This window comes from Anopheles bellator, chromosome 2 (assembly GCF_943735745.2).
Source record: "Anopheles bellator chromosome 2, idAnoBellAS_SP24_06.2, whole genome shotgun sequence".
Lineage (NCBI taxonomy): Eukaryota > Metazoa > Arthropoda > Insecta > Diptera > Culicidae > Anopheles > Anopheles bellator.
The window spans coordinates 52,357,169-52,481,050 of record NC_071286.1 but is presented as its reverse complement, the minus strand read 5'-3'; the positions used below and the strand labels follow the sequence as shown (position 1 = coordinate 52,481,050).

The 123,882-nt window shown below is 45.5% G+C and overlaps 5 protein-coding genes and 3 non-coding genes across 8 annotated transcripts; 4 read left to right on the top strand and 4 right to left on the bottom strand.

Annotated features, from left to right (window-relative positions):
- Positions 1-52: 52 nt before the first annotated feature.
- Positions 53-124, top strand: Trnap-agg (transfer RNA proline (anticodon AGG)). Its single transcript has one exon. It is a non-coding gene; the product is annotated as a tRNA-Pro (tRNA).
- Positions 125-1,699: 1,575 nt separating this feature from the next.
- LOC131208655 (lysosomal alpha-mannosidase-like) lies at positions 1,700-5,639 on the top strand. Its single transcript, XM_058201465.1, has 6 exons — positions 1,700-1,726; positions 2,255-2,361; positions 2,435-3,038; positions 3,099-3,232; positions 3,298-5,071; positions 5,134-5,639. The coding sequence occupies exons 2-6, from the start codon at positions 2,279-2,281 to the stop codon at positions 5,563-5,565; spliced, it is 3,027 nt and encodes a 1,008-aa protein (XP_058057448.1). The 5' UTR covers positions 1,700-1,726; positions 2,255-2,278; the 3' UTR covers positions 5,566-5,639.
- Positions 5,640-5,757: 118 nt separating this feature from the next.
- Positions 5,758-11,503, bottom strand: LOC131207697 (cGMP-dependent protein kinase, isozyme 1-like). Its single transcript, XM_058200324.1, has 11 exons — positions 10,085-11,503; positions 9,757-9,972; positions 9,333-9,700; positions 8,986-9,266; positions 8,735-8,904; positions 8,521-8,623; positions 6,984-7,247; positions 6,468-6,919; positions 6,236-6,399; positions 5,982-6,167; positions 5,758-5,920 (listed from the first exon to the last, which is right to left on the bottom strand). Exons 1-11 carry the CDS (start codon positions 11,501-11,503, stop codon positions 5,758-5,760), a joined length of 3,786 nt encoding a protein of 1,261 aa, XP_058056307.1.
- A 21,372-nt stretch (positions 11,504-32,875) lies between these two features.
- LOC131206894 (neuronal acetylcholine receptor subunit alpha-7-like) lies at positions 32,876-77,530 on the bottom strand. The gene is made up of 13 exons (XM_058199483.1): positions 77,380-77,530; positions 59,529-59,668; positions 54,821-54,865; positions 49,032-49,141; positions 48,223-48,403; positions 45,657-45,732; positions 38,659-38,853; positions 37,819-37,905; positions 37,626-37,735; positions 34,035-34,180; positions 33,852-33,974; positions 33,635-33,773; positions 32,876-33,028 (listed from the first exon to the last, which is right to left on the bottom strand). The coding sequence occupies exons 1-13, from the start codon at positions 77,528-77,530 to the stop codon at positions 32,876-32,878; spliced, it is 1,656 nt and encodes a 551-aa protein (XP_058055466.1).
- On the top strand, positions 40,909-40,988 carry Trnal-uag (transfer RNA leucine (anticodon UAG)). Its single transcript has one exon. It is a non-coding gene; the product is annotated as a tRNA-Leu (tRNA).
- Positions 74,725-74,796, bottom strand: Trnap-agg (transfer RNA proline (anticodon AGG)). The gene has a single exon. It is a non-coding gene; the product is annotated as a tRNA-Pro (tRNA).
- LOC131206895 (uncharacterized) lies at positions 75,773-76,787 on the bottom strand. The gene has a single exon (XM_058199484.1). It carries the CDS (start codon positions 76,785-76,787, stop codon positions 75,906-75,908), a length of 882 nt encoding a protein of 293 aa, XP_058055467.1. The 3' UTR covers positions 75,773-75,905.
- Positions 77,531-112,279: 34,749 nt separating the features above from the next.
- Positions 112,280-122,487, top strand: LOC131208929 (insulin-like growth factor-binding protein complex acid labile subunit). Its single transcript, XM_058201871.1, has 4 exons — positions 112,280-113,623; positions 114,642-115,199; positions 115,256-115,447; positions 122,209-122,487. Exons 1-4 carry the CDS (start codon positions 112,694-112,696, stop codon positions 122,293-122,295), a joined length of 1,767 nt encoding a protein of 588 aa, XP_058057854.1. The 5' UTR covers positions 112,280-112,693; the 3' UTR covers positions 122,296-122,487.
- Positions 122,488-123,882: the final 1,395 nt, after the last annotated feature.

Genomic DNA, 123,882 nt, shown 5'->3' with positions numbered 1-123,882 from the left:
AAGTGTTGCTGGCTTCATTTACAATTTATAGTTGCGTCTGCATTCGATATGGGGCTCGTTGGTCTAGGGGTATGATTTTCGCTTAGGGTGCGAGAGGTCCCGGGTTCAAATCCCGGACGAGCCCACCGGCGTTTGGAAACAAACGCCCTTTTTGGTTCCTCAAACGCCTGGTTCTGCCTAGTAATAATTCATTACAAACACAAAAACTAATCAAGCGCCTTCAATTGATTTGCGCGTGACGTGTACTTGTACTGTAATGCCATTAAATAATAACCATGACGCTTGTTTTCAGCAGCGACGGGGTTATCGCTCGTAGTTGTTCGATTGCAGCCGCTTAAAGACTTTCCTTTTCAAGTGCAGCTTCGCTTCGAGAGTACCCTCTTTCAAAGACCATTTAACCAGATCTCTTGTGAACCCGATAGTTCTTGGATTTGTTTTCCGATGCAGACCGGTCAGACCTTTGGACCGACGATGAACGATAATGCACAACTCAATGCACGCTTGTCGGTCGGATCGGAAACACAGCAAATTGTTGCACCGCCATCGCCGGCACGCATTTCTCGTATTATTTTACTGCCTTTCTCCAGGCAGACGGAACCGAACTCGGATCGAATCTTTCGTCCCACAAACATTTGCCGCCAGCAGTGCCCCCGGGCGAGGGCTCCGAAAGTGTGGATTAATTTTCGACCATTTTCCCTCCAAGCACCTTCCAAGCACCACATTCACCTTTTCTGGGGGCCGAAAATGATTGAAGTGAAAATGAAATGTGAGTGAAACATTCGCTTTCGATCGCCGATCGGGAAAAATGTTTTGGAAGCGAACGCAAAAGCAAACGCAGCAGAATCGGTTTAGAAAACAAAAACGAACCAGTAACGAATCCGCGCGGGAAAGAAAACCGCTCGAAAACCGTGTGCATCCAGAGCAAACAAACAAAAACAAAACAGACAAACGTGCGCCCGAACTTCGCTTGTGTTGGTGTGGTCAAGTCGAAAAAGATCACTAGCGGCCGAAGCTAAACCGCGAAATGCGTGCCGCGAAACCACGTCGATCAATGAGGCGGAAGAGGATCATTATCTCAGTGATCAAGCCAAGACGATCTTCCCCACCGTCCACAGCAGCCGAGAAGAGCCGGTCACCAACACTCTCCGATGTCCGAGTTCATCGACTTTCACGGGAACCAGCGATACGCCAGAGAGAAAGAGAACGGTCGACTCCGCGAGTGACCGCAAGTTCATTATCAGCAACGGGTTCATCGGATTTATGTGGCCGGGCAAGCCGCTGGAACGCTCAGTCGGTCCCGGGAATCTGTTTGGAGTGGACTTAAACGCAATTCGCGGTCATAAAGGAACAAGTTTTCGAAGGCAGGATCGAACCGCCTAATGGAATAGTGTGTATCTTAGCATCCGTTAACGGCGAAGTCACACGGAACGCACGGTTCCTTACTGGTGGACAGGAACACAATCGGTGGCTCACCACGGCCCTTTACAGGAGGCATAATCTTTGAACTATGCTAAAACGCAGCAGCAATTCGATTTGCGGCCGTCTGGCTGTTGTGACGGTGCTCTTCGCCGTGCTTCTCATCTGCGGCACCTTGACACTGGTCTCGTGTGGACCGTTCCGGTCGGAAGCCCGACGTACCGGCAATACGATCGTCAAGCAACAGGCCGAAAGTGATGAGTACGAAGAATTTGGTCGAAAGTTTAGTGACCGATCATGCGGATATGAGGTAGGTAAAAAAAGGCCAATTTTACAACGGCGACAGAACTTGGCTTGTCCCAGTGTTAGTTTTTACTACAAGAGATCGGAATAATTCAATATTGGCAAATTATTGTCACTAGTTATAATCATTATTTTTTTAAAGAAACGGTTGGACTTTCGCGAACTTTGAAAGAGTTTAAGTAGACCTTTCAAATTATTCTTTAAGAGTTGGCCACAGTTTGAAAACTAAAATAGTTTCAGTCAGCTTTGTTTGAGATCGGAACTTCACCCAAAGTTGATTATAGCTATCCCTGAATCTTGCTTCGTGATGTAGTGCAGTGATAAGAGGTAATATTCAAACGTGAACAAAGCGCTGAAAGGGTTGTTTTCAAACGATAAGCGTTGTGCCGTTTTCTGTTGCTGCCCGTTGCCCCGTTGAGCCGCTTCGAAAATCCATTAATATTGCCATTACAAATTAATGTCCCACTTTTACGGTTGTTTTACAATGCAAGACCCCAATGGTTAAACCCCAATGGTGAAACTTTTGTCGTTGCAGTCGTGCCCGAAACCGAAGAAAAATATGTTGAACGTCCACCTGGTGCCACATACGCACGACGATGTGGGTTGGCTGAAGACCGTCGATCAGTACTACTATGGCAGTGAGTATCAGAAACGCCACGACTACGCGTACTACGCCAAATCCCGCATTATCCCCGATCCCCGGTTCCGTAGGTAGAACGAGCATTCAGAAGGCCGGCGTGCAGTACATTATCGATTCGGTCATACAGTCGCTGCTGGACAACTCCGAGCGTAAGTTCATCTACGTCGAATCAGCGTTCTTCTTCAAATGGTGGTACGAGCAAACGGAGGAACTGCAGCAGCAGGTCAAACAGTTGGTGAACGAGGGACGCCTGGAATTCATTGGCGGAGCATGGAGTATGAACGATGAGGCGGCAGCCCATTACCACAGCATCGTGGACCAGTTTACCTGGGGTCTGCGCAAGCTGAACGACACGTTCGGGGCATGTGGACGGCCAAGGATCGGATGGCAGATCGATCCGTTCGGACACTCGCGCGAACAGGCATCGCTGTTGGCGCAGATGGGCTACGATGGGCTGTTCTTTGGCCGGCTCGACTACCAGGACAAGGAGGAACGCATGAACCACAAACGGGCGGAAATGATTTGGCAGACCAGTGCCAACCTGCACGATGATGAGCTGTTCACTGGGGTGCACTACAACCTGTACCAAGCGCCGGCCGGGTTCTGCTTCGATATCCTGTGCTCCGACGAGCCGTTCATCGATGGGCGCTATTCGGCGGAGAACAACGTCAAAGCCAAAGTACGTAATAAGAAGTGTAGTTTCGGGATGTAGCTCTCTCTCACTGATCTTTTCGTGCAGGTCGACAAGTTCCTATATTACGTGGATCAGCAGGCTCAAAGCTACCGTACGAACAACATCCTCCTCACGATGGGTGGAGATTTCACCTTCATGGACGCTAACGTGTACTTCAAAAACATGGACAAACTGATCAAGTGAGTAGGAAAGAGGGAGAGTTCTACTCGATCGTGGCGATCACTAACCAGGACCCTCATGACAGGTACACCAACGCACGGCAAGCGAGTGGTACGAACGTGAACGTGTTCTACTCCACACCGTCCTGCTATCTGAAGGCACTGCACGATACAGGAATCACGTGGCCTACGAAGAGTGACGACTTCTTCCCTTACGCTTCCGATCCCCACTCGTACTGGACCGGGTACTATACGTCTCGACCGACCAGCAAGCGCTACGAGCGGGTCGGAAATCACTTGCTGCAAGTTTGCAAACAGCTTACCGCACTGGCCCCGTCTCGGGAGGAACACATGGAACCACATCTGACGGTGCTGCGGGAGGCGATGGGTGTGATGCAGCACCACGATGCCATCACCGGGACCGAAAAGCAGCACGTGTCCGACGACTACACCCGTATGATGCACCGAGCGATGGGAGCTTGCGAAGTCAACACCCAGGCAGCTCTGAATCAAATCGTCGATCCCCAATTCCGTCGGGCACGGGCGCATCCTCTTGATCGGGAACCCGCACCGGAACCAACTTACAAGTTCGCCTTTGAATCCTGTCATCTGCTGAATGTAAGCAAATGTGAACTGACGGAGTCGAAGGATAGCTTCACCGTGACGCTGTACAATCCGCTCGCCCATGCTAGCCATCAGTATGTGCGCGTTCCGATCACCGGGGCCCGATACGTCGTGCGAGACTATCGCAACGTAGAGGTTCCTTCGCAGCTCGTACCGATTCCTGAGACGGTACAGAGCATCAGCTATCGGTTCAGCAACGCAACCACGGAACTGGTGTTTCTCGCCAACGAGCTACCCCCACTGGGCTTCAAATCATACTTTGTGACCCGTGCCATGGACTCAGTGGATGATTTCGTGCACCAACCAGCGCAAGAACCAGCGACCCCAGAGAAACCGTCTATCCCCGCGAAACAGTGGCAGCAAGAGGAGGTTACGATCGGCAACCAATACCTTAACATCAACTTCGACAGCAGCGGCTTCATGAGCTCGATCACCGTCGATGGAGTAACGAACCGGCTCCACCAGACGTTCGTGTATTACGAGGGAGCTCTCGGTAATAATGCCGAGTACCAAAACCGATCGTCGGGCGCGTACATCTTCCGCCCGAACGGGACCGAGAAAAGTGTCACCGAAACCGTGCAGCTAACGGTGGTGAAAGGACCCACCGTCCAGGAGGTCCACCAGGTGTTTAACGATTGGATCAGTCAAGTGGTCCGAGTGTACGCCGATGAAAATCACATCGAGTTCGAGTGGATGGTCGGTCCGATTCCGGTCGAGGATGGCATTGGGAAGGAGATCGTGTCCCGATTCTATACCGCCACCCAGTCCAACGGTGTCTTCTGGACCGACTCGAACGGGCGTGAAATGATGAAGCGCGTGCGCAACCACCGAGATACCTGGAATGTGGATCTCTTGGAGAAAGTGGCCGGTAACTATTACCCCGTGACGGCCCGGATTGCGCTCGAAGATCCAAACCTTCGACTGGCCGTGTTGAACGACCGGGCACAGGGTGGCTCGAGTTTGGAGGATGGTTCGCTTGAGTTGATGGTGCATCGACGGTTGCTCCACGATGACGCGTTTGGGGTTGACGAAGCGTTGGACGAAACCGAGTTCGGCCGGGGACTGGTAGCGCGCGGTAAGCATTGGGTCATCTTTGGTCCAAAAACCTCCACCAGCCCTACGCTCGAGGCTCGGGAGCGATTCCTGCAGAACCAGGTACTGCTGCCGAACTGGCTGTTTTTCAGCGATGTGAGCAACGTCAACTACGAAGACTGGCAAAAGCAGTACACCAACATTGTAAGTACCCACAAGGTTATCCCTAATGGTTCCATTGACCCACCGTTCCCGTCTGTTTCCAGTACTCTGCACTCTCACTGTCGCTGCCGCTGAACGTACACCTGCTTACGTTCGAACCCTGGCACGATAATAGTATTCTGGTCCGCTTCGAGCACCTCCTGGAGGCGGATGAGGATCCACTGTACTCCGCACCGGTGCGTTTCAACGTCCAGGACGTGTTCCGCCAGTTTAGCATCGAAGAGGTGCGCGAAACCACGCTTGCTGCCAACCAGTTCAAGGAGGACTCCAGCAGGATGAAGTTTAAGCCCGATCCTTCGTACATCGTTTACGGGTCCGATACCGGAAGATCCTCGCATGTGGACCCAGCTCGTTCTGCGCCTCGGCCGCGAAGTGAGGCTGATACTGGACGAAACATTGCCGACGATGGTTTCGAGATCGTGCTCAATCCGATGCAGATACGAACGTTCATCTTTCAGCTAGAGTACCGGCCATAGACCAGAGAGACTGCACAACCTTAGTAATAAGTTCTTTCTGTTTTTCTCTGTAGCAAAATAGAATGCATTTTGAAACTGAATGTGTTTGGTTGGTTTTACTGGCGGTCCAAATATATTATTGCTAGCATATTGCAGATTGTTTGTATCACTAACGGACCGATCGAACCGGAGGCTCGGAGGTCGGTGAAGCTCTCAGAAGTCCGCATCCCACCCGGACAGCTCGTCCGGTGGAATGTCCAAGTCTTTAGGAAAGATGTCAAAGTTTGACATATCGAGCGGCCCCTTCAGATTCGGTTGCAAAGGCGATTTGAGCGTCAGTGCGATCAGGCCGTCCCAGTCGAATCCCTGGAACCATCTACAAGAGCCAAATTCTGCATTAAACCATGCCCGTTGAGCGGAATGACAAAGGGGCATACTTGTGCTTCTTGATGTCCTGAACGCCTCCCCGTTGATACCCGAGCCGCTCGGAAGGCACATCGCGGCATAGACGTTTGATCAGGCTAACCGCGGCGCGGGACATGTGCTTCGGAAAGCTGACCATGTCGATGCCTTTCAAAATAATGTTGTACGTTTTCATAGGATCAGCCGCTGTAAAAGGAGGTCTGAAAAGGAATAAGGAATCATCGAATCATGACCATGAGTTGAAGCTTGAAGTCTGCCGGATCCTTACATTCCGGTCAACAGTTCGTGTATGAGAATTCCCAGTGCCCAGTAGTCGACCGACCGATCGTGGCCCTTGTTCAGAATGATTTCCGGTGCCACGTACTCTGGCGTCCCGCAGAACGTCCACGTTTTGCTGCTGTAGCCGATGAACTTTGAGAATCCAAAATCAACCTACGGCAGACCCCAAAAGACCAATCAGGACCAACGAGCAGATGAAGGCAGTGTGCCCAGAGCCTCACCAGTTTCGCATAGCCACGCGCGTCGAGAAGCAAGTTCTCCGGCTTCAGGTCCCGGTACACGATGCCACGGGCGTGCAAAAAGTCGAACGCCTGTAGCACGCAGCCCACGATGAACTTGGCCGTCGAGTCCTCGAACGTAACCCGATCGCGCAGAATCGTCCACACTTCGCCGCCCATGCACGCCTCCAGCAGCATGTAGGCGTACTTGGAGTCCTTGTACGTTCGGTAGAGCCGGCAGATGAACGGGCTGTGACAGGCGAGCATAATTTTCCTCTCACTGTACATGTGCTCCTGTTGCCGGGTGTCAACGATGTGACGCTTCTTCATGCACTTCAGCGCATAGACCTGCGTGTTTCCGGCGTGTTCCACCTTAACCAGCTCGACCCGTCCGAACCCACCGACTCCAAGCGTTCCGACCACCTCCAGATCGGCCAAGTTCACGTCCATCAATTCTACGGAGGCATTCGGGAATCACAACCAGAAGGTCACAAAGAAACCATCACACACTCTGCTTACCCGGCTGGCAGGAACCGAGCGAAGGCTGAGTGTTCTCCAAGTTCCGGAATGCGAGCACCCGTTCTTCGTCGCCATAATTTTTCTCCTGCAGTTCGCACAGGTCACCGATGTGTTTGGTGAACGATTCGCGGTCCAGCGTCAGACACTCGACGCCCGGTGACATCGCGATAATGTTGGCCGTCCGCTTGTCCTCCCTAATGAGCGCCTGCTCGCCGAAGTACTCGCCCCGAACCAGGATTCGAATTTCTTCGTCCACCGCACGACCTACTCGCAGCAGGCGTTGGAAACAGCCAGGAATTTAAGGAAGAAACATAATGAGAGTTACACTGCTGCCCAATAAAATAGGTGTAAGCAGCAGTCTGATATGGCTTGGTCAATAAAATAGGTAATTCGTTGTAAACGCTGCAATTTCACACGACTTCTTGAAAGGAGTTGGTTTATTTGATCTTCCTGTAATCAGTTTTCAATTGTGAATCTAAAAAAATCGTCGGCGACGACGAGGTAAAACAAGAAAAACCAAGCCAACGACAGATCATCGCATATCAGTTTGGACAGCGTTGGTTGCAGCAGTTTGGTTAGCGGATCCGTTTCCTTCGTCCAGAATGATGTGCTCAATAATAAATAACATTATTAGCCCAAACCAACCTGTCCATAGGCGATTGCAAGAAGCTAATCTACCAGGGCCAATTGCAAGAAAAGTACCACTATTGATTAAAAAAAATTACAGTCAAAATTACAGTAACAGTTTGCTGCTCAATATCGTTCTTGACATTGTTACTGAAGGTTACGAAAAAGCGGCATAATATTGTATGGAGCGACGAAAGTAAAATATATTTGTTTCGAGCAGACTCTCAGTGGAATGTTCGGCGACCTGCTGACAAATAATTCCATCCAAGGCTTACAGAAAAACTGTACATGATGTACAGGATGTACTGATCATGATTTGGGGATATTTTTCATAATCTGGTATTGCTCCGCATTTCAGAGTACACAGTACACTTTCGAGTATATATCAATCATGGAAGACGTTATGCTGTTTTACGCAGAAGAAAATATGCCACAGAAATGGGTATTTCAACAAAAAAACGATCCCAAGCATATGGCGAAGCTAATGAAATCGTGCTTGAATATATTGAAAACTTGTAGAATACCTTGAAGCAAAAGTTCGCTGGACAATATTTTTCAAACAAAGATGAATTGTGGTAAAAAGTGCAGCAGGAATGGTATTCCATTCCAGCAAAAATTTGTCATGATTTGGTCGATTCGCTGCCAAGGAAAATGAATGAAGTGCTTCAAAACAACGGCGGATACGCGGGATACTGGCTAATTTTGCGTTTTAATATGCTTTCTTTTGCAATAAGCGAATTCCTATAATTTTTCACTTCTTTTAGACTATCTTTATCTTATTTTTAGTACTTCTATCAAATTGAATAATGATCAAATAATGCAGCTTAAACACTTTTACCTATTTTATTGACCAGCAGTGTAGTTACTGGCGGGAAGCAACAACGTTTATGGCCCGAGGCCCCCTACATACCCGGTAGCCGCTGGGTAACTTTTACCGTTCCCTGGCTAATGAGAAAGAATGTGTCACCGGCAGCCCCTTGGCGGATGATATACGCTCCGGCGGGATAAAATTCCTGCAACAATGTCACGGCAAAGGTGAAGTGCCCAGAAGCGGCACGTGTTGTAGTAACGGTCTTTTGAAGCTGGGGCCGTAATAATCGAGCCATCTCGAGGCAGCTACTTACCACTTCCAGGACGTCCGCAATTTTCGTCAGCACGTCGTTACTGAGGTGCTTCAGCAGTGGGACCGATTTGAGGAAATTTACATTCTCCTCGATACGCTGCATGCCCGTACGCATCATAATCTGCTGGAAAACTCTTCGATCCAATACCCATACTCGGGAATCACACAGCACTTTATGGGATTAGACAGCGAAGTGGACGATAATTCGAAATTATCTGATTGAAAACAGGATTCACCGGATCGCGCACCTACCCCGTATCGATGCTGTCCTCGTGCAGTTATAGAGTATCGCCAGCTCTCCAAACGCTCGCCCAGGACCCATCGCTCCCAGTACTTTTCCGTCTTTGATCACCTCGAACTCGCCCGCCGCCGACACGTACAGATGGGAACCGGCGTCGCCCGCCCGGATGACGTACTCTCCCTTGCGGAACTCCCGGCTGTACATCGAGTCCACAATTTCCCTTATCTGTAGCGAGTCGATATTCTTGAAGAAATCGTTCTCCATGATGGCGTCTTTGATCAGTTGCTTGGCGCTGCGAGCGGAAAAAGTAAAGAGATAAGATTAGTGTCCGCCCGAAAAAGGGTCTGCCATCGCGTACCTGAAATCTTTCTTGTACTTCGGCACCTTGATGTCGCTCGATTGGCTGCCCATCAGGTCACAGCTTTCGCCCGATACGCCCTGCTTCTTCATCGCCTGCAGCGTAATACCCTTGACCGATTTCATCTGGTTCAGCGTGAAACTGTTGCCCGACGTCCCGAACAGCTCGGACAGGGGTTGTCCGGCCATGGCGTAGTTCGCCTGTATACTCGACAGTAGCTCTCGTTCGGCCACACACCGTGAGCCCTTCCCCGAAGTCGGTGTACCGGTCGGGCTCCCGAGTCCTGGTTTTGGATGCTGTTCCGCCGTTGCGGCGGTCACCACATTCGGCTGCTCCAAACTGTTGACCGCTTTTTGCTGCAAAACACTCTACAGTACAGCAGATTAGTGAAGGGGTCACATAGCACCGTGCTGCTACCTGTTACCTTAAGTTTATCGATCTCTCTCCGCAGTTTGTCGATCTCTTCATCACGCGCCCGGAGCAGTCTCCGCAAGCTGTTCAGCTCGTCCTCGAGCGTGTGCTCTCCGCTGACCGTCATCGCACTGCCGTACGACTGCAGACTGTCACACTGGCCGGACAAGGATTTGCGCCGGTCTTCGGTCAGAACCTTGCCCCACAGTTTGACCGAATTTTTTCGTATCTACAACGGGCGAACAGGACAGGATTAGAAAACGTCCGCCACTCGGTGCTTGGGAACGTCGAATTAAATGGCGCACTGAATGGGACGGCCACTTAGCACCTCACTCGCTTACCCGTTCCTTGATCGGTGTGTCGATGTTCGGGACGATCTTGGAGGTTTTGCGCATCAGCAGCGACGACCCGTTCCCCATTGGACCGAGTATGCCGGACTGGATGAGGTACTCCTTGGCGGAGTAGTTGAGCTGTGACGGTATCGGTATCAGCGGCGTGAGAAGGTGCGTCACTGAACTCGGTGGACTGCTGTTGGCTCTGCTGTACCGACCGGTCCCGGTGGCAACACTGTCAAGCGAAACACTTAGCTTGCTGCCGTTCGGTCGGACGCCTGCGAAATACTCGTTGCCTTTTCGCGCCGGAATACCGCAAGCGCTGCTCGGTTTACTGCTGCCCGACTCAATTAGCACCTCGGTGTGGCCACAGTTGCTAGACGGAACCCTTGACCCATCCGGCTTCAGGGAGTCGCCCGCCAGGGGACCTAGTGGCGTTGACAGATACGTGGCCGAGGGTGGTGTATTTTCCCAATCTTCATCGTCCGTTCGCTCGCAAACATCGGCCAGATACTCCTGGGTACTGTCTTCCTCTTCCACCCAGGCACAGCCGACGTCGAGGCTGGACGCGTTCGAGGTGCCGTTCGAGAGCGACTTCCCGAAGTGCGCGTTCTCCTGGAAGCCCGGGTAGCTGGCGCAGTGTCGCTGTTTGAACACAACCCGCGTTAGCGCGTTAGCGTCCGGAGTTGCTGGGATCACTTTCGGAGGTTCCACCAGGGGTTGTGGCGTTGCTGGACCTGGTTCGTTCGGGAGCTTCTGGAGCACAAACTCCGGATGGAAGGCGTAGCTCGTACCGATGGCTGGCGTAGAGTAGCGTTTGGAGCGAACGGCCGTGGCCGTGTGCAGTATCTCGTAGCCACCGCAGGTCGTCTGAGCGGCCGTAACCGAGGTCCGTGAGGTGAGCGCTTTTCCCAGGACGTCTTGGTAGCTCTCTGCTCCGTAGACCGTGGTGGGGCTATCCGGATGGACGAACGATTGGGGTCGGACTCGTCGAATGTCCTTGTCCGACAGGGAAATTGGACGTTGCTTCTGCGGGGCAGTCGGGTGCTGCGCGGACCTGGACTCGAAGGGGGTCTCCAGTCTAGACTTGCCACACTGACCAGGGGTCACTGGGTTACAGGCGCACTGCACGTACAGGCTACCGCAAGTGTTGGACTTCCGAAACCACGCACCACGGTGCGATGCCGGCGAACTCGGGGTTGGAACTGATTCGTCGTTCGCCAGCCGCGAACCGTCGGCCACGTCGGTCGGTGCGAGTGGCGGCCCTGGCACCCGCTGGTCTCCGTCATCTCTCACCTCCAGCGACCTAGCACCCAGTTTCGGTGGTGTGCGCGGTTGGGGTGCCGCTACCGAGGCACTGGTGGCCATCGTGCCCACAAGCTTTCGATTATCACCTAGCTGAATATTTTCCCTCTTAATCGTCTCCATTCGCGTCTCCGCCGCCCGTTGATTAGTGGCCGCCGGCCGGTCGTACTGGTTGTTGGGGCTTGCTGGTGGCGTTCTACTTTAACCGAACGACCTTGCCGAACGGCACGGTGGGATCGCTCCTGCGAGGGGTTGGGCACCCTGCCAGGGTTAATGGGACAAAACGCTCGCCGTGCGCCGTTTGGTGACGCTCGATGACTCGTTTTGATTTCAAAATCCGAAAATTTAACCTACAAACGAAAACGGAACACGAATTTCATTGGAGTTGGCGCCGTTGCTGAATGACGTTGACTATTGAAGGGTTTCACTTTCATCCGGTCGTCGTGTCACGTGTGCAGCGCCAGTTCAAGAATTCAGTCGAGGGTACGTTACATTGTTTGTCTGTTTGAGCACTTCCACTGAGAAGTTAATGTTTTTCCGGTGTATCGTTTAAATGGAACGATGTACCGAACGCCGCAAAAGGCGTATCCGGAGCTTGACTCAGACGACGAGTGTCACACATCTTCCAATGGAGCAACAATTGAGGTGCGCCCGTAGCCTTCAAGAGCGATAACACTTAGTTTAGACTTTGCCGCTCGGAAGATGTACGATACGCTTGTGGTTCGTACTGGTCTCTAGTACTCTGGCACGTTGGTCAATGCCATAGAGGATGTAATTTAAATGTGAAAAGAGACGATATCAACATGAGCCCGGTGAACAATGCGAGAAGCAATTGATGTGTAAACGATGCTTTCTGTTACTGTACAACGATCTTCTCAAGATGCTAGCAAGGCATTCGGTCCCGCGTTTGTTCGGCAAATTCGAACAAATGCCGCTACAGACGAACCAGTAACCACGCAATAAGACCACGGGATTTGTATAGGATTTGTAGATCACACTGAAAAGGTCCATAATTCTATCTAGGATAAAGGTCTACAGATACCTCCACCTTGACCAGACCTCGAACGTTATCATCCCGTTACATCAGCACACTAAGCACACACCAGCGAATGTTGTCCTAAACCTTGCTGGTGCGCAAAGACTATCGTTTGAAATTAACAAACTAAAAGAAGTCTCAATGAGTAGATGCAATAATTACTTCCACCCAACAATTCGAGAGCCAACTATCTGAAGCTCTTAAAGTTAACTAGCTATAAGATGTTGTTAGTCATTACTTATAATTAGGATAAAATGACTCAATGCTACGTGGCTTAACATATAATATACATAGATTTTAATAGATACATTTTAATTTGAATCATTTTGATACTTTGGACTTAAAAATTTATTGGAAGAGAAGAGAATCAAATAGCTGCAATTCCAATGAGGAATATTTCTGTACGCATTTATCTCCAATAAAGTTCCAATAAAATAAAAAATATCCTAACCGTAACCATAACATAATGCAAATTGAAATTAGATTAGTCATAGCTGACATAAGGAAAGTTTCAACATAGCTTTTGAGACTGTAGCCCAAATATAAAATGTTATGGTAAAAGTTCAATTGGCTTATGGAGTAGTAAGCACGAACAACAATTTGTAGAAATAAACCCTGTAATCATCATGATGTATTTTAATTCATAAACCGTTTCATATTACCTATGTTCAGTAAAACTTATTGCTTACTGTAAAACCAGACTCGTCACCGTATGAACGAAGCGTATCTAGAGTTTGTAGACGAGCAATGATGCAAGAAGGCAGATTAGTAGCATTAGGAACATACTAAAAGTTGTTTTTAATCAACACACACTGTTCGCCGTTCGAAGCGGCGTCCGTTTTGTGTAGTAAACAAACAATTGATTAGAGATCTGGTGTCAATAGCGTTGTTTGCTTGTCGAATCTCCATGTTCCGGTTGCCATTAGGATTGTTTGAGGAAAAGTTGAATAAACTATCGAGATAGAGCATGTGTATGACGTGGCTACGTGGGCAACAAAATGCGGCTGGTAAATAATTTCTTGAACAATTTCAAATGAAAATGCTTCCGTGCTGAAGGGACCGCCAGGTGAGAAACGGAATGTCTACAACTACTAAAACATACTAAAACATAAACAAAGAATATAAAACGGGGATTATAAAATAATGTGGGACGACGGTTATCATGTATCAAGCCCCAGTGCGATGTACGTTAATGGTCTTGATTACACGCATCACCATGCATGTTTGAAAACCTGGCCTTAACAAGCTTGCCCTATGCTGCTGACCCTGCTTTATATGTTTCAAACGCTGCATAGATTATACTCACAACACAGCCCCGGGGAAGGTCGGGTGCTTTCACCAATGCATTGTCCTAATGTAACTCTACCACCACCCCGAGGGCAGTCCCGCTTCCTTGGCGGTGCTCACGGAATGGATGATGAATGTGTTACAGCGAACACGGACATTCAAGCCGGAACGTTAATGAAAATGAACTCCCGGACGGCGGCGTCGAGCTGTCGACGGGGGAATGAAATGTCGCTGCGCCCGCTGAAGTCGTCATGCAGTCTAAAAATAGTCACGAAACAATTGGCGATTTCCTGACAACGCCGAACAACCGACTGACCGTCGACATACACTCCGTATCATCACGCGACCCGTGCCCTTCAAGCGAGGGGTTTCTCTCAGTTCTTCAGGAAAACTATGTCTCCCACCCTGTTAGGCCGATTGTCCTAGGTGCAAGGAACTGACTGCCCTTGAGAACGAAGCAAAAACAGCGGAAGCTACATGAAATGCTGCCCACCTCAAGCGGATTCGGAACCGACATTAGGTCAGGAAAAGGAAGCAATGAAGCAAATCCAAAGTCAACGTGCTCCGTCCTACGAATGTCGTGTCACGAAGAATGGTGGCCTAGTTTTCCGATCACATGACCCAGAAGGACCCGAAAACCGACCAAACAAAAACGAACGGGTCCCCGGTTTTCGCCTTACGCCTTCCGCTTAACTAGAGGTAAATGTCAACGGCAGGGAGAATTTACATGGTCGCAGGATGTTGTGCTCGGACCTAGACTCACCTTGGTGTTCGGTAACAACGATTGCATTCTTTGTAGTCTTCTTATTGAGCGTTTTGCGAATTATGTCCGTGGAAAAACATTCATATCCAGCCGGCGGACCTGTCACCGTTTTGCCGCTTACTCTCCAAACATCGTTAAACTTTTCACCCGAACCGTAACTCACCGTCTTTTTACCGGTTTACCACCGGCGGAAGTTCGGCACGGGACGGGACCGGTTTATGGTATGTACAATTTATTGAAGCTGCCAGACGGACAACAAACGAAACGCAACCCCACCCAACGTCGTAGGAACTTGGCGGCGGTATGTTAATTTTCGGCTTTTGTCAGACGATGGCTTAAAATAGCACCGGACGCCGGATAGAGTAGGAATTATTCTTGAACCAGGAACCATGCTAGGCCGTTCAAAAAGTTCTTTGCCTCGACAAGAAAAATACAATTTTATGGTTTGGAAATTCACTTTGTTATGCAGTATAGCCTCCCTGAACATCAATGTAGTTGATCCTACGAGACTCCAATTTATAAGTTCTATCGATGACGCGAAAAACTGGAACGTCTTCAAAATACGATTCCAGAGCTGTTATGACGTCATCAATCGATGAAAAACACTTTTCACAAATGATGTGTTTTGGGTCGGAAAACAGATGGAAGCCGCTAGGGTCCACGAATTTTCACTTTCAGTAGGTCTCAAAAGATACAACAATAATTTAAAAAATATTGTTTTATCAGTTGGCAATTAATCCACCAATAAAATTCCATGCGCAAATTTCCAATACCACAAAACTGATGCTAACATCATTTTAGGCAATCTCTGGACAAACTCGTTTCGGAACCAAAGAAAAAGCTTCACACCACTCCTTAGCCTCTTGTTTTGATTCAGGATCATGGTGATAGGCCCAAGTCTCATCCATACTGATGAATCGATGCACAAAATCCACTTTACCCTTTCGAAAAAGCTCCAAATGTTGCCGAGAAACTTGCATTCGAATGCATTTTTGTAAAATTTTTAGCAAATGCAGCATCCATTTTGCAAACACCTTTTTGAAACCCAATACTTCAGTAAAAATATTGATTGTACTGCGCAATAAGATGGCTAGGCTTTATACTAAATCTCTTTAAGTGATTCGACGATTTCCCAATTCGACATCCTGTATTTTTTCTACGATTTCGTGTGTTGTGTCTTTTTATGACGTTTTTGACGTGGATCGTCCTGAAGGCTTGTACGATCTCGTTTTCAATCAGAAACCCCCCTTTTAACGCCTTAATTGAGAGCGACGAGTCCTTAGAGACTTTCAACATTCGTTCATAATTTTCCTTTGCTAACTTTAAAAAAAAAATAATTCAATCACTGCATGATACTTAATTTTTTCCGTTGTAAAAAATGCTGTGACGCATCGATGCTAAATGGCTAGTAAAAAAAATAAGCGACCGATTAAAATTAGACTTCACATACATTTATATTAAAAGTGTACTAATATAATAAAAATAAAGCTCGTAGTAGCGCACTCTGTTATCGAGGCAAAGAACTTATTGAACACCCAAAAACATACATACCCTTATTGAAAAAAAAACAGATAAGATGGGCAGATTCACACAACTCTTGTGAAGGGAAACAATTGAATATGTAGATCAATTTCCATTTAGGCTCCATCAAACAAAGAAGCTCAAAAAGGGGACAGATTAAGCAGCAGTTACATTGCCGTAGGCGCTTGTAAGTCGTCGCACGTGATGTACTGTACGCGGCCTAGATAAACAAACCTTTATCGTATCGCGATTTGACAACAAAAGATTTATTGAAACGAACCAACACGACCAGACAAAGCCAGAAGGGAATCATTCATCAGCGTGATAATGGATACTTCCGGCTTCCAAAACAGTGTCATAATATCTGATGCCATTCTAAGAAAGCTAGAAAGAAACGTTTCGTAGCTGTTAATTGTAATACTATTGCTAGAACCAGAGCTACGTCGAGAAACCCAATCGTCCTTATCGACCCCTCTGATTGGTTGATTATTTTGCGGCAAACGGAGCGGAATTGCGACGCAGCACAATTATCCCGTCGCAAATGGGTGCATATTACGCTTAAAAGCAATATGGCAGCGACGGGGTTTATGGTACCTGCCGCATCTGAACATCTGACACTGCATCGACACCGCGCCGACTATCGACCGTCGGACTTAGTCGGGCGAGTCAACAAACCCTGTTCACGGTCGAAAGTGGGTGATCCCCCCTTCGAACGAAACCCCCAAAACTGAGTGCCGTGTGTGGAGCCATGGGACACCTTATTCAAATACTGATTGATTGCCATTAGGTGGGCCACGAGTCGGGCACAATCGCGCTACAACAAGCTTATCGGGCTTCAGTTCGTTCGCTGGCCGATCTCCGCGGCTGACGGTTGGTTGGCGGGTAGTGCCCTTATCGCAGAGCGTGCCCAGCTGGCCCTTCGGCGCGAATCGCCTACATCAAGGGGACGGCGATTATCCGAAACTCCGGCGGCCAGTGTTCCTATGACCCAGACCCAGGATTATCAGGCCCCGGGGTAACCTGGATCCGGTGCCGGCATGGAGCGGGCGCGATAGCGAAGGCCGGGTTATGAACTTAGCGCGGCATTTACGCCTCCAACCAGTACGCGGCGCACGGCAGAAGACTACGCGAATTGGCGTCTTACTTTATCTTTGTTTACTCATCACTTCGGGCACTAACGGAGTAAACGCTAGTACCGCGGGGGAGCGGGCCTTGCTAACCGGGTCCGGGGATGGAATGCAGCAGAGAAGGTTAATCCAGCTGCACACTGTCACAGTGTCCAACATCGCCTTTTTTCGGGTGCGATAGTGTTGCATGCTTTCCGGCTACGATAGGGCGGGCGTGGAATCGACGATCCTATCCGGAAATCTTAAACGGATGAACGGACCACTGGATGGAGTGTTTACCGTAAAGTCTTCCGCTGTAAATTAAGCGCAAGACGTTAACGACAGTTAAAATGTCATTCGGCGCACGATAATCGCGCCGTTCGGAGTGCTTATTCGGAGCAATTCAAGATGTGGCCCGCCCCAGGCGCTCAGCCGGCGCAAGAAGACCTGGGCCACAGATAAGGGGAGATAAAAATAGCCCACCTTACGCAGCGCACTGGAGCGCAATATTCGTGAAATAAGTCCACCGAAAATTATGTTCAAAGTTTACCCGACCACTTTCGCACTCGTGATGGAGTCATTCACGAGGGGTCGCCTTTTTTGTCGGTTTACACGGCTTCAAACCCCTGTGGAACACTGTTTACATACCAAACCGTTTCACCGGGGGCACACACCGTTGGCAGAACATCTCAAAAATCCCTCAAAACGAGTCGACCGCTTTGTTTGTTCAGCAAATTGCAACAAAAAAGGTGCGAAAACCCGCGAAAAATCTGTGAAAAGCGTAAGAGAAATAAACCGATTGAGCGAATTTGCGAGTCGTTTGATCGAACGTTGGATCACGCTTCTTAAAACAAACCGTGTCGGGAACGTATCTTGAGCACATCGTACAATCGATCATCTCGAAGCCGTCGGGGCGCCCCGTATCCGAAACCAACCCGTTTCCGAATTCTTAGCAGATCAGAGATCAGAGCGGAAAGAAAGTGGCACAAATTGTGTTTATTATGTTTCCGTTCAGACCATGGTTCGGACGGAACCTTCGGACGGAACGGTGAGTCTCACCTTCCACCTCCGGTGATCGTTTGGCTTTCGCCTTCGATGTCTTAATCGAGCGAACGGATTTATGGTGCGCTAATTAATTGGTCTAATTTTAGAACATCATTCCGGGGAGTGCCTACCTACCGACCACCGGTGGATTCTGGTCCATATGCACCACGTTTATTGGTACTTCTCGTAATGGAAAGTTATAAATAAAAATCAAAAACAGACATCACGCGTGTTGCAACCGACGGTTGTCGCAATGTGCGAACGAAAGGCGGTTTCATGAACATTGGAAACTCTATTAGCAAGGAACGCAATAATAGTCTTCTCGCGAAGCGCACTTTCACAGGGAATTTAACGATCGCTTCCGAATCGAGATAATCTGTAGACAAAGTGCCGGAGATATCGAGACACTCGCACCAAGGTCTTAGCGAGTCAAGATAGCAACGAAAATGTAGCCAACGGTTTGGGACTTTCCCGAGATGTGAGATTGTGCAACGAAATTTTCTTTTTAGCCAATTTACCAAGTGCAGCGCTGTTGAAGCGTCAGTGATGTAATCTTCCAGTCGTTGTAAATTGGCCAATCGTTGACCAAATTGAAGCACCACAGCACCGTGGGCTATGGGCTGTGGTTTTAATGAAACGACATCTTCTAAATTCCAGATAGCAAGTTAATGGCCTGCCGATAAGAGCGGTGAGTGCCGAATCATTGGCACTCGCGGCGCCGTCGAAGACATCAGACCTTGAGTTTGCATTCTTATCACTGAATCCCCGTGGTTTGCACTCCCTTTCTTAGGGTTTATTTTGGCATTCGCCATATTTATGAGACGCAATGCGTTCGGGTTTCGATGCGTCAGAAGTTGTCGTACTAATAGTTAGCTGCAAATGTTGATACTTCAGGGCATGGCCCAACGGCCAATGTATCTCTGAAACATTATGCACTATGATGTGCTTAGTAACGGTTTTGAACAACATGGCCGCTACGCACTGGAATCCTTCCGATAATCACACATCAATCGCTCACCATTCGTCGATGGAGGCGCTTGGTGACTCACCGTCAGCTGGGGATTGGGCAAAGATAAACGCAATCAATGTTTAAAATCCGCTCCCTCCGCATTGCGCCGAAAATTAAACTTAAGCTATCGGAGCGATAATCACCATTATGTAGCCACCATATCAGGAGCACGTTTGGAACATTGGAAAGTATTGCTTAGTTTCACTCGCCAGTAAGATCTTGATATAACAACTTGATACAAAATCTAAACGGTGAACCCTAAAGACGTTATCTTTCTAAATGTAGATGTTACCATTCGTTCACTAGGTTTTGCTGATAGTAAAAGATTCCACAGAAAATTTGATCATCAGTCACGTCCATTTCCACGTCCTTTGTTTAACTTAAACACGAATTATTCCTCGTTGCATCGAAATCACCGTTTGAAACAAACTACGTTCCTGGTTTTTGGTTAAGCTGATCGATCATGTTTCACAACTACACGCGATTGTTCATGTTCGGCCAGTAACTGTCACCTCGTTAGCACACCTCGGACCGCGTGCAAAGGATAATTCACACATTTTTCTTCGTGTATTCCGTGCAGTGGAGGCGCCCCAATTCGTCACCGGTCACTGTCAGCAACCCAAAAAAACGTTCCGTTCACATACTCACAGGGTTGGCATTCGTCAAACTAGCCTATTCAGAAGGTACTTATGGCGTTAATTGAACCGAGGCATCGAATCAGTTATGACTGCGCTCCAACTCATGGATTTTTACCATTTGCAGCATTTTGTACAGTAAAAAACACTTTATAGATTTATTTTGTAGGTTTTGCGACAAACACAGGCAGTGGCCGTCATTGTTATCCCCATGATGGCCACCGGTGAAATCATCAATGCGATCGACGGTCACAAACCATTTTTTTTCAACTCACTTAAGCACACAGATACACTCGGCTGAAATCAGGAGCAACACGCGACGAATATGAGGAATAACGGCAACTTTGCGAAGTTTTTAATCGGGAAAGAAGGAATAACTAAATTGCACAAAAAACGTAGACCCACGGCGTCCTTTGAAAGGGGCGCATCAACGGCGACGGTCGGGTCTTAGTAGTGGTCGTCGCCGCCCGTTACGGAGCAGGTCGGGCACGATCCGTTCCGCTCGACTGCCTCCAGAGAACTGAGCCGCGTCCGACGATAAGTTACTTCGACTGACTTCGGCCACTACGCGCCACTCACCCAGGCGGCACTCGCGACGCAACCTACAAACGATGCGTACGATGCTGGTGCTGCTGGTTGGATGGCGCGTGGTATGTTCTGTAGCTGATGCTGTCGGGCAGGTCACGTTTTCAACGACTGTTCAGTTGCACACTGGGTTCGGGAAGCCGGGAAACATTACAGAAGTGACTTTCTGGTGATAATTTCCAGCGTTTTTGAAGATTTAATATTTTTGAAACTAATACAAACTTCGTGGTAAATAAACGCGTCCAAAATTATTATTTCAAAATTGAGGCCCCACATTGTGATTCGAATATCAGATCCTTCTACATCAAGCCGATGAATTAGTTTCCATGCTACGCTGACGGGTCATTGTAGAGCATGATCATGAAAGGGGGGTGCATAATGTTGGGTGTATATGGCTGAATATACGGCGGAATGTAGAATGAAAAATATTGTGAATCATATGACTTTCGACTGTGTCTCTCAATAATTTCACTGGTTGTTGTCCTTTTTGGCGGCATTAATCAAGTCTTTCGAATGTGATACTGGAATGCCATTTTGGTCGTCTGTCTGCATGTTCTGCATACGGAACAAAACGAGCACAATTCTTTTCTTTTCTTTTAGTTTTACTTTCATGCTTGAGACACATTTTTGAGTGGCTCTGCAGCTAATATTTCTACATGCTGCATCGCTGGAAGCTTCGTTTTCCAAGTCATGCGGCGGCCAACGACCGTCCCGACATAAGAGTAGGAAACTGCACAGTCCATCAGAGCAACGCAAGGTCAAAACGCAAAAGTGAGCTGCACGAACTCAGCGTCGGCCGAGACAGCGCTTGATTATCGTAACGAGAGCGGCAAATATCGTGGGAGCACAAATCACGATAAATAGACAACAGACGATGGCGACGGTGATAACTTGTCACTACATTTGCCCTCATGGGCTCTGGCTGAACATGGGGACCGGGAAATCGACTGGTTTTGGTGCTCGTAAATGCGGAACTAACTCACGCACTAATATGGATAGTTTACGACTCACAAACTTTTACCATGATTCCGACATTTATGACCTATTTTGATTTGCTATTGATTCGAATTCGTCTATTACTTCGATTGAGCCGTGACCAAACCATGAATAGGCCAAGAAAGAATTCATTTTGTATTCTCCAATTTCTAAGGAGAAGAAAAAGTAAAAGCTTTTTGTTTGTAATACAAGATCTGTCTCACAATATTTGCCTTTTTGTAATGAACACTTTTTAACTGTTTTGCAATTAGAAGTTAACAATAAATTGATTAGCTCAAATTTCTCTATAGTTAAAACTCATTGGTATAAAAAGCCGTTTTTAATGTTTCCCTCCGGGCTCGAATCGCGGGCCTTCCCCGTGTTTCGCCAGATGTGAGAACCACTACAGAACGGAAACAGAGGCACAAGATGCACCAAGATACGGTTGTAAAACTTTCAGACTTTACTAACTTCATCCGGTTTGTTCCTTGAACGTAAATAATAGCGAACAAGAAAACGCTCCAATAGGTCGCAGAAAGTTCGAAGTCGTCTAGAGCTTAGATCGAGGAGACAAGAGAACAGTATATACTTTTAGCCACAGAACATCCCGGAACTCAATAGTAACAGAACTCAAAAGTTCTACCAAAATTATAATGTTATAATCCCAGTACTTACATACTAATCTGCGACATGGACTTAGTCAAAAACTGACGAAACTGTTTTACGGCGTTTTACGAGCACATTATACGCCTGCGTATACGTCTCGACGTCCTCCGGAGAGCATGTCGGGCGAATTAACTTGCTACAACTCGAAAGAGGCATCATGAAACACAAATAAAAAATATAGAAAAGCTCCGATTATTTGATTTTTTGGCAATTTTTTAATTTATTATCAGAAACGTATTTTCAGAGTTTACTTTTTGTTCTCTTTCGCTTGCTTCTACTATCTCACCCACTATTATATCCTTCGTTTGTCGTACTTGTGATCTATTAGATTTTCTGGGTGTTGTAGTTTTTTACATTCTTTCGTTTTGTAGCGTGGTTCATTTTACATTTTTCGTTTCAATTTTCTCTAATGATGATTACAAAATGGCTTTCGAAATACGCCCACACTGGATGCGGCTTGTTGTTTGGTTTTCGACTGTGGTGTGGAGGAGTGATACATGTGATACTGCCATTCAACCAGTTCAACCGAACTTTCTGTGTTTAACTACCTTTGCTGCTAACTTATGCCGTACGTCTTACGAGTTAGTGTGATTGCGTGTGATTCCTAACAACGTTTCTAGTTGAATTGAATTCGAGTTTATTATTCGTACGTACGTACTTTTCGTGTTTTTGCTGGCAAAGTTCGTTCTACGTTTTCAGCACTCAACCTGTTACCATGTTCTAACGTTTCAGAGCTCCCACTTAACCGTTTGTGATTGGTCAGTATGCCGGACTTGTCAAAAACAAAACATCTGAAATCCACCCGATGATGATGTTTTCTATTATTGACAAACAAACAAAACAATGAGCATGCGTTTGCCTTTGGGGATTTTTAACACAAGTTAATAACAATTTTGCAAGAAAAATAGTTACTCGCTCACAAACAGATACATTGTGCAACGAAGGGTTTTTAAACTTGTTTCAACTAATTATAAGGTATACTGTAGATGTTTTATTATTTGCCGAACATCAGTAAAATTGTATTCAATTGACCAACCTGCATCCTATCAGTAGGATTAGATTATATTATATTAATGGAACAAATTTGTCTCTACTCTCATCTGAATATAACAAAAAACAATTCGATTGCTTTTGTTCATGTTTGTAACTGGAAAAACTTGCAACTGAAACACTTTAATGGCTGAAAAATATTCCGGTTTGCATCATTTCTTTTAATCTACTCTTTATCTTTGACTCTGGTTAGCTACATATCATGTTTGGTTTTCCCGTTTCGTATTAGTGCTCCTACGTTTGTGCTGCGTCACATTCCTTCTTGCTTATCTTTTTTTTCGATTTTTTTTAAATGTTTGCTTTCGTTCGTCTCGTTTATACTATTGCACGGGCGTATATTTATTTTATTGACGGTGAGGGCAGAAAACAAAATTGAATTCGTTAACCGAAGACTTGTGGTTGTAATTTGCTGCTGATGCTGATATGATGTATCAGTGTTTACATCAATTGTTTTCTATTTTCCGTTGCAACCGCGTAGCGACTTTTCGCCATTTTGTGATGCAACGTGTAGTAATCGGGCTACAGAGCTCTGTTATCTTATGATTTTAGGTATATTTCTTCGGTGTAGAATTTTACTAATACTTCTGTCTTGCTTACGAACGAAACCATTTGCTTTATCTTTATATTTTCAGATGTTTGTTTTTTTAAAGATTTTTAAATTACTTTACTCTGTTTTTACTATTCCTCCTGATCTGCGCCTTTTATATACCCTTGACATACGAATTGATTGACAATAGAAGGTTGAAAAAGGGTGAATCTCTGAATGGTTCAAATTTCTATCTTTCGCTATCGGACTGTCAGCAGTGAATAGTTTCACGGGTTCCGTCTTACTTACTTAGTAACTTCTTTGAAATGTTCTTTTCTTTACACCTCCGGCAATAGTTCACTGTGAGTTGTTTGACCGAATTTCCTCATAATGAATTTTCTACATTTTTTGGGATCCTAAGACTTTTTTATATTTACAAAATCACATACCCCTCTTAGGCAGACCGTTTTTTTGTCCTTCCTGTGGCATCGACACGGGTTTTTCGCTACTTTGTTCGGAATTTGCGCGTGTTAGTTCCACTGTTGCAGTCGAGCCAACTGACTACATGTACAAACATACCATCAGTGCTCTTGGATGATCAAATGTGAAACAGAACTCGAAATGTGTCAAGGTTTCTACGTTTATGTCGAATTAATTCCTTCTTTTCGTGGATTTATGTTGTGCAAAGAATTTAAACTTCATAGCTATCAGAGGACGTCCATTTCAGTTTGTTGCGTATTAAACTCAATTCTGGTTTCTAGCGTGGCAGTCCAAAATTCAGCTAATTTGTTTGTGGTAGATGCATTAAGTTTAGTGCATCTTGAAATATTAGCTTGGGCTCTGTATTTTTACTCGCACCTACGAGGCGCATCGATTAAGACAAACTTAAATTCTGACTTTACTCTGACTCTTTCGAAGCATGAATGGGTTTTCATTTTTCATTGCTTCATTTGCTTTTGGTTTGTGATGAGCTTTTCTTCTTCTCAATTACTTCTTTAATTTCTTATGTCATATCTACAAATGGTAATGAACATTGCATAGTCATCGTTGTTCAGCAAATATCCGTACGTTTTTGCATGCATTGGGCAAGCTAATGAGATTTTTTGTATTTTGTTTTTACTGTAGTTAGTTAATTGGGTTTTACTTACATCCATGTGCATTTATGTTTGTCACGTTCTTCTTTTATTTTATAAGTATTCGTGTGCTATTGTTCCAGGTTGTATTTAAATGCAGATGAAAACATGCAAATTTTGTTTTTCCCATTTTTGTTTCAATGTTAAGGATGTTTTACTTTATTGCTTAGTGATGAGTTAAAATTTTGAAGGAAGTTGTGTGAAACCGAATCCAGAAGGAAAAAGAGGCCACTTGCACAACAGGTTTTGAAACTTCTGCCCTTAGCACGAAGTTATACTTTCATATTTGCAGGATTTCGTCATTAAAATCAAATCATCAACCATTTCATTGAACATGCTTTAATACGTAGCATAAAACTTCATCAATCTAACCAACCACATATAACATGGAAGGACAGGTATTTTCACTTCATTGATATAGTAATTTCCGAAGAAAATTTGTAGTTTTAGTCTTTTGTCGTCAACATTTCCAGAATCTCGAAAAGGTTGCTCCAAGAAAAGCGCATATCAATGCAACGAAACGTGTACTACAAGTTTGAACTAACAGTAGTTCGGCTTTTTTTATATATTCCTCAGCCATGTAACACTATGCCAGTTACACTATCTTGCAAGCAGCAAGAAATTGTGAAGCAAAGACGATCTTCTCAACCTACAAGGCTTGGAGCAGCATATCAAGCCTATCAGCACATCAGTACATTTTCCCTGCTTTGGTTTGGTTTCTTTTGATAATTATATTAAGGTTTCTTTCCATCCTTTAGCACTATCTGCGGTTGAATTCATTTACGACAAACACTTTTTGTATGGATCCTATTCCTTTACTAATTAAAATACTCACATTTATCAAATTTATGTAAACTGCATAGAAAAATGGTCTGTCTTGCATGTATTGTGTTACGATGGAATTTCTGTGGTAAGAATCTGCGTGATAAATACTGTTTGACGGTTAAGGTGCGAAAAGATGTTCTGGTTGGCTTTTGTTCGTGATATCAAACCGGCGGATCTTCACATTCATTTGACAGCCAGTCGTGCTGGTGAGTGACTTTCTTATAAATGTTGTTATTTCATGGTTTTAGTGTTCGGTTTGAAATGTATGGATTTTCAGAATGTTTCATGAATCAAATTAATTTGAAATCTTAACTTAACATCTTAATTATTCGGAGAGATCGCTCAATAAGACGAATGTTGGCTTTCATCAAACTGCTGGTGAAGATACCTCAGTCTCACAGAATAAATCGGTTTTGGGAATAAAATTTTCCTAAGACGTGGGAACATCAACAATAAGTTAATTAGCACAACAGCAACTAATATGAAATGATCAAACTAGTCATCCCTTGGAAAAATGCACCTTTTAATCCATTTGCTTTTGCAAATTTTGAAGATCATAGAGTATAGTATAAACTACCGAATGTAACGGTTCGATATTTTCACTAATCCATACCAGAAATCAATCAATCAGCTACCTTTCCTCACCCAAAAAAGACGAGGTGTGAATAAGATGTTTGCTTGGGGAGCTTGATTATAGTAAGAGTTGTTTTTCCTAAAAGTTTAAGAAAGTTCTGTCGCATGAAAAAAATGTTTTTATAATAACAGTGTAAAAATGTGGCACCAGAAACGATGCTAGTGGTATCAGTCGTAACTTGTTGATCTGCGACGACGACGGTGGTTAAAAGAAACTAGCCTACCAAAAAGTGTTCTGTTGTTTTTTCATTATTTCTCAAGATTAGTAACAAAACCATCAATAAACAATGGAAGCCAGAAATGTAAAGAGAGATTTCTCGATTAGTTTTGTGGATTACTCGTTGGGATTGAAATTCGATCTTCATCGTACGTATTCACCGTGGTAAGTATTCGGCATTTCTTCACAAGAATCTGCAACAATACTTCCATTGCATACATATTCAGGCTTGCACCCCTCAACATTCACATAAATATTTCCAATTGTTTGATATGGTAAGTTTTATGAATTCTCACACATTCATTAGTGTCGCCTATTTTAATCCCGGTTTTGGTTTGTTGCGTTAACCACCTTCCCTATACCATTTACAAGAACTTCATATCCTGCAATACCATGTGCCATCCTTCCATGATGTTCCTCGTTGGTCTTGCTTGCAACAATGCATTAGCCTAACATTCGCTCATCAAGCTTCCCAACGTCACACTTTTGAGATTCGATAAATTTGGGTGTGTGCAATAAAGAGTAACTTGGCTTTGTTTTTGTTTGTGTGTTTATTTGACTTTATTTGATTAGCTTACGGAATTAGGGAATTTGTTTAGCTGTTCGTGTTATTCGCCACCAATTAATTTAGATTAATTTTTATTCCAATATCTCGCTTCTTGCCCCACGCATACATTGCAACTTATGTTGACGGCGCAAAAACGATTGTAAAGATACTTCGTTCGGGATCTGCTTAAGAGAAGGTTGTTCTGGAGATAGACGTAAGTGTGTTTCATTGTTCCAAATGATTACATATGAGTTTTCCATGACTCCACTCCACTCCACGTTCCTCCATGCTTCCGTGAGTGGGAAAATTCCATTTAAACACTCCTTCAGCAGCGACTTTGACGTTTCTGTGCGCTGTTTTGTCCACTTGGCACACAATCCGCAGGTAATTCTCATGCTCTCAGTTTTAGTTTTTTTTATAATATTCTATACTTTTTTCCATTTTGTGGAAATCTTAATGTAATTCCGATTTTAATACCACGTTTTCCATTGTGATTTTATAGCATTTGGTATTTTAATCAGTTGGGCATGTTCTGTTTCATTTCGATCAAGTTTCCTTATATCGTTCTAATGAACCGCTTACTTTCAATGATTGGCCATCATTTTTTAAATTGTAATAAATTTAATTTATTTCGAAAATCGCTCACTCAACAATATCGTCATTTGTGTCCGCTTATGTTCACCAATCCTTCATTTTTACTGCATTGCACCTCGGCGTTCACTTACAACTAGTAAATTATGGTTTTCTTTTATTCTTCCTCGCCATCTGAACTCCGTTGTTCCAGTGTACTCGGTTTTGCTTTTTCTACACCTGGATTTCTACTCGATTTACTTTTCTTTTTATGTCTAGTTTAGTAATTCTAAGAGTCAAAGGATGCTTTTCGAGTAATACTTTGCATATCATGAAGGTGACTTTTTCTCCGTCGCCCTTCTCCTATAGAATTGATAATATTTCTTAAACGTTAGGTCAACTTTACAATTCAGTTTACCTTTACTTTATGCGAAAATTCATAGAATTTCTTAAATATTTCAGCAACCTTCAGTCATTCCGAACAGGGGGCAAATGCCGTCCTGTTCGTCCTGTCTGCATGGTCGTCCGCTGAAAGTATGTCACTATAATTCACGCTCCATTCGCTTGATTCGCTCGTATGGGAACGAGGGGGTGCCGAGCTGCGGCGCAAAAAAACTGAAGGATTTTTCTACCAAAGGACTTTTGCCGCTCGCGCTCGTACACCCCCATCCACCAGCCTGTTGATGTGTATGACCATGTGCGACGGGGCGCATTCTGGTTCGTTTTGTTTCTATTAATACTTATTTTTTTCTATATGTATAAGTATATTTTATGTATAAGTATATATTTATATTTTATCTACTACTTACTCATTTAACTTTGCGCTTTTGTGTTTATATTAAGTTTAAATTTCATTTCTTTGTTTTTTTTTCATTGATTTACTTTCAATTAACTATCGCTTACTTATACATAATTGATTTAAATTGTGTTTTTTACTTTTGTGCTGTCTTCTGATTTTTTATAGAAAGGGAGTTTAGATCCGACTTCCCACCTTTATACACCACGGATAAATGCAGCCAGCCGATACCTAACATTACCCAAAACAAATATGAACATGGTGTCCGTAGGAAACTAGCTGATCTTTCACGCTGGACTGTGGATCAATTTTTATGTTTTCATGTTTTGGTTTTCCTGGAATACATACAATTGTAATAAAAGCATCCAAAATGTTTTCACATTTAGTAAAAACGTTCAACCAGCTCAAACAATACTAGTAGACTGAAACTAATCGTAGCACTATAGTGGAGAGAATTATCTGAAATTTACTTGCCCTTTCAATTAGCATTATGATAAATGTTTTGAATGCAATAGAACCGAAACTATTGATTGCCACTAACAACAAGCAAAGGTCTACCACACATTCCAACGACGAAACATTTTTTACAACCAAACGAGATACTGAACGGTTTTAATGTAAACAAATAAGAGTAACTACAAAACAAAACCAAAACAAGCAAAATTAAACATTCGTCAATGTAATTGTCGCTTTGCAGCATCTTCGAACGTTTTCTGTTTCCCAGAAACAGAGCTTGCTATTAATAGTGGTTGTCTGATTACTTTTCGGATCCTCTTGCTTTTCTATCTGATTCCAACTGATTGAATACCATTTCTGAATTGTTTTGCAAATGCCCTTACACTTTCCAATTGTCTTGCATCACTTCCAACTTTTCCTTCGGATTTGGTTCGGCACATTTAATAAGAAATGCGACTTTGAGTTCTTTTCATATATACCGCATTAAATTGCCTTGAACTGTCGTGTTTTTCGGAGGAATATTTTTAACGAGTGGAATGGTATGTTTATTTGCCACCGAAGCATGTACCAAGAAAATCGTGGGATAGTCAAATTATCGGTGAGTTCACTACTTCCATCACTCAATGATCTCGTCGCCAAAGTACGGTTGCACCAAGATTGTAAAAACAGTTACGAATAGCCTAGAACAGAGAGTTGACTAGACGATAATTTTGACCAGTGAAGCCTACCTGATGCAATTTTTCAACGTTTTCGATTGCTTTATGAACATATGGAGCGACTATTATGATGATAAATATTTGCTCAACAATAAACCTAGCCATTGTGGGCAGAAATCTTGACTGAACTAAATCGTTTCAACGTGTAGCAAAATAAGCCAGATGGAAAAACATAACACTAAAGTTAAAATTTAATTTTGTTTTGTAAGGCATTGCCAAACCTTAGAATTGAAGTGGATAAGGGACATGATACAGTATGTCAAGGACGATTGATGTTCGTTGCTACTTGATAGCCTTTCTTCTAGTATGTTGTGCGGATCGGTCAAACTTAGCCCTAAAATGCATTCCTCCATTGTACCAACCAATGATAACTATTGCCGTCTTAACGAACTTTTACTCAGCAACATTTTTCCATTGATTTCTTGTTCTTGTTCTCGCCACTCTTTCTTTCTCGTTCTACATTTCCTTGACGCGTAACGTAACTCCCAGCTTAAATAGACTCGTACATCACACCACGCCCGGAAAAGATTATTTTAATTATATACTTCATAATATACTTCATTTCATCTTATATCACAGTCGTGCTGCTTTTCATAATTTCACGGAATGTTTTCCCGTCGTTTCTGGCCTTCGCTTAAATTTTGAACTCTCCGCTACTCACTATTTCAATTGATAGTCGTCAATAGTCTACAGTACGCACCGATTTTGTCGTCATTTCTCACTGGAGCGGGCTTTTTGTAGTTTTCATTATGACCATTTTCATTTCCTCTTTTTCAGGTTGTGTTTATCGTTTTAATGCAGCTATTACATCCAAGGGTGATTCAATGAAGCTGCTCAGGTTGTCGTTCCGCAGCTGTGCCTATGGCTCGTCTACTGGCGTAGGCGCCTACATTAATATATTTGTGATTTCATCCCCCGTCAGTTCTACGCTGTATAGCGATCACCTAGCGCATCCGCAATCATGATCGTTTGTTTGCTAATAAGATAATAATAGTATATTTCGTAAAGTTATGTTGCCTGCTTGCCTTGCTGTTCTATAGTCGCATGCCAACACTGCCTACGGCCCTAACACCTATGAAGAACCAAACTGGTGCAGAATATTACGTTGGATGAGCAATAAAGAAACAGGTAATTAAAACTGACAACGTTAATTATGAAATAGTAAATTTTCTAAACAAAATTTAGAAAAAATGCACTTGTCTCCAGTGCTGTAAATCAAAAAGGGTATTTTAGCATAACGTTATTTTTCTGAAACCAATACGTAATAATACTAAACCACAATACAAAGAAAAATGTTTGCATCAAACTAATGAACGAACTGTGTCTTATCATCTTTTGGGGGCTCTAAATTTGGTTTCCAATCATATAGTTTAAAAATGAAAAAACTAACACACAGAAGCTGATGGCTACATCATTGATCAGAAAGTAACCTCACTCTACATCTAAAGAACCTGTTTCTTTCGTCAACGTTTCCGCGTGCTATTATACCTATTAATCTTATTTGATTTCATTCCTTTCATTCATCCTTTGATTAGTAATTTAGAAATTTCACTTTACTCGATTGGTTGTTACCAATTTTTTTCGCCACCAACCACCGAGCCGGGTGTCGGCCATCCCGAGCCTCGGCCATGGTAGAGCCAAAAAACTGCAACACTAATAAACGACAAACGAAAAACAAAAACATTTCACTGCACATCGCTATGTGCTTATGGCTACGAATCGGCGATTTATCATAAACTGTCTTATCTGCTCGCTAATCACACGATCAATAGAAGAATGGAAAACGCATTTTACCAGCACGCACTTTTCATTCATGGGTAATGCTATCTGGTTGGACAGGAAGGACTGAAAACGGTGGGAAGAAAACATAGTTCTTTATGCACTCCGCATGGTCTCCCTGTATGCGCGTTTTCTTGGTGTGGATTTTTCAATGGAGTTACCAATTAAATAAGTCAGATACAGTTATTTTGTTTCCGTACATCAAACCATGCTCTATACAGTGCCCCACAGGGTGGAACATTTTTCTGTTCGTTTCAAATTCAATTAGTTAATAAGACTGCGAACTAGTTTTGCTGTGGAGAGAAATGTACAACGAAGCTCCCTTTCTCGAGGTTCGCGTCGATCGTCGATCCTAACAGATTCAGTTGTCGTCAACATAGTCAGCCACCAAACAGCTTACATTTAAACGATCTGCTCAACAACTACCATAAACTGTTCCCTGCTACCATTCCTCAACATTCGTCCGTCCGTTCGCTGCCGTAAAGTGTTTGCGTCCAATTATTATTGCTTTTTGTTCATTATTGGAATGCCATACGGTACTGCTCTCTCAGCTGGAAAATGGTGGCACGGAAGAGAATCATCACTTCCAGCCCGGAAAACTACCGGTTTTTTTTGGAGGAATTGTGCCGACGAAACTGACTTAGCTGCCCGCAACTAACGCTTTACGAATCGAATAAATCTTGCAAATAACCGGAAAGAATTTACGAAACGCTGCCACAACCTACGTTTACGTACGCAGCCAGACCATTGACAGGCACGCTCGTTTAATCGGCCGTTTCCGTCTTTGATGCTGTAGTTTTCAGTTGTATTTCGATGCTCCCTCGGTATTTGTGCAATTGGATGCAAATTACTAATGCCCTTTTCGCCCTCGCTTACACTAATTGCGCCTAACGTTCTGCGAAGGTGTCCTTTTTCACTTCGCCATTTTCACTCGCCTGCAACACGCTAGCTACTACTCGAAACGGGTTGTACGGGTTGAGTTTTCGATTTCGATTGCTCGTTTCGGGGAAATGATTTGGGCAACGTTCCTACGAACCATTGCGCCGTCTACGGATTTCGAGTTAATACCACCGCATCTCTTGGTCTTTAAATAAAGCTATCCCATTTTATAAAGTGGTTAGTACAGGTGTGCCGTTTTACTGATGCCGATGTGCTCGCTCTCGATCGAGCAACTCCCCACGCGTTGTTTGGCAGTTTGCTGTCTTCCGGCCGGCGGCAGATCCTGCTACATCCTGCTCCATCGCTCGCTCGCTCTCGCAATTTCGTATGCACGAGTTTTTCTTGTCGTTCTCTTTTTAAAAGAAGATCGGAGGTCGCCGCGGAGGCTCGCCGATAGGGCAACGATCGGGCCACTCCCCCCGGGGGTTGATCGTGGGTTGTCTGCCGACATTCTGGAGAGTTTCTTTATGTTCTACAGTTTGTTAGTTTTTTTTGGTAAATTTCTTTTTTTCTTCCTTTTTTCGCTGTCTTACTTTGCCATTGATCTACGACCCACACGCACCACACGACGCGGCATCACGGTGCGCGATGAAGAATTCATTTAAAAATTCTTGACAATAATTTAATTAACAACAAATTGATTTTATGGAAAAACCAATAACAATAGCCCTTATCATATGGCTACGAAACGATGATGTGCGGAGCCGAAAATAGAACAGCTATGGTTGCCACTATTGTGAAAAACGTGAAAATAATAAGGCACAATCTATCAACTACCATTGCTGCAAACTTCCAATCCTTCGCAATATCGCTTTCCTCGTCTTCTTTTCGAATCTGTGAAGTAAAGATTGGAAACCGAATTAGTAGTGTCCAACAAGGTTGTCGTTCTGGGGAAAATATATCAACTAAAACAAACAACGGTGCCCACTGACTAACACTGTGGAATCGGCTGGTTCAACCTTAAATAAACCTGCGGTTACACAGAAGCAGCAGCGTTTGATCGATCGACAATTAAGGATTGGGAGCCCACGGTACGAACAACGAAGCATTGTCACCTTTAAGCCACAACAACAACTGAGCCCGCCGCTCCATGCACGCCCCACTTCAAGGACACTGCTGTAAACCTCATCAATCTTTCCTAAACTTAACCGACATTTTTCCATTCATTTCAGTGTTCAGTGTGGTATGGGAGAACCGTTTGCAAGCAAGAACTTTCCGCCTGCACGTGTTGTCAACGCGCGAACGCTAGGAAGGATCTTCGGCTAGGGAGGATACATCGTTATTGATGACCAAATCGGCTTCGGTTGACGTTACTGAACTACGCTTTACTCGAAACGATATCACAGGGCTGGCTGTGAATTTGTCACGGTTGCGCCCCTCTATATGGCTAGAGTGTTTGGCTGATGGCCGAAAACGTGCACAACTTGTTGGCATCCTTACCTGGTCGGTGATAAAACGTATCTCTTTTAATATTAAAGCTAGTTCGTAATCAGCAGACGATGTGAAACACGTGTGTGGTGGCGCTATCGCATCTGGCATTCGATTGGTTCCGATCGGCCCGATGCTTCCATCATCGCTGCTGTGATTGAAAGGCAGGAAGGAAGGCGTTACATATCAGTTCGAGAAAACACTTTGCGAAAACAAGCAGCACAGATACCTATAAACAGTCCTGAAGTATGTTGGATTATGTGGCAGTGTACCTCCCGGGGTTAATGGTCTACAGTTGTGACGAAAATCATCATCTATATCTAACACGTTCGCGAGTAAGGACTTCGATGATCTGTGAGAGCGAAGAAATAAGACGGAATTGTTTGTTGACATTGAACCGTTGCCCTCTTACCGCTCCTTCAATTCGACGTCCTGGATGTGCGCTTTCCGCTCGGAACTGTCCGATGTTGGCGTTGGTGGATATTCCATCGATAAGTCTCTACCGGGTCGACTCATTCTTAAAATACATGGCAACCAGTATAAAAATATGACCCTAACCTGCGAGCAAAGAAACAAAGAAAAATACGATCAATTCGAATGATTCATATAGTTTTGCAAAATAAACAAACTGCCTATTTTCATTTTTAACTTAAATATAAAATTAAACACAATTAAATTTCTTCAATTTTCAGAAAATCTCCTGCATTAATCCTTAGGTAAGTTTAATCGGTTCGGTTCAATTCCTCCACAACATTGATCGATGTCAGAACGTTACGATCAATAACTGGAGACATGGTTAGTAACTTTATCGTATTTCAAACCACAAAGAGATGGGCAAAACTCACGACTCATCAGGAACTCATCAGAGTTGCGCTTCCAACTCGACCAGATATTTATACAACTGTTTAAAGATGCCCCGTTATTTTCCACCTTTACTTCAAAATACCATTGCCATTGTGTAGCAATTTCTAAGCATCGTAACTTTAAATATAAACACCTCGTTATTGTGGGACTACAAAAGCTTCACCTTGCGTTACCAGCGCATATTACCGTTATTACGAGCCGCTTCTACTTTCTCAAAGAAAAAATCCGAAATGATATTAAATTGCATCATTCCACGCAAGAAAAAACCGAGAAGGTCCAAACGGTAGTATCCTGCTTTCACCATTCGCATCCTTACCGGGTAGCTCTTCTTCGATTAACGTGCGCGACACACGCAATGAGCGAACGGCGAATGCATTTTCTAAGCTTTTCCATAAAACTGTCTTAACTAAAAATAATATCCAACAGCAGCTTGAGCTGTGCGAAAACAGAGCATGGCTCTGCAATTTCTACAGTACATTTTCAGGTCGGAACCTTCCAGGATGTTTGGTCCTTGGAACGGTCATGGATGATAAGTTTAATTCGATCGTCGTGTACCAAGCGGTAGGTGTTCTTCAACATCGCGAAACGGTTTCATCTGCATTGCAAGAGTCCTTTACACGCGTAAAGAACAATAGTAGAGGTGCGAAACACGCATGTATGGGTCATCCACAGATGCCGGCTGTCACAAGAGCAGTTACACTTTCCTGGAAAATTGTTCTAATTCGCCACGAACCCAATGGTAGTTAGTTTCCTCTCTGTCAGCTACACGAAAAGCAGGCTTCATTAAACATTTCTGACAGGTTATTGCTATTCTTACCCTCATATCAGTCATTTACTCTGATCAGAACATACCAACACCCGATCGGACTCAGTAATTGGCAACGAGCTTTATGCTTTTCGAAGGATCATCCGATTTTTTCGGAGTGAAATCATCTACTGTATCATATTTTATTAAGGGTTTTTTTAACGAATAAACTGCATACGTTTTTTCGACAGTGTCACGAGAGTGTCATGAGCTTTGAATAAATAATCAAAACGCCGCAACACTTTTAATTGCCTATCGAAATATAAATTGGAATAATCCAACACTGCAGCCAGACTGGTACTCTGTTGTGACGGTCTTTATGGCCTTGAATGAGATGCTACACCGAGTGCGTTACATCGTCACGAGCGGCTCTGCTGAAGGTCAGTCGGTTGCTCCAGACAGCCCAGCTCAGCCCTACCTTGGAAGGCACATAGAATGGCTCCCAAAAACCGATCGCCATGACGAAAATGTCTTTCAAACTGCTACCTTGCCCGCTCCGGTTATGAATCTTTTGCCGTCACCAGGGCTGGAATTTATTACCCATTCTCCCGAAATGGCGGAGCCCCAGCCACACTGCGGACGAGTGACGGTATCGGCCTTTCGTTCTCGTCATCAGTGAAACTTCCATTTCCTTCTGCCCACGGGGCCTGCGTCAGAATGTTGTCGATAGGGAAAGATAATTTTCGCGCGTAAGAGGAATTCATTGCCCAACAACAACAGTACGCGCCAAAAATTGAAGCACAAAGTTAAACGCGTCACAAGACCAAGATCCAAGCGAAGGAGTGCCCGTTGGTAGTTTCGGAGGAAAACGGAAATAATGGCCAAACAAACATCAAAGACTCGATGGTTGTGAGAAAGTGTCTTTGACAGAAGTAAAGAAGGTTGAAATCAGATGTCCCGCGTTGTTCGATAGGTTCGGGTGATGTTTATCGCGGCGATGCTTTCGTCGAAAGCTGTCACTCACTCAGCCATGGCTGTTGCCGAAAGCATTAAACACTCAAGCATTCAAGAGACCATTAAACGCGTTGTCTACAATGGTCAACCTTGGCTTGTAACCCACTTTTATGATTAAGGAAGTCAGAGCAATGAAACAATTGCTGTCTGATTTGACTGAAAAAGACATTGTTGTATCAGGTTTTTGGCTAAGTGGTTTCTATGTTTTTCGATTCATACTTCAATACCATAGACATAATTCATTATTATGCTCCTCGAAAATCATCTTGAGTTTCAAAAACGCTAAGAATAGGAATTTCGTAAAAAGACGTGAACAGTTGAGCATAAACTTATTATCAATATGCATATGTCTCAGTTTACATTAATTTTTAAAGACGCCAGCCAGACTCTGCATCTCAGTTGATGTTAGACTAAACACGTTGATGATCTAATGACGATGGTATAAGTCACCTTTGTATCTCGAATTAATACAGCATAGTTTCTTTCTTCCCATGCTTGCCCCTTTTCTGGTTTAATTCGTCCTGAACTTGCTTGCTGAATTGTCGTATTCCGAGCCAAGTTCGCAAAGTTCATACAAGATATGCAGGTACGCCAGCGTAGTTCCAATCATCGGACCGCCAGAATGCCACCACCGACCGATGGTCGCCAAAGAAGTGCTTACCGGTCCGGAAAGATTGCTTTCTGATTGTTAATTTGCAGTTCATTTTGGTAGATTGGCCACTACGGTCACAGTCACCCGTAGCCGAGAACCATTCTCGTAGGCATCCTCGAGAGGCTCGCCCGTGTCAGGGCTCGCAGGATCCCAACTACGTGTCCACGCTGGGAAGCGATATGCGAGCTGCTAACCGCAGCTGAACTCGAGTTCCCGAGATTACTCTTGACCCAATGGCGGCGTACGGTGGCCGAGTTCCAGCGCGAAAAGCACTGAAAACATATTCCGAATAGCGCCCGGCACTGGAACGAGCACTGCTGACTGCTGGCAGCAACTGAGGTGAAACCACATCACGATGCATCCTGCAGCCAGAGGCGCAGCCTTCGTGGAAGTTGATTTCAGAATGGCGTTGGTCGGTAGCGACCAGAACAAGCACTGGACACAACAATCAAGCACCACCGCCGTCAGGGACTTATGACTTGTGCGATCACATTTTAGTTCGCACACCCGTCGACCGGAAAGGCCGTGGGGCTCGGCCGAAGGCAAGAATTGCACTTGCAGCGTACTTCATCAACACTCGCGTCTTGTGCCCGTCAGAGTCCTGGCTGGTCCTGAAGCGCCGTGCCACCGTGTCGTGCGGCAAGCATTTCCCAGGACAAAACGAATCTGGGTATGGAACGACGCCGAACGGAGCATAAAATAGGTTGATTGTTTGCGCGCATACTCACCCAATCTGACATTTCGTGTGTGTCCGCGTTTCTATGATGATAATTTAAAATTAAAATTGTCGAAACAACGGATGATGCAACCATAAACATGATGCAGTTAAAATATGTGCCTGTTTGGAGAAAAGAGACGACGGAACAGGTTACTTGCCTGACGCAAAGTACGAAACCGTTGAAAGAAGCAGTTAGAAGTTACCTAAAAGTGGAACAGCATCCGATGTGGCTGGCATTGTTTCAGCAACCATATTTAAAAATACAGTTAATGATAATAAAATCGTTACACCTGCGGAAGAGATCAGATAATATAATATGTACAAAAGTGATCTATAATGATTACATTGACAACGGTTGATACGTCTTACAGCGACATTGATATGTTTTGCACCGCCTCTTGTTAATTCTTATCATTCTATTTTATCTTGTAAGATTTGAAACTTTTGCATCATTTCAATCATAATATTCAAATATATTCAGCAGAACAAAAATCAGATACTAAATAGCAATAATAGTAACTGCTTGTGAATCTTTTGCGGAGCAGACTTTAATGTGCACTAACTTCCAATCGCATATAACAATTATTTAATTTAATTAAGTAATTTTCAACATTGTTTACAGCTACTGTTTCGCTTATAGGTCCATATGTCCAGTGACTTTACACATGTTTTCATACAAAGCTTAATTTGTCTTTCGATTAAACAGACACATTGGGACATAAGATTTTTTTATGTAAAAGTATGCCTTACTGTACTGAAACTGCTATCGGCAACACACTGTTAACGTTGCAGTGATTTATACCGAAAATGTCATGATCTGTTGTGACTCAAGTCCTACTAAAGTTATACGAAGAAGCAAACCTCAATCAGAAGTGTACATAATCTAACTGACAAACATTTCATTAAAAAAGCATTTCTTCATAGAAAGCTGTATGTTGTACGAATATTTGTTAGTGGCCCGCATTAGAAGTGGCCGTTTAAATTCTGCACAAGCCTTTGCTCAAGCCGCCGTGCCGTTCAGAAGTTCGTGGACGGAAACTTACCTAATGATAACTTTTCTCCCGAATCCGGGGGCAGCGTGAAGCCGAGAAGTGCCATCGACGCAATCAGCACGCACGGCACGATCAAATTGAAAAAATAGTACAGCGTGCGCCTCCGGATGATGATGGCGAAGGTGATGTCGATGTAAGGCTCTGGACAGCAGTTGTAGTAGATCTCGTTACGCTTGCCGGGAACACCTATGCAGTAGCCGATTCGGTTGACGTGGCAAGGAACGATGTCGACGAAAACGAAATGAGGGGGGGATCGAGTGTTGTTTTTCGTATTCGTGGGAGATCGAAGAGGTGCGAAAAATTACGTCGTACGAAAAGATTTTATTTTATTTGCAACGGCTTGGAAGCCGGTGGAAGCCATTTTCGAATGCGAATGCGAAAACGGCAGCCAAATCTCGATGTTTCGAATTGTAATTCCGCTTCGAAGGGTATATTTTGCAGGTTACAGGGATCAATAACAATGGGGTGCGGCCTCGAACGGCCATCACATGCTACATGCTACGGTGGGGTGGACGATGTGGGTTCTGAATGAGTTGAAAATGGTGCAGAAAGGAAGAAGTGCTTTGGGATGAGAATTGCTTCCGCCGTTTGTCGCGTTGCGGCTGCGGCAATGGGCGAAAGTAAATTATGTTACTGTCGTTGAAACGCGTTTGGCCAAATATGAGCAAATGAATAGTAACTACAGATTGATTTAGGCAAGCGTTTGATTTTGAAATGAGTTGTCTCAATTCGATATAACATGCTGCGATTGAAAGATAGACATCGCGCTCAAAACCGGAACTTCCTAAAGGTACTAGCAGAGCCTGCGACAAGCCCTTTGTTGTTGCTAAAACAAACAACACTAATATCTCCACCCAGCTAAACATTTAAATCAATTCGCACCACGCCCATATGGATAACTAATGTTGCCAACCATCCACCTCACTTATAGGGCCGTTTCTTCTTGGGCGAACATTAATTGAATTCCGTTTTAACCCACATACCCCAGCGTGCGTTATTGAATGTTTAATGTTGGCAAAGTCATCGTAAAGGGAGTCATCCACACACACACACCCATGCGTGTGCCCCGTGGACGTTCCGTGGATTCCAAACAGACACCGGGGGCCTTCCTGGTGCAAAACCAGCACGTGTCCTTTGGCGCAAGAAAGGAAAGTTTAATATCCGCACTGCTCCGCGGTGGGATGCTTTCTTTTGCTCTGGCCCGCCCTGTTCCCACCGAACGTAGCGAGACCGGGAAGCCAGAGGACAAAGTTTTCCTATTCATCTCATTTCACCAGAGCCCGGAGCGGGCGGACCTGGCTGGCCGTGACTGGCCAGCAGTGAGAAACAGTCGGTGGGATTAGTGATAAAGGGTTCTTGTAATAAATTTAATCACTTTCCATGTTTTAACCATTAATACCGGAGCGCGGAAGCCGCTCGGAGGCACTTTTGGGCAGTGATCCCAAATCCCGGCAATGCTCGGACCCACTTCATTAGCTCGACCTGAAGGTAGAATATCGCCCTGGTCCTGCGGGGACACACACATTTTCCTGGTGATTTGGTAAGGGTTCACCACGATGGCATTCTAGGCCGCCGGCCCGGGAAGCTGTTGATCAATAACCAGCGGGGCTCGGGCCCCGGGTAGGCTGTGTGAAAGGAAAGTGCAATTTATGCTTCACACGATGGGGGGGGGGGGGGCCCATCATAAACAAAGACCGCTTACAGCTCTCCGGCCTGAATCGATATCTGTCCAAGCAAGCAACGGAGCCAGGTTACTCTGGCCAGGTTCAGTGAATACCCAGAGTGGAGGATGAGCATCTTTTTCCCACGGGTAGCACTGGACCGTGGCTGGCTCATCAACTCTGATCCGGCCAACAACGGGGTACCCAGCGGTATAGATAAAATCCCTCCTTTATCATGTCTTAAGCGATTATGGCAATTAGTTAGCAAATTGTAAAACGAAACACCCGCCTATCCGTTGAGGCGACCCCGCTTCGGAGGGCAATTTCACTACTCCTGTCCACGATTTCTTACGCAACGTAGCATAGGGCACGTCATAATTTTTGGGGCAGCTTTTAAAAACGAATGTGCCACCGTAATTCACAGATCTTACATCTGGAACGAGTGCTGGCAGTTTTGAATTTGTAGTAAGTGAAGTAAATTACGAGAAACCGTAGCATCCAAATCCAGGATCCACATTTTTCATAAGCTGCGGCTGTTCATAAGCTTTTAAACGGCTAAACGCTCGGTGCTGCACCGGAAGGCAGCGTGGCCGAGCGGTCTAAGGCGCTGGTTTTAGGCACCAGTCAGAAATGGCGTGGGTTCGAATCCCACCGCTGTCAAGTCAGAAAAAGGATAGAATTGTTTTTGGATTCGCCTTTTTTTGTTTAGTGTGTAAAACCGAATTGTTTGTTTTTATATGTTTGTGTGTGGTTCGCTTTTGTTTTTTGCCGTTTTCGAAGATAGCACGTGCAATTAAGCAAACGGAACGGTTTGTACACGTTTTTGTGTGGCCGATTAACGTGTTTCCGGTGCTTTTCAGTTAGTTTTGCTTGTTTTTTTGAGCGGGGCTAGTTTTGTGTGTTTGCATATCACGCGTATCGGACTCTGAAACGAAAACAAGAATATCTCACTGATTAAATCATGTCGACAACCTTGCCTTGCCCTACCGACCCAGTACGTCCGAGGCTTGCCAAGTGTGCTGACGGTTTTCGGCGGAAGCGCGGCTTGTTACGATACATTCGGTACATTCACTCCACCCGGGACCCGGTGCTACTTACCGACAGTCTGCAAACCGTCAGTCTGCCTGCCGCTAGCGGATCAGTTCTCCTGGATCATCATCATCACCGCAAGCCTCGCGCTTCTCACACGTGACACACATTCTCTGTTCCCAATGCTTTAATGGATCTGACCAACTTTCATTCTCACCATCTTCCCCGGGGGGGGGGCGCGCCGTTGTCTTACGGAGGATGCGTCGTAGAAGTTCGAAGTTCGGGTCGGAGAATTTTGAGCGAATGTTTGTCTTTTTCTTATCATTTTTTTTTCTTGGTTTTCGAAGATTACAGTGGTTTCGTGACGATTGATAAGTGCTAACGAATGACGCAATCTTCGTGAATCGCGACTGCCAAGGCGCGGTGCGAAGATGAACAACGATTGCCAACGCCGCGGACCGCCGATGGGGCGGATGTCCTGGCGGAAAGCAGATGGCTTCATTCGCCTCGCGCGACCTGGTTCGGCCTGGTTCGGGTGGGTGCCCGTTCGTTTCGCCACCAAACTGCCGAACGCTGGAACGCGGAAATGGATTCGACAGACAGTTTCGATGGGAAACGAGTGGTCGCGAGGGGTTGGTTTGGCTTTCGATGGTCGCACCTTCCGGCCGGGGAACCGGAACGGCGACCCTTGGCAAACGTGGCTCACCTTCATGGGTCCGGCAGTACGCGATGGAAATTGTGCAATGCGTTGTTAGTTTAGTTTTAGTATGGAGTTTAGTTTTGTGTTTTTTTTTTTGTTTTTCGATGCTGCTTTGTATGCTTATTTGTTTATGTTGGTTTACGTGTTGAATATATGCGTTGCATGTGGAATTTTCATGGATTTTTTCCTATTTAGTTTGCTCGGTACCGTGTATGTGTGTCAGACCAAATCCAATCGCCGTTCGTAATGTAGGGTGCCGTTCGCAGCTTAGTTCATAATATGTTCCATTTGATTAACTCGCTTTATTTTATCGCATTTATTTAAGTATGTATTCTTGTTTGCTTGTTTATCATCATGATCTTTTAAATAACTAATGTCTTCTTTACCGTGTCGAAATGCATTTTAGTATGAGTTAAGTGTATTCTTATCATCGCTAACCATATCCTCAACACGACTTGATCATTGAATCATTCATCAAATCTTTCCTACTTCAAAAATTGACAAATGAACATTATATGTCCTTAATTCAAGATTAGAAGACTAAATAGTTAGTTCATTATTCTACTGTAAAATCTGTTTCCTGACATATCATTGTTCAATACATCATCCTTATGGAGCAACACGAATGTAGAATCAATAGCATAAATGTTGGAAAACGGTCAAAACTTGTCCGGAAACATGTGATCTCACATTTCGGGTTTTCAACAAAACATGTTTTTTCCTTCCTTTCCATCCTATTGTTAGAAAATGCTTCTCACTCGGAATTGCCGATAAGGAACAGTCGTATCCGAGTTTAACTGCTGTTCAAGATTTTTCTCGCGTCGATAGTGACGTTCCAACGTGACGGAATCCGACCCCGTCAAGCTTTAAATGGAAGAGCTTAAAGCGCTTCCAAATAGAAATTGAATTAAAAGTGTGAGACGCCGAGACGAAATGAAATATACATCCCTAAACAAAACAATCTTCATTAGTGTCAAAGTCATTAAAAAATCCATTCACAATGGCGCGTTGCCCAGTGTCCTCCGTGATATACTCATGCGTCGTTCGCTTCCTAGCCGGAAAGAAGGACCTTCAATTATGCTTGAAAACCGTGAACGAAGCCTCGTCGACATAATGTTGTTTCTTTGGTCGACGAAAAAAAAACCAAGAAAGTTCATCTCTATTGGGATCGCCTAGAATCACGAGTCGTACGACAAACAATTGCTTGAATCGCGATTCTGTTCGCTCTCTCTATTGCTTCAAGCCTACGTGAAGGAAAAAAACTGAACAGAGAAAAGGCGACAGACAGAGGAAATTAATGAATTTAATTTCTTCCACCTCAGGCCGAACGTGATTAGCCTTGCGAACCCGAGAAACCCGACTCGTATTTCGTTCCGTCTTTCACAAGCGGGAATCTCAAACAATGAAATGAAAAATGCCCCCACGGCACTTGCTCATTTGGATTCCAGGTCCAGTTTCACGGGTACCCAGCGATCAGAGTCCACTATCAAAGCGAGATCTTGCAACTCTTCCTGTAGGCTAGGAGGCGCGACTTTGTGCCAATCGCACGGCGACGGACCCTCAGCATCAACATTTTGTGGGACCAATTCGTCAACTTTTCAACACTCCTTAAGTTGGACCAATTTGGATCTCAAACCGTCAGATTCTTTTGTATGTCTCAGAGAGGTACATCAATGACAACTTTAACGCAAAGTCAAAAAGCTATGGTTGGAAGTCATTCACAGGCTTGTCGCTTTCTGCATCATACAAAAAAGCTGGTGCTGGAACTTCGCAAAATTCTACGAAATGCGTTCGCTACTCCCAAAGCAAACTCTCTGAGGCGGAAAACAGGCAATAATATACAGTTGCCAGCTCCTTAAACCGTTATATCCATACGTTCTTATTGACCCTTGAAATGGGTTAACACGAAATGGACGATCATTCTTTAAGTCGTCCACTTTTCGGTCACGTCCCGCTGGCCCAGCCGTGCAATGAAACGGCACAATCGTCCCAACCACGCACGACCCATAATTCAAACAACCCAACTTAATCGTTCACATCGCCCAGTATCTCAACGCGGTAGGATTGTCGGTTCGAAAAATCGAAAAACGTCACCGGCAGACGTGTGGCCACCACGCAAACCGGATACACCACGACGCACCCTCCGCCAAGCCGATGGCTGATGGGCTGTCGACGTCGAAGAACTCCAGGAAATCGGAAAACCTACGCAGACCTCGCGAGAATCTGAAGGATGCCCGGTAATCGATAAGCAAAAAAATCGTTATGTTTACGGAAATCCACGACCAAAACGCTACCATACTAAAGGGTGGACCATCATCGAGCTGTCGAGTGAGCCGCAGAGATACAGGTTCAAAAACCGAATAATTGATTCGTGTTGGTGGTGAAACGGCGTAACTAGAGTCGTGTAAGGATTTCTTGTTTGAGGTTTGGGTTCAGCTTCTCACCAGTACCAGCATTTAGCCGCATTGAACTCATACCATTCAAACCAACCAAACGGCCAGAAACCTCAAACAGTTAAGCAGCTCCACAACCAAAGGCCGTTTCTTTATCCGCCCTACTCAAATGCTTTGCTAAGATGTGGCTGAACCCTTCCCGGGCGATGTCCGTACACAATTATTTTGCAATCACCACAGAGCCAACTTCCGCTCGGGAGTCCCAGATGCCCCCGTACCAGACTCGATAACGATCGATTTCGGTCTGCGTCAGGATGTTGGAGACGGGCTGTAGAACAAACATGGACCACCACATGCCACTCAGTTGGAACCCTCTTTCCGGTCGTTTAGGCCCGGTTCCAGTCACGAGAAAGTGCCGGTGACAGCTCTGGCTTCGGCTTCAGTGGGTTTGGTTCGCTTGTTTTTCGCTGTCGGGCTCAAAATCATCAGTAAGACATTCCGCCTAAGCCATTCGGAATTAGTTTTCCGGTTACGCACCGGTAGCTGAAATATCCACGTTTGAAAACTATCGAAACTAGCTACTCGGACCGTGCCCCGCACTTCGCTTCCGTCGAAGCAAGTCCTTCGAACGGTGGCACTTCCGCATGGAAAGTAAAGTAATCAAGCAGAGCAGATGATGACGAGATCGTTAATGATTAAGTGACTCCTCCTGGTGGGGGGGAGGGAGGGCTAACGAGAGCGACAGCAAGTGGAAAGGCAGAATGATCACTGATGGATGCATGATGAGCATGAGCTACGTTACTGCAATGAACGACTAAATTAACGAAAAACGAAACGAACCTACGAACGAATGCATTACTTGGGCCTCAAGTGGACCCGTTAAAAAAGCGAAACGGTTTGAAATGGATGTTCTCGTCTTGCAAGAGTTTTGTGTGAGTCAAGTGTGTGTTTGTGGGTGTGTTCAGACCAATTTTAACCGCACAGCAGGTGCTTTGAGTCGAGCTTTACTTTTTTTTATGTGGTTTAGAGGGAACTAACTTTAAGCTTGAAGCAGTTGAATTGAATTCCAGTTTTTTTTTCTGTTCATGCAGTTTTCGATTCGCATTCTCCCACTCGGCTCGAGTGGAATGTTTGCTTTTGGTTTTAAGCATTCTTTACTGTCGCAGGTTTTTGATTCAAGTTCTACGTTTAATAACCGTGCCTTACCTAGAAGATCCCATTCACCATTCGTCACGAAACTACTGACATCTCCACCTGCTTCGTCCTGCAATTGTAAGTCTAACTGTAATGTCAGAGAAAAATACCAAAATATTAGTAACGGTTACGGTGGGGGGCCAACCTTTGGTAACAACCCTAAAGGTACCCTATTTAGCCACCCAGCAGGTGTGCTGGCACACTGATTCAACCACGCAAACGCAACGAACAGAATACGCAATATTAGTGCACACCAAAAACCTATCTTTGAACTAAGGCAATGTAGAAAAAAAAAAGAAAACACTCACTAACAAAAGGGTCAATAATATTTAAGCACACATACATCCCCTCTCACACACAGTACGACATATTGCTTACACGGTACACTAGTGTAATACACCTTAGGGCCAACCATTTTCCTAAGTTTGGTATCAAACCTCTACACTTTATTGAAGCACGCTAGGTGAGGTCATGCAAACCGAAAGGATGTGGATGTAAAAAGGTTCTAAATCATTTAACTCTGTTTCTGAGGCACACATTGCGTGGTGTAACAGAAGGATCACTGAACAAAACCTAGTCACAACGGACAAAGCATAAATGAAAATGTAAAACGAAACCCTCATCGACCCGCGGTGTCTGTAAATGTTATTTTCTTAATAGTATTTTGTAGGGTATTTTTATTCACACATCCTGTCACGTCACGCGCACGCTGTTAATTGCCTTTAGGCAGCGCCCGTGACACACTTCGCTTCTCATTCTGGGCGAGCCGACGTTCCCGGGGGTCCCGGATAGTCGCCCGAATAGTGGGTCCTAGTGCCGCTGCCGGAGCCTGTGGCCAACATCCTGCATCCTGTGCGTTGGACGGAGCGTGTGGCTGTGCAATTCCTCTGGCTGTTTGCATGTACGTGTACATAGGCGGGTGCGGGATTGTGGAGCAGTGCTAGAGTGCAAGGTGCACCAGGTGGCTCACATTTCTCGGAACGGTTTACTGGAGATCCGTTCCATCCGTTTATTGCAACACACTCCCAGTATGGTGACGATATGAGGGGCATCGTTCGATAGTTTGTATGATGGTTTTAGGGTTTCTCTTTGTACTGTCACGCTTCTCTGTATGCTCCATGTGGGGGTGAGTTAATGATGTGTGTTTTATGATTCCTCGAAAGAGTTTTCCAACACGGCTCCCGGTTGACGAATGGCAGCGTGCGTTAGAACTGTAGAACAGTCCAACGTCCAGCCTACCCTTTGCAAGGTTTGCCGTTCGATACCCGGGAACGTTATTTGGAAAAATCGTTCGCTGATCGATCAGCCATGGTCAGGGCCAAACAGAGTAATTGTTTCGTCTAGAAGCCCATCCTGAAGGCAATCGAACGCTTCCTCAGTCATTCGATGCTACCTTCCCATGAGCTCCCCCTTTTGGGCACGACGAACATTACTACACATTTTATGTACGATTGTTTAATATAGGCGATACATTTGAACGAATCACAACTGTTGGCTGTACTTACAAAAGTTCACTCCATACTCAATAAGAATCCAAACTTTTAACAAAACAAAGTCAAACATTAAATCAATACAGAAAACGCCTATGGCGAAAACAAATCGAACGAAAAATCGCTATTTTACTAAACGAAGAAAATGCCCGCATGTAAAACATCATCTTAATTATAGCTCTAGTGGTGAACAAGTACAAACGTGGGCTACGAGTTGAAGCATGTTCCGGAAAGAGCACAAGCTTGACAGAGCAGAGGAGACAATTTAGTCAAACAGTTTCCCACATCGAGCAGGAAACTGTCGCGGAAAGGCACAACGTTAAAGCAGTACACAGAACATGTCCTGCAAAAGGTCGTAGCCAAAAGGCCCGTACAAGCAGCAACCGTTTTGACCAAGGGTTCGATCCACCGTGTTCATGATTAATGTTTCCTCTAATCTTTGGAAAAAAAGGTGAGAGAATCGAGTTCTTAGTCAAAATGGTTGGTAGCGTTGGGAGTTTGGAGAAAGCAAGAAATCACGGGTGGGCTGGTGGAGATTACTAAACCCGAACGGAACATCAACTAAATCGGACGCACAAACAGGATACTTCCACTCGCAAAAGTAAGCACTTGGCAGCCATCGGTTTGCTAGTTGGAGCAAATAATAGTCATAACTAACAAACGTAAACCAAACTAAACAGAAGAAACAGCCAGTTACACTCTATGCTCCCTAAGGAAGGAAAGCTCGAAAAGCTCAGTTCTCGGCGCTGGACTAATCAAGCGTGTTTGATCACACTTTTTATCGTATCGAATCGAGAAGCTATAACCGAAGGTTGGTGCAAAAAATACTAAACAAACATAAGTTTGCTTGTAACACTCTAATTACTCTAAGACAGTCACCACACTACCGAGAACTGGGTTTTCGTTTGCTCGATACTGCTGCTAGCTTGAGTTAGAGGCGTATAGAAGAATTATTTGCAGCAGTTTCTAGCAGTTCGTTATTGCGTACGTTAGTCTAGGTTTAGTGAGTTTTTTTTTTCGATAACATGTTTATGCGCTAGGGAATTTAGTCATAGTTTTGTACATAGTTTTGTAAGCATCAACTTTACCTGGAAACCATCATATGTCCAACTACCAAATTTCATTTCACATCTTTGATCGTCAAATGGAAACCACGTTATATCTATTTTACATGTTGATTTGAAGATTCCTGGTGGCACATACAAACAAGAACCATTATTGCGTACGACTACGTTTGTTGGGTATGTGCCATCAAAGCCTTCATCAGCACTAAAATATAAATATACGGTAATGATGAGTACACGTCAACTGCTGCTCGGTTGCTCGGTTGTTGGAAGATGATAGAAATAATTTAGTAGTAGATATCGAAAGAATTTGAAAATTTGTATTTTTGCGGAAAAGGAAAGGGTAGGGTAGTAAATCACAGGAAGGAACTTTGGTCGGGGTTTGTCGGAGGATGTTCTTAGGAGATGAAAAGGCCAGACCAGCACCAGTGTTCAGGAAAAAGTGGGAAGACTCTACGTTCTAAAAGAATTGATCATCGTCACAAATTAAAATAGGTAATTCAACTTGAAGAAACTGACAAAAATGATCAATTATTAGTCGAACAGGGTTGGTCATCGTAAAACTGTTAAGAGAGGCTTAACATTGTTGCACTCGGCTTGGCTGCAAAAATTCGATGGAGAAAACATGACTTCGGAACTGGTCAAACAAATCATTTCTGTTGCCGATATTCGAAAGGGACAACAAACCGGTTTTGTGGGATTGAAAGTTAGTGGCTTTCGAAGGATCGGAGCAAGTATTAGGATTTAGCAAAGCGGGAGGTTTGGTGGTGGAATAGATTTGTTTTTTCTCATAGACTGAACGTCGGTAGGTGAGGATAGAAAAGAATAACAACCTGTTGTACATCAAAACATCTGGTTTCCATATCCGATGCGGTGGTATCCGCAGATCTCGCACACCACCATATTCCGATGTGTTCCACCTTAAATTCATATCATTCCATTCCTGAGTGTTTGCAGACGGATGGAAAATAGCGGTTTTATTTGTTTATGTTAACCGAACGGCACCGGATTGACGGACGTTGTTTTTTATTCGATTATTTTGTCGACATCGTTTCACCGTTTTGTAGTCGGTTTATTTGAGTGTTATTTTTTTTTTTATTAGATTATTATGAATTCCCGCACACCGCCATTCGGAATACGCACACACATACACACAAACAGTGTCCCGACGAAGGTATGAAATGAAAAAGAGGATTAGAGAATAGAAAATTGTTGGTTTAATAATTGCGTTGGAGAATCAATATTAGCTGTCGAGGGGTCGAGTGTTTAATGGACGAGGCAACGGCATCAACACGGCATCGTGATAATTATGTTGAAAAATGACACAACACAATAAATTAGTCAACCTCTCATCGGACCTACAGCGGACATAGTACAGAGCTAGTCAAATTTGGCTGCTATATCCTGACACGTGTCGGGATTAGCCTGCGCCTAGACGGTTTCGAACCTCGAAGCATAGTCCCGTAGAAAATCTCCCCGGGGGACTCTCTAGTGGCTCTATCCGAGACGGGGCCGAATGTTTATCACTTGTTATCTAATCCTCGCTCTTCTCGAGATTTCGGCGGGCGGAACTCTGGCAGGGACCAATTTTCAAAATTGGGCGCCACTTCCTATCCTAGTCGGCCAGAGGTCGAATGAATCATTCATTCACCCGGGAGCGTTGAAATCGATACGGGTGTCAAGAGCAAGTGCCCCTTGCTACTGGTGGGGAGGGGCGTGGGTCAACTGAGAAAAGCCAGCCAGCTGACCTTCTTCTAGCGCCGGGCGAACCAGCAAACCGAGAGTCTAGTTTGACTGGTCCCCGAAGGTATCTATCAATTCCCTGGAGGTGATGTCAATGCAAAAGACCCGTCAAAATCAGCAGTGCGGCCAGGGGCTAGCAACCGACGACGAATGGACTTTTTCTCGCTGCTCGTCCTTTGACAGGGTCACCAGGGTTTTTGGGTGGTACTCCATAATGGAGGTGCCCAAATTGGCATCACTTTCTACACGACTTCACCGGAACAAGGACGCCACAATAACGCCGGTCACAAAATGTATGTACGTCCAGGCCAAACACCATACACGCCACTCGAATACCATATTCGATCACGTGGTCCAAGCGCCACGGTAGTTGACTTACTTTCGACGTTCGATTTTTTGTCACCACTTTCAAAACATCGTTTCTCTTGCAGCAAGTGTCATAATCGGGAGTTATGTTTTTTTTAAATTTTGATGGACTCGGAATCGAAAATCTGTGTGATGTATAGTGTTAAAGAAAATTTGCTCAACAGTCTATAGATCGTTTCACGAACAATATTATGTCCACAAGCAAAACCACAACACAATGCATGATTTTAAGAAATCGTCAAACCTGTCAATATTAATGTAAAGCTCTCTTTGTGCTCTTTATTACCACGTAAAAGAGACAAAAATTGGTGTTAATAATGTATCTTTAGCACACTTTCAAACAAGTTGCACTCTCATCGATCACCGTTGATGTTGCTGCAATTTTCCCAAACCGCACTTTTTGGCGGAATATAGTAAAAATGCTTTCTGATGTGCAGTGAGTGCACAAACACAGCCCACGGGATTCCATCCGTTCGACACATTCGTTTTCCACTTTGCCCAAACACTTCCACATCGTGGTGCTGAAGGCTTCAAGGACCTCCCGGCACTGACAGCAAATTGGTGTTTTCCATCGACGCCAAAGGCTCCAAAGGACAGCGATTCCGGCAGTTTGCTCATGCATCGTGCTGTTTGTTGTCCATTGGCTGGCGACAATTGATTTACTTTTATTTCGTAGGTACATTGTGTCTGCGTGTAACTTTCACCCTTCACCATGTTCCATTTCCGCAGCACGAGCTGCCCGAGGAATTAACGCCAGATTATAAATTCGTGTTGCTGCTCGTTGGCATCGGCATTTTTTCCCGCAAGTATTTAGCTTTTCGATCGTTTTGAATACTATTTGGTGGAAAAGGCATTTTTGAAATAAAGAGAAGCAAAAGTAGCGATCCGAACGCTGCCGTTAATGGCCGTCGGGGTAGTTTTTTTTTTTTTTTTTTTAATCTTAGAGGAACGGACCGGGCCGTATTTATGTCGGGGTAGTTCATGTATAACAAATCGATAGACTACCAAACATTCACATTGTGACAAGCCAAATTCCTAACGGAAAGGTACATTAAAGTTTCGAAAAAAATGCCAGTGCCTGCAATGAGGTCTGACCGATTGCTGAACAAACGAAATGTTTTTCCATTCCAACGCCATTGTGCCATTTAAGGATTTTAGGATCTCCCCGCTCTTAGTGTTGGTCTCTGATCACTGCTGCTCGCTATCACGTCTAACGAGCGCGGGGAAAAAACTGAACCCTGTTGGCTCGTTGAAAAGGCTGTAAAAGGGACTTCCCAGGCGCAAACGAACCACATCCTCGTGGCGTCTGTGGCGAAGTGGAATAAAATGGTGCCCACAAAATCGCGCGGCCAGTTCGATTGGATGGATAATTAATATCCATGCGAATGACTTCGTAGATTACGAACCAGCTCGGGTGGGCCGGGTCAACCCTCTTCACCACCGCCGGAATCCCGGATCAAATGGAGCGTCCTGACCCATTTATCCACGAGCGACCCGGCGGCTCCATCCGTTCGGTGGCTCCGGATCTGCTAGCGGCCAGGGTTTGGTTCAGTTCGCCCAAGAAAGCATTTAATCAGCAGGGGGGCTCAACGCGCGCTAGACTGCGCTCTAGCGATCCTGTGGGCTCTGGTGCTCCTGGAACCATTCCGAGCAGACAGCAACTGGGATCACCGAACCGACACTTCTCCAGTGCATGCAACACGTCATTAAACACATTCATCAGCCTCCCGGGCGTCTGGGGGAACGATGAGCGATGACCAGCGTGTGGACCGCAGAACCAGGCTACTTCGCAGTCCACCAGGACCAGGGCTGTAATCAAATTATATGGAGCTACGAATGCTGGCCGGGACAGCTCATCGCCATCTACCAGCTCGTGAGGGCCTCACCACGGCGGCCCGGAAGGACGCGATTAATGAGTTTTGCATGATTCCGTCCGCCGCCCATTGTACCCATCGCCCAGGTGCCCAGCCAAGTGTGTGCGTGCGAGGTCATTGATGCTGACCTGTCGACGGGAAAGGATTCTGGCTCTCCGGGATTAGTTTGCCGAGGTTTGCCGACGCGAAACACCTTTGGCTGCTAGAACAGTATGTAATTGATATCGTGTACAGCGGCGAAATTACATCTCTCTCTCTCTCTCTCTCTCTCTCTCTCTCTCTCTCTCTCTCTCTTGCTGTCGGGAGGGACAGGCTCACTAGTCCGTTCACTGACCGTTCGTGTAGCTGACGGGACACGGTCCGTAAAGCGTGACTGATGATGAAGCTTTATGATCACCGCCAGCATCATCATCGTCAGCGCAACGGCACAGGACCAACGTTGGCCGAAACTGCCCGTTGTAATTTATATCCCTTCTGCAAGCTACTGGTTCACCCGAAAAGCGCTATAAATCATAGATCGCGACTTACGTGGGCGACTGGTGGCCCGTTGCCTCACCGAGCACTTCAACGCAGCGGTCTTTAACCGGAACCCAGCAGCCCAAGCCTTCTAGTCAAGTCAAACCTGAAGCACGATACTTCCGAAGCGGAGAAGAACCCGTCCTTTAGCTCTTTAAAATGGCTCCACCTTTATCTATTGAACCTTTCAATTACTGTCCTGTGCTCTACAGCTCGCCCGGTTGATTCCACAGCCCTGTGAACCCTGCCCGGGTGTTTAGCTAATTCCTAAGACCGGGAAGATGCCCTCTGTGGGACTGGGTGGGTGTGCCATTTGTAGCCGCCATTTGTCTTCGTAATCGAAAACGAAACATCAAAAGCACAACGTAGCGCAACATAAATAAATAACGAAAACTCGGCTCCGCTCGGCTCCGTCGCCCAAAACGGTTTCAGCGGTCAAAAATCCTCGCAAATGATGTCGGCCACCCACAAAACGGGCTGGTGAATGGACTGTGGCTCTCCCGGCACCTCAAGAACCCGGGCCCTAGCCCCATCGAAACGGCGGCGGCGGAAAAATCGGGTGAGCCAAATAAGATTATATTTCACCAAAAGCGCAATAAATTGCACATCATATTATGGTTTTTGTGGCCACACGCCGCGATGCTGGCTGGGCCACCGAGAACCGATGCCCAACCCTGCCCTACCCTGCCCTGCCCTGCCCTGCCCGGCGAAGTATAATCGCGGTTTCGCGGTCCACCGTCGAGGCAACCATTCGGATGATTGCGTTTTCTTTCGTCGGCCACACGCTGAATGGACACCGCGAGCCCTTGAAGGAGGCAACCAGACTCGCGAATGGACGCTCGGGCGGGGCTGGCGCCACCGCACACCAAATGCACAGTCAGAGTAAGATATAAATAAAAGCTTATCTTCCGAGCGTTCGGCCGCTCTCGGAACTCTCGGAGGCTCTTTACGTGATCTGCCGGCCATCCGCACTGAACCCAGACCGAAGTGCCTGCCATCCAGCCAGAATCACGGAATCACGGTGCTCCGGCGCGGCTCCTGGCGCCGAAGCAAATTGTGGGCCTCATATTTTATTTATTAAAGACCACCTACGCCGCCCCCCACGCCCGACTTTGGCCGGCCCGGAGTTGCCTCCTTTGCGGCACACTTACTAGCGAAGACAACAAAGACGTAATCAGTAAGCTGGCCTCCTCAAAGCCTCGGTCGAAGATATCGACACCGGGCCACGGTGAAGTAACAGAATCGACGAAGCATACGTTGGGACCTGTCCCGGACCTGCCCAGTCCAGTTCCAGGGGTACTCGGAACCCGTGTAGGCGGAAAAAAAAGGTTGTAACTGGGAGGGTGAGTGGCACATAAAATAGCTCGGCCTCGGAGAAAGGTCGTGCGGAAATGGAAAACTTTAGACTGAAAAGAAAGGAAAAACCCCCGTTTCCGCCAACAAACCGACCAAAAAGTCCACTAATCCGGTTAAAATATCTCCCAAGCGCGTACGATTGGAAAATTGGCTATGAATGTTTACGACCTCGCGGTCCGACCGCAGTATCGGGTGAGGTATGGGATTTATCGTTGCAGCAGATCGACCCCCACGTCACGTCATTACGTCCGGGATACGTTCGGTCACGAACCTCGCATTCGGCAGGCATAAGAAAGAAATACAGTTCTGCGAGTTCACCAAAACCCTGGACTGGACTGTGGTCGGATTCTAAACTATTTTTGTTTCAATTTGACATACTCGAAAGAGCGCCGTCCTTAGTCTACAGAGTGTTGGTTGATTTTCCATTGATTGTGATCATTTTTTTAACATTATCAGCCCAACCAGTGCCGGATGCTGCTGCCCGTTTGAGACATATACTGAATAAGCGTAATGAGAGTGGCTTAACGACAACACAGCGTGACATGGGGAGACCATTCGTTAGTTGATTTAATGTGAGTTTTTGACCGTGACCAAGGGCGGGTTCGGTGCTATCATTCCGTGGCGCGGATCGGAATGGACCGGTGTCGGAAGTCCGTGGCCAGGGGTCAGGGCTAGACGGAGTACGGCTTCACGCTTCAAGCACCGGCCAGATTCATCGATACCCTAACCTACCCGTGAACCGAACGGTCGGCACCGGTCGTACTTACGAGCTTCAGCCAAATGTTTGTCACCAGCAGCTGATTTTTCTCGTCCTGTAAGTGGAAAAAGCAAAGTGAAAGTATTATTTGTAAAGAAATAGTTTAAATTTTGGTCAAATTTGTTTAATGAAAGAATCATATTATTTTCCCGTCGAATTGATTAAAAATTAAATAATTCCTTGCTTTATTTTAGTGTATTCGGCAACACTTTAGGACAACCGCTGAGAGGACATTGGTAATAAATATTTCATTAGTATTAAGAAGAAATAGAATAAGTATTTCAGTAATACGTTATCTTCTACCATTGGGGAAGTTCCAGCAGTTGAGTTGAACCAATTGTCAATTTTGTAGTTGAAGTAATCGATTTCATTCATCAGAACCACCAACATCTTTCAGCTGGAATCCTTTCTTATCTTGTTCGTTTATATCTTGTTTTTATTAGATAGTTCTTCGTAAATATTATAAAATGTGTTATGGATCTATCATGATTGCGTATTAGTTCGAAACTCCAAATCTTGTCTGGGCAACAGTGAGACCTTCTACACAAATTGCTGTTCAGTAAAGCTGTTTTTTTTTTAATCTTAGAAGAACGGAACGGCCGTATTTATTAAATTTACTTAATAGTTAACTTAATCTAAATTAACAAGATAGGCGTAAAAAACATATGGTATTTCCTCCACTTCCTCCACTCTACGACTATAATATGTGAACGATGCATTGGGTGTATCGGTTGATGTACTATTGTTGTTGTTCGGTTTGAGATGTTGTTTGGTTTTCGGCACCAGAATGGTGACTATGAACCTTTTAATGGCCCATAGGTGGTATACCATTTCTATTTGTTTTCTTTCTACATCGCAACTAAAGCAAAACATTCACTGTGCATAGGTTTTGCTGTGCATAATGTGAGACATGAAAGGTGAGCTTCAGAAACCCAATAAAATTATTTATGGGCAAAGCCATCGACAACAATTAAGGCGTTTGAGGAGCAAGCCTTGGCCACAAAACGCGCAGAATAAACTAAAAGACATAATAAACTGGTTTTCTATCAACATGGAATCAGAAAATTACCTGAAAATGGGAAAAAAGTAGTAACTAACGACGGACAATACTTTCATTAAAATAGTCCTGATACAATACATCCAAATCAAATGCATCGAAATCGAACAAACAACCTCTCGTACGTTACATTCAGATGGGTCCGTCCATGAGCTGTTCACGAAAACTAAGCACATGTAACTCATTAGAGCGAAATGCATTCATGAAGCGAGGCATAACCCGTAACGAGTTATTCCTCAGCTTCGACGACTATCGATTTCCGCAGCGCTGCAAGCTGACAAACCTATAATTACATCTCACTGCGCAACGTCAGCCGGTAATGGAACTGTCCTGTATCCTGCCCCAGCAATCCGCCATCGGCTACGGCCCAGCGAGCAGGAGACGCAAACCTGGATTTGCCACCGTAGCAGGCGACTATGCTGCGACTGCATGACCTACGGCCTGCGGCCCTAACGATGCGTCCACGATCACTAATTGAGCTTACCACACCGCCGCCACTAGCCCGGCCACGGGAAAGATACCGGAAAGAGGAACACTCTGGAAGCTTGACAAACTTTTTTGACGGAACCAACGGCCAAAGCCCACCGAGAAAAACTTATCAATTATGCAACTCAACGCTCGGTCACTATTAGCCGGGCGGCCGTTTTCGGAAATGAAATCGGGAGTTTCCCGGGGGAAAAAGGAATACAAAAAAGTGGAGGAAAAATTACGGATACCCAGTGTCCACGGTCTACCCTGACGATGCTTGTCGTTCTCCACCGCGGACACTTAAACGATTGTGTGCATCATCGAAATTGTCCAGATGGCCCTTGGTGCACTGCGTCTCGGAATAGCCGCTAACTGGTATTTGCATCTAACTTACAGCTCCCTTAACGCCTTTCTTGCCGTAAAGCCCCTTGATCCGACCTACGGGCTCCGTGGGTGAGGTGAATCGTGGAAGCGAAGGTTATGCAAGATGGGGTGCCATCGTCTAAGGCCAACCAGAGAGGCCACTGGCTCAGCATTGTCTGAGAGAGCAACATGCTCCTAGTGACCCAGAATAACAATAATAACACCGCTCGATGGGGCGGCTGCTCTCGAAGCCCCCAGAAACCACAGAGCCCCGGCTTCGGCAGTCATAATGGTAGTGGTGCTGTCGTAGTTCCCACCCACGCCACTCACCACATGATAATGCTCCGAGGATGCGATGCTCCGTGCCGAGATGAGCACGAGAGCGAATCGAGACCCGGGCTTGGATGAGAGAATCTTTTATTTAAAAATTTACAAACGCAAGCGCACAACGGCAACTGTCGTTCGGTGCCGCTGGGTTGTCTTTTCGTCGACCGACCGAAAAGTATGATCCACAAAACGGTGCCCGCCGTACGGACTGCGGAGCTAGACGCATCCGCCCTCGACGATGCTGGTAATAAAATTTGGCTACAAATCCACTTCAGCCCTTAAATGTGCATGTAAAATCATTTTTGATAACTTCCCCCGTCGGATGTCCTGGTCGCAGGCGTCCTTTAACCAACCCCGGCCAGGCATATCCTAGTTGGAGTGGAGACGACAAAAAAGCATCGAACAAGCTGAAATCGTGCAGCAAACATGTGACACATAGCGCAATCCGGTGCCGTCAGCCCGTTTTCTGTCCACATACAAAAACGCGGTTGAGCGCTGTTTCGGGAAACGGGTTACTTCCGGCCCTTGGTTAGCATGAAGTGGATAGTAATTGCACTGGCACGAGGCACAGTGCACGGACGCGGTGATGTGATACATTCAATTACCAGAGGGTAGGAAACGAACATAATTAAAATAATCCGCCCGAAACGATGATGCCGGTGCCGGATTGCTTCAAAAAACTGCGTTTTACTGAGGCAGAAGTTTCGTCAACTTGAAATATTTTGAAAACCACCCTTTAATGTATGCTTCGTGGTGTCACGCATATTTTTGGAAATCGACCAATCCGCTTTTTCGAATGATCTGCAAGTAAATGTCCTCGCAGTATTAGCTATTGCGAGTAGTGAAAATGACAATTTTTACAATATTTTTGATTGAACTATTCGTGAACGGTATTAGGTTGGTTAAAAAGAATTCCGTTATTTTTGTGTGATTTTCCAAACATTATTTAATATGTTTCCGGTGTTCCGATTTGCGTCAAATATGCACCGTTTAGTTGCATTATTTGTTGCCATTTTCAAGGCACCTTCATAATGACTCTCTTATAAAATGCCTATGCCTATACTCTATGCTCTTGATCTCAATTTCCTATCACGGAGTTTGCAATACGCGGAAAAGGTTATATCACTAGGTGCGAATTTCAGACTTCTCAACCAACCGGAGCCAACCGGATTTAAACTTCTTCTCCAAGTTCCCGGACATTCGACATTATCAAATCGCAAATCAAATCAAATAAATCTTAAATCAAATCAAATCAAATTTATCTGTTCGAGATCCACTTATTGTGAGATTTGAATACAACATATCGGTGGCATTTACAATAGAAGCCAGATTCTTCTTCCGTTTCTATTTCACGAAACTCGGCACATCGATTTGTTCGATCACGGGCAGCAGTTTTCAGACCATTTGATGTCCATTACGTGTCGTCCATTCCGTGGGCGGTTTTTATTTTCCAAATTTCCCGTAATTTGTGTAAAATTGTTACAGGCAATAACGAATTTTCCAACACTTTATGGCAATTCTTTCGGGGCCAAACCGTTCGTGGTTGAACTCGCCGTTACGATGTTACATCGTTCTGCTTCGTCAAAGTGGCAAACTGAGCCAAACAAGGCGATTTACCACTTAAGCCCACGTGCCAGCCATAAAAATATCGTTTTATTGACCTTTATCGGTGGTCCAGATTTCGCTGGACAAAACCCATCCCTGCTACGGATTCCCGGCATAGCATCCCTGCACAGGTGCTGGCAGTGTCACCTCAGTTCTACAAGAGTCGCTTTATTTTGCTATCATCCAGAGCCTGTCTCTTCAGCGAGGCAGCAAAGATTTATCCCCTCAAAAAGGTCCATCTGGAGTTTTAATGATCCGTAACCTGCTGAGCGCTTGACACTGGCCGGAAGCGCTGACGGAGCCAAAAAGAGGACACTTACACTTTATCCACCTCCCTTACGGGTTCCATGTGCAGCGATATAAACTGTGCCGATCGCGAGAAACTCAACGTTATGCTATGCTTTGCAAAAATGCACGGCTTCTGGCGAAAGAGCTGGCAGGCTGACGATGACGACGGAACCCGAAACACAATTACTCTCATCGCATTTCCCGCAGGACATTCTGGCGGGACGTCAACTTATCAGCTCGTTGACCCGAACACAAATCGCAGCTAATCGAATTTGGGGATGTTTTTCGAAAACAACCCCGAACCGGTGCCAAAGCGCCGAAAGCGTGGCGAAAACGAACCGATGGTAATGACTCCGATTGGCGATTGGCGTTATGGATGGTGATGATGCGGCCGATGGTGCCGCCGACGGAAAACACAAGACGAACAACAAACGGACGTTCTGAAGTACGCTCTCGTACGTGGGCCGTACGCTGTACAGTACCGCCGAGCCAAATGAACCGCGAAAAAAGGACCAGATAAAGTCCGAATCTTCTCCCGCGCGCGGAACAACTGTTGGGGCGAACTGTTTTGGGGCAAGGAAATGAAAGCTAATGTCACGTCCGTACTTACCACGTCAATGATTTGCATCAGCGTTAAACCAAAGCTCAATTGAAGAGGGTCCGATTCGTTCACCACCGGGCGCTCCAGGATGTTGTACGAGTCGAGTAGATCGTGCAGCAAGCGTTTCTCGTTGTAACCGGCCATGCACACTGGAGACGACGAAGGAAAAAACATTATGACCATCAGCGAAAATGAAAGGTGTTTCTGAGAGCCGTTCAACGCGCAAACAACAAGAAACCATACAAACGTAAGCGTAGTCAACGAGAATTATGTGTGAGGTTGTGTGGATTATTTGAAATGATTTTTTTGGAGAAATTTGTCTACATTAAGACACAAAAGATAAACTTTTTATCATTCATAATTACACGCATACATACTTTCTTCGCTGTCAGTATCATCGATAACACAAAAAGCACATTTTGATTGGATATGTATAGCGATAGAAGTGTGTTGAATGCCCGGTCCGCTCCGTGCTCTATGGAGAATTCTTGAAACCCATTTTCTTTCGCCCTTGTTCAGCTGAATACCCTACGGCCCACGAGGATCAGCCTGACTCCAGCGGAAGGTGGAACAAAAATCCTTTTATTATTATGAATGCAAGGAGAAAATTAAATCCCCTCTCGGAAAATCTCCCAGAATATGTTACACGCATTAAGCGCCCGTTCGAGCCAGGCACGCTCAAACGCCACGAGGCGGAAGGACCACTAATGGAACGGAAACATGGCTGTAACCGTGCGCGCAGTGGCGTCGTGGTGTCCGCAGCGGAAGCACACGTGATAATCGAGTGTAACATGTTCATAATATTTTGCCGCACCGAGTTCGGCGCACACATGAACGGTGGGCCGGCGAAAAAAAAGGGTACCCAAATAAAAACGGGAACCGTGCGTCTTCGCCGTAACCTAAAGCGACTCGACTCGGTGCACACACGGCATCGGAAAAGATTGTACCATTCAATTTTCCACGGGATTATGTTGACCCTTGGTGGTGGTTTGGGGGCCCGGAGAGAAAATGATATCCGCTTCGCCAAATTCAAGCCGTAAAGTTTCGGATTAAAGCGACTGAAACGGAACGATCCGTTTGGCCCCGTTTTCCGTGGCCAGGGCGTGCCCCGCACCGAATTCCCCTGCCGTATTGGTGGCAACAGACCGAGTCGGCGAGTGCGCGACGTTAGTTACCAGGCGCCTCCATACGAACGTACGCAGCCGTTAATTGAATTAACGGTTTTAATAGCACGCAGCCAGGGCGGCGAACGTATTCAGGGAATGAACTCAGAAAAACGGTTTAAAAAGTGCAGCTTTTGATTCAATGTAGCGTTCTACTCTAGCTTTCAGGTATATTATTTATTTATTTAATATTTTATTTTTTATTTATTGTAACCGATCCGCGAGGCTTAATTGAGTCGAGTTAACCTAACTTATTACAAAGTCATACAATCGAATGTGGAGACGGAACGCAAACAAACTACTTACTTACTTTACTTTAATAACATTTCATTAAATTCAAAGACCTGCGACACTTGATGCAATCTTGATGCTTTTCGAAAACAACCCCAAAGCCCAACCCCAATCTTCTGCACATCAAATTTACCGGGCTAAACCGCCCTAGCCTAGTGGAGTACATGACTGGATCCAAGAATGAGAACTGTCCTAAGCTGGCGAATACCTGCCTTCAAATCGCACACAGTCCGAGCGTTTGATATCGCTATATAAATCAAGAATTAACAATGTGAACAACATTGATAAAAACGATAAACATCAACTGACCAAGTATGCTGCCTTGCGGTATTCCCGAAGTGCTTGTAAAAGACTAAAAGACCATGAACATCAAGAAGTAGGTCGACTAAATTAGGATAGTTTTAACATAATCATATGTTGTAATATGTTTACGAATTGATTGAAGACACATTTAACATCGATTGACGATATTATACACGACTTTCCACGATACTTCCACTGCCGATTGATTGTCCCTCATCAAGCCCTGTTTGCTATTAGACGTAAGAAAAGAAAAGACTTCTATACGCACGGCAGACAAAATGGACAGCATCAAAACCTGAATCACGTCAACCCACAATAGGTACCCGAAATGGCCACCGAGAGCAACAAAAAACCAGGCCCAATTCTTCGGATAAACCACACCAGCACACGGGCAACCATTGACTATCCTAACCCGTGCGGAAAGAAGTGGTAATTCAGCATGCCAAGCCATTATGCCATTATGCCGTGGCCCAAGAGCTGCTCTGTCCACTCGGTACTCCAACCGAGCGAAAACAAAAAAATGGAGCTCCTGCTCAGAATTGGAACGCATCTTCGCGTCACAAAAGGTATCGTCGATTGTCAGCTGACCATCAACGTCGGAGCAAGGACTCGTTGACCGCAAGCACGTAGGGAACTCGGTGCCAGTGGGGGATAGATAATCGCCTCACACCCAAAAGGATGTTGCCAGAGTGGAACCAGCGATACGGACGGGGCCACTCAGTAAGGTGGCATTGGCAAGGCATTTCTTATGGTTCGTGGATTACCTGACAGATTATGCCGGGTTATGTGCCAGGGAACTGGAGTCTGATTTTATTTTTCAATCTAACTGCGGTCGGTCGGTGAAGCATAATCTCGAGAGCCTATATCGAAAGCACATATTTAACGGTTTCCGATTACTTCGAACACTCTCGGTACACCGATTTGGTCACTCGTATATTGCGATTGGACGACCGGCAGCCCGCCAGCCGTAATTGAGCACCCTTTTTTGCGGTGCGAACCAGAACTTACTTTTTAATTCCGTGGCTCGGAACCACGGAACACTCGCCGGCAATCTATTGGCAAAGCCTCATTAACACCAGCGACAGACTGTTCCGGTTCGGGGAAAGGTGAGCTCAGGGACCTACCTACCCAGGGACCGGTTCAACTCGAAACGAACGCCAGGCTGGCGACCTACACGCCCTACGCGGAAACCCATTTCCGTTCGGCGGAACAACAGATTTTCCTCCGAGGAACAGGAACAAGCGGAGCGCGCGCACGAGCGAGGATTGCGGCCGGCGAAGTGGCAGGCACAACAGGATGAGGTCATTAAACTAATGATCCCATCATGCAGGGCTCCCGTGCCGTCGTGCCGTAATCCCGGGGGGTGGGCTGGGAACCGTTAAAAAGTATCCTTCAGATCTCTCTAACTCACTTATTTCCGATGGTGGGCCACCGCCATCTCCGACTGTCGCGCCTCCCGCAAGACACAACGTTTAGGATGGCAGCAGCGTGGCTGAACCTCGCTAGATGCTGGACAACCTCCGGTGCCATTCGCAGTAGGAGACTTGGTCGCGCGCCCTGCCAAATGGAAATAGCGAGTTTCGCGCGTTTCTCTCTCTCTCTCAATCTGTCTCGCGCTCTACCTTTCTCTTTTGCTATTTGCTCTCAGTTCCGCCAGATCCCGTAAGAGCAATCCCGGAAGTGAGCCCGGTGAGTAAGACTCAGCATGGCTCTATCTGCCGTCACGTAGGCCATCGGTTGGCCGCGCAGGGTGATTGTGGCTGACGCGAAGGATTATGATTTTTCACCTTTCTCCCCTTTCAGCGCTTTTTACCTCCCAAAAGCCGCCACCGGCTCTGCTCTGCTCCGCTGGCAAGAAAGAAAAAAGTTTAAAAAGCAAACGCCAGACGGAGAAAAATCATCCGCTTTTCCTCACCCACACACACAAATACCAGAGCCGCCGCCAGCATAACCCGAGTGAACCACCAACTCCGGGCAGAACTCAGAACCCGAAGAAGAAGACGAAGCGAAAAACGCAACTAAATAACGAAAAGCGGAACCTGACCCCGGCACTCCCGGTTTGCTGCGGGCGGCCGGGCCCGAGTGTGCCTATTTTCCCTGTCAGCTGCTGATTTTCCACCAGCACCACCACCCACTGGAGAAACGCTGGAGGTGATTTGTTTTACCTTTTTCCCATTTCGTGTTGCTTTTTTCTCGTTTATTCACTACAATTTTTCCCAGCGCTCCTCATTTTTATTACGTTTTTTTTTTGCTTCGTCGAGATTGGACTAAATGAGGTACGAAAATGTTAAGCATAATCCTGCAGGATCCTGCTTCGCAGGTAGCCCAAAGGGGACGTGGCACGAGCGGTCGGGCTGTGCCGCGCTGGGAAAATCGAAAGACCCCACTGTTATTTTTCTATCATACTTTATTTACTCTAAACGTATGTGTGTATGTGTGTGTGTTTTCTCCTTTTTCTTCGCTTGCTCTCTCTCTCTCTTTCTCTCTCGCTGGCGTTTCGGGACCTTACTGAGCGATGATCGTGATGCCCCAGATCCTGGCGAGTCTGCTGAGAGAAGGAGAGATGGCGAAAAAGCTTGCCTTCGCCCCAGTAACAGCACACCCAGCATTGCCCAAGCCCATTCGTGAAGTTTCTTTTCAACCCGGTTTTTATGCCCGACCATTCGAACCCACCGAACTCCAGGACTCGCTTGCGCTGGTTACCCGCAGTGGTGGAGCAATACCGGCGCGACACGTCTCTACGCCGTGCTGATTACGCGCCAGCTACCGAGGACCTACCTAGACGGGCGGATTCCAACGGTGCCCTTCGGCTACCATCACATGCCGCGACTCGTTTCCCGGCGTCCGGGACCCAGGAACCTAGCTTTGGGCCGCCTGGTTCCCCGGGTTCCGCCATGGGCCATGGGCGGAAGTTCTTAATTTTGTGTCACTGCTTCCTGGAGCTAAATCGATCAGCGAAAAAGCTACAGCAGCCGCTACAGCTATGAGGCTGTATAGTTTCAGTATTTTTTCTCTGGTTTTACCCTACTAGAGGCTTTTTTACATCTCCAAAGATACCTCCTGTGAGAAGGGAGTGATTTAATAAGGAGGAAATAGGTAGCTAAGAGGTGCTCTCATTTTGTCACTTATCGTGGCCAAAACATTTAAACAAAATATGATTGACAAATAATATTGGACAATAAAAAGATACAGTCACTACTAAATAGTGTAGTTGTTTAAATTTTCTATGTGCCTCGATTATGTTGAAATTATCACATGAGCATTGGACCCATCATATTTGGTTTTTGGCAGAGTTTTGGTTATCTAGAAGAATCTGTTCTACCGCTGTTCTGGAGCAATGTACGATTGAATAAATTTAAAGTCAAGTAATAGCCCCATAAAAACAATAGTGCAAGTATGAAAATATGATAAGTTCACTAAAAATTGCCTTGTGATTTAATAATATTTATCATGATTTAATTTAAACATTATTTTTTTTAATAGAGACTGAGATTGTTTTTTTCTATACCTCACCCAAATGTATGTTCTGCTTAATGCATGACGGACATTGATTTACAAAATTTACTAATATTGCGTAAAGTACAAAGCATCTCGTGCTTTTTATTCAATGTTTGTTCAATCGGCAGATGTACGGCTACGAAGGCGAAATTTGTGGATGTTTTTTAGATGATTTGTTTAATAGTTTCTCGATCGCTCCTAGTGCAATCGAATGGAATAAGCTTACTTTCTTATTCTTCGCTTCACCTTCACACAGAAAATCTAACCCACAAAATGTTTGACAGCGTTTGAGGGTGACTAATGTTTTTTGAGACTCTCAACAACCTTACTTAAAAAGTTACATTACTAAGCCCTTCGCAAACGTTTGCTCTGTAAGCGCACTTCCTGGACCAGGACCAGCAGGGCTGGTTTTACAACATCCGCATTCATCGTCACACCAGCTAAAAGCTTCCTCGATCAAAAAGGACGAACAAGAAGCATGGATGGTGGTCTAGTAGCGGAGGTCCCCGAACCCAACATATAGCTTGAGACCAGCTTCTGTATTAAGGGAATACTCATCACTTTTCGGAATATCTTTCCTTGTCTTACTTTTTATTTCCTCCCCGGTTGCACCAACACCGACCGACCGTAAACATGGCCCCATCAGGGATAATGGAAAAGGTGGTCGGCTCCTGTCAGTTGTGGCGTCGGAGCCACCTGCATTATTAAATACAACTCGTCTCGGCCAGGTCCGGAATCACGGCTCAACGCTCCGACCCCAAGTAAAGAGCACCCCTTGTTCGAGAGGACCTTGCCTGCTTCTACTTCCTGCGACTAGCTTCCTGTCCTATCGGCTTGCACTCCATTCCTGTATAAACTAGGATTACAGTCTCTGGAGCAATACAGACCAACCGACCATCTCTCCGCCTTTTGCAACTTATGCACACGAGTTGCGCCTAAAGAGGTGAGTCGAAGACTTTAACAACTTCTTAGATACACTCAAGTCTATTGATTCATTGATAAGCTCTATTGAATGTTTACCGATTTGTTAGTTGTCAAAATCGGTCAATTTTATCTGACGATTTTATTTTCATCTGAAAAGTGATATTTCATAACAGCATAAAACGGTGGAATTTATTGTTGCAGTTAAAAACAATGAAATTCCTTTTCCATCGGTAGAATTTTAAATAGTGCTTCCAGGAAGTCTCAAAAACTTTTTGATAGAATTAAACTTAATAAAACTTTTTGATAAAATTGAATAAGCTAAAAGTTAAATACAAAGATTTTTTAACTATCGCCAATGTGCTTATCATCAATTATTCCTTATTTTATCTCTACTTTGCCATTGTTTTGAGTTCCTAGATTTCATACACAGTGCAATTGAAAGCAAAATACGGTCGAAGATGATTTTGTAGGAGTTTTCTTCTACATTTAACAATTGAACTGTTAATTTTTTACTGCAATGCACAAAATGGCGAATCTTACGCGAGGTACGTGCCCTCGCGTTTGACTCAATTCCAAAATTCCCGTCGCTCGGAAGAACTCAAAAGTAACATTTTCGTTAAAACTAATTTGCCCACAACATCGTATGCTCCGTGTTCTCGTTCCAGGAGTGGAACCAGATTGTCGGATTTTAACGTCTGATACTTGCTGCTACCGTGTAACGACCAAAAATTTCGACCCAAAACGTTACTCATTCCATAATCCGCTCCACGAAACCAAGTCAAAAAGCAAATGTACGTCAATTCAGTTACCTCAACTGGCAACGCGTTTCGTCGTGGACAGGAAAGCCAGGGCAAAGCATTTCTGAAAAAGCGTCGTTCCGGAATTAATGTCTGCTGATTAATCCAAGCTGCTGCTTTATCCCTTGAACCGTAACCTAGGAAATGGATTTTTTCGTTAAACAAAAGCAAACCAAAACAACCTCTAGGCTAGGCTCAGAAGTATCTGATGGGTTGTTGAATGCACGGTATAGAAGCTGAAACAAGGCTCTATTGGCTAAAAAACAAGCTTCAGCTTCCCAGTGAACGTCAGCCAACGGGTGTCGAGTAGGTCTTCTTAAGCAGCGACGAGACAAACTCGTAGCTCCCTGTTCGTATCATCGATGGCGATTCGTTGGGTGTCACGTAAGGCCACAACGAAACGAACGAGCAAAATTAAATCATAAACAAGAAAAATGAGGTACGGTCCTGTCGCTGAGGACGACTGCTGCTTTCGAGCAACTCTTTCAGCAAGTGCCACCTAAATTCGACCGACTTATGCAAACTGGTGAACCCAGGCCATGTACAGACCGGAGCAGGAACTTTGTGTTCGTGCATTTTCCCTACATGAAATCTCACAAAACTCCAGCGTCACGATGACCTACCCAAGAACGTTCCCTGCTATCTGTGCGAGGTGCCAGAGGTGGCTCGTAGATTTTGCTGTCAATGATTGATGAACACCATTAATTTCAATACAGAAGTTGCAGATCCAACACACACATACACGCACGTACAGCAACAAAAAGGGGTGTTTCTCGGGCAAGCTCCGGATGTTGGGCAACTTCCGATCGATGAACGCCATTCTCTTAAGCGAAACCACAGAAATGGTAACCCGAGCCGGTTGGGTGAGCGTGGCGACACGAAACTTGCCCCGCTGGAGGTCCCGTTTAGCTGGAGCCTGCCGTTCTTACGCTTGGATGATCCATTACGAGAGATATGTTTCCTGCGCCGCGAGTGTTTCATACATTCGGAAGGGTTGCTGCTGCTCTGACCGCTTTCTTCATTTTTCATTTCATTAGCGTACACAACCGTATAGAAGTTTCACGGCTCAGATGGCGCACGGAATCGTCCTGGGAGCGGACGAAAATCTTGAATTTCTCAACCAAGAAACTAATGCGGAAGTAAGTAAGCGAAACCTCGGCACATTCGTTTGATTTAGACAAATAAAGTGCCACGAGAGCATCGAACCAATTTTCCACATCCATAAACAACCGTTCTCGATTACAAGCATCCCTCAAACCGGTGAGGTTGCGTCAAGCACAGTTCCTGAAAAAGATGCCGAAACATGAACTGAAATGTTCAACGTAAAGCGTAAAATTGATTAAGTAAAAGATTTTTAGTTGAAGTCCTTGGAAAAATGCCTTTTTTTTTATAGCGTTAGATAGTAGCATTATTTGTGAGTAACGAATAAGTGTAAAATACACAATTTATGTTTTTTACGCAAATTGACCCTGAGTCACTAATTTATTCATAACAAAAGCAATCGTTTATATCTTGCGCAAACACTCTCTTTTAGAAAATTTACAATACTGAGGATCTGATACGACTAATCTGTTGATATATCGCTCCCTCAATTTATTAACATAAAGTAAAAGTAAATGAAAATTAACATTAATGATTAACGTTGTAGCTTAACAATGAATTTTTAATGGGTAACGTCAAGCTTCAGCCCGATTAATAAATAAAGTCAAGCTTCTCCATTGGGATGATACAAGAAAATATTATACCTCATTTGGAGGAAACGTAAACGTGATTGTAGAACATTTCACTTGGAACCATTACTACGATTTGAATGTTGGAGAAGTCTCAAGAAAACCACAACATTAACTGGTTAATTTAATTGATAATATCCCTGTAGCATAACTATACTTTGTTCACTCGTCTATAATCAAAAAACATCCAAAATCGCTTTCGGAGTCACATCTAATAAATCGATTAACAGTTTTACACCATCTCAGCACGAATAGCACGCTCAAGCTCAAGTCACACATGTGCTGGTACCTTTTTAAACGAAGGACCATTTTCCCGACGCGTTCCAGTTCCGTTACGACAAATTGCAACAAACAGGCCAGCAGTGGTGTGTATCAATTACGCTACGCATCTGATGGATAAATAGAGCATATAATTCAATTAATTCCCACCCGACTGGCCAGTATGGGAACTCGGACTTCAGAGGGCTGTCCTTCGGGAGCTACCGTTTATAATCCCCCGGGGCACCTCCTGAAACCGTTCCTTATGGCCCAGTTAACTAGTGCAGTTTAATACGCTTGTTTGGCTTAAGTGTTACTGTTTGGTTCTTTTGATGGGCGAACAGGATAAACGATTACGGGATCCTCTTTAAGTGTGCGGATATGCGGAGTGTGTTTAGATTAGCATCACGCCCGTTTGTTCGATTTGATTTGAGCGACTTTCCCTTACAGAACTAAACAGATCCATCATAAACTGAAAACGTGGCACATAACGCAGCGTGGGCTTTGGGCAAACCTGCTCAGTACCATCAACGAAACTGTAGTTCCCTGCACATCTCAACCATTCTCACAATAGCGTTTAAATGGATGTTTCGCTTGATAAAGCGCCTGGCGACAGTGCTGGCGGCCCTCAGATGAAGGTTGGTTAAAAATGTGAACTTCGTCGCCAGCAGGCTCTTTCGGTAGCGACCGAAAGGCAAAATCCTTGATTTTACTTCCACTAGCACACGCGCGCTGCAGAGCACCGGGGTTCCGGTGTCGGCCTATCCTTCGCGTCCCTTGCTTCACCCACCCATCATCTCTCGCACTTCACCATACTGACGCAACCGTCCTGTGCATTGTCGAGCTCATTTGGAACGAGATCCCCATGGAACGCTCCCGTATCCTCTGGAAAGTGGACGAACAGAAGGTCCCCAGGATATCAAAAAAAGCGAGCTAGAGAAACAATCATATCACTGTGGTATCACAGAGAAAACCCCACTGCACAGTTTTATGGTTCGTACCGTTTTCTTTTTTCCATTTGCTTCTTTGTTGTTACGTTTTCGCTATCGCCCTGTGCATCGTAAGGCTCCAGCCGGCAGCGCGGGTCCGTATCCGTTTGTCCAACTGTCCCACTTTTGCCAGAAACCGTTAAAGCTTTCATTAGTTAACACAGGTCTCAGCGCACGCGATTTCTGCATTTCCAGCGTCAGGATACGTGCTGAGTCCCCGGATCTAGACTCCGGCTCCTGGCGCCTCGGTTCTCTAGGCGAATCGAATGGAGCAAAAAATGCTTTCCACTACAAAAGTGCAAGTTACGACAGATGCGTTTGTTTTTCAAGGACTCTCGGTCCATTTTTTGCCTTCAAACTGCACACTCTTTACGGCGTTGGAGAAACTGCTTTTTTGTGAGGAAAACAGAGCAGAGGTTTCGCTTTGGGTGTTGTTGCCAACAGCCTAACACAATTGCTAGCAAATCGTTTACTAATTATTAGAGTGATAAGAGAAACCACCGCTTAGTGACGTCTCAACTAAACGATTGACAAATGGTTCCACAAGAAATATATAGAAAATGTTCAAGCAGCCGGAACCGGCAAACCCGACTTGGACGACTTGGCAACGAAGCTCGACTTCATTACCCTAAACTGAGCTTTAATTTTTAAACACCAGCCAGGGATGCAACAACTCTGATGCACCTTTACCCCGAGGCCATACCAAACGGCAGGGAGCCAGCCAGCCAATGGCCGTGCTTTCCAAGAGCCCCAAGAGCCGAGGTTTTGCGCCTCTCCCCTTGTACTAACACTCTCATCAACCGTAAATCTGTGGTCCCTTTTCAGGGCTCGCTCCTTGCGCGGCCTTTGTCCGCCGGTTTCCGGTTCACTATTAATTGCCCGGGCCGAAAAAAAGAGTTGGCCAACCATCTGGAGGTCCACTCTGGCGCAGAAACACAATGTTTGTTTATGTTTTAATTATTTTAATGAGTACCACACTTACCGCCACTCTGGGCCAAGTGGCTGGCCTGGCTACGCGACTTCAATGGTGCTCAGTCAGCACCGTGCTCCGCCAAGAGCCGAGCTTGCTTCTCGGTCAATTGTGTGCTGCTCAAGGGTTAGGCCCTCGGCCGGTGCGAAACTTGGCGACGCACTTCATGTTCTACGGGGCACGAGACAGCTAATCGTGTTAGAGAGGCCACTTCCTTGGAAAACTGTTCTGTATTTTGGGTTTTTTTTAATCTGAAATGGCGTGTTAAACTTTTTGCAGATAGCCTACATCCTAACGCGTCAGAAGTGGCTTTGTCACAAGCTGAGCTCTGATCCATCCATCTACTACAATCTTCGCATTCTTCAATCAATAGACATGTTATCTGCACCATTTCAGTACTATTGAGATAAATTAATCGACAGACACGAAAATGCGCTATGTTTCTCATTCAACGAGAAAGTTCATGCAAATGTTAGCTTACCAGTTAGTTATATCACTAAAGCATACATTTTTGGGAGTCAATAATGGAGTTTCAGAATATCTTATTTTATCAATATCGAAAAGCATTAATTGTCTTAAAATAAAAATTCTGTCCTATTGTTAACTCACAATCTAGGTTCTGTGTGGTTAAGTTTTTGTTAATGGGTATGATGCTGTATTTTAGTATGATTCAAACAGAATATAAACCAATCTATTATTCTTAATCTATAAAAATACAGTTTAACTGAAAAAAAAGCTTCCTTATTAGCAGCTCTTTCAACTATATTGAAATTTAACTATTCAAATTCTAAATGTTCAACTATAAAAAGTTAAAGACCTCTCACATGCCATTAATCGTTTATTACTATTCAACATTCTTTGGCAATTGGAAATTCATTACAAAGAAAGGTAAGTTTTTCGATGCATTCATAAAACAATCAGTATCAAAATCCACTTTGAACAGACCAGATTAATAGTACCAGACTCAAAAGGTGCTTAAGCGTAAAAAACTTGTTTATGAGACTTGTATGATTTACTGTATAACGAAAACTGTTATACAGTCTCCGTAAGCACTAGTTAGAATGGGCTAACCATTTTATAAGACGATAATGATGCGATAAAAAAGTATATATAGCAACTGAAGATGGATTTTTTCGTTCGTCAATCATACTTTGGAAAAGTTGAAATTATTACAACTCTAAAAGCGTCTACGTTTTCTTTAAACGATGTAACATTTGATGAAATTAAACCTGTTTATTAGAAAGTTCTCCACATTAAGGTGTGAGCCTGTTGTGCCGTTTTCGGCTAAAGCTAGCTTTTTCTAGTCTACATCTACATAAATGTCTCCCTCGGGGCATGAAAAATAGAGACACAGAGGCCTTCATGCCGCTGGCCATCGCAAGCTCTTCTAGCTTTATGGCCTACTTTTCAACAACTTCGCTGTTCACAGCACTACAACGGACGGATAGTCATCCTCCTTAGGCAAAAGGGGTTGTTCCAGCAGCAAATTAAGCGGCTCCGGACCTTTGACGATCATTTCGACTAATTAAGATGCTCCTTAGCTTCCTCGAAATCGATCCTGGCATAGAGAAAGCGTGTTTCTCATAAGCATATTTTTTTAGACAATCTTGCGAAACATCATTGTTATACAAGTACACCAGCGTATTGGTGGTCATTTTGGGACCTCCACCAAACGTCTCATCAGGGTCGTATCCTTGTCAGAAGTTGCGCGATTCTCATCCGGCAGATAATTGCTTTCAATTTCGGTTCACAGAATTCCTCTAGGGGACTGGCAAGAAACAGGAACCCTACCGGACTGTAGACGACGGAGGCTAATGCTTAAATATTAAAAGTCCCCCGTCGATGCCCAACTCAACGAAATTACCCCTGAACTGGCAAGTTGCTGGCAAACAGCTTTCATGCGTCTAGGTGTGCCCGCATGAAGACGTAGCCTAGGACCGTTGCGTTGCCGGTACACTAAACTGTTGTCGTGGCAGGTACACTTGACGGCTCAAAGAATGCGCCTTCGAAGCATGAAAGCGCCTGTTAAACGACACCAAATCGCTGCTGGCAAACAGCCTGATAGTTCGGTCACATTGTCCGCAACACAAGCGGGATAGTGAAACTCGGATTTTCTACCAGTTTTTCCAGTCTCTATCCCAGCGGAAGAGAACTAGCCCGTACGGGCACAATGTTGCACAATTTTACCTTTGCAGTCTACGGATGTGGAGATGCCGGTCAACTCCACCATAGGCAGAAGCCTAATTGGAGCACCAATGGGGGAAGATGAAGGCAACGTAACCATATATTGCCACACAATGATGAATTCGTAAGTAGCTATTTTTGCAGACAAAGTGAACTGACTTTGCTGCTTTCGGCAAGAATCACACCCAGCATGGACCAATAAACCACACCTAAAATACTCTCGGACTTGGCACATTGCCAAACAAGTACACCGAAAAAGCCTTTCTCTGTCTGAGCGATCCACTCTAAACTCGGTTGTTGAATGCGAATGGTAAACAACCTACAGTTTACAGGAGCATAGGTGAGCAGTGTGTCCATAACAGCTTCACTTGGCCCATTGAACCAAAAGCTCTGCCAAGCAGCTATGCGTCATATCAAAATTTATTAAAAAAAAGACTCATCCACTACAGCTTCCGTGCCAGATGACATGGCTGGCAAGGGCCGCAGAAGTATCGCTTCAACCGAAGCATATCATTTCCTCTAAGATGGCCCTTCATTCCTCAAGTGTGTCTCGTCAGCAGCAGCAGCGGGTATGCTTAGAGAGATGATCCGCACTAGCCCTTACTGCAGCTGGAACTGGAAGACGGAAACAAAAAGGCGATGCGTTCCTTGAATCGACTCACAGTCACGGCTTCAAGTCACCGACGGTCTCTACGTGCCAAGCCAAGCATTCCGTAACCATTTAAAATAACTCATTGACTCTTGAGTTTCCTGTCAATTGGCGTCCTCAATTCGAACGATACTGAGAGAAACGGGGAGACAGTGGCTAGCACAGCGGATGGAGAGCTATCGACCAGATCCTCATAAATCTGTCCCACCGACCCGACCGAGAAGACCTTTATGAAGTGTTCTCGTTTGGGTTGTTTTTTTCGTTCGTTCGTTCGTTCGTATCACATCCTATCCCATCGCCATCGATGACCCTTCAAAGGAGAACCACTCGTAACCTCCGGCATCAGCGTTCTGAACAGCGCCGTAAGTGCAACAGGAAGGGGCCATCAGCGCGCGTTGGCTTGTTGCTCCAATTCCGAGCTTCCGTTCTTAGGCTTCTGAAATCGGACTCCAGCCTGCAGCATGTCCGAGCAGTGGACCCCGTTTCGTCTGCCATAAACGGCACATATGTTGGCGCATGTGGACAGCGTTCCGAACGTGACACGCAATCACAACATGAGCAACAACACGTTCGGTGCCCATTTGAACTTTAGTTACGTCGCCGGGCCTTGGCCATGTTCCACACAATCTGGATGATCGCGCTCCGTCGTGCAGCGGCGTATTTTTAGCAGATTGGAGCACATCGTCTCGAGACTATCCGGCACCCCACCACTAAGGTGTAGCTACTCCATGTCATCTGAGTTAATAGATTGGGGTGCTATGTTTCTGCGATGCTTCCCTCTTGTTGAAGTGAGGGTTTCAGGATGTGTCCAAAGGATTTGTATGCACTCCTCTCAGGCTGCACGACCACATGGTTGGCAAAATTTGGGAACGAACATGGCTCGCACCATCGTTACCAACAAGCACTTCACGAACGGGCAACATGTATGCAAACAATCCCGACAGGGCATTAATTATTTAAGCCACTCATATTCAGTGAAAGTCTTAAAAGCCCGGCATGGAGGGAACGGAGTTGCTTTTGCTTATCCTGAGGCCAGCCGGACTTGTGTAGCTAGCGCGACCGGATGACTACCACATGAGCATTATTACACTGATACAACGTGCATGAATAAATGACGAATTCGTTTAATGTGGTCGCCCGTTTTCGGGAGTTCAGCTACGACTCCGTAGAGCCCTCTCAATCGGCCAATGTACGGCGGGAAAGCGAAAATTGCTTCAGGTTAGCTGACCAGCAGTCAAGACATTTACAGAGAACTTGAATCAATGTCAAAGTGTAGACAATTTTGTTACAAATCTGGAAGTAATTGCCATAATAGTTTTTTTTTTTTTTTTTAATCTTAGAGGAACGGACCGGGCCGTATTTATTGCCATAATAGTTGTAATAATGGTAATAATTACGAATATCGTAAAAGTGACGCCGGTCAAAAAAAGTTTTGCTCATTACAAGCGCGGGCTCGTCCGGGATTTGAACCCGGGACCTCTCGCACCCTAAGCGAAAATCATACCCCTAGACCAACGAGCCCATACGGATGGAGCCGACAAAAAGTGATGATAGGGAACAGTGCTACATAGCACGAACAAGGAATTAATGAATTTTTTAACAAACTAAAACTCACTCACTAAAAATGTTACTTACTAAAACGCTAAGCAGACCGCAGACCCAGCTCACTTTGTTTCCCGGGTCTGCCACTGATCAAATGAAACCCACGATAGAGTGAGAATGGCGATGTGAAATACATTTTTTTTACATTTTGCCAAAAACAATTATTGGCATAGCAATTTAAGAAAAATCAAAGAGTCGGAGACAAAAAGGCATATTCCTGCATTTTAGTTGAAGTAAACAAATTTGTATTTAAAAAAAAAGTTTTCTGCCGGTCCCGGGATTCGAACCCAGGCCAGCGCTTAAAATAGCACGTGGGCTAAAAATAGCACCGGGGCTAACAATATGATGTGTGAAGCGACTCTTGAATTTGAAAGCATTTTGAATACATTCGGAGGGCAGTTTGAAGGCCATTGGTCCAATTTACTAGAGGGTTTACTAGTTTTCCATCGAAAACCGGCCATGGCTGTAATTGTTAATTTAGGTAATCGTTGTGTTTTTGTGTGTTCTGTGTTTTCATAGCACTTAGTTTACTTTTTTCCCGATAGATGGCACTTTTCATACTGAAATTAATTTTCTTTTTTTAATAAACCTGCTGACCGTTTAATAAGTTCTTATTAGTTCTTTAACTCAAAGAATATCTAACTCGTGTTAAAAAGTACCGAAAAGCACATGAAATTGAGATCGTACTGGTATTTTTTGTCGCTTTTATGGAACCTTATGAAGGCACACAACGATAATTGCAAATTAATCGTACCTCTCTAAATAAGGGTTACACAAATCGAATTTGGAAACCAATCAATACCAATTTCATTACATGACCGCTATATTATTCGAAAAACGCATATACAACAGATAAACGTAGACAAGTGGGCCAAAACTCAAACAATGCTCAGACGTTTATTTGCTTCATTTGAAGATATGAGCTATGCGAGAAAAATGAACTATTACGATTATAAGATCTGTACCAATCGTTAATTGATAAAAGCCTGATCCTAATTCAGTTATTTCGAGTCTACGAAGTTCCCACTTCACTGATTTCTAAGAGCACGAAGAGTGTCCATTAACTTGATACGCAGCTTCTGCACTCGAACCACATCCACATCCGCGGTGTAATAGTTCTCTAGCCCAACTAACGAATGGAAAATCGTTCGGCTTCGCTCTAAATCTAGCTGGTTGTTGCGCTCAAGTTGCTTGTGCAATTCCTCCAAACCACCGATCGTGTCGAATGTCTGTGCGTCATCACGAAGTGCCTTGAAGAACTCGACCAACGGTTCCACCATGTCTCTATCATCCCGGTATGTATCGTTAGTGACACGCACCGTGTCGTAGCTTCCGTTAAGGGCACGAAATATTCGCACCGCGTTCTCGGCTCTACCGCCCTGAATGTTGGTAACGCACAGTGCCTCCTGTGCCCGCCGGCCAGCAAGCCTTTCCTGTTCGAGTTGACGCAAATTCTCGTTCAATTGGCGATGTAACCGCTGCAGACTGTTGCGCAGCTTCTCGAGCTCCGCCCGATATCTCTGCTCCGCTTCGCGTTCAAGATTGTCCACTTCCCGCAGTAAATCACTGATCTCCGACTCCTGCTTGGCTTTCAGTAGCTCATATTCGCTGGCCTTTATCCACTCTTTCTTCATCGTACCGTACCGAGCCAGCACGTCCTGGATCGACGTTTTAAACTCTGCCAACTTACGGGTACAACCATCCGTGAGCTCCGCAGTCGGTGCTCGGTTAGAAGGGCGCTTTTTGGATCTACGTCCGTCAAGCATTTTCGTGAGCTGTACGATCTCGTCTATATCGGCTTCCGAAATGATACACTCTGCAGCCGGAGCAAAGCCTTGGCGCTTGAGGCGAATCTCCGCAGCATAACCTATCCCCAACAGCGGTACAACTAAAAGAATCGTAGACCACATTTTAAGCAGTCGAATAAAAGATCACTAGCCAATTTCACTTTCTGTCCGCAACTGAAGCGTTCGTGCGCCAACGGCAGCATATCCTCTATGAAAGCAACTGATAATGACACAAATGTTTGCTACATAGTTTGAAATACAGCGCCCCTGCGCGCAAAAAACGTGTAGCCTTAAAACTCGGTCTTTACATAGATAGGTTCCAAAACTATGTATTCTAACCCACAATTTGTTGAATGAATTCTGCGGTCCTAGACACTCAACCCAACTTCTCAGTCAACGAATAACTCAACAATAAAAGTTCCATGAGCACATCTCATTAGTTTTTAAATCACCTAGTAGAGCACTGTGCGAGATATGTGCTTGTGTAGAGCCCGCAATGCTCTAAGAGTATTCGAGATAACAGAAATGAGGGAATTCCCGCTTAATTTAAACATTTTCTTGATGAATCAAATCAAAGGTATAAAAAGGAAATGTTTTAAATACATATTAAACACTTAAGCGCAACGCGCATAAACAATGGCACTTCCGTGCTTGTTTTGTAAAAGGGAAAAATTAACAAAAAAAAGTTCTTATCAGAACAGCAAACTATACTTACGAATGGAGGAATTGGCTAGCAGCATCAGCACGATGATCCACTTGTATATCCGTAACTGTTTGTAGCACTGAAAGTTGTGGTACCGATTCAGCATAATGATTTTCGATATCATTTTGATCATCTTGATCACGATGATCAGTATCTTCTTCATTGGGTGGCTCGGGTCGCTAGATCACTTCCGAGAAGCCACTGGGCGCCAGCTTTCACTCCCACTGCGTCCGGGAGGGGGTCCTTCGTCTTTCGTCGGGGTCCTTACGTCGGGGGCCTATTTCTGTCCGTATTTTTTGGTGCGTCTAGTTGTGTTTTTTTAAACGCACTTCCTGGCGTTTCCTCTGGTTTACGTTTCCCCTGTCGTTGGTCCCCGAAAAGCCGCCCGCCTTATTTTTACTTCGTTTCGTTTCCGCCCCCACTCAAGACCCCTGTGGGAAGTGCTGCAGATTTGCAGATTTTGGTTTCCTACTGCCGACGGCGCGTCGCCGTGAGCGTCGGCAAAGTCTTGTTGATTCAATTCTCGTTTCACCCTGACAGTGGCAGGGTTTGGTCCTTAATTCCTTCCGGCCGTTTACCGTACTGTACTAGTGCTGTTGCTGCTGCTGCTGTCGCTGGTGGTCTGGTAGTCTGGTGGGCTTACTTTGCCGCAGCCGGACAAGTCAAAAGCCTCACAATGCCCACTGTGTGTCCTACCAGCCGTCGCTTGGGAGTGTTTCCGGACACAATGGTTCCTGATTTCCGATCCGATGCGTAGCCGTTGCATTCGGGGTAGTGTACCGGTTCGACCCGCTATCAGCACCGAATTCTTGATGCAATCAAGAGGCTGTCGACAGAGTTGGGAAAGAATTGGGTCAACATGTTCCGTTCTTTTCCGTTCGTTTTCGGGTTTCCTGTGCCGTCACAGGTCCTTAGTGACGACCGGTCGCTATCTCAGATGCTCACGATCGTCGGCCACGGCTTTGGCTCGACATTTCAGTTTCTCGATGACAGCGCACACAATTGTCCCAACAGTACGTGCTTCCGGTTTGCAACAGATTTGCCTTCCCTGTTTTTGTGCGGCTCTAACCGTGGTGCAATAATCGCCTAAATGTATGCAGCCCGAAGGACACCGCTGGTAGGCGGTAATCGCAAACGTTTAGCCGTTTTGGTCCGTCCACTTCCGGGGTTCCGTCGAAGATCACGAAGTGTGGCAACCGGGCGCTGGAGCACTCCCAACCGTAGGCTCGTATGTCTGTCTCGCTCACTCCACTACCCACCCGAGACGATGGCCGCGTTTCCGTTTACTTTTACGCTAGACGCTCGACTTAACTGTTTATTTTAAGTACGATATCCATGTTAGTACGCGTTATCGGTATTGTTAGTATTCCTGGTTATAATATTAATGTTATCATTAGCATTACTCCTATTATTAGTATTATTACTATTTGTGTTTGATTATTACTTCAAATTGTATTACATTAACACTATGCGAACGCGGTTACAAATACGATTGAGTGTGGGTTTGATGTAGTGCTGCTTCATGCTGCTGCTAACCGGCCAACGAACCTAGGAGGTCGAGCCAGGGACACGCCAGGATAGTTGCATCGGACAGGGCGTGTGTGCTGGAAAGATGGGCTGCCTGTCTTGTTTCTAGAATCCCTCGCGTGCGGCGCGGACACGCGTGCGTCCTTACACTAACTAACTTCCGCTTCCCGGTGGGCTGCTGTGGCGCTTGGTTTTTAGTGTGTTCGTTGGGATTGGGCGTTGCAAGCGATGCACGCTGTGGGCTCTTTCTATATGGTGGGAGTTGTATTTTCGTCGCAAAAAGCAAATCATTAGTGGCGGCTCGATTTGGCGGGTTTTCCGAAGGTGCCGCGGGGACTTTTGAAGCCTAGTTAGCGAAAGAAACGTCCTGGCGAGGCGTGAAGTGATCTCTAAATACACTACAGATTACGTTTTCTTCGCGTTCGTTCGTCCGCTGCGCTCCGGTCTCAGTATTCGATGGACCGGACCGGATCTCTCTTTCAGGCGTGCTGGACACCGGGATTAGCCTACGATGTTCTGTGGTCGCCCATACCGAATTGGCGTCGCGCCGGCGGTGATGTCCTGCTGTGTACCGATGTTTACGCTATTGGGCTACATGCTGCTGGTTTGCCAGGCGTTGCAATTAAGGTGTCCAACAGAGGGCCAATCGCGCAAACGAACGGGGTGTGACGAGAACGCTTAGCCTAAGAACGACGACGACAAGGACAACGGCGGCGGCGGCGGCGGCGACGGCGACGGCGACGACGACGGCGATGATGATGATGGAGAATCTAACCGATTTCAACTTTTCAACTTCGTTCGATTAATCACGGTGACAGCGACGACGGCCGACGCAAACAATCGCTTCCGGTGCAACCGTGTACTTCTCGCACTTCCGGCGATGGTGGCGTTGGCATTCGCGATGACAGTTTTCATTTTCCTCTGTCCGCGGAAAGTGCGCCCAATGACGAGGTGCTTTCGCTGGGAAAGGTTTTCCTCTTCTTCACGACTTCACCACCCTGGCCCCGGGGACGCGAGCTATCGAACAGCCATCATCTTGCGATGGCCGCTGCCGTAAATGGTTAAGCTTCCGGCAGGCGTCGAAAGTGTCCGAGTATGTGTGCGCCACCGGCTCGTTGATTTACGACCTTCAGCAACACCCGAGCCGAGCATTGTTAGAGTGGCTCATAATCTGAAACGGAGCAGAGGAAGAAAAAGAAATATGGTCAGTTCCCAGAATGGATTTTAGAATCATTCTCTTGAACATTTTCGAGCTTCACGTCACCGCTGGATTTGAATACTTGCATATATTTTGAATAAATTTCCAAAATTTCCTTGAGAAGTTCTGGCGGGGATGAAAATCTGAACGCTGTCCATGCAATGATCCGCACGACGGCAGTAAACCCGAACAAATAGACGACTTCAGCTGCACAAAGGCAAAGTGGGACGCTACATCTGTCTGTCGGTTGGGAGCTTACGGTTTACGCTGCAACGGCTGTTGAATCTAGGGCATGACGCCAGACTTCGCATCTTGTCGATGCTTCCGTTCGTTCATTTTTGAGCCAACCAACCAGTCTAAAGGGAATGTTCTCAAAAACCACTGCCAACGCTGGGGCACGGTGTCAGGAATGGGTCGTAAAAAAAGCCCGACTCCATCGACCCGCGGGGCAGTGTAAGAGTTGCTGGAAAATTTATAACATTTAACTTCACCGACCCACGTATCCTTCGGCTGCCACACCAACGGCATTTCGAACGCTGCATGGCCGCGATCTCTTTGTTGTCTGATAGTGCCAACAGTCCAAAGTCTGTGGCACAAATTTGTGAGTGGTCATTGCTCGCAAATGGCACCATTTTGCCACCGAACATCGAACCACTGCTTCGATGTCTACAGAAGGGAGGGTTGGAAGTTACGACCAAATTTGTCAAAAAGGGCATGGTTTGGACGGCCATTCGCCAGAGGCTAGGCTCCATCTTGGCCAATCCCGAGCACACTAATTCGATGAAAATTCGCTGATCCCCGTCGGAGGACATTAAGCACCGATACAACTGTCGAACGAACGGGCATGAAAGCTCTCCACCGAAGAAGGAACCGAATCCAGTGCCAACTGCTCTCATCGATCTGCAGCTAAAAATAGATAACGGTGCAGAACGGTGCCCCGGCAAGCAATGAAAGCTCTCGTCAGAAACAATCGTCGGGATCACTCGCTGTAAATCGCCTGTGTGAAATGGCACGAACGGAACTGGAAGTTTGAACCGTCCGCAGGGAAGGGATTCGTCCAAATCTTCCGATTTGCCCTACATTCGGGTTTTATTTATGTCCAATCAAAGGGAACACATCCGCCGGAATGACTGCATACCAAAGAGTCACTACCGCTGAAAAGAAGTTTATGGGCAAATTCACCGGATTCTCATCTTGAACTTCTCGCGGTCGCAGTGGTTGGGCGGCGAAAGTTCCCTCACTTGTTTTTCGCCTATCAAGCTTACAATAAAAAGTTATATAATTTCGGTCAAATTTGCTGTCCTTTTTCTTTGCCAAACCTGAGTGACCAACCGCAAACCCTTCATTTATAGTTCCCTATTTTAGTTGTCATGTGCTAACGTTCAATTAAACAATTAAAATGTTCAAGCGGCATAAAATCATAATCATAACTTTGATCTTCGGTTACTTTAGTTTTAAATCAGTAATTTCTATGTGTGTTATAAATTACATTACTATGAATTATGGTCATACTTACTTATAATTATTAAAACCCACAAATTCTCAAGATTCTAAATTTCACCACATTTTACCTTTAGTCAACATTCTAGGTTCGTAACTAATATTCGTTTCTATTCATAGTTATGAGTTGTGTAATTTATTTTGACACATAACCCACAACGATAAGCTATGGGGATTCATTATTGTTTGAAAAATTTTCTTATAAAAACCCCTCGTTTAATCGATTTCTGACCAATTGCTAACCCAACCACACCAATCCCATTTCACTTGGGGCTCCTTTTTCTTTCCGGTGCCATTCGGCCACTTTCGTAAGCGGAAAGTGCATCTCGTTTGCGCTAAGTGAGAAGTTATCATTCAATTAAAGTATTTTTTTGCCCCATCTGAAAGTGCGAAAGTTGTGCGTTTTCAAAACTTTTTCGTACTTGCACCGTGTACTTCGAACGAAGAACAAAATTTTTGCCCCAGGCAAAAACCAAGAAAAACCCGAACCCAAAGGAAGCGTTAAACTGAAAACATGTTTTAATCGATTTTTTAATCCTTTTTCCTAGACCCAAAACCAGGAACCGATGAAAACTAAATAAATCTTCAACCACCTCGAGCCTCGGAAAAAATGTTCGATGCATTTGCTCGAAGCAAAACTTGCCGAGTGCGCCCAACATAATTTACCTCAAAACCACGGACTCGGAATGTGAGAAATGCACCGCGAAACCGAATGCCCCCGGGGGCAAACTTTGTCGTCCTTTCTTTGCGCTTGCCGCAAGTGGACTTTACTTGAGAGCATCACTTTTTTGAGCGAACCGACAAGCAGCATAATGCAACCCAAAAAAGCAGAATCAGCACTAAAAACGTGAAGACATTAAGTAAAAAAGTTAGACCGACAAACAACTGACGCCCGGCGAAGCGAGTGATGAAAATTTGAATGAAGGGCGGCCGATGGTACCAACTGCACGGCGGCCCAACAGAGCCTGTTCCTGGATAAAAATGATTCAATTAGTGTAATGCCAACCATAATTGGAGTACATTTTCGGGGAACTTAATAGCTCAATACCTATCGACAGTTTTCATGATAGGATTTTTAAAAAGTGATTAACCACGGATAGCCTTAAAATACATTTTTCTTTCATCGTCTTCGATACAACAAGATATCTATTCCCTAAGCGAACTTTGAAAAAGAAAATAAAATAAAAATATGTAGCTCTTAAACTAGAACTTCTTTTCATTTCGCTTTTAAAGAAAATGTCTATGGTTACGAATTTGAACAATTTTATATTTATATTTTTTGTAATGCCATCACTGAGCAGAAATTGTTATATTGAAGCCCAGTCGATTTAATAATATTTGAACCAAATAGCATGTCTGGTACCTGCAGTAAGCAAATTGTTTGTTGAACCTTAAAACAAGGGTTTTGTCAAACAGTGAACCATAATGCAATAAAAAGTAGATCATCATGTTGAATTGAGTTTATTTCAAGAATTATTAGACCAGACCGCCAAAATTTCCACAGTGATAAAAGCAATAAACATAACGGTTTTAATTTTTGAATAAATACAATTTCTACAATCTTTCTACAATTTCTTTGCTAATTTCAACATCTCTAGACTCATTCTGGTTTTTTACAAATTTCGCTGAGTGATAGGAACAAAAGGGCCTTCCAAGAACATTGGTGGACGAGGCATGCAAATCGTTTTATTGCATTCCCACACGACGCTGCCAAACCAAGAGCCTGGCCCCGGTTATTGCACGTGCATTATTCACGAGCGGTGCATTACATCAAATAACAATCAATTATTCGTTTCGCACTTCAAGGTCCCCGTATCGCTGAGGTGCAGGCCTTTCACGAACTCGGTCAATGTGTGCCTTTTGAGCCTTCGTTCGTTCATCCAAAATTGATGCTGTAGATCTTGCCAGAAATTCATCACCATCACGGAGGTTCGCACATTGCATCCATCGACGGAAGGCCACCATTCGACAGTGCTGTGTGTGCTGGTGGCAAATAGTAGTTCGTCGTAGTACGCCCACCATTAGCTGTAACTGGCCCGATAATAGTCCGCCGGCGACTGCCAGCACAACCAGTACAACCCGTCAAGTGCGGTAATGATGATTGTGGCGATGGTGACGAGCAGAACGTTACGCGCAGACGGATGGTGAATAGCTCACTTACGTTAGGTCTCAAAAGTTTACCATTCGTCAAGCGACCCTCCAAACTCCAGCGCAGCCCTCCGAGAGCATCGGGAGCGAAAGTTGAACCGAACATTAAGAAGGGGTGGGATCGGCCTATGCTGAAAGTTACCCATTATGCTTACCAAGATAAACGAGCAAAAGTTTGCGTACAATTTTGAATTTCCAGTAGTGCACGGTGCCCGCTACGGTACCCGGCATTATTCAATTGTGACTTCGTCCCTGGCACAGCAAGAAGCATCAGGCAAACCTTTCTGCTACCGCAAGGATGATGAACAGTTTGCCTTCTTCGTCGGCCGCTCCTTGCAAGCCGGTCCTTTGCCGAGTCAGCAAGGTTGGAGAAAATTTAAATATTACAACTGCCACGGTCTCTTATCAACTATGGCAGCAACACGAACACCGTTGATTCGTCAACCTTTCAGGAAAACAGGTTGACTGTGTCGAGTTGGCCAACCCTTCCGACCGTAGGCCTAGCGACGGAAACGGTTACCATCAGAACGGCCGAATCGACCCGCCAGCATCATCGATGTTGCACTCAATAATGATGACTGGGTCTGATGCGGAGGCCTGGCTTTCTCGGTGTCCGAAGGAGTTCTCTCGGGGTCGTCTGAAGAGTGTGTCGAAGGTTGGTGTTTACGTCGCCGATCAATGCTTGCAGCGTGATGTAATCTTCGCCTTGTTAATGAACATTTTGTATCACGTGCATGGACCTCGACAAGATGTATTGATCCACTGTTTGTGCCATACTTTTTCCAACTAGTTGTCTGACTTTCTTTAAAATATAAATATTTTCGCAACATTGGAGGAAGTAGCCACAAACAACAGCCACAACTGCGTAACGAATACGTGACCAGTTTTTGCTTCATTTTGTAACCTTACGTGTCGTGTCAACCTTACGATACATTAATATTTAATGTAAGTTCGGAAACTTGATTAAGCTCATATTAACGCTCGAGTAACATCGCTGTACTTCAAACTTGGGACGTGGTTGCTACATCGCGCCTTGTACGACCAATGTTCTGCTAGTGACAACGGGCAACAAGGGCTCCGATTCCGGCTGACTCGAAGCAAACGAACGTAGAAGAAGTACACACCGTAGCACGAAAAATAACCGTCCCCCATGGCAGCACCGAGAGTACTCTTCGGCGTCTGGAGTGCCATAAAACAAGCATAATGGAAATACGGAAACATGGCAACCCCGGGCCGAGAATTTCATTCCCTCGCAATGCGTGTATGCTGCTGTTCCAAGCGACTGGCCCGCTGAGACCAAATGACATCAACTTTCTGCTTTATCTTACTGCCAATAATCAAGTTAATGCATTTTTCTAAGCTCCCGAGAAATTTCGCCTAACTACTTTGCCAGGGTTCGTTAGGGATAGTTTCAATACTGTAACAAAACATCAATTCATACGTCACTGCCTTATTAACTTATACACTTTAAATGATTAAACCAAACCTAGACTTAAACAGTGTATTGTCACAGGCAAGAGTTATATTCCTGTGCCTTTTTCTGTTATATTAAAATAAAGAAGTAAATACCAAAGAGCGGTAAGTCCAACGTATAGAACCTTCAACGCCAAGCTCGGCGACAAAGAACACGTTTTGGAACACTCTACTGCGAATGTTGCGAATGCCGAAGGACAACGTCTGTTCTACATGAGTACGGAACATATGCGAGCCCACGGGTGGTTGCAACGACAACACTTTTACCTTATTCACTTGCCGTTGTAGTTACACGCCACGCTGTTCTTTTTACAGCACCCATTTCAAATCCGAATATCATCGTCAGGAGGCAAGGACAAACATGTACCATCGCTTGTACTTTGATTGATTGTTGTAGCGAGAAGAAGCTATCTGGCCTTAGTTCCCTACGGACTAAACTTGAGCTTCGGACTGCTGAAAATCTATTCTCAGTTCTTTGTATTGACATCAGGTAAATGATTTCAGGTCGAAAAAAAATATAAAATCTGTTTGTAAACTTATCTTTGAAAGGGTTAGACCATGTCAACTTTTGTGACTAAAAAAGACGTTTTGCGAAGATTATTATTTTTCTGCTACCTTCTGAAGAAAACTGTTTCAGAATCGATTCGAATGTTTTCGGGACTTGTTTTTGGAAGATCGCAGCGCTTTGAGTGGTTTAAAAGTTTCAAAATGGCGATTTTGACTTAGCAAAGAAAGGGCGTCGAAGGACTTCATAAAAGGACTTTATGATGGAACCAGAAAGGTGTGCTGCATCACAAGCTCCTAAAACTTGATAAATACGTTAATTCAGATCACCACTGACAACAAATGATCAATTTGAATCATGCATTGATCGAAAAACGACCAAAATGACGTTTCTTGTATTCCTAATGGAGGCGCCAGGTGGGGCGTCGGGATGGCCACTAAACGAGGCGTCTCCATGACCCCCAATGCAAAACTGGTTAAGGATACTATCAAATCACTTGGATAGGAGCTGCTATCCCCCCAGCTATATTCACCACACTTGGCTCTTTCCGAATATCGTTCATTTTCATCGATAGGACACGTATTGGCTGAGCAGCACTTCGATTCCTCCGAGGAAGTCGAAATTGGATGATTATAAACTAATTATTACTTAAAAAGACGAAGAATTCTTTCGACAGGGAATTCACGATTTAGCAGAGAGATAGTAGAAACGTATAGCTAATGTTAGCACATATTTCGAATAAAATATAATTTTCCATTGCAATATAATAAACAGTCGATTTTTTTTTAAACAGTCCGAATCTCAAGTTTTAGCCCTGGTAAAATCCAGCTCAAAAAGGATTAAATAACGAATCTGCAAACAGCCAAATCATAAATTCAATCAATACGGTGCTAGTCCCTATAACCTTCGGAATCAGCGAAGGGAGTTTCGTGTAGAGAGCAACAGTTTGAAAGCTGGTTCTGGGACTACATCAACCGCGGCCATTGGGGTCCCTTGGCATCTAATGTTAATCGCGTCAAATCGTTAATCCAGCACCCGACGGGAGTCCCGGCCGGAGAGATTGGACAATCTATTACCATCCATTGCACATTTATAATTGATTAAATTATATTTTTTTCATTCACAAAACCGGAACTACTAGACCACATGGACCGTACCGAAGACCGCTGTTGCACCGACAGGCTAGATCGGCCGGATTGGTGGTCTGCCCAGCCCCTGTGGTGGGATCTTGGGCTGTTTGATTAATTATGCACCGATGCATTTCGCTGCCAACTCCATCGTCCAGTCGGGACTGTAGCGACGCTGATGACCCCCAAGCAAAGCATAAAAAACCAGAACATCCATTATTGCAGCTGCCGACCGCAAAAACATTAGCCCACTGGCCAACAGGCCGGCGGGCCGCAGCAGATTGCAGGACACGGCGCATCGATGAAACTATTAGTTTGGTTCCATTTTTTTTCGATCGATTTACGCCACAACACCACATGGTGCCGTTCTGCCTTGGGGGCTTTTTATCGAGTTTGCATAAATATGCTTCAGGCACTGTGCGGTACGCATGTGGCTAGGAAATCCGAATTTCGAAGCAGTTAGTGGTCGATAATTTATGTGCAAATTGTCGCTACACTTGCAGCTCGCTGAACTGGGAATTGCGTCCCAATCGAGATGCTAATCATGATGCGTATATTGATTTGCCAAAAGCAAAACAGTAGAACACCAGCGCCGAGGCCGAGGCATCTGTTTATGATTTTGCGTTTTGCCGTTTCATAATATTATTTAAAGGCCAGAATACGACAAACATGTTTATTACGCACATTTTAAGCACATTTATTGATTTGTTTCTTAGACGAGCAATCCTACTAATTTGAAACTCACTCTCCGTGGGAACGAAATGGAAACTGTCCGGTACACTTCCTGCCGGTCTTTCATCTTCTCAGGCGACCACAGCGAAGGATAGTGTTGCTTTTCTAACACTCCAATCCAATCTACCGGGGTGATTCGTCAAAATGTGCATAAGCTGCAGCAACAAGACGCCGTCGACCTGGATCGGGATTCTCGAAAGATGTGCTAATATTTTACCGACCTATTCACATCCATTATCTGCCGAGGTATTTGCATACTCATCATGGGCAAACAAGCAGCGGCGCGAAACGGTTGCGTACGTGAGCGAACCGGAAGCAGCGGCACTCAGCCGTGGTTACTTTACGACGGTGCCCGCATAATCTATGCAACAGCTCCACTAGCGTGCCGCACCCAGAGGACCACGTACCACGCGTCTGGCAATGACTGGACGTGTTTAGGCTGAACAATTGCAAGCAACAGAGAGTTCTACATACGTCAGGATAGTTTTTTGTTTTCGTCTGTCGCTATCCGATCGACCAGAAGTACGTCACAAGACTAAACCACGAGCCAACCGCAGCAACCGTAATTCAACCGATTGACCACTGTCCGTAATGTCTACGTGTGAGTAGGATCCATGGCGGAGAAGAGGTAAACTAAATTCCCACATGTTGCCACTAATTGACTGATTTCTACGGTCACGACACGGTTCACTATTGATACAGGCCTTTTTGCCGGATCGAATGTTTCTAAAATCCGATTTCTTCTCCCGATTGAAGCGTGATAGACAATTTTCCAGATTCAAATAACCTAAACAAAAGATAACCTATAAAACATAAGGTTAGAATCAAGACGGAGAGCGCTAACTCGTGGCTAGACCAAAGAACTTAACAATTAGCGTCCGGAATCCGTCCAAATACAAATCTCTTTTAATGATCTTTATTATGTACGGTCAAACTTTCCCAACCTGTTGGCCGTGCGTCTCAGTTCATTCCGTACAGAACACAGAACGAGCTTATGAGTACGAAGAAAAATGTTTTATTTGACTTGGGCCATTCCAAGAGTTTCACCCTCCTGTCGGCCACAAACGGCCTAATCTCTCTGAGGCTCCTTGTGACGTGCTTTCAACACTCCAGTGCTCCGGAGACGGAAAAACTTTCGAAAACAAAATTCACCTAGACCGCACGGACAGAAACGGCTGCCCCTTCAGCCTGGCTGGAAAACCCTCCCGCGTTAGAATCGGGTCAGGGAGTTTTCCCCCGGAAAAGTTTCACCAGGACACACTCCGTTGTTGCCAACAATGCCACCTAATTATCTCGACTACTTGCGTCTACTCTTCTGTGGGCGCTACTCGAATTCGGTTATCTTTCGATATTAATTCACAACATTCCACAGGCCGCATAATAAAAGTCACCCAGCCCCAGTCTACTGAGATGCGCACCGTTCTATGGAATCGCGGAGGGCCACTCACCGGGAGACACTCATTTTCATCCTGTCCCATCGTTCGAAGGATGCTCTGGAGGAAAGTTCGTCGTTCCTGTGCCGCTCGGAAGCATGTGAAGATGGTGCCAGTAGACGACGACCGAACCGCCACCAAATGAATGCGACCGATTCGCGTGCGGATTTAGGGGTACGATCTTTTGAAGGACAAATTTTCACCCCCGTCCCATTGTTCGGCCGGCGGGAAAACAGGACTAGCAAACGGGCGCACGCTGGCACTAACACAGAAACCCGAAGGCTTGTGCCGGATGAACGGCGCTCGTGGGAAGAAGTCGGGACCTTCTCCTTCGTTCGCTGACCACACACACCACGCCAACCAGAGTGGCCCGGAGTCCTTGTTGAGGTAGAACATGAATCTCCAGTATCGGTCGTGGTGACTTCATCCTGGCGTTCACTCCCCGCCGTGTTCATGCGTCCACTTCTTATCAGCGCCTCAACACAGAAACGACACCCCCGTTGAATCCTTGAATGGTGGCTGCACGGAAGCGCGGGTTTGTGTGCGTGACAGGGTGAGCTCAATGGCACACCGATTATCACCCACGCGCCGTGCGCCCCCGTCTGTGTGCGTTTAAATACGAGTGACGCAACGGCTCCTCATAAAAAAGAAAGTGAAGGGAAAATAAAAACCGCAATTGAACGGTCAGGGCGGGGGGGATGAGCGGGGTGCAGATAAAATATCCATTACGGATCCTGCTTCACTTCCGCCCTCTCTGGCAGCCGCAAGTTGCTGGAAGCTCGTATCGCGTATCCTGTGGCATCACAGAAGCAACAGAACAAGGGAACAGCATCCCTCGAGAAAGCCACGTTCTGGACGGAGGCCATTGCGTATGTGTGCGCATTCAGATATCCTACGCACCGTCAGAGGATTCGTCCCCACGTTAGTGGTGGTGGTGGCCACAGTGTACCAGTGTTGGAGCCTTGTTGGATGCTGCGTGTGCGTGCGCGTGTGAGGGTGGCCATGATTTTTACGGACGTCTTTTGTTCTTCCCATCACACCACCCCATCACGACACGTTTTGCAAGGGCAACCGAAAAAAGGGAGAAAAAAAAACTAGAACTGGAGCGAAAGTGGAACGACGACGTTGAAGGCGCAATGACAATGACAGCCCATCACAAACAAGGACGTTTGTTTAAAGGTTGCATTGTGCGGAAAAAACTGTACAAGATGAAAGTGTCGCTAGTGGGGACTGTCACAAACATAAGGCATGTTTCACAATTGTCCAAAAAAAAATGACAGTCACGGCTTAGAACAGTCGTAATTTTTCCGATACCGGGTAGCAAAGTGGCAATGAAACCCATGGAAAAGGCTCTCACAAATAATGTTTCTATTAATTCTACAATGCAAGTATTGGCACCAACCGATTATCGGTAGTGCGACCATCATTTTTACCTTTGTTTTCGCTGCTCAATCTCGTCGCTGCTCGTCGGGCCAGCGCTGAGCACGCGTTCACTCTACGCCACGCGCGGACCGGGGATTTGCTTCTCACTCACTTGCTCTGCTCACCTCGCTCCGGGACACACACTCACGCACACAAACACACGCAGAGACACACACACGCACGCACCCGTGTATCCAGGGAGGCAGCTCACGTGCTCCCGTATCTTTTGGCCCTTGACCCACCGCGCTAAACACCAACTCTAGTATCACTCGAACTCCTCGAGGCCGTGCCGGGCATGGCTCCTTTACTTTCGGATTATTTCCGCTTCCGTCACGCGTCGGGCACTGGCGATCGACGAGTACTTTGCACCGTGCCGATGCCGAAGCCGAACCATGGCTTTCGATCCACTATTCGAGCAGTGCGAGTCGAGCACTGGACCGATCCGCTCGAATTGGAGCCGTGCTTCTCATTTACGCGCACACACTGGCTCGCTTTTCGCGCTGCTCTTCTCCTTTTTCCTTGCCTCACTCACACAGGGCACACGTACATACACGCACACATACACGCACGAACACACACAGGCTCACTATCTCGCTTGTGTTCTCTGCCGTTCTCTTTGTCATTCCGCTATCTGGTTGGCCACAGAGTACACCGGGGGATGGGTTAAAACATTTCTACATTTCTTCCGCTATCGTGGTCGAGGCTTGGAATGAACGCGGGCGTCCTAGACGGCCACTCACTTATTTAACGGAGCATCCGTTTGAACGGCTGCTGCCCATCGGTTCGGTTTGCTTTCTTTTAATTTTCTCCTCACGGGGGCTCACGTTCACGCCGTTCGTTCATTCGGTCCGAGGGGTGCAAAATTTCTCTTGAGCCCTTGAGGCTTCAATTTCCCATAACTTTTTTTTCCTCTTTTCATTCCACGAGCATCCACACGAGAGCACACTTGTTGGTGCTGAATTTCTTCGGGTATTCGCGCCTTCGCTCACCACACACCAAGCTCTCAGCTTTATGTTCTCGCTCTAGCGCTCTTTTCACCTTTTATTACACCTAATTAAATCGCTCGACCAACTGGCTTTTCAAACCATAAAACGGACGAAGGTAAAATGGGACCGCAGCCCGCCGAAGCCCTTTTAATTAAAACACAACCGCCGAATGTTTTGACCGTGTACCACATTCACAAGTCCCATCAAGCCGTAAGTCAGCAAACGGGCCCCGACTGGAATGGATCCTCCGAAAAACCTTACAGCCCTTCGGTTTGAGGGCGGTATCATTGGGAGAGCAGTTTTATCCTGAAAATTCTTCCCCAAGGTAACAGACATTCCGAAGCAGTTTTGCTAAACACTTCGCCATCTTATCCGCCCCTGGGATCCAAATCTTCGCAGAACAGTCCCGTGACGCAACGGACGCAGCCAGCGCCATATAACGAGCTACCGGGCGCCTCCATCACACTAAACACTGGTCGACACGGTGTCGACTGGACGATTGGTCTTGCAACTGAAGGCTACAACATGTTGATGCTTGGCGATCCGCAACACTTTGCCCTGGAAATTTGCGCGTCCTCTAGCACTCACTTACTAACGGCCACGGACTCGCCTCGGTCGTCGACGTCAGACGCCTACTCGTGTTCGCAGGACATTTTCCTGCTTTCATGGCTTTGCTTGTTGGTTTTTGCACTTGGAAGATCCATTACATCCCGAGGGTGGCAGCACACAGTTTGCCACGCGTTGCCACTCTATTGTTTCTCCGGAATCCTTTTCTATGCCCCTTTCCTTCCGTTGCCCGCCCAGGTACGCTTTTCAATTCACCGGAGCCTGGAGCCTGGAGAACAACAATGACCGTTGAGGTGTCCTTATCCCTTGTAATCCAATCCGGGGCACTAGTGTCCAACACCTGCTGGTACACGGTGTGTCCTTCTCCAGTATCTTGCAGTGTGCCACTAGATCCAGGCACTCTCTTTGCCCTGTGTCTCTCTCTCTCTCCCCTGCGCTCGCTTGCTCTTTCTTTCTTTTCCTATGTCTAGTGTTTTAAGTGGCCCCCGTGCTTATTGCTAACGCCATCGCTCACTCAGGCCCGCTCACTGTACCGTGTATGTGAAATCATAAAAAAAACTATACCTTCACTGCACATATATATTTAAAGCATTAAGTAACAAATCTATACAAAAACAACAGCACGACTCTAAACCGGAACACCAACTGGGGCTGCAGCTCCCGGAGTGATGCTGTCACGGGCTCTGGCCCTGTTTTTCGTGCCGATCACGACCCGAAACCCGACGGGCCGAGCGTTCGGCACGATGCTCGGCAGCATCGTCCCGTCGCACTCGCTCCGCGGCGGGCTCCCAGCTCCGCGCTGGTTCGGAAGTCGGCCAATAGGTCGGCCAGAATGTAGGTTCGGGGTACCGAACTCAGCGACCAGCTCAGACCGTCCTGTCGTGACTTCCATTCACATTTCGAGGCCCATTCGCTCGGCTCGGGCTGCTGGGCTGGGGACTTTCGGGTCGGCGGTTCGTTGGTTTTAGTACACGCTGCGCGTAGTATGGGCCATGGGACTGCTGTTGGCATTTTAGTACACAGTACACCCCGAGACGCGCCAGGACGAGGGCTTCTTCTCTGTTTTATCCTATTCGCTGTCCTCTCCTCGCCGGAGCTCGAGTGCACCTGCGCTACGGCCCGGATGCTGGAGCCCGACACAAACAGGGCGACGACGACGACGACGGCTCGGGTGCAACCGTTAACGATTTCACCAGCCTCGAAACAAACGGACACACCAACACACGCGCCCGCTGGGAGCGATCTGGTCCGGTGGCGAAAGGCGAACTCGACGCTCAGGACCGAGGAACTGAGGCTGTAGTGGTAAAGCGCTGGGCTGCAAAGGAAACTGATGGGTGCTTGTTGCTCGATAGCTCGTTTCTCAACAAGTTTCTAAATTCTATTCATAAAACAAATTCATTACCACTCAGGCCCACTCAGGCAGTGCTGGAAGGTGCTCACTGTGCGTACTGAAATCTCGCCCAACCTGAAGCACCCACCGGAACTCATTATCCTTTAAGCCCGCGATTGCGGTAGGTGCCGCTCCGCCGGCAGCAGCCCAGAAGAATTAAACGTTGCGAAAATATTTGCTATTGTTTTTGTCACAATGTGACCCCCATGCGGAAAAGGATAAAAATACCCGCTCTCTCTTGTGCGTACTATCCGTGTTTCATGGAACCCCATTCGTGGAATGCTCCGATATGTGTCTGCCCCTATGATGGGTAATGGGAACTGAATTACACCATTAGACAACAGCTCCGCGTCTGATGGGCCAATAACCATATTCCTAGGCACTCAGGGGTTGGCGAGCAGCTGAAAAAGCAGCATAAAAAGATGAACTGAAACCACAAGCAGGGACCCCGTGCGTTGCCCCTTTTATTTCGGAACGGACAGCCGGCAATGGCAAGTAATAAAATTAGAAATTCAAATTCTTCGGTCTATCAATCGGCCGCCCCTGGTGGTGTGCCGCGTAAGACTTTTAGCAGGGATGCGTGGTGCGAACGCAATGTTCTATGTGCTGGACAGTTTTCTGCCCGGCTGCCCGGCCGCCTAGGAATGCGAATGAACAAATCGCTGTCGTTCAATGGAATGAAAAACAAAAATGGAGAGCCTCAAATATTTAGCTCCTTCTAGGGGTTCAACATACAACTGGCGATCAACTGGAGGACTTCTTAGGATGTTTTTTTTTTTTTCATTTGAGCAGAACGGACCGGGCCGTATTTATATCTTTAGGATGTTGTAACTAGTAAAATCCATTGGAAAATGTGGCAGACCAAGTACCAGGTCTGTTTCTTAAGAATTGGACTGTTCAAAAGATGGCTCTACCTGAAGATTTGGAACTTTTTGTTTTGCTTTTTGACAACATTACCTTGTTTTGACATCAGGCAAAGGATTTCAGGTCAAAAATAAAATTAATTTAGTTTGCAACCGATCTTTAAAGGGTTTAGACTATGTCGACTTTTGTGCCTGAAAAAGACCATTTGCGAGGATTATTATTTTTCTGCTACCTGTTGAAGAAAACTGCTTCAGAATCGCACCAAATGCTTTTCGGGACTTGTTTTTGGAAATCGTAGTGCTTTGAGTGATTTAAAAAATTCTAAAATGGCGGTTTTGACTAAACAAACAAAAAGCGTCGGAGGTCTTCAAAAAAGGACTATCTGATGGGACCAGAAAGGTGTGGTGCATCACAAGCTCCCAATACCTGATGAAACCATTAATTGAGATCGCTACTGACAACAAATGATCAATTTGAATCATGCATTGATCGAAAAACGACCAAAATGACGTTTTTTGCATTCCTAATGGAGGCGACTGGTGTGGTAAAATGGTCACTAAACCTGGCGTCTCCATGACACACAATGCAAAACTGGTTCAGGATACTATCAAACCACTTGGATGGGAGCTGCCATCCCCCCAGCTATATTCACAAGACTTGGCTCTTTAAAATGAGAAATGTATATCTTTAAATAAAATAGAATTTTTCATTTCAATGTTATAAACATTTGATGGCTTTGAAAAAAGTCCGATTCTCAAGGAATATACCATCGCACCACAAAAACCCGTAAACCGAGCTAACATTTTGAAGTTGGGACACACGCTATGTGATGTATGCGTTTACTTCAACACTTGCCCGGTAATGAAAAGGAAAATCGAATAACGCAAAAAGAGGATTGATTTTCTCGTCAACTGCCGGTTGCCCCAACTAGTGGCCATAAAACAACTAGCGTTTGTGCCGCATACGAACATATATAAAAAACAAAAAACCGTCCGACCCAAGACCAAGACGGTACTCTCAGTTCGAAAAGCAATCTACGACGCTAATTTAGCTCGTTTCAAAGTAGTGTTTCCGCTTCCCTTCAAAGTGACCGACAGGAAAGGAAGTACCGACTGGCCTCGGAGAAGAAAACCTGTTTGGACCTCGCGTCGCATACCAATAAACTGAACGACCATCTGCGCCAATCGCCCAACAACAGTGTGTTCCACAGCTTCATGGCAGATGCGCGTCGGAGAAGACGGAAGCGGTTCCGGCGCAAAAGTGCGACTCCAAACCACCGCTCTGTGTGGCCATTCGAATGGGGCACGTTTTATGGGCGACTTAATTAGGCCCATTTTATGCGCTGCCCGTTGAATGCATGATTTCGATGGGCATGGGTTTTATTTCTCCGAGGGCCAGCGGCCTCCTGCTCCTGCTCCTGCGAGTTATGATGGTTTTTTTTTCTGGTGCCATTAGAATGTTTGGGTAACCGGTTCTGCCAGCAAACCCCGTTATAAGTTTGCTGAAATGGAAAAACGAACTTCTGGCTTTCCACTCAGTTTGGTTTCCAGAAAAAGAAACGTATTCTTCATCGTTCGTACATCCTTCAAATGACCACCTACAGCCGACAGAGCGAGAACGAGCGAGGGAACGGCAATAAATAATGTTTAAAGTTAAAACCTTGTGTTGGTCGTACTCGGAGGCGAGCCAGCCAGCCACCTTTTGGCTTCCGGTTCCGGGGGCAAAATGTAAACAGAAACTCAATTCGAAACAGAGGGCCAAAACGGCAGGCTCCGTCCTGTTTCCGACGGGTTTATGGCGACTCCACAAACCGTGCCACGGTTCCGAGGCACGTTTTTCGCGTTTCCACTCCCGAAGAATGGGCCATGCCATCTTGGAGGATGAGGTTTTTGGTTTTTATTTTTAATTGCCTACCAAACACTTCAACGTCTACCAGCGGACAGGCCCCGGTTTGTGGAGCATCGAGCATCGGGAGCTACCAACCGACCGGTGGCTAACCCGCTTTGACCTAATTAAACCATTTATAAAATCGTACCATTTTTCGGGTATCAACACGAGGCCATGGGAAAAGTTTTCCACAGGATCACAACCACCACACCGTCTGTCTGGAAACTGAATTTAGCTCTCTCGCTTTATCTGCCACTCTCTTTCGGTATATTTATCTCTCTCTCTCTCTCTCTCTCTCTCTCTCTCTCTTTCTCTCTCTCTCTCTCTCCCTCTCTCTCTCTCTCTCTATTTTCTCTCTCACACACTGTTTGTCTCTCAGTTTCGTTTCCTCTAGCGCACAGAGTCACGAGTGAGCAGCTCTCGAAACTTAATTAAAAGTGAACAATTTAAAAATTCCATTTCAAACACATCACACCACGCGAGTCAGTCTCCCGAGTGCCTTGTAACAGGAAGCGGAACTGCATCCGCAACCATTGGCAGTCGGCGGCAGCACGCAGCCAGGAGCTAGTTTTGGAACCTTTTTTGTTGGCGCCCAAAGTTTGTAGATTGGGATTTTCGGATAATGTGCTGTAACCCGTGATGGATGGGTGTGTATACAAGCCTCACCGAACCCAGGGAGCATCAACTTCGATCCCTCCTCGGTATGTGAGAACCACGCCCGGTGACACCATTTCACAAGCAGTGAAACGGGATGTCGCTTTGTTACGCTGCCGAGCAAAAGGATGCAACGCCTGGCCGACCTTTGAGGGCAAACATTTGAATACATTTGGCCCCTATTTGCACGCTGCGTTATTGCCAGTCTCGTTTTCACTGCGCGCTGCATTGACGACTTCAACGGAAGTTTAATTTGCGTCCACCATCGCCAATCGTTGTTCAAACCATGGACTGGACACCATGTGTTTTAGGATGGCAAACCGATAAATGGAGGATCGAACAACAATTTTGCGTCTCTTTGTGTTAGAATTACGAGAATGTTCTTGGCGAAATAAAAGAAGCAGAATTGAATTTCTGGTTAAGAATATTTCAAGCAGAGGTACGTTTACAATTGTTTTCGTTATTAATTCACGAATCTGTTGTTTGACTCTTTTTCTATGGAGACCAATAATTAAAAGAGAATGTCAAATGTTATTCTGATCAGCAATATAATTGGAAGCTGTCATAACTAGGGCCCACTATTTTTCATCGAGGACACAGAGATGATCAATTAAACTAAAACTGGCTAGATAATTGCATGAGGAAATAATAACAATCAATAATGAATCGTAATGAACAGCAACAAAGGTTAACATTTTTGGCATTATGTTAGTTAATAACGTTAATTATACCAGTTAGTAATAAACATGAACTTTTTCATGGATGAAATCAAACGTTTATTATTTGGAAGTGAAAAATTCCATTTTATTCAAAGTATATGCAAACGTTAGCTATACATTTCTCCTATGTCTCTGCTAAATCGTTAAGATCCAATTTCGACTTCCTCGGAGGAATCGAAGTGCTGCCCAGCTAATACGTGTCCTATCGATGAAAATGAATGATATTCGGAAAGAGCCAAGTCTGGTGAATAAACAGGGGTAATAGTAGCTCCCATCCACGTGATTTGATAATCTCCATGACCCCCAGTTTTGCATTGAGGGTCATGGAGACGCCAGGTTCACTAGTCATTGAGCCGCACCTGACGCCTCCATGGCTAACCACTAGACACGGAATTTTGGCCGTTTCTCGTTCAATACATGGTTCAAATTGATCATTTGTTGACAGTAGCGATCTGAATTAACGGATTGACGAGATCTTAGGAGCTTGTGTTAGACCACACCTTTCTGGTGCCATCAGATAGTCCTTTTTGGGAGTCCTCCGACGCTCTTTCCTTGTTAAGCCAAAATCGGCATTTCTAAATTTCTTTAACCGCTAAAAGCACTGCGATATTCCAAAAACAAGTCCCAACAAGCATTTGGTGTGATTCTGAATCAGTTGCCTTCAAATGGTAGCAGAAAAATAATAATCTCTGCCAAATCTCAATTTCAGGCACAAAAGTCGACATAGTCTCAAACCTTCAAAGATCGGTTGCAAACTAAATTAATTTTTTTTTTCGACCTGAAATTCTTTGCCTGATGTCAAAATAAGGTAGCTTTTCTAAAAACTTTTATAATTTTTATAGGTATAGGTAAAACAGTAAGAGGTGACTAAGATAATAAAAATTATGTAATGAGAAACCAAAACTAAGTGAAGTAACAGTATCTAAAAGGCCAAACGATTCAACGCTATTGTCTTCAGTATTTACGTTTGATCGATTATTCTGTACAGCAAAATCAAAGGCCCTCAAACTGTTGCGAAAAGCTAAAAGCGATGTTAGAACGAATGGGACAAGCAACAACTATTGATATCTTGGCGCGAATTTAATTTTAAAACTTTTCTTTCGAATCGAATCGTGTTATGTGAATATTATTAGCCACAGACATAATGTCATAACGTACTCACGGCTCCAAAAATCAGCACCACTCATTAACGACACAAAAAAAATATTTTCAAGTACCATTTGGTTGAGGTTCGACCCTACAGAACTCGTTTGCCTCCACCGCACTGCGATAGCCCTTTGCGAAGTAGCTGAACGGAACGGAATGCAATATTCGCTCTGAAGAACGCGTTTTTTGTGCTTGCCTCGACTATGTTCTTTGATGTTTGGAAAAAATACAATTTGGTGCACTGCCGCGAAAAGGCAGACATTTCATTGTGAAAAATGTTCAACCCACGAAGAAAGCTCGTTAAATACGTTCCCCAAACATACTGACTCGCCCGCCCATGATGGATGATACTGCACGAAGCCGAGCGCTTCTACTGACTTCACTATCACGCCACAAGCGTTCCAGGCCAGCGTGGAGCCCCGGGCAGACCGGTGGAACGGTGGGCAAATATAGGAGCCGGAAATAAATATGAAGCTTCCAGTGGTGTCCACAAAAAATTCGCCGAGCCGTTCGCCGTTCGCGTGCGAGCTTTCTTAACGCCATGCACATTACATAATCTCGCCCCAAACAGTGCAACTGCAAAGGGGAACTGGCACCGGTGCCACCGTCCGCAGTCCGATGGCAGGATAAAATGGCAACTTTTCGGTGGCCGGAAAATTCCAACCAGCATCCCGTAGCGCCATTGTGGCAAAATCGGGCTTCATTTTCGTGCTTCGGCCTCCGCCCAGCGGTGGCCGTATTTTTACACGTACTTTTTCCCACCTTTTTACATTACTATTTTCAGCCAGACCGTTCGCTGTAACCAACCCTAGGACTAGTTACCTCGTTTTCACCGATCCGTATCTCGGGCTTCCGGAGGGGGATGGAACAGCTGTCCCAAAAAAGGTGGCCCCCGGCACGTCGGTGAAAGGGTACATTCGAAAGTGAACTGCATTTATCCCGCATTGGCTTCGTGCCACCATCAGCACGCTAATGCACTTTCGCTAGGAGCCGGTCCGCTCGGAACCCGCGGTATCGCTTTAGTTTTTTCTTCGTCCTTTGAGCAAATGCAGAAATTTAACAAATACCGATTCCAACTGGTGCGCCTACTTAGTCTGCTAATTTTCTGTGTCAGCTCAGCCGATTCCGGTGCAGCGTTCGGATGCTGCAGCTGGCCTCGAACGCTCGAAACTCTTCCAACAAGTCCGTTTAATGTTTCGCAAAAAAACTTTCTTCATTTTACCATCCGAAATGGGCCGGCAAAAGGCGGTAAACTTTCACCCATATGAAACTATGCCACACCAACGGACAATCTGGTTCCTCAAGTCCTCGTTCAACAGAAAATGAAAAAATATTCTCATTGGTGTATCCTACAGTGGCTGAGCGTAATGAAAACTAGCACCGTGTATGTGCACATAAGTAACACCCTCGTTCGCTGCCGCGGCCAAGTACTTTTGCCGGTGGCCGTTGCTCGATTTTAAACTTTCCTACTTGGACTGCGGAAATCCATTGCTTGCCAGCGAATGTGAGGCAAACATTTTTGAGTGCGTGCGAAAAAGAAAGCAAAAACGCTGATATCCGATTCGAGGAAAAAAGTAGCTGAACGAAGCCAAACTAGTCGGTTGCATTTTGCACCAACATTTCAGTGGCACCAACTCTAAGCACCAATAAGCTGACTCGAACGTAAACCGAATATCGGCCAACCGACGTGTGTACGACTTAACCGGAGCTAGTGCCGCTCGAAAAGCGAATTGTGCTGTTCATTATTTTGGGTTTTTAAATATTGCGCTGCCATTCCGTGACGTCATCGAATGGCTTCGCAGGTTAAAGCATCGTTGCATTGGGCTGAACATAGCACTAACAATTTGCATCGCATAACACCGTTTCAATGCCTCGTAATGCAGCGGCACATTGATTTTCGTATGATGGCGGAAGCACTACGAAACTAGTTTAAATTACAGTCGAACGTAACGGCAATCTGTTTGCGAAGGTTGCACTGGCACTTTGCGAAGAATTAGTAGTATGTGTGATAGTTTAAGTTGATTTTAAACGCTAGAGGACCGTTCTAAAAGAGTAAATTAAAATGATTTAAAATAAATTGACACACCATTCAGCAATTACAATTTTTGGTTCGATTTGATTATGATTCAAGGTAATGGGAATCATTTAGTTAACACAATTATGTTTGAAGCCAATTTTTTTTTTTTTTTTCATAGGGTTTTATTAAAGGTTATGTAGGGTATAGGTTGATTTGGGTGATCAATTGAAGATGATTTTTTTTCACTTTGTTATTAAAAAAACGGCTGAATATCTTACGGTGCTTGAACATTTATTTGAAAGGTTGATTCTTAATTTTTTTTATGAAAAACAATTTTGTTAAAATGTCCAGCTAGCGACATAATGTTGAAACCAAACCTCGGTAGCATACGCTTTCGACGGCTCCGACGGCTCCTTCTTCATTCATTCATACGGCGGCCGATGATGCTGCCAGACCAAAACCTGCGTCAAACAGTTACTCGTTTCGGATGCATTGGCTTCTTTTGCACGACGTGTGGGTTTTATGAAGCTCAAAAATGACAATTCTGCTCACTAACATAGCCAACGAGGTGGAAATGAGCTTAAATATGCTTTTCAAATGCGTTATGCGTTTGAGTTGAAGACCTGTCCCCTTGAAAATAAGTTTTTCATATTATCCCATTCTCTGTAACCGAAATTGTATTTTATAAATAAACTTTAAGAATCAACCTTTCAAAGAAATATTCATACATCGACAAATATTCATCCATTTTTAAAAAATACCAACTGAAAAAAATCACCTTAAACTGCTCACCCTGTTTAAACTGAAATCCAATGAAGTTAATTTAATTGCCTTGACTAGTTCCAGGCCCATTTTGTGGTTCGGTTTGGTTCCGAAGTTTTTAGGAAATCATTCCAAGTGTCATGACCTGTTACAACTGGTAATACAATGATGGCCTGTCAGAGGCCTGGCAGACTCATTCTTTGCATCGAATGGCGCAAGCGTACAAATCGATGTCACATAGATATGACTGCTTGGTGTGGTGCTTTTCCAGTATTTCCTATGGAAAAACTCTCAGCTGATACAGCGAAATCACAGCATCGTGCAGTTATTTTGTATCCGCTGCTAGATTTCTTCCGTCTTGGGGTCTTTCTGAGATACCGTCTTACCTACAGCGAAAGAGATATAGTAGCGCTCGAGTAGAGCTCCAACCAAACTCCTTATGACGACTTATGCCACAAAAAAAGAAAAAAAATGATTCGAACAACTAACAACGCTCTGGAATTTAATGACACTTGTTTAGCTACAAAAGGAGAGCTAACAATCCTTGGTTGCGAACAATTGTGCAAATTCCGTTCCTGCATTCCTAGGCTTAAGCTCAAACTCTGGCAGAGCAGTGAAGTCGTTGAAATGATGATTATGGTTCAGAATGTATGGTTCGATCTGCTGTAGTTTTCACAAACAGAATAATTTCGTATCTGGAGTTCGAATCTGCGTCGAACGAAGAAGGATTTGCTGGAGTAAGCACGCGCGTAGTCCGAGATTCCAGTGCCAGCAAACCTTAATCTGTGGAAGTTTCCCAGGGCCGGCGATAGGTGGATCTTAAATCAAACAAGAGCCGATGAAGCCGATTTTTTAGGCGCTAGTTGTTGAGCCTAGCCTCACCGATACCCATTTCAAAGGGAAAGCTGGAAACGCGGGTCCCAGGATTGGTAGGAAGGAGAATCGAAAGTGAGTGCTTCACTGAGTAAGTCACCTCGGTGGAAAGCCCCATATCCTCACCTCATCCTTTTAAACAAATAAAAAGCAAGTAGATAAATATCCATTTTCGCCACGTCTTGATCAACGCCGAGAGCTGAGAAAGTTCCATTTACTCGCACACCGGGCCAGGTGGCTGGTGCTTTTAGCCAAAACTAACCCACGGGATCGAGCTCCCTTCCCCCGGGGAGCTGGTGAATGATAGTGTCTCCAGGGACGCCTCAATCATTTTATTCACTTACACGTACGATGCAACAGGGGTTTGGTCCCAACGCCCAACGCACCGACATAAACAAAACTGCTTGGCCCCACTTCTCTGACCTACAGACGTGAATAAAAGCCCACAGAAGTCACCCAACCCAGGTGGGCGTCAGGATGTCCTCCGTTCCTTGGGGAGACCATCCATCTAGTGGGTGCGACGTGTGCAAAACATAAGCGTACACGCACGTGCCGTACAATCGAATTATAATCGATGACGGCAAACCGGTTCCCGACCACATTCATCGTCGTCCGATCCACAGCTTATCGGAACATTGTCTTTTGGAGCTTCCATTTCTTCCGGTATCAATTCCGAACAGCGGCCCACTTTTGTTACACCTTCATGCACCAGTTTACACCTTCCTTGACATCGGCCTCACAAGCTGCCGCTCGCTCATGGCCCTCGAAGGACTCACAGGACTCCCGGCTTCGTCCATGCGTGAAAGTATGACACATCGTTTGCGTTTTAATGGCCTCGTAAAGTCGCGAACCGATTTTCGGCTTTGTTTCGGTGGCCTGCTTTCTTTCCCGCTGTCGGTGTCCCAGGATGAAACGTTGCGTAACGTAGGAAAGAGTCAGCAAAGCAACGAAGAGAGAGAAAGACGATTGTGAGGCGAAAAACACGGAATCGCGCGTTGTTTTCGCGCGTGGCCTCCTTCCGGAAGGACGCGCACCGGCCGCGTCCCCACCACGACGAACGCAGCCCTTTTGATGTTCCCATTCCATCCGTCCTCTCTGTCTCTCGCTCTCTCTCTCTCACTCACTGTCTTCATCCACCCGACTCCTGTTTACGCACCTCGTTCGGTTTGCCATTGCGTTCGGGCGAAATTTTATGCGTGATTAAAAATTTACGAAGCCGATATGTTTATGAGGCCCCGGCCAACCGAGCCCCCCCTTCCCGTTATGTTGTAGCCCACCAAAAAAGAAGCGCGTGTCGAAAACCATCCGCACGAAAGGATTGCCGCCTCCGCCCAGGACCAAAGGGCTTTGCCAAGTCAAATTATTACCCCCTTAGTACGTAGCAGGAGTAAATCATAAATCTGCGACGCCTGTCGCCTGCTCTCCGGAGCTTCAATCTTACGCCAAAGATCACGCTGTCAGTAACTTTTCGCTTTACGTCACACGAGCTTCGCCTCGATGCGCCAGGTACGCCAGGAACTGGCACGCACGGCCGTATCGTTAGCACATTCTTCCGCCGTTTAATGCGTGTGGCCGTAAGCTGATCTCGGCATCCGACAGGGGATAACCGAAGCAGATCCGTCGCTGGCGTTCACAGTGGGCCAAAGTCAAAGCGTGAACCGTGCGAACTGTGCGCTGGCCCCCGCATCCACATCCGGTGCTCACATCCGAAGTAGCCCTCCCGGAAGTAGCCCTCCCGGAAGTAGCCCTTTCTGTCACTGAATGATGAATGGTGCACTAATGGTTAATGGACACCATCCATCAACATCCGGTCCAGCCAGCCGGCCGGACGACGGCGGCGGTTGCGAGTTCATCACGAAATTGCACCATCCCGGGCACACTTCCCAAAAGACTCGCCCCCGGAGGATGAAGTGCATCCGGCTCCGGGTGCACTGTTGCAGTCTTCGCCACGCAAAGCCATCTCTTCCGGGCCTCGAACCCCGCGGGGCGTTAGAAAGCGTGTGTTTGCGCCGAATGAAGGCAACGAATGAAAGGTTAAAAGTAATTAGGCTTTAATTTTTAATCAATCCACTTTTATCGCTGCCCAATGAAACGCGCCATTGCTGCCGGGCGGCTTAACATAAAGCACTTAAAGCCGGCCTCCAAAGACTGCAGAATTCATTTATGCAAAAGCCAGCCTCAACAGAAAAGCTATCCGGGCGTGTGGCCATATCCCTGCGGTGCCGATGCTAAATTGCAGCGGACCTTGCAGCGGACAGAACGGTTCGACGTTTGCCGAACGGTGCACCAGCACCCGAACCAATTATAAATTTAATTTCTCCACCAAGAGCACAATGAAGATAATGGTATCAAACAACTTGCTCGACGCAGTGACCACAAGACCGGTACGGCCCAGTTAGCGTACATCACGAGCCATGCGAGCCACGTAGGATTTTGTGAAAAAAAATCTCTTAACATAACAGCACGCCAGCAAGGGACATGTCGTAGGTTTCAATAGACCGTCCCATAGACCACTGCTTCAGAAGTGCTGTGTGCTCAACGTAGGGAAACCTTGTTGAAGTCCCGCAAAGAAACAATGTTTCTATTCAGTGGTGCTGGCACATACAATCTTTCCAGCTCATGGTCTTTCAGCTGCGTAAAGTGTTTCTACCACGAGCTTTATTGCGCAAAATTATATAATATACTAAATAAAAGGTGTACTAAAAATAATAAAATAAATAGTAAACATATTGTTATTCATGTTGAAGTTGTTATTCAGTTTGCAGGTAGCTATTATATTATTTTATCTATCTAGTTTCAATTTCATTTTGATATTTTGATATTTGATATTTTTGGAAGGTTTAAAAGGAAAAGAAATTTATGAACGAGTTATGAAAGTATACAAGAAATCTTCTCCTTCAATGAATACAGTAGAAAGATGGGTTGCTGAATTTCAACGTGGTCATATAAGCCCTGAAGACGATCCACTTCAAGGACGTCCAAAAACAGTAGCAACACCTGAAAACGTAGGAAAAATACAAGATATCGTATTGGAAAACCGTCGAGTGACTTTTCCTTCAAAAACATCCGTTTCCATCAGGACAATGCACCGTGTCATTAGAGCATTTTGAACATAACAAAAATCCATGAACTAAACTTCAAATTGTCAAAGCATCCATCGTATTCAGCAGGTTTGGCCCCTAGTGACTTCCATCTGTTTCGAGACCTACAAAAATGCATGCTGGATGAACCGGATTATTGGTTGGCTAGATTATTGGATTCGACTGGATGGCTGGATTTTTGACCGACCCAGTATAAGAATGCATTGCAATTTTATTTTAAAATGCTATGAAGTCGAGAATTCGAGAGGTATCATTGTTGACTAATTTCTCCTTAAAAAACAACACTGATTTAGGTGAAGTTCACCCAATCCTTACTAACGTCCCCTAATTTCTTGCTCACAAACACGCATGCAGTGAAACGTCCGGACCAGTATTTATTAAAAACCATTCGTTATCCAGCATCATCAATTATGTTTCATGTTTCTATCATAAATAATGTACAGCAAAGCGAAACTCATCAAACGGCACGATATTAAAACTGTAGATCAACAGTTTGGCTTAGTGCCAAAAGGACAATCAAACGGTCTCCAGAAGCACGCCACGCTGTTGCATCAGACGCGGTTATCACTGGGAGTAAATTTAATCATTACACCAATTCACCCGCGTTCAAGTAATTGCTTTCATTCGTATTTACGATCGAAACCAGACACGCAGCATATCGTAATGCAACCATAAACCGTGAATTGTCACTGTCCTTTTAATCCTTTTTTGAGCTGCGTGAACGACATAAGAATAAATTATTGTTTCACTGCGAAAGTTATCGTAAACTCGAGAAACTTCTCGTATTGTGTAGAGGTTAGGAAATCCGAATCACACCCAGAAGATACCGGGTTGGATTTTCGCTCCGGGAACAGCTCTTATGTCTCTCTTATGTTTATTACCTTAAACTCCTGCACAACAAAAAGTCAACTACAATACTATACAAACAAGGTTTTTGAAATAATTTTAAAAAGTTGTTGATACGTTTTCTTACAAATTCAGCGGCGTTACGACTTTTTCACCACATCGTCCCTTATGCCCCCCCAGGAGCAATGGTTCATGCGTCTCGTGCATGATTCATCCCCGAGGGATGGCTCCGGCACTGACTAATCTTTAAATGTTTCAGCTCTGCGCCAGCTCTGCTGAACGCTCTGGAAATCCCCGGAGGCCATTAGGCCACTGTGTAGCAAAGCTTACAGTAGCCCGACCTAGTTCTCGCCCGGTCCCCGCCGGGTGTAATCTATTTTTCCCTAAACCGACCGCCAGTGGAAAATCTGTCAATTAGCATGCCCGTCTCGTCCTAGCTTCCCACAAGCGTCCCGTACTCCAGCCCTAGCCTCCCATCCGATCCTCGCTCCGGTTTTCTGTGAGAATATCTACTCATGCGATGATGGACTAGGGCTCAAAGGAGAAGACCGCAGACCTTGCTGCTCCGGAGCTGACATTTGCGATATGGAAGCTGCCCGTAACGTAATGGAAAAATATGGCGCTATGAGTAGAAACTGGGCAAGCCTATCGAATTGCATTGCGGCCAGAGAGCACTTAGACGGTGCATCTGAAACCTGGTAAATTACGAGTGCGTTTGGAGCACCATCGTAAGCCACATAAACCGCGAAAGACTATCCAACGGTCTGCAAATCGTGATTAACGGCACAACTGAAACTGTTCCACAGGAATTTTTACTTCACTTTGAGACCATATCGTAGAACTCGACAAACATAAATTTTTGTATAACAAATCAAACAACCATTTGCAGGTCCAACCAGGTAATCATTATAAGTATAGTTCATTTCTAGATTTAAAGGCAGCCCATCTTAATGTCATTTACCAGAATGCTTTAGAATCGGAACTTCGTGTCCTAACTTCCCAACTTCCCCTTTCTGGCACAGGCGGGACCCCTTCTTAGGCGATGAAAGCGGGGCGACGATAAATCTATCTAAAACTCTTGTGCGATGTCTAATCACTCATCATATTCTAGGCGTTTAGCGGTTAGGCGCACGACGCACCGATAACATAAATCCCACTTCCCGCCAGCAGGCACTTCCGGACTTGAAAATGTGTTAGGCTGATGACGCATGGGATGGGATCCTGTCACAGTTGACACCGCAAAGATCGTGGTCATGCTGGGGCTAGACGACGTGCATATCTTTGCTACGATAGATCGTAAAACTGCGGTCCCCCGTTGGTCCCGATCCCGTTGGTGTGGAAAACCAGCGCCCTAATCGAACAGATAATGCTGACGATGGTGCCGAGTGGAAGCCAAATTGATAAACTTTCCAAAGCCCCAAACCCAAAAGAGGCCAAACAAAACAGAAATAACTAATACCGACGCTGCCCGCGCAATAAGACCAAGGGCGCTGCGAAATGTTCGTCCGGAGTGGACGGATAAAGTTGTGGGAACATCGTGAAAAACACAGGCCACCTACCCCAACACCTTCAATGTAGGCGGAAGAAAGTTTATCGATTTGGCTCGATGTCTCAAAATTGATTTCAATTTCACACTTTCCCTACCGGTCAGCCATCTTGGGAAACATTCTCGAGAGAACAAAACTTTTGCAAAATCATAATCAAATGAGGATTCTATGTGAAAGTGGAGGGGATAAACAGGACAGGGAGTTGTAATGCCTCCTGCAGGACAGGAATTTGGGGCAGACAGTTTCAAATAATCTCAATGTGGTCGAACCAATTGGCCAATACTTTGAGACCCATCCCACTTTCGCCATCCTGTCTGTGGTCGGTTCATTGAGCAATCGCTGAGTTTAGTTGGCACAAGAAATCATACCCCAGTCATGGTGACGTCACGATGCGCCAGAGGAAATGGGACGTCTTCCAGCAAAGGTTTATGTAATGTAGTCAAAGCTTGTTAGACACGTAGCTTACAAAACGGGAACGAAAAATCGGACAAGAGACTTAAGCCATGAGTGATTGTCGTCTATTAGCACCACGGGGTACTATCGAGACAAGAAGTAATAAATCATCGTTAAATTTCTCAAACTACAGAAAGACCGCCCGTATGGGGTCGGTTAGCGTACGGTAAAGGTTGTGAGATCCTTTTTTTGTTTCAATCTCTGAACCTGTGCGCTTCATCGTCCACTGGGGATGTTGTCCTTATTATTCCATAAATACAGACGAAATCATTAAACTTAAGCGTGCCCGTCCGTTTGCTGACAGACTGCTCGATACGACACGTCAAAAGTGTCCAAACGCGTTCCGGTTCCAATGTCGGTCGCATCCCACGTGGCCACCTCCTGACAGCCGGCTGCCACTTTCGGTCAGCGAAAGTCACGTGATTGATTTATGGTTTCGGTTTTCGCTGGCCCCTTCTGACGGTGTGTCGGTGCCAGTGCCTCCAGTTCACAACTAGCACACCTGCCGCACACCAGTTCCGGGGATGGACTACCGGGGAATCCAAGAGGAGTCCTCTGGGGAGTGAAGGATAAAACTTAATAATTCCGGTTTTAAAAAATGACTTCACCAAATGTGATGTTCTTTATGCGTTCTGCATAACCGAAGTTCCAGAAAGCCAAGCCAGCTTCGGCCCGCCAAGACACGAAAGACCACACTCCAGAGGTCGCAGTCATTTGCGCAACCAACCGTTCAAAGCGCACGCGAGCGACAGTACTTTATGGGGCTTGACAAAATTAAACACGATATTAATCCTCCCGAGTACCGTAACTCTTGTGTCACGAACCCTGGACGTGCCAATGTCGCGCCCACAGTGAGGCTGCCGGAAACGGTACTCCAACCCGAACTGGGACATTCAGCATCGTAATCGAAAGGCTCCGGCTGCTCTCTCTCTCTCTCACTCTATCTCTTTCGTTTGGGAAAAAACAATCCACTCTCGCCGTGACGGAACCACGTCGCGTCTGCAATCCCGGGCGACTGCAAAGGGCGATCGCCAAACATAATTCATACCATAGATCATGAATACCAAACTATTCCACCCAACAAAGTATAAATGGCATCCATTGCGGGACACAATTGTGCCCTTATCGCTCCTTTCTAGGGGTTTTGTTTTAGATGTTGCCCCCGGAACAGCTGCAAATGCTCGGCGTCCATCAAACTGCCACGACAACGGCGAGGCGACCCCCATTCCAGTTCGTGCGGTTGTTCGTCTTGAAAAATATGTCCTTTCCGGGCGCCGATTTGGAGCTAGGTGGAAGCGACACTGCCCCGTTTCTGACGCAAGACACTCCCCACTTTCACACCTTTCGCAGACCTTCGTTTACACATCCCGTGTCCGGTGACACGAAAAGTGTAAATGAGTTGTGATGCTTTTCCGGCGACATTACCGGGACCGAAAAGGACCCTCGCCGCGTGCGGATGTCGTGTGCTCTCCAAAAGTGGCCCCTCCCCTCCCCGGTCCGGTCCGCCCGTGCACTGCACTTTCTCGCACGGAAGCAAAGCTTTTATCAATCCTGTCTGAAGTCTCGAGATTTAATGTCATTAGATGGGCAGCAGGGCTTGCTGACCCGGCACGAGGAGATGACAGGGCGACGGTACACAAGTTTCGCGCTCGTCAGCACGCATATCACTCCCACTTGCGTGATGTACCGTGGCACGTTAATTGTGCCTGCTGCTGATTGACGTGCACTGGGCTTTTAGTGGCGACCAACGTTTTCTACGTGCGAGAAAAGCAAGCAAAAACATACACAACTCGTGGGATACTCCTTAGACCTGATTTGCCAGTAGTGGCCTTGCCACAGCCGTACAACGTAGCTACCACCTCTGTGCTGCGAAACTAAATACATTAACAGTTCGTACCAAGGGTCATTAATAAGTATCAAATATCTAAGCCTTAAGCTTTTCTTAAACTGTTGGATATGAGTCAACATTTAGATGTTGCCTGAATCTGGAGGTATAGCCGATAACCAAACTTGATGCTTGAATTGGAAGAGAAAATGAAGAGAACATGAAGAGAATTTGTATATACTTAGCAACTTGAATTTAGGTCTTGAGGTGGTCAATAGTTGCCTGTTTGTTCGCATAACATAAATATCGATTGGGGCTGTCGCCTATTAACATAGCCATCGGGGTGAAAATGAGAGAAAATGAATTAAAATCCAAAATGCTTCAATAGTTGAGGGAATCACACGGAGGTCATGCGGTATTTAAATGCATGATGGTGACGCACTGTGTACGAACTAATTTAGTAAGATTAGTTCCATTGAAGGTTGTTTATCACGATCGAAAATGTATTTTACACAACACATTACTTCATAAATATGGAACAGTCCGTTCTGTTGAAAAGTTGAAAAACATATTGCTTTGGTGCCATGGTTTAATGAAAAATGTAATGAGGCTATGTTTAATAGCTGCTCAATTGCTAATGTTAATAACAAATGTATCTTTCAGTTTGAGTCGTTTTGTATGCCTTATATTACAACAAAACTGAGCCGTGATTGGTTGAATCATTTCTACACCATTGTAGACTACAGCTGTACCGTTTCACTTTTCTTCAGTTATTCAAATACATCGGAATTCCACCTTGGTGGGCTACTTGTTAAAGGAACTTGTTTTTTCCTAATTGGACTCGGATTTTTCGAAAACTTCTAAAAGATGAATTCGAAGAGGAATAGGAAACAAATAGGAAGTTTTACATTCTTACTTTTCTTATCGGAGTTCTACGCCACCGAAAAGACTGCAGCGAATATCTCCGCAAACAACTAGGTCACACGCTTCCAGTAGGAGCAATCGAATAAAATGTGGGCTTTGTTTGCGCTAACAAAATATCATCGTGATATCGCAGCTGTACTTTAATGATTCCTGATTCGTGCTATTTCCAAAAGGTTGCCGTTTCCGGCCCCAAACCAAAGTCCCTTGAAAGGTGAGTATGTGAAGGTTTCGCATAAGGATCGCGTTAAACCGCCTTAGCACGTGCGTCCTAGTGGTGGACTCACCACCAACCGATGATCTTGACCGACGGCGTAAGAACGGGGCCCTCGGCGCGGCTGACACTTCGATATGTAGCGTTCTCATCTGACAACATCGCCACCTGGCACCAGGTCCACGGTCATGTTGGAATCCGTTTGTTTGTTTGACTGTCTGCGTCTGCAACGGCGGCTTGCGGGTCGGACGTCGGCTGAAAAGGGTTTCGGCTTGTCGACCGTCACGGCCATAAATTATGTGACGTAGTCGAGCTCCGTCAGCGTGTCCGCGTTCGTTGACTGCCCGGTATCTCGTAGGGTCGGCCTTTATCCTCTGAAATGAAATTAAAGAAGCGTGTCGCGTGGTCGGGGCGGAAAGGGACCGTCGGAAAAGCGGATGGGCCAAACAAACGGGGGCAATCAATAAACACACAGAGTCCTTGAATTACCTGTTGGGGCCCCTCGAGCGAAAGGATACTTTAGATACAGAATCGCAGAGTTTGAAAAATTATCGATAGGATTTTTAAAGGATAAGACCATAAGAATGTCTGAAAACCAATTTTAAATTATTTCATCTAAAGTTTAAGTATCTTTCAGTGATTTTGGTGATCTTTCATTATTATGAATTATGAAGATTGTATTATATAATAAAACGCGTGGTGTTTCTTTACTTGTCAATAGATAAACATCACTACTATCAACTACAATTTCACGCTGATGGACATTTCTTCGAAACAAACACACCAACACATTGGGTGTTGGTACAAATTTATCACCGCGCCAGGAGGACAGCCACTCAAGAAACATCCACACCGGTTGATGGCCAAGCAAGCGCGATGCAAAGCCGCGTCATAAAAATAGGCCTACACACTTCTATCGCCATTATCACCCAGCATCCTCGGCTCACCGGCTCGTGGCCGCAGTAGCCAGACCATAAATACATCACTCCGTACTACGTGCGGACAAGCGGCCAGCGGCCCGTACAGAGCTCGGAAGCGCGGAACGCGATCAGTTCCTCGCCACAGCTGTGGTCAGTGGCAGTGTCTTTGCCAACGCACCGCCAAACGGACATCTTTCGCCGTAGCTCTAGAACTACGCATCTTCATCAACATTTTCCCACGTTTCACGATGGTTTCGTAGAGCGTCAGCTAAACCACCGAGATCCGAAAAGTGGACAAGGGAAGTGGACCGAAAATCAAACATCGCGACTTGAGACAAGCTGTTTTCGAGCAACATAAAACTGCGCAAGTCCCCAAGTTCAGTACGGAACGGAGCGCCCGTCGGCTGGTGCGGTGTTAAATAGTTTCTACAAAACTGTCAAAGTTTCATCGTCATTTTTGCGGTTCGGCCCTTTTTTTTGTGCGCGTCTCGGTGGTCGATTGGCGTGCAGTTTCAGTGTTTGTTTCGAGTGACAATATCATCCAACCGTGTCGTGTTGGGCAGAAGAAAATGAGACGCAACAGCTGCCGGTTGCCGGTTGGTGTCGTCGTATTGCGGACCGCGTTTTTTCTCGCGTTTCTTGGTGTGGTCTGCAATGTCCGAGCCGTTCCTTACGGTGGAGCAGGCGTCGAGGTGGATGAGCAAAACGAATCCATCTCCCTGACTGCCTGCTACGTCGAGGACCTACGCAATATCCGTGAGCACCACCAGAACCCGCTGGCCATCAGCATTGAGCACTGCTATCTGCAGGAGCTGCCCAATGCAATCTTTATCCGCTTCAACGATCTGCGCTCGCTCGATGTGTGCGACAGTCGGGTCAACAACCTGCAGGACTTTGCGCTGAACGGTTTGCGGAGCCTCGAAACGTTGAACCTTTCGCGCAACAACCTGACGACGGTGAAGTCGTGGAGCGATTACGACCTCGAGACGCTCCTGGTGCTCGACCTGCGCCGCAATCTAATCCGTGCGATCAACGAAGCGTCCTTCCGACGTTACCCGGCACTCATGAAGCTGAATCTGGCCGTCAACTATATCGGCGAAGTACCCGAAGGAACATTCAAACCGGTGGCAGGGCTAAAGAACTTGAATCTGGGCAAGAACCTGCTGACCAGCGTCGACGCAGGCATGCTAAGGGGGCTAACAAAGTTGACACACCTGGCCCTACACCATAACCGCATTCGCACGATACATCTCGACGCATTCGAAAGCAATGGGCACCTGAGATCGCTACAGTTGCAGGACAATTTGCTGGAAGCTTTCGAACCCGAACTGCTGGCAAACTTGCCGCGACTCACGTTTCTGAACGTGAGCAGCAACGAACTCGTGGCCGTTGGTAACCTGAGCTTCAAATCCAACGGAGATTTGCGGGTTCTGGATCTGAGCTACAACCGCATCGAACAGCTGGAGGACAATAGCTTCCGGGGGCTTTACGATTTGGAGGTAAGCATCAGCATCAGCAGAGAAAAGTTGCTTGAGAAATCGTGCCCTTTTGCATTCATTTTGGCGTTACTTTGGGTTGAACATTTTTTTAAACAGTTCTTTGAATTAAATTCCAAGATTTTAAGGGTTTTTAAACTACACTTAATACTATCTACTGCTTGAACAACCATTGACATTCTAATGGTTTGATCTGCTGTTTGATTATTTGAACTTTTCAGCGTTTCTTTTAAAGTTGTAAGCGAAACGTAGAAAAATTTGAATATTTTACATTTTCAACCATTAATGTTAATTATTTACAGAACGGAACAGAAAACAACACATGAAATTTTTTTTAATGATCTCTAACTACGTGAACGTGAACGATACGTGAAATGCAATATCGTTCAGATAGTCGCCTCGGGGTCGATAGCAAAAGTCGATTTTGATAAGATAATTTTTAATAACATTTCGGTTGTTACCTCTGCTTTAACTAGGCGCATGTCCAACGGAGCCAACTCGCATGATCTTGGTGGCCAATTGCCATCACAAAGAGGCGAAATAATACACCCATCAAAGTTCTCGAGCTAGATCGATCGAAAACCATTCGGCTTTTAAGTCGATAACTTCAATTGCAGGCCAAAAACAATTGTCATCATCAGGCAATATTGCTCGGAATTGACGATAGTGATCCTACCTTTGTCGTTTTCAAAAACAGTAGGATCTTATGATGCCGTCAGTCCATAAAGCACACCATACAGTCACCTTTTCTGGATATAACGGCCTCTTTTCTGTAAAGAGCCTGTGATTTCGAAACAATACCTATACAAAATGGATAAACCTGTAGTTAGGTTCGCGGCTACAATGTTATAAAGAAAATATTTAACTAGTTTAGCAAACATAGCAAATCATTGTGAACTTTAAAGAACGAGGCCATGATCATCAGTTTCTACTTCTCTATTGGGTAGACTAATGGTACACTGCAACTCAATCCATTCTAATCTCCTTCCGCTCTTATCTCACCTTCCAACATCCACCGAAGGTACTGAACGTAAGCAACAACCACATTCAGAGTGTCAGCAAATATGTGCTGAAAGACTTTACTAATCTTCACGAGCTCAACCTGGCCGCCAACAAGCTGGACTACGTCGGCCTGAAACTATTTGCCTTCACCCCTCGGCTTGCCCGACTTAATCTCTCCCGCAATGCCATCAGCGAAATCGAGCGAGACGTATTCGAGGATCTCCCGAAGCTGCACACTCTGGATCTCGCCGGCAATCAGCTGACCGACGACAGTTTTCTTTGGCCACTGATGAATCTGAGCGTGCTGAATATGAGTCACAATGGATTCCGGCGTATTAACGCTTCCCTTCTGGAGAGCCTTACCCACGCTGAACTCTACGGCAACCCGTGGGACTGTCGCTTCCTGGTGCAGGAACTGATACACCACGGCCGGAATGTTGTGTATGGCAAGAACTACGTTGTGGAGAATCTGGCCAACATCATCACGGCAACCGGCATCGAGTGTACCGATGAGCGGGGCAAGCCACGGGACATCGTCGTCGTTGAGCCACTAGCGAAGCCTTCGGACAATGAAGCGGTACGTGGGGATACTATATTGCTCCTACAGTTCAAGAACCTTACGCTATGTTCTAGGAGTTCCACCGGTACCGATTTTTCCACGAGGGACACGTAGACACACGCCCCATCCAGGATGATTTCGACGCCAAGTCAACCATCATCTGGCTCATGTCGGGCGCGATCGCCGTGTTTGGGGCGTTCAAGTTGATCCAACTTCTGCTGCGGCACTCGGAACATCAGAGCGAAAAATGGCGCCTAGCGCAGCATGTAAGTAGTCACGACGATCACGAAGCCGCCAGGCAGCACTATGTTACTGCCACTCTGGCCAGTACTGGCCACCCCGCTTCCACGGGTCTGTCGCCCGTCCCGCCTGGTGGCTTCCATTTCTTTCTGCCCGTTCCTCGTGCGGCTTGCGAGCGTCAGTACACGCCGACGATTTAACAGTATCTCAGTAGATTAAAGTTTGCTGTCGAATGCAGTCGTGATATGTCCGTGGAACGTGAGTCCGTAGAAAAGTGATCTTATGTCTTCCGTCCGGTGTAATATTTGTTTGTGCCACTTGTATTTATCTGTTTAGTGTAAACTTTAGAACGCAATGTTTTCTCTAATAAAATTGTCCAGTAGAAACTAACACATGATTGTTCTCTGTTTTGTGTAAGGACTGATATTTTTAAAAAATGCTTTAACAAGCATTGGAACTTGAGTTACTTTACAGCACAGCAACGTAGGGTTCTAAACGTAGAGTTCTTTTGCGAAATATGAATGTTGGTTTCGAATGTTGGTGTTGGTTGGTGTGGTGTTTCGAATTATGAATGTTGGTTGGTTGGTTTCTACGCAGTGAAAGGCATCGCTAACAGGCAAAGTTTTGCTTTCAGCTATCAAAATGGTTGCATTGCTACAAACGTGTCCCAACAACGACGCCAGTTCATAGCAAAAAGCAAACACTTCACGCACAACAACACGCATTGTGGCCGTTGGCAGTAACCGTAGGCACGAATCCTAGTCCTAGATCCTAGACAGGTCCATTGTCACGAAAAGGCCGCGAATGTTTTTACTACATCGTTTCCAATCCGCCGTCCAGATGAAAGACCAGTGCGTGCGAAAAACACTCGTCTCATCATCTTTCACCGAACCATTTTGCAGATCATTCGACCAGTTGACCTACATTTCCTGTAATCCGCCATAATCCGGCGAACCGTGAAGCAATATTTCTGACCTTCAACCACCGCGAGCAAAACTTTTAGTTATGCTTCCAAATATTTCTTTCCTTAATCGGGCGCGTGCAAAGTGCTCAACATCAATCCCACCGGAAACGGACCGGAGAGCTCCATTTTCCGGTAGTTTGAAGCAAACAAAACAAACTACGTCCATCGAATCGACTTCAAGCACGACTTTCGTGAAGTCGCAATAAATTATGCGCTCTGCCAGTTTGCATTTGTCCGAGACTGCGGTGAGATTGTCGGAGTTGGGGCCTTCTTTTCCCATTGGACTGTGGCGCCGTTTTCGTGGAGCTGTCCTCAAGGACACGTGGCGAAGAAATAGGGCCACTGAGCCCAAAACATGACTTGGCGCAAATCTCTCCGGTGCCTGGATGACGGACGGACGGACAGAACGTGATGGAGCGTAGATCTCGGTTTGTTTTACTAACTCTTTACGGGCCTGTTTACTGTTGGATGGACTTCGATTTAATGAACTGTAAGCTTCGGGTTTTGGGTGATAAGTTTAGACGGAGCAGGAAAAAAGGCATTAGCTGAGAGACAAGCTGTAAGCTTCGCGGAAAACGTGTAGTCCAATGAAGCGCTCCCTTCGTAAGAACCCAATTTTATTGATTTTTGGTTAGCGAATGTTCCTATTTCCTAAAAAAAACCACTAATTCTAAGAACAGTACTGCTCTCTGCAATCAAAATCAAGCTAATATATTAAACTTAAGCGTAGTACTGTAAAGCTTAACCATTTGTTGAGTCGTTAAAAAAAAGGAACCTTTTCGGTAAAAGATTCTCGCGAGACCCAAATTGTCTAAGTTTAGTTCGTTCCCTTGCATGGACCCCTCGGAATGTGAAACAAATTGGTTGACTGAAGCAAATAAGAAAAGCTATCAGCTAACACTCGATCATTTTTAGAGCATTCTTAAAGATTGCTCTGGCGCTTTGGATCATGGGAAACAACATAAGAAATCGACACTATTGTTCAGCTATCAAAACGCTATGTTATGTATCGTTGAGCTTTTTACATTAATTGTTGAGCCATCGACAGAAGTACGGTGATCGACGCTGTCCACTGACAAAAGCCGCAGATACGATACCATGTGACCTATGCAATGGCATACATGTAAACATTGCTCAGAGTTCCGGACCAACTCATCTAAACAATCACCCGAGAAGGACGGTATCAATCGGGTTGGGAACTATTGAGCTATTTCCACACCACGCCTAAATGAATTGCTTTCGGTAATAATTAATCGATTACATCCCCCGTCAATCGTCCAGCTGAACCCAAAAGTTAAACCAAATGAAATGTTGTGCCTCCGAAAGCAATCGAAACACATTAACAGACCGGCGCAGCATAGAAATCACCGAATTTCGGCCGCACTCGGCAATGCTTCCAACGGTCGCGGTTAATAATTAATCACCTGGCCGTGGTTCGACTTTCGGCAAATCCATCGCAAAGCGACGAACAACGGTACTTTGCAGATCTAATTTCCGCCTCCGTGGAATGGTGCCACGGGGGGGGGGCACCTCATCCCGGGCAACTGCATGAGCCCTAATTATTGAGAACTTTCCGTGGATTCGCTGGACAAGCGCTAGAGAGGTTCCCCGTGGCAGCATCCGGCGACTAGAGCTAAAGATTGCGAATAAATGAAACAACCGTTCCGCGACCGTGGTCAGATAATTAAATCACGCCGCGTGGCTCGTAGGATCGAACGTGCCAAGGGTCTCGGAATGAAAGTTTCTATTTCCTTCGACCGCAAACTTTGATCTCTCATCGGAAACCCAACGACGATGTTCCGATCTTGACTTCCGCCCTTGACCTGGCTGGTGATGATGTAGATTGTTATCCTATTCTCAGTCAGTTTCGGACACTTGATGAGTGAACTTGAACATCGATTAATATTATATTTGTTAATGGGTAACACATCAATAATTAAAGAAGCTCAGACTGAAGAAACCGTTTTGGAACCGATGTTTACTTAAAATATCAAAATAGATGGAGTGGCAAGCAAAATGACTAGTTCAATGTAGACATTTAAATTATAAAACGGCAGACTAAAACAATATGCAATCGTCCATTACATCTATTTAATCTGAGCATTAGTCCTTGTCCATTAGAGAACCATCATTAGAATGAACGGGGTTGCTTCAAGTACTTCCAAATCGTTAGCTTTCAAGGTATTATTGGCGTATTCTAATTTGACATGATTATGTAACATGGCAAACAAGTACAATGAAATAGTTACAACCGCTCTACACATAAATATGGCCCAAGTATACGTTGTTCTCTGTATAGGTTGAATCCTGTATGGTTTTTAATATCGTCTATAACACTCTGGAACCCATTAAACCTTAAGGTTGGGTATGTTTCAGGAATAAACTAATACTTGTTATCTCTCTTCTCTATAATAAGTCTTGTTATCTTCTCTTCTCTTCGAAATAAGCACGCTGTTCTTTACAGTAAGGCGAACAGCACCGTAAATGCACATCATCTCGAGTGAATAAAACAAGAGAAATAAAGCATTTAACCCACAGGTACTGTAACGAAGAGATCCTCGACCTCAATAATATTCGTCACCCTCTTGCATCTACTTGTGTTTCACATTACACACCGTTTCCAGAACGTCTCAGAGACATCGCTTCGTTTTAATTAAACTTTCTCCGTTTAGCCGACACTTATATAGCTCAAGAAGGACGCACATGAACTAATTTTTACGCATTTTAACGAGTGTGCTCGTAATTTCGTTCCGTCAAGAAGACTTTTCCGATTTCTGCTATTTCACAAAAAATCCCCCGATTCTCGTACAAACGCGTAGTTTTTCTTTCATTTGCATCTTATTTCGACCATCCATTAGCAGGATCGAGCGAAGAAAATTAACTTCACACAAATCTTCGCTTCTCGACCCCCTCACAAGCTTGCCGCTCGGCGGAAGTTCCGCGTCCAGCGTCGGCATTCCGGCCAACGTTGATTTGCTAATGAAAATGAGCGCAACATGAACTTTGCTTCGGGAAAAGAGTTTTATTGCCCATCCATTCCGTCGTCCAAATCCCTTCCATTGCCATCTATCTTCATGCTGGCCGATTAAGAGGCGAAAGTCTCCGGAAGCTCCTTCAGCCGGTGTGTGGGGGTGAGCCTCGAATGTGGAAAATTTTGGGGAAAGCACCAGGCAATGGGAGCGGGAAGGCGGGATTGCACGCGGTTCCGGTTGGAAAGTTAGCGGGAAGCTCGTTTCCGCGCTGCTAGTCCAAGAGGGATTATGCCAACCGTGCTAATTATGGTAGAGCAAGCTCCTTGATTCTCCCGCACGGACGCCACGGTGGTCCGGAATTTTACCCTTTTCGGGGTTCTGTTTAGTTCAACACATGTGCCAACGGATGTACTAATGGCCGATGCTCGGGAGCATTTCACAACGATCGGCACTAGTTGTAGCGAACTTTATCTTTCCCCAACACTCTTGTCCAGTGATATACCTTAAACTCCTGCACCTGTAAAACTGCTACAGGACAAATATTTCCAAATCACAATAAAACCTCTTCGCGTTCCAATCGATAACGAGGTGCATACAACCAAGAGATTAATTTTCACAATCAGCTGGTGCATGTAAGTTAAACCCGAATTTGCTGAACTACCAAGCACTGTTTTGCTCCATCCGTACTTTGCAATGAACCTTCAGCGTAACTCGTGTTCTAACGTGTTCGTAGTACGTCTCCAAATTTCATACACTAAACACAGCGCTCTAGCCCTTGCCACGTTGTTGGCTACAAATTTTAAAGTCCATTAAACATTTTCTACCCCATATCCAGTTTCCGGTGGGTCGTTGAGTGGCTGTTACCCGAACGCCAAGGCTGGACCGGCAGCAAAAAAAACGTGAAGGCTTAACTTCGGTCTGGTTTGTGAGTAGGAATCAAAATACGAGAGGGATCAGAGTTTCAAAAGAATACTCGAACCGTTGGCACTCTCTCGCGCCCTCAACCCCTCGCTAGAATGGGCGTTGTTGGGCGCGAAAACTCGATGCCGAGGGTACTTCGGAATGGACTTCGGGACAGACATATTTGTTATTGTTACCCTCTGGGAGTTCCGGTGACCCGGATGCCGATGCCGAAGCCTGCCCCGTCTCCAATCCGTACGCTTAATCTCCGGTGCACTCTGCCCCTCTGCTGCTCCTCTATCGGCCTTTTGTTTGGTTTTCCCGAGGCCTCAGAATCCTGCTCGGATCCCGTCGCCCCGGTCTCGGGGAGCCCCTGTAGTACTTCCGGCTGAAGCGCGAGCATAGAACCGGGCGACCGGGAATTTGTTTTCCCATCGAAGACGATGGCCACGGACGACGATGTTGATAGTTTACCATTTTCTTCCCATAATGGTGGCTCTCTGGAGACTCTAGTTTTTTCCCCCGGATTTCGAACGCCTGACCGCTCGAACGAAAGGATTATAACCAAGGAACGGAGACTGGACCTAGACAAACCGTAACCGTGCTTCACAAAGTGGCGAAAGAAGTGGAAACGTCGATATTGTCACACTCCTGGCCGTGGGGCGGTGGGTGTTGAAAAGTGTACTTCGAGACCTATTACGAGAGTCAGCCATGAGAAATGGAACCACTTCGGTAGCCACTCACATTCCAAACCCGGAGCGAAATTGAATGGAAGAGCGGCACACAAAAAAAACACGATATGGCTGCGAGCCAGAAAATGGAGCTAATCAACCAATCGGGACATAGAAAAAACAAACGCTGGGTCCTAGAGTGTAATCCGCTTTTTGGACTACGACAAGCATAAAACCGGATAACGGATGATCGCGGATTCAAAGCTATCGAAACGTTCCAGCCCCCGGGCCATCTAGTGGCTTAGGTTCTAATTGTTAAAGCATCTAAATCCCTTCAGCCCATTTAACGTATCGCAAACGATAGACCAGCATCGAGCAGGAAGGAAGAAAATCGGCCTGTGCGGCTTGCTCCGAGCCTTTCCACGGAAATTGATTAAAATTGTACATTTAATTGGCTGAAATCCAAGCTCATTTGCTTATCTCGTTACTCAATTTAAACTATTTCCTTGCTTCAGCCAGGATAGCTGAGGATAGGACCTTCCTTCCTTCCCACCACCTCCGATGTAAATCGTCGAAATGGATCCGCTTCCGCAATCCGGCAATCCGTTTTTCCAGCTTTTCCACTCCACTGGACGAGAGAAACGGGCAACCGAACGGATTGCCGACCAGCGTACCAACCGAAGCGGCAGTACAAAAGGATCGGTGGCCGTGGAGAACGTGGAGAATGTTTCGCTTTTCCTGCAGCTTAAACTACTAATTGATTTACTCGCTTTCCGCATGCCTCTGGTGGTGGGTTTAAAGAGTTTTCCGGCCGCTTGTTTTTGCCTCCTTATACTGGCTCCGTTCGCTATCATTCGCGTTTGCTAACGGGGTGGCTTGTTTTTATTTCTCTCTCTGCATGTGAACCTCTAACGACTTTATGCTAAACCGTCCTAACGACGCACATCCTCGGAACGCATCTACGGGACGATCCGAAATGGTCATCATCGCATCGACGACAACGAACGCCGCGACAATGGTGAGGTGTTTGGCCACATACTAACTAACGATAATTTTGATCATGTGGCACGCGGTCGAAACTACAATAAAAAACTATCCATCACGACGTCGGCCGTCCGGTCAAACACTACGCGGTTCCCGTGCAAATGTCACCTGCGGACGACGCCACAAAACCTTGTTTGGCCGCCCAAACATTCGACGATCGGTGGCGCCATGCCGGAATGCTGTCCGATTTGCATCGTCGGGTCCTTCCCGTTGGTCCTTCAATGGTGGACCAACAGCTAGAGTACAACATTCCTGACGAGCGTGATGTTGCCATCCGCAAAGCGATGGAAGCAAATAGAGGCGAGATGGAGGCAAAATTGTGATTAAATCCGAAAGCAAGAATCGTGGCTCGTGCGTCGATCATCCGACTGCGCTGCACCGATCGATATCGGTTTCTACGCCAGATAGACGTCAGTTAGAACCATAAAATTGAGTGCAAAACTTTAATGTTCGGCTCTGTCCGTTCTAGTAATAATAAATAAATGATACTAATAAAACTAGAAACCCACTAATCGGTCACAAAAGCATGTTTCTTTGCAACGATTTTCTGTTCCTCATTCCTAAGAAACACATGCTTTGAAATGATCCGGTTTTGGTTTGTACCGGATAATAATTTCTCAAGGATTTAGAACGTACAGTTGACCCAGTTAGATTTTGTTTTCCTGTTACTATGTCAGGTGTAAATTTGACGGATCGAATTGCTTTAAATCGTGCTCTTTTATTGTTACATAGGATTCTATCATTTTTGATAAAATAATTTTAAAATTTGTGCCTAGATCCAAACCAATACGTGTTTTTGACGTGCAGGAATTGCATAGAGGGCATTCCAAACAGATCTATTGCCCCAACGTCTCTTATGATGATTGCTGTTCTACAGGATCTTTTGATCATTATTGATTGATTAACTTATTGATGATTACTTAAGATCATTATCGTATTTCACATGCGATAGTATGCTAAAAATCCAAATCGTTTAAGTGATTTAATTTGGATCATTGGATTGGAATTGGATAATTATATCAAACAATTTGAAATGATTAACCAATATCTATTCATTTTCAGTTTTGATTGCCCATTTATTACGCTAATCACTTGCCACCAGCGATAGTTCGCCAGGTACGTAACAGAAGGACCCATTTCATCTCAAACGCAATGATGAAACGCTCCTTGAAAGGCAAGCGTTCCAATCATTTCCAGAGTGATTGAATACTAGAATCTTCTGCCATTGATATTAAAATACAAAATATCCACAGTAGAAATCTGGCTGCCCAGAACGTTTTAGCAAATCATTTGATGTCAATAGATATTACTGCTTTGCGTTAGCATTCCCCAGTTCCACTGAGAGTCGTTTCTTCACCCGAAAGTTTTGTCGGAATAGGTGTATGCTGTAGTCTAACTTTCGAGAGCGGACGATACCCAACATCCGATTGGGTTGGTCAAAAGATAAAGGAAATCGTCTTTTCTCCGGTTACCCCAAGGAACTCCACTCTCCCACCCAAGGGTACGCTGAACAATGCTGCAATGCTTCAGGCATGCAAAATTAGCTTACCAACTTTGAACCGACCAAAGACCTCTGCCTTGTTCGCCCATACACTTTCAACTGGCTTCGGGGCCGCCAGAGCTAGAACGGCAGGACTTGCCCAAGATTCCGAAAATTAAATGCAAATTAATCGACCCCATTCCGGTCGATCGATAAAGCAAACCGTTGTCCGTTCCCACAGACCGGTAGCAATGGCGGATTTCTTCGAGGGGCAGTAAGGGGCAGAGCCGCACAAAGATACTCCATTTTTATCTACCCGGAAATTCGATTTATATTTCCCGGCAAAGGGCCGCTTTAACGTTGAACTTTCCGACCGGTGCTCCTGTGCCCTCGGGGCAAAGAAAACTAGTGGCCATTGTTCGATTCCCAC

Excerpts from the sequence above, each read along its gene's own strand:
- LOC131208655 (XM_058201465.1), top strand. The coding sequence starts at position 2,279 with ATGTTGAACGTCCACCTGGTGCCACATACGCACGACGATGTGGGTTGG. Across the intron at positions 3,039-3,098 it reads AGAACAACGTCAAAGCCAAA|GTCGACAAGTTCCTATATTA; the intron begins GTACGTAATAAG and ends CTTTTCGTGCAG. Across the intron at positions 5,072-5,133 it reads AAAAGCAGTACACCAACATT|TACTCTGCACTCTCACTGTC; the intron begins GTAAGTACCCAC and ends GTCTGTTTCCAG.
- LOC131207697 (XM_058200324.1), bottom strand. The coding sequence starts at position 11,503 with ATGGAGACGATTAAGAGGGAAAATATTCAGCTAGGTGATAATCGAAAG. Across the intron at positions 9,267-9,332 it reads AAGTACAAGAAAGATTTCAG|CGCCAAGCAACTGATCAAAG; the intron begins GTACGCGATGGC and ends TTCCGCTCGCAG. Across the intron at positions 6,168-6,235 it reads CACGAACTGTTGACCGGAAT|ACCTCCTTTTACAGCGGCTG; the intron begins GTAAGGATCCGG and ends ATTCCTTTTCAG.
- LOC131206895 (XM_058199484.1), bottom strand. The coding sequence starts at position 76,787 with ATGTGGTCTACGATTCTTTTAGTTGTACCGCTGTTGGGGATAGGTTAT.
- LOC131206894 (XM_058199483.1), bottom strand. The coding sequence starts at position 77,530 with ATGAAGAAGATACTGATCATCGTGATCAAGATGATCAAAATGATATCG. Across the intron at positions 45,733-48,222 it reads GGACATATGATGGTTTCCAG|TTAGACTTACAATTGCAGGA; the intron begins GTAAAGTTGATG and ends CTGACATTACAG. Across the intron at positions 33,975-34,034 it reads GACGTCGAATTGAAGGAGCG|ATCATCGAAGTCCTTACTCG; the intron begins GTAAGAGGGCAA and ends TCGCTCTCACAG.
- LOC131208929 (XM_058201871.1), top strand. The coding sequence starts at position 112,694 with ATGAGACGCAACAGCTGCCGGTTGCCGGTTGGTGTCGTCGTATTGCGG. Across the intron at positions 113,624-114,641 it reads GGGGGCTTTACGATTTGGAG|GTACTGAACGTAAGCAACAA; the intron begins GTAAGCATCAGC and ends CATCCACCGAAG. Across the intron at positions 115,200-115,255 it reads AGCCTTCGGACAATGAAGCG|GAGTTCCACCGGTACCGATT; the intron begins GTACGTGGGGAT and ends GCTATGTTCTAG.